The 140,076-nt window shown below is 38.8% G+C and overlaps 12 protein-coding genes and 1 long non-coding RNA gene across 24 annotated transcripts; 8 read left to right on the forward strand and 5 right to left on the reverse strand.

Annotated features, from left to right (window-relative positions):
• Window positions 1-15,066: 15,066 nt before the first annotated feature.
• On the reverse strand, window positions 15,067-21,361 carry LOC147155790 (uncharacterized). The gene is made up of 3 exons (XR_015092196.1): window positions 20,805-21,361; window positions 19,491-19,588; window positions 15,067-18,160 (listed from the first exon to the last, which is right to left on the reverse strand). It is a non-coding gene; the product is annotated as an uncharacterized LOC147155790 (long non-coding RNA).
• A 5,138-nt stretch (window positions 21,362-26,499) lies between these two features.
• snx7 (sorting nexin 7) lies at window positions 26,500-30,797 on the forward strand. The gene is made up of 9 exons (XM_086065504.1): window positions 26,500-26,679; window positions 27,208-27,390; window positions 27,465-27,575; window positions 27,650-27,808; window positions 28,388-28,586; window positions 28,700-28,899; window positions 29,008-29,094; window positions 29,997-30,155; window positions 30,267-30,797. The coding sequence occupies exons 1-9, from the start codon at window positions 26,596-26,598 to the stop codon at window positions 30,345-30,347; spliced, it is 1,263 nt and encodes a 420-aa protein (XP_085921630.1). The 5' UTR covers window positions 26,500-26,595; the 3' UTR covers window positions 30,348-30,797.
• A 1-nt stretch (window position 30,798) lies between these two features.
• Window positions 30,799-41,623, reverse strand: plppr5b (phospholipid phosphatase related 5b). The gene is made up of 6 exons (XM_086065505.1): window positions 41,127-41,623; window positions 38,916-39,048; window positions 37,297-37,547; window positions 35,212-35,388; window positions 34,283-34,417; window positions 30,799-32,960 (listed from the first exon to the last, which is right to left on the reverse strand). Exons 1-6 carry the CDS (start codon window positions 41,328-41,330, stop codon window positions 32,931-32,933), a joined length of 930 nt encoding a protein of 309 aa, XP_085921631.1. The 5' UTR covers window positions 41,331-41,623; the 3' UTR covers window positions 30,799-32,930.
• Window positions 41,624-44,450: 2,827 nt separating this feature from the next.
• On the forward strand, window positions 44,451-58,330 carry plppr4b (phospholipid phosphatase related 4b). Its single transcript, XM_086065503.1, has 7 exons — window positions 44,451-44,789; window positions 49,062-49,247; window positions 51,199-51,328; window positions 52,081-52,276; window positions 52,471-52,528; window positions 52,710-52,883; window positions 53,289-58,330. Exons 1-7 carry the CDS (start codon window positions 44,700-44,702, stop codon window positions 54,885-54,887), a joined length of 2,433 nt encoding a protein of 810 aa, XP_085921629.1. The 5' UTR covers window positions 44,451-44,699; the 3' UTR covers window positions 54,888-58,330.
• A 1,770-nt stretch (window positions 58,331-60,100) lies between these two features.
• Window positions 60,101-83,056, forward strand: palmdb (palmdelphin b). 3 transcript variants are annotated; one of them, XM_086066098.1, is made up of 9 exons: window positions 60,101-60,329; window positions 62,589-62,659; window positions 63,597-63,677; window positions 63,941-64,071; window positions 65,526-65,640; window positions 76,956-77,112; window positions 77,182-79,047; window positions 79,137-79,225; window positions 79,713-83,056. In XM_086066098.1, exons 2-9 carry the CDS (start codon window positions 62,615-62,617, stop codon window positions 79,794-79,796), a joined length of 2,568 nt encoding a protein of 855 aa, XP_085922224.1. In that variant the 5' UTR covers window positions 60,101-60,329; window positions 62,589-62,614; the 3' UTR covers window positions 79,797-83,056. The 3 variants fall into 3 exon arrangements, with proteins under 3 accessions (XP_085922224.1, XP_085922223.1, XP_085922225.1); XM_086066097.1 differs by having other exon boundaries at window positions 60,102-60,329; window positions 76,956-79,047; XM_086066099.1 differs by lacking the exons at window positions 60,101-60,329; window positions 62,589-62,659; window positions 63,597-63,677; window positions 63,941-64,071; window positions 65,526-65,640 and adding an exon at window positions 72,650-72,759 and having other exon boundaries at window positions 76,956-79,047.
• LOC147155795 (palmdelphin-like) lies at window positions 67,764-71,075 on the forward strand. Its single transcript, XM_086066100.1, has 2 exons — window positions 67,764-68,573; window positions 69,440-71,075. The coding sequence occupies exon 2, from the start codon at window positions 69,451-69,453 to the stop codon at window positions 70,441-70,443; it is 993 nt and encodes a 330-aa protein (XP_085922226.1). The 5' UTR covers window positions 67,764-68,573; window positions 69,440-69,450; the 3' UTR covers window positions 70,444-71,075.
• Window positions 83,057-83,444: 388 nt separating the features above from the next.
• LOC147155796 (rho guanine nucleotide exchange factor 4-like) lies at window positions 83,445-101,904 on the reverse strand. Of its 3 annotated transcripts, none has more exons than XM_086065842.1 (13): window positions 101,759-101,904; window positions 100,968-101,507; window positions 100,611-100,740; window positions 93,437-93,585; window positions 89,317-89,496; window positions 89,018-89,221; window positions 88,776-88,955; window positions 88,459-88,691; window positions 87,265-87,394; window positions 86,597-86,728; window positions 85,502-85,745; window positions 84,376-84,453; window positions 83,445-84,228 (listed from the first exon to the last, which is right to left on the reverse strand). In XM_086065842.1, exons 1-13 carry the CDS (start codon window positions 101,837-101,839, stop codon window positions 84,071-84,073), a joined length of 2,439 nt encoding a protein of 812 aa, XP_085921968.1. In that variant the 5' UTR covers window positions 101,840-101,904; the 3' UTR covers window positions 83,445-84,070. The 3 variants fall into 3 exon arrangements, with proteins under 3 accessions (XP_085921968.1, XP_085921967.1, XP_085921969.1); XM_086065841.1 differs by having other exon boundaries at window positions 101,753-101,897; XM_086065843.1 differs by lacking the exons at window positions 100,611-100,740; window positions 100,968-101,507; window positions 101,759-101,904 and adding an exon at window positions 99,001-99,713.
• A 1,130-nt stretch (window positions 101,905-103,034) lies between these two features.
• On the reverse strand, window positions 103,035-106,009 carry chchd7 (coiled-coil-helix-coiled-coil-helix domain containing 7). 2 transcript variants are annotated; one of them, XM_086065844.1, is made up of 5 exons: window positions 105,842-106,009; window positions 105,107-105,166; window positions 104,899-104,997; window positions 104,098-104,241; window positions 103,035-103,180 (listed from the first exon to the last, which is right to left on the reverse strand). In XM_086065844.1, the coding sequence occupies exons 2-4, from the start codon at window positions 105,158-105,160 to the stop codon at window positions 104,137-104,139; spliced, it is 258 nt and encodes an 85-aa protein (XP_085921970.1). In that variant the 5' UTR covers window positions 105,161-105,166; window positions 105,842-106,009; the 3' UTR covers window positions 103,035-103,180; window positions 104,098-104,136. The 2 variants fall into 2 exon arrangements, with proteins under 2 accessions (XP_085921970.1, XP_085921971.1); XM_086065845.1 differs by lacking the exon at window positions 103,035-103,180 and having other exon boundaries at window positions 103,942-104,241.
• Window positions 106,010-106,205: 196 nt separating this feature from the next.
• plag1 (pleiomorphic adenoma gene 1) lies at window positions 106,206-111,681 on the forward strand. Its single transcript, XM_086066256.1, has 3 exons — window positions 106,206-106,474; window positions 108,633-108,989; window positions 110,320-111,681. The coding sequence occupies exons 2-3, from the start codon at window positions 108,742-108,744 to the stop codon at window positions 111,488-111,490; spliced, it is 1,419 nt and encodes a 472-aa protein (XP_085922382.1). The 5' UTR covers window positions 106,206-106,474; window positions 108,633-108,741; the 3' UTR covers window positions 111,491-111,681.
• A 6,649-nt stretch (window positions 111,682-118,330) lies between these two features.
• Window positions 118,331-119,964, forward strand: mos (MOS proto-oncogene, serine/threonine kinase). Its single transcript, XM_086066267.1, has one exon. The coding sequence runs from the start codon at window positions 118,549-118,551 to the stop codon at window positions 119,560-119,562; it is 1,014 nt and encodes a 337-aa protein (XP_085922393.1). The 5' UTR covers window positions 118,331-118,548; the 3' UTR covers window positions 119,563-119,964.
• A 1,023-nt stretch (window positions 119,965-120,987) lies between these two features.
• On the forward strand, window positions 120,988-122,540 carry LOC147155800 (uncharacterized). The gene is made up of 2 exons (XM_086066479.1): window positions 120,988-121,453; window positions 121,909-122,540. Exons 1-2 carry the CDS (start codon window positions 121,430-121,432, stop codon window positions 122,293-122,295), a joined length of 411 nt encoding a protein of 136 aa, XP_085922605.1. The 5' UTR covers window positions 120,988-121,429; the 3' UTR covers window positions 122,296-122,540.
• A 2,021-nt stretch (window positions 122,541-124,561) lies between these two features.
• sec22c (SEC22 homolog C, vesicle trafficking protein) lies at window positions 124,562-128,983 on the reverse strand. 2 transcript variants are annotated; one of them, XM_086065502.1, is made up of 7 exons: window positions 128,288-128,983; window positions 127,305-127,507; window positions 126,921-127,084; window positions 125,896-126,075; window positions 125,708-125,821; window positions 125,572-125,637; window positions 124,562-125,504 (listed from the first exon to the last, which is right to left on the reverse strand). In XM_086065502.1, the coding sequence occupies exons 2-7, from the start codon at window positions 127,484-127,486 to the stop codon at window positions 125,338-125,340; spliced, it is 873 nt and encodes a 290-aa protein (XP_085921628.1). In that variant the 5' UTR covers window positions 127,487-127,507; window positions 128,288-128,983; the 3' UTR covers window positions 124,562-125,337. The 2 variants fall into 2 exon arrangements, with proteins under 2 accessions (XP_085921628.1, XP_085921627.1); XM_086065501.1 differs by having other exon boundaries at window positions 125,708-125,826; window positions 128,288-128,979.
• nktr (natural killer cell triggering receptor) lies at window positions 128,531-139,737 on the forward strand. Of its 6 annotated transcripts, none has more exons than XM_086065495.1 (18): window positions 128,531-128,638; window positions 129,695-129,772; window positions 130,936-131,010; window positions 131,391-131,498; window positions 131,686-131,730; window positions 133,123-133,210; window positions 133,965-133,994; window positions 134,072-134,217; window positions 134,713-134,932; window positions 135,019-135,189; window positions 135,268-135,355; window positions 135,646-135,794; window positions 135,874-138,345; window positions 138,428-138,505; window positions 138,587-138,646; window positions 138,883-138,984; window positions 139,109-139,126; window positions 139,290-139,737. In XM_086065495.1, the coding sequence occupies exons 2-18, from the start codon at window positions 129,715-129,717 to the stop codon at window positions 139,357-139,359; spliced, it is 3,978 nt and encodes a 1,325-aa protein (XP_085921621.1). In that variant the 5' UTR covers window positions 128,531-128,638; window positions 129,695-129,714; the 3' UTR covers window positions 139,360-139,737. The 6 variants fall into 6 exon arrangements, with proteins under 6 accessions (XP_085921621.1, XP_085921620.1, XP_085921623.1 ...); XM_086065494.1 differs by having other exon boundaries at window positions 128,542-128,678; XM_086065497.1 differs by having other exon boundaries at window positions 128,542-128,678; window positions 138,883-139,013; window positions 139,290-139,418.
• Window positions 139,738-140,076: the final 339 nt, after the last annotated feature.

The following is a 140,076-nucleotide window of genomic DNA, read 5'->3' on the forward strand; positions in this document are numbered from 1 at the left end:
CAGTTTTGTGTTGTGAATGCAACTCTGCTCACTGACCCCCCCCCCCCCCCCACCCCCAGCTAATCATTTGGACCCCGCTATGCTCCACTGAAATCTTCAGGCACACCCACCCTCTGTTCACTGCCAGATTGCCCCCCCCCCCCCAATTTTTTTTTAAGTATGATCAGTCACTGTCTGCCTTAGGTTCCGATCCAATCAGCTAAAGAATTCCACCAATGCCGCACGAAAATATTGCTATAACTTTCTCGGGGATACTTACTTGCAGTTCATTATCTTTTCAAAGATGTCATCATCAAGACATTCCGACAAGTAAGAGTCAAACATCAACTTCACCCTCAAAAAAGGCCCAACAGAGGATGTGGCAGCTTGAAGAAGCGCAGACTACAGACTTTGGGATTTTGGACTTGATTGGTCATGCCAGAAGATACCTTCGGATTACCGGTGTTTCCCTGGTAAAAAAAAAAATACAAATTTTATTTTCTACTGAACTAATGTGACGGAATGATCCTGGGGGGTAAGCTAGCTCATTGTTGTTGTCCATCGAGGGTACTGAATCAAAAGCACAAGCCCCCCCCCGCCATTACATGACATTTTGATTTAATTAGTTGTCACCTGGCGACTATGTAAAGATCACAAGCATTTTGGCAGGAAGCAGTACCATGATTATCTCTAAATTGTAAAGGACACACAAACACACAGAGGCGCACTTCATTACCATTCGGCATAGCAATCAAAAACACAAATGGGCAGATGATCAAACACCGCTGCATTGGCGAGGTTCAAAAACAAGCAGCCGGGTGCTAAGAAGCTGTCATCACATAAAATACCTTCTCTTGAAAGTGTGGCTACCTCTCTGATACCAATCTACTGCAGGGCAATGCGGCAAATCGTTTCTTTCAAAGCATGTTTTTAGCCGTTCATCATTTGTCACCCCCACTGCTCCCCTCTCCCGTCACTCTCATTTTTTTCCAAGAACTACAAGGGGGGGGGGGGGGGGGGGGGGGGGGGGGATAGCGCTAGCATTAGCTTTTTTTCTTGGTTCAAAGAATCTCTCACGTTTTTTTCTCCTCAACACTCACATCCACAAGTAAATCATGGCCTGACACGAATCATTATCTGTGACACCTGGAATAACCTCCTTTATCAGAGTTTATTGGCTAATCTGTGGCAGAACACATTGACCCTGTGTGAGGACCAGGAAAGGATGAGTTTAGAGACTGCTCGTTTACCTGTGAAGCACATGTGGCTAAAGCCAAACTGTGGCAAGGCTTTTACTTTCCAGAGCTGGATTTGCCACTTCTGGATAAATGGACTAGACTTAAGTTTTATCTTGCGAAAAGAATCAAAAACTTTACCTTCAGTAACTACTTGTTGTTTTTGGAGTTTCTCTCCCCTATATAACATGCGGATGATCACATCAGTGGTCACCATAAGGGTGGGGGAAAAACAATGACGGATCTAAGAGCCCGTGAAATTAGTATTATCAGTAGGGATGTCCCGATTCGATCACGTGATTGGAAATCAGGCCTGATCACGTGGTAGCTGACTCGATCGGAATCAAACGTTGTCTCCCGATCAGGACTTATAGATAAATATATGAGGTTATTATTATTATTTTTTTTATATATAACTTTTTATTAGATCTGGAGTTGCCCGGTGGCACAGAGTGAGACTTCATTTTTCCACACAGCTTGGCATGCGGCACGGCGTCACTTTGCTACGGTGACACTATTTGCATAATGCCATCGAGACGATAAGTTATTATCATCTTTAATGTGTAAAACGGAGACGGTGCGACTGGCATTGAGTGCAAAGTGAGCAAAGGATGTACAGTAGATGCGTTGCACGCTTCCTCGCTGTGTGCTGAACTTCACTGCCAGGCAGACCCGCCACCGCCGCCACCACCGCCATCAGGCGCTGGCGACTCTGGACGTGCTCCGGGTCCTCCCTGTGGATCCGGCTGCGGACATGTTTCTTTTCCTTCCCCCACTCTGATCCAGGCGCCCGCTGGAACTTTGCAATAGCGTCCAAGGGACCCCGGCGCGTAGCCTAGCCGAGCCTACCCTAGCGCGAATCCGGAGGGTCCGATGTCCTTCGCTGGGTCGCTAAATCACGCCCAGACCGGCAATCTAGCCTGGTGCGAGTCCAGACCAGTCAGGATATGGTATGATTAAATGAATTTTGCTTGCTTTCTCTTCAAATGCAGCCTTTTGTTTGTTGTAAAGTTGGCTTTGTTTCACGCTTTAAAACGGCTACAGTAGGTTCTCAAAAATAAAGCTCTTGTGAAAAAAGTAATATAAAGGTTAATAATAGCCCTTTGAGTAATATGTGCCAAAAAAAAGGGGGTTTCAATGTTTTACTAAGTTTAGCCACTGCTCCAATCGCCATATGAAAGGTGTTGGGGTAGTTTTGTTAAATAAAAAAAAAGAAGAAAAAAACACACTGTTTTCCCCTTCTTAATAAAATGCCAAGGTATCGGATTAGGACTCGGAATCAGCCGATCTCAAAATGAGGTGACTTGGACTCGGGTCCAAAAAAGTGTGATCGGGACATCCCTAAAGTGGTGAGGCCCAAAGTCACATTAAGAGTAAGTAAGTAAACAACTTACCATTAAACATGCTGAAATCCATTTTTAGCGATAAACATGCCCTGTGCAGTTTTTTCACTTTCTCCTTTCTGATCACACACAGGAATCTCACTCAAGGTAACAGAAAATACTCTGGCAGATACATACGCATTCTAGGGTGCACATCTATCTCTCATGGCCAGCAGCTATTGCACTTAGCAGATGTCAACAGAAAATAACGCAGACACACACACAGGCAATCTTATTTGTTTAAAAATCGTTTGAGGTCAAAGCAATTCAGTCGGCCAGATGCAGAGCATCAAGCAGCAAAAACTCATCAATTGCTCTCAATTTTAAGTTCCTTTTCATCTTACTCCCTTTTTGTGTCTCGTCTCCTCTTTGTGTTTATCCATGCTGCTGTATGACCAATAAATACCCACAACAAGAGAACACCTAGAAGTAAAGTAAACCTGTTAAACTTGTGCTGGGTCAAAGGTCATAAAGAGAATTTGAAATTAGAAGCGCCAACTATTGTATTCCTATCGTTGACAAAACTACCTACGAGGAACTTGACTAAGTGCAATTTCTGCAGAAATTGCGTAGGAATGCTGAAAGCTGAATGCTAATAGCTGAAGGCTTATGAAGTAAATTGAAAGATAAATTGTGAAAATTACAAAGTATGAATTGCAGTTGAAAGATAAATGAACAAAAAGAACACTTGAACCCGGGAGGCGTGAATTTTTGAAGCAAGTTGAAATTTATATGGAAAAGTTATCTGAAAGTACCCTCGATTCATTTAGATGGAAAAGTGGAACTAATTATATCCAATGGAAAAATTATAATAATTCACTCAATAGTGCCACCTAGGCATGCAGTTCCCTCGATTCATTTAGATGGAAAAGTGGAAATATGATAGTCAGTTTGGTATACATGTTAGCATAATTGCCATGGATATATTTACAATGTACAGTCGGAGGTGGGATTCAAACCCGCTACTTCCTGATTCCTAGACAAGGCCATTTTTAATTTGATTTTCAATGCGTAACGATGGTCAGTTGTATGCATGGAAGTGGGCGTGGAAAAGTGGGACTTTCAAGTTCAACGTCAGTCCCATTGAAAATGAATGGGGAAAAGTGGATATTTAACGTTAAATTGTGCAAATACTGTAAGTAATGTGGAATCAGACGCGAACGGTGTAAATCGGAAGCATTGTGTGGGAGTTGTTTCACGGCAAAAAAATTGCGGAGAATAAAAATCATATGTGGGAATGCTGGAAGCATTTTATTCTCCACAGCTAAATTTTACACTAGTTTGTAAAAATTTATTAGCATTACTGTGGTTGTTTTACCAAAATATAAGTCATAAATCAACAGGATAAAAAAAATAATAATAATAAAAAATAAAAAAAATAAAAAAATAAAAATTCCCTCACTATTATTTTAAACAAAGTACATATTGATTCAACTTTCTATTTTCTGTCATCATTATCCCTCTGAAGAACGGGGTCACCTCACCCTGATCGAGTCATTTTGCTGAGCGTTAGAACATCATTTAAGCATTCAACGCTTCAGAGTTTGGAGCGCACAGCTGTTATTGCATTGATTTTTGCTGTCACACTGCCCACGTGGGGGGGGGGGGGGGGGGCTTTATAAAGGATTGGATTTGAATGCCCCTCCTATGATTTGTGCCGCGCAAAAGTGGCCTAGGGAGCTCACCTTGTTAACTCAAGCAATTAAAGTGCTGTCATACATACAAATCCAGGCTATTGTATGAGGACGTAAAGGAATGTAGCAGCCATTTTGTTTTCATTTGTCCTCGAACTTACACTGCTGTCATTTGTAATCAAATACCACGATAAAATAATGGCTAGAAAAATGTGAGAATGAAAACTATAACAAAAATGTCCTGTGAAATAATTATACTTGAAAATACTCATGATTGCGTTTACTTTGAGTTAGTAGCTAGCTAATAGCGAGTAGCTAGCTAATATGCCTCCAAATGGAAACGTTCCATTGTTTTCTTCTGACTTTTTACTTCTGACGGTGAGACACAAATAATCCCGCAAAGCAGCGGGCAGTGTCTTGATCTTGTGTATTTCGCATCTTCACCAAGGCGGGTAACCTGACTTACATGATTTAGCGTTACGTTAAAGCTGGACGTTTCGTTAAAGCGTGGCGGCAGTTGCGCTACCCTCAGTGGAGGGCCGTTTATGAAGGCAGACCTTGATCAGCGCGGAGGGGAGATCTGAAGAAACATTTTTTCCACTGTTTCGTTTCTACAAAGACGGAGGAGAAAAAAACATTTTTTATTCAAGATATGACAAAATTAATGGAGCAGAGTAAAAAATAAATAAATAAAAGCTATAGAAGAAAAATGATAACTGTATAGTTGTTTCACCTTAATCCCTAAACATTTTAGCACTGCTTGACTGTACAGTTTATATACTGCGCTGCATTAGATAGAAGCATTAATTGGTTTGCGCTTTGCTGTCAAACCCATAGCTAGTAAAACACTACAAGGTTCATAATGTACAAAATAATTATATCTCAAAGGAATTTAAATATCCAGATGATCTCCATTCCTTCAAAACATATTACGGCTTCACGTCCGAGTACCTTTTATTTATTTATTTATTTTAACACGAGTATCTGTACTACAATGTGATTACTTTTGCCACCTCTGGCTGAATCTGAAGGAATACCGCTTGATTGTCTCACATACACTGAACACAAATATCAATTACACACTTTTTTACTCCTATTTGTCGTGAGCTGAACTCAAAAATCTAAAACTTTCTCTACAATACACCAAAGTCGGTATCCGGTGTGACCAGCATTTGGCTCACACGGGTGCAATACATCTCCTTCGCTTAGAGTTGATCAGGTTGTTGTCGCCTGTGAAGAAAGAGAGAACACCTCTCCATTGTGCCAGACGCCGTCGAATGTGAACATCCGCCCACTCAAGTTGGTTACGGCGGCGAACTGCAGTCGGGTTCGAGGCCCCGATAATATGGAGGACCAAAACTGTCAAAATTCAAAATAAATAAATGATGAAATAAATAGATAAATGACTAAAAAGTGAAAATAAAAACGGATCTAGAAAAAAAAATATCATTTGAATAATTAAATAAATAATTCATTAATAATAATACGAATTCATCTATAATAATCCATTTATTTATTTATTTAGTCGTTTATTTATTTTGAATTTTGGGGCAGTTTTGGTCCACCATACGTTAAGGATGAATATTTTCCTGCTGTTTGTGAGGAAAACATTCAACATAAAAATCAAACCGTGCGGGCTGGGTGAGTGTCATTTTTACTCCAAGGCGACTGCCATAATCCAACATGCTGGTCTAAATGTGCTTATGTGCGCAAATTTGCAAGGATGTTAGCTTCCTCGCTAATGATATTTAACAGGTTTTCCTGGATGTCATCAAATTTTTATGACTCATGCGCACACAGGTCTGCGGATTGCGAAATTATTTTTCTCAATACAACACGCCCTAAATTTAATCATCAAACATTAGCAAATGTTTTCTGGTATACTGCTTCCAAGACTTTTGTATCGTAATGATATGGAAATTGATCATTATTTTGCCATATAGCCGGCTTCTATCGAATATGTATTCATAAGATAGAAGAAAGTGAATATCTTTCACAAACAATTTGCTTAATATTGCTTTTTTTTCCCCTCCGATGATTTGTGTGGGCCAGAGGCAGAATGAGATTGAAACATTGTGGTATTAAGTTTGCAAAACACAAAACGCATTATGAGTCAGTGTTGTGACGCGACGCTGATTGATGTCACTTTGAGTTGCTCTCATATTGCCACGCACGAATAAGATATATGATGTGGTCGTTTTACTGTACAGTACAATGACCTGTTGCTTCCATTGTCCTTATTTGATTCAACTGACCTTAAAATATCCCCCACCTTTCCTGAATATAATCATCCTCCACAGTCTTTCTTTTTTTTTTCTTTTTTTTTTCTCAGCCATCCATTGGATGAATACAAATACAAGACATGCACTGTGATGGGGTTGAAGGCCATAAAGGGGGAAATGAGTGATTTAATTGCACTAAAGATCACTATTATTAGGAGATTTGAAAAGCTATTATCAACAGCGGCAGCAGCCAGGAGTCATTCAAGGTCCACAGTCAACCATCCCCCCCAGTCTTAAGTGCCCAATGTTCGGCTAGGAAAGGTCATGCCACTATTGTCACCGCGCTTTGATCGTCGCTCTGTTTTTTTTTTTTCTTTCATAATCAGAATCATGGAGATAAATAAGTATGTACATTTGTTTTTGTGGTTAATCACTTGTACTTTGGCAGTGTTTTGACTGGATACGAAATGTAAAATGACAAGAAACAAAATGAATGGATATCTAATAGAGGTGAGTCAAAAGCAAAGCCCAAAAACCCGCAATTATACCAAAACAATATTCATCATTATAGTGTCTCTAGTCACTACCTCAAACTGGCACTTCTGCTTTTCACTACTTTTCACTTTGTATCGGAGATGAGGGCCAACACATTTTCATGGTCACTGATGGTCTTCCGGAGGATTTTTTATTTTTTATTTTTTTATTTTTTTATTTTTTTGTGTGTCTGGCACAGGATCAAGGCATCAGTGAGATTTCGGTCTGTGGTTGCTATGCGGCATTGTTGGATGTGCCAGTAATTGATGTCCCAGAGGTTGCTGGAGTAGATTCAGGACTGAATGAATGGGCAAGTCAATAGCATCAATTTTGTTGTCATCCACCTGAGGCGCGGGGCATAACTTTCCACTACATTAGCATGTGGTCTGGATGCGGGTCTCAGGGTTTCAGTCAGGGTACCACAGACTTGCTCAGTAACATGGTTCTCATTGCCCTCAGAAATGCGCAAAAATGCAAATTGCGTAACAAACTGTTTTTTTGTCACACCTCTAGTAATTAGATGTATATTTCCAACAGCCTCTAATAAAGAAATACAATAGTATCTTTCGACGCTGATGACTAAATCCGTCATTTTTATTGCCGTATCCTTTTTCCATTAAATTAGACATCAAGAAGACAGTTTTACAAGATTAGCTCGCCAACCAATTGAACAAACGCATACTAAATTGTTTAATGAAGATATCGAATATGGTGACCATATTGTGTTCCATAGGCTATGACTTAATAAATGTCGGAGGTAAAAATGAAAGTCATCCATTCAGACACTTACCGCTATTCCGTTAGGGAAAAAAAGCCCGGCCACGCAGACAATGGCAATGTTAAAAACGAATTAGAAATAAATAAATAAAGTGCAAAAGCAGCAACTGGAGCCATTCTTACGGGAAATGCGCACAGGCTGCCTACATACTTAAAAGTTTCTGGCCTCATATGCAACCAAGAGGTTGGAGCCTTTGTTAATACGTGTGGAAAGTGAACAGAATTATTTTTTTTTTAATCAGAAACTGGGCAATATTGTAAAGATGTTTCCTATTCCTAACAGCCAATGACGTGCAGTGAGCTCAACACGTGCCACTCAGCTAAAGTTCAGGGCCACCGTCAGCCAGCGCGCGTTTCTGCCAGCCACAGTAAACGCTGCAGTGCACTCTGCCTCCCATTTGCTGCACAACCAAAAGCGGACAATTTCAAACCCGCCCGGACGCCCGGAAAAAATGTAATAAAGTGTAAAAGAGCACAATTCCTCACAAAAGCAAGCTAGCAATAGCAATGCCAAAACACCATGTCAAGTGAAACAGCCAGTTAATCGAAGCACATCCACAAAGCCAATCTTTCCTTTTGCACCATTCTTTGTTGAAAAGTACCAATAATTCTTTGTCCCTTACTTTGATGAAGATCCTGTAGATAAGGCGTTGGTCTCCTGTCCTTCAAAAGATGGTGTTTCCCCTCAAAAGAAAGACGTGAAAATACGGACAGGGCCTGGGAAAAGTACAGTAACGATGTGCTTTCAGGAGGATCATTTTTGCAGCATTTTTGCCTGCAGGCCAGATTGAAGTAATGAGTCCTTTTTAATTGAGGTGTTTGTTGTCACTTTTAAACCAATAGGGTAGTGTAGGCTTTGTAAAATGAACGAAATAATTAAAAATAAATAGAAAAAGCCAAACGGTTTCAACTTTCATTTCAGCCTGGGGTAGGCAGTGCTAACAGCTAATAATTGTGTGACTTAGTGAATGAGATATGCCTAATATACCTGAAGATGAAGATTAAAAAAATAATAATAATTTTAAAACGCTATACAAATGAAACCCATTTACCATTACCAGTCACGGTATTTCTAAAAATGCCAGTACTATTTTTCTGGGAGAGGCACTGCTGCGCCAAGAGCCGGAAGGGAAAAAAACAAGTCGTTGTAAACACAAGCCAAGGCTTGAAATGCTGTAAAAGTCGATATTGAGCTCATAAATTGGAATTTGGAATGCCACTGAAAATTTCAACAACGACTTGTTTGGGAACACCTTCACAGTACTAACGGTCAACAATCCACTTCGATAGTCCCACTTACTGCATTACACCTAACCCTGTTGAACAGCAGAAACTCACATTCAGATTTTTGCGCCGAACTGTAACGTCAACTGGCTGGCCATTCCTCAAATCCTCCTCATCTGTCACAGGCAGTTGGACAGGAGGAGGCGGTGTTGATGGCGATGTAGCTTCTCACCTAGCTTAAATGGCACCACCATCAGCCAATCATTAGATGTGCACTGAGGGACAAAAGGAGTGATCCTTTTCCATGCCCCATTTTCTCTCTGCCGCCTTACTTTGACATCACTTCCAGACCAGAAGCTCACTAAAAAAGAAAGCAGCCGACTTGGATGCGACCTGATCATTTTTTTGGTGATCTCTTATTCCAGCTGCCGATAGCATGAGTTTTGACGACGGTGGCTAATAATGTGATTTTGTTGCTTTTGTTCAAGCTACATTTTGGTTAATTTGTCTCCTTCTTTTGTTATCAATCTTGCTGCACTGTTGTTATTAATTCATATTTTATTATATATTTTGTTATATTGACAACTGCCTATTTCATATTGTTTTGAGACTTTTAGTCAAATATGATTGAATGTGTAACTCAGGGATTATTAACTACGGGAATATGAAACATACCCATTGTGCCCTTAAAAACAAGTTAATAGCGAAAATAATGTGAGTAAAAGTTGCATTTCTCCTTTGTTCTATTAGAGATTATATTCACATTAGTAAACTTAGCATGTAGCTTTACTTAGCTCTACTAACATGTTCGCATATTGTTATAATGGTCCTAAACCAGTCTTCATATGATATATTTATCTTTTCAATTAACCATACAACCAACATGAAACTAGCAGCTAGCTAAACTGTTGCGTTAGCTTACCTGTCCTTGTGGATTTTGTAGCGATGAATGAAGGCAGATGTCGTCGTTAGTCATGGCTTTGACTTGCAAAACGGGCTCTTTTTGCTGATTTTATTGAAAACATCATTCTTGAATCCAAATCTTATACTCTTCGGAGTTTCTTCCATACCTGTTTGTATTCGTGCCACATGGACTGCCAAGTTTGTGCAAATTTGTATAAATATAAATGAGATGACTTGTCAAGTCAAGCTCAAGTTTTTCTCACATTTTTGCCAAGCTAGCTGCAAGTCCTGCCGAAATGTGGAAAAGCTGCTTTTCACCATGACGGCACATGTACAGTACTCCCGGTTGGCCCAAAGGCACCATTAGGATTAATAAAATGAGAAAAGATGTTATGTAATTGCTTCGAAACTAATTCACATTCCACAGGTGAGTCGATTCAAAACGTGGTGGAAATTTTTGTGATCGTGAAGAGATGGAAATAGGTTTGGAGTTCAACATGAAAAAGAGGCTGGAGTCTCATCAGTTCTGGTCACAAGGAATTTATTTTTCAAAAACAGAGGAACACATTCATGAGAGGATGACACGCACAATGGGCAAAACACGGATATATACAAACACAAATTATCCTCTTTTTTTTTTTTTGGATCAGTCATTAATCATATTTGGGCAGTCTGTCAAAACTTGCTTCTTTAACGGTGTCATGAATATGACCAATTCTCTGAACTGAGGTTCAATTGATTATAAAAGAGAACATTAAAAAATATATATACAAATATGGTACATTTATGGGGTTGGACATTTATACAAAAGCCAAATGATTCCCTAAAACGATAGAAAAAAAGACATCACAGTATTTGTGAGTAAAATACCTTCCAAAAACCAATGATAGAAGATTTACAACATGGACTCCGTTTATGTTGCTCACCCCACCGGGTTCTGACGGACTACCGGTGAATTTTCTTCAGACATATCTGGCGGCCAACTCAACACAAAATTTGTGCAAAAATATATTTCTGTTGACAAAAAATGATTTAAAAGATGTGACTCAAATGAATCAAATCGAATCGTTGCACTTCAAAATACAGAATATCAAGATATGTTTTGAATCGTTCTTTAATGGCGAAACATTTACAGCACTGACAAATAATTCATATTGTAAAATGACCATTTCTATCATTATTGCTCGAATTTAGCCATACCATATCGAATCGAAATTAGATTGAATCAAATTGTTCCACTTAAAAAAAATATATAAAACACACTTCAATTTTTATTTACCGTATATAACGGTATAGATAATGTTCTTCGACAAGAATCCTTTGCCATCCTCTTGACACCAAGTGTTGGCGCCTTGGCGGAGGTCTGCTGAGTGCCTTTCTAGTTGAGTGGACTACAGTTTGAAACACACATTACCGCCACTTAAAGCACTTAAGTGAATTAGCATCGGCCCATGGTCAGACGGTCTTCAGAGTATGAGCACTTGGAAGCGCGCTTTTATTGTGAAAAATGTTTCACTTTTCATGAATTGCTCTATGAAATTATACAAATGTAAATTGTTTTTTTTTTTGCTAAATTGAGATTTGTTGGCTCTTGGTATTAATGGTATTAAAAAATAAAATAAAGAATTGGTACTTTTATTTTAAGTGCAATGTTGTTTCATGTTATTTGAAATGTGTTTGTATAAATAAAAGCCTCCACAGACATAACTAAATATGTTTTTGAATTAATGAATATCCCGTGGCGTCTTTTTCCGAATGGATTTTCCGTTCAGTTCTTAATTTCCATAATTGTCTGCGTTCGAAGAAATTGTTAGCCATAAAAATCAGCTCTGACCCAATACCCGCTGAGGCTGCATCTGATTTTCCCCCACTGTGATACTCTGTAATTAGAGAAGCAGGGATGTAACTGTTTATTGAAATCCATGCTAATATTCAGAAAGAAAAACATCAAAAAAAAAAAAAATCTAATTTAGTGATTTGAAGCAGCGTTTTGAAAACGACTTTTCAAAGATTGGTCTCATGAAATTAAGCAATTCTTAAATGTGAAATATTCTTAGCAATCAGATCATGGCCTGATGATACAAATATATATTTTTTAAATCAAATTCTTTGAAATTGTCTGAATAATGATGTTGCCAATTTGTCATCTTATTGAACAAATAATCGTTATTAATCATTTATGCTTAAATACAGTTGCATGCATTCATACTGATTTAGCCATTATGGAGTCCTTTTTTCTTGTGCGTTACATGAAAAGCAGTTCTGACATTATCTGCAAAACTGTCATCAAAATTCCCTACATTATTAATATGCTGTACTCAAAATAAATCAGCACATTCTATCAAAAATGTTAGTTAAATTCATGTTGTTAATTTTCAGAATGAAAAGGATATTTTAAAAGTATTTCCAGCATACTAACATCACACCACAAGAATAATCAGATTTAATGAATGTATTGTCCATACAGCAGCATTATGAGAACTACTTTTGATTTATTTGCGTATTTGTCATGTCGATTTTTTTGAAAAAATATTTACTAGAGATAAAATGTTTAATCAACAAATAGTCGATTATCAAATTAATTGATATTCTTTTTTATAATGTATGAACCGTTTTATACCTCTTTTTCATTGTATTTAAAATTGTCCAAATGCTGGGAATTTAAGCTTCTCAACAGTAAATGTTATCTGACTTCAGTAGTCCTCCATGAAAGCGGACTGATTAGCTATGTGTTGAATCAAAATAAAATAAAACATTTGCTTTTACTTTGAAAAACAATGATCATCATTTTTGCCCATTTCCCGACATGATACAGACCAAATCAGAAACGGAATTAGAATTTTTGTCAATTTGAAATAATCTCGTTTTATTTTGTATTTTTTTTATTAATATAAAGGCATGGTAATTAAAACATTTATTTCTAATCTGATTAATCGACAAAATAATCGACAGATTAATCTGATTTTTTAAATAATAATTAGTTGCAGCCCAATTTGGAACCACATTTTATATCAATTGGTTGTCTAATTGAACTATAATTATTGTCACACATTAACAGAAAGACATTATTTGGTAAATGCAGACAAAATTTACATAATTTCAGTTGTTTTTGTGTTACATGTTTAGCAGCGTATCAGGATAATCATACAAATGTAATTATTATTGTCGTAAATGAAAACCTACATTTTTTAAAGTTTTTATTTGTTAGTATAAAAATGTACAATTAATACAAAGACCTTAATTCAAATAAAATGCCAAATTTAAGAAAACGATATTTTGACATGTCGTTCCTTCTTGTGTGCACTGCATTGTCTATTAAATGTGCTGCAAATTGCAGCGCGATTCCATTTTTGGCGGATGTAATCTCAAACAACAAACCCATTAATTAACTATTTTAACGGTAAAACGTTTTCCAAAATTTTTTTTTTTTAATAATCCAAATGATTTCATTTATTTTGAAAAAGTGCTCCTTAAATGTGAATTAAATGTATTTGATCTGTCCGAGTCATCAAAAATTATTATTAGTGTCTTTTCAACCAAACAGCTAAAGGTTATAAGTTTAACATTGTCATTTAAGCTGCAAAGAGGCCCCTAAACAGTGACAAGTAAAGACTAAAGGCTGATATAATTGTCTTATTTAATCTAAGAGGACATGAGACAATTACTATAGAATTGGTGACAATTAATAAATGTGAATATTTTTCAAAATGTACCTGCCTTTCAGTGACCTTTTTAGAAATGCATCAAATATTTTCCCCTCAAGATGGTCGTCAATATTGATACCAATGCCCCTCCCTCCAATATTGGCAAGACTGAATTAAAATGGCACCATTTGACCTCAACCAATCTCACATTGTTGCTTCATTCACATAATCATGACGCAGGAGCAACCCGGGGGCCACTCCAGCACCTGAGCCGAGCTGCCCTCCACAGTACAATGAAATTAACTCCAAGATGTTTCACATGATGAACGGCCGTCAACTAAAGACAACTGCAGAATAAATTGCACTTGCTTTCTTTCTTGTTTTTTCTTCAAATCTGATCCAGGTTCCCAACTTTATTTGTGTACACAGAAAGCATAATAAATTGCACAGTATCTCCATTGTGAGTGAAATATAGGAGACATTTCAATTCCTTTTTTTGTTTTGTTCTTTCTCTTAAAGGCATTTATTGTTTTTCAAAGTCAGGATTTGATGACAAAAACAAGGTACAATCTGTGAAAATAAGATGAAATGAGTGGGAATGCATTCAGCGCTCATTCCTATTTAGCTTTAATAGGAATGATCAGCAGCAGTTAACATCCATTAGTACAGAGCGGTAAAAATTGCAGGCGCAACCACATGAGTCACATCTTAATTGCCGGCATCAACCGGAAACCAGTATTGATATAATCAATACGAGCAAACAATGCTGAATTGATCATCTTGGACAATTCATTCTGGCATTATGTGCAGCAAACAAACACAGACAGACATTTAATTGAGACTGGGCACAGGACTAGAAAGGCAAACGAGGACTGATGAGCCGTTCAACAAGGTCATGATTTTATTAGCACCAACTCTCATTCATAAAGAATTTAACGAGGAAGACATAAGTGTGTGAGATAGTCTATATTTATATTGAATTTGGGACTACCAAATATGTGGACAAATGGACCCAATTCATGAACGATATGCGTCAGTCCAGAATTGGAGAATATTTTAAATACCACAAATATTATTTCAATGCTCTGAATTTTTTTCCTCATAAACCTTGTTACTAAGAACAATTTTGAGCCATCTGGAAGAGAGAAAAAAGCAACAAACTAAAATGTGAGTAACATGATTCAGCAAAAATGACATCAAGCTAATTGTGCTACAAGCTAATTTTTAGTTTTTTAATCCCATAACTCACGTAATCAGAGAAAAAGATGATTATTATTCTTTACATTTTGGCTAGCTAAGTTTGTTAGCATAACAGCTAGCTAGCATTTACACTTCAACAAAACTCAATACTCATATAATCAGAAAAAAATATGATATTTTTTTATTTGTATGTAATGGCCTAGCTAGGTCTGTTTTTGACCAGTTAGCATAACAGCTAGCTAGCATTTACTCTTCAACAAAATTCAATACTCATATAATCAGAAAAAAGAAGATTTAAAAAAATAAATCATGTAATGGCCTAGCTAAGTCTGTTTTTGACCAGTTAGTATAACAGCTAGATAGCATTTACTCAAAAAAAAAATATATATATAGTCATATAATATTAAAAATATCCTTCTTTTTTTTTAATTGGCTAGCTAAGTTTATTTTTTTTATCCTTTTTTTTTTTTTTTACCAATTAGCATCACATCTAGCTAGCATTTACGCTTCAGCAAAACAAATTTATTTTTAACCTAGTTACTCTAATTAGACTACACAAAAATGTTTATTTGTATTTAAAAAATGGAGTTGTCAAGGATTTATTCAGCAATTTTTAAGAAATATGTTTTTGCTGGAGCTGGATGAATAGAATTCTATGATGGTTCATTAGCTGTTAGAAAAACATGCAAATGATGCGGTGGATATTATATTATTAACACAAACACAAGGACATGATCACACATATCTAATCTAATTTCATCTAATTTCAAATGTAATCTTTAAACAAATCCAAAATGTTTTGATTTATTATATTATTTATTTTGTGTGTGTGATTTCTACATTTTTGGCATTCTAAACCATATTTTATGCTATTTCAATTATAATCATACATGATAATCCGTGTAGCATTTGTTTAAAAAAAAACAATCAGGTTAAAAATGTATTGTTTTTATTAATCTTGGGTAGGTTCTGCATAACATCACCGCGACAATAAAATGGCTTCAGGAACGCAAATCAGATTTGAATTTTCTACAAAAGAGGCGTGCAAAAATAATTTCTTCTTTCCCAGCATGATGAGGAAATCTCCAGCGTATCATCACGAGACGTGACATGTATGAGGACATGACTGTCTGACTCAAGTTGATCCTATTATGTGTTTAAATGGATTTCACATGGGTGTTAAGATTCAGAATGTGCTATCAGACATAGAGAGAGGGTGGCGGGAGGGGTGTTGGTGGAGGGGGGGTAGGGGGTATCCATATTCATGGTGCATTGGCGGGTCGCAAACTGTCCCGCTGCCGGTTCTAGACCATTTGAGCAAGAAGTAATTGTATAATGCCTCGCTCCGCAATGCATAAATTGAGCTGTCCAACAGTCATGGTAGATTTTGTTTTGCCGGCGAGCGAGTGTGTTCTTTTGCGTGGCTCAGCAGAAACAACCATAATGCAAGTGTCATAAACCTCACGGAGATAAATAGCGTTTGAGCGAGCGTTTGCATAAAAAGGGGAATAAAAAGGGCGGGGAATGGGGAAGCTAAACTGCAGCTTAGCTTGCCTCGCTACATCAATAAACGTGCGCTGAATTGAGCAGGATGAGGCTCTGCTGTTACGGTGCACGCTTACGGTTAATTTGATAATCTTATAGTGATGCAAACCCATTGAAATGAATTAGTATCTGTCGATATGTGTGTAATGAAAATGCTGCAAAATGTTTTGGGTGCGGCAATTTATACATTTGCGGATTTATTGCCTTACAAGGAAAAATACATTCTTGGAATATTTTTTTTTTTTCTTTGCGGAGAACTTTTACTTCATTTCAGGAGTAGCATTCTAATTTTGTGGAGCTTTTCTTTTCTTTTCTTTTTTTGCAAGTTAATCCCTAGGACCTGAAGAAAGGGTTTTATTAAACAATACAAGTATGACAATGTAATGAACATTATTATTATTATTATTATTATTATTATTATTATTATTATTATTATTATTATTATTATTATTATTATTATTATTATTATTATTATTATTATCATCATCATTATCATTAAAAAATATTTTTCTTCAATTCACATTGCTTTATGCAGTAAACTGCATTTTCTTGTCTAGGATCAAAGCTAAATAGATTTTATTTTATTTTTTAAAACATGCATCTACTGTAATGTAATTTCCAAAACAATTATTGTGCGGACCTCAAAAGTCAAAATTCAAACTCAACTATATTGTGGAAAAACAAATAATATTACTGATATCATAAATATTGTATGCGACATTAATATACTTTGAACTTTAAAGGCCTGGCTGTCATACGGCATAGCATAACCGTAATCCATTTCCGGTTCTGTTTAGCGTATATAATTTTCTCTCTAGAGTCCAGACACTTATTAATTTGCCCACTATTTACACATTTAAACCCAAAACCTCTGTGACTATCACCCAAGCACTTAATTCTGATGTTTATTTAAACACACTAGCTGTGTCAATCTTAGGCTAGCTTAGCAGTTAGCATGGCTTCTCCGTCTTTTCTTGTCATCCCTTCGTGGGAATGATATTTCATGTTTTAAGAAAACAGGAGTCCTTAAGCGGAAAATAAATAAATAAGGATTCCGCACTTAAAAATTAGTTTAAAACAGCTCTCAGACCGTTGTTGTGAGCTACTACTAGGCCTAAGCCCGTTAGCTTGCAAGCTAGCACTTTTCACTGTGGCGGGATATATTCCATCCACCGGAAGTATGTCCAATTTATAAGGCATTTATTTTCACTTAGAGGAATGGATCAATTGAACTGGTTGGCAAGCCGGGTGTTCTACTAGGTTGGCCATCTCAGACAAACAAAAGCGGACTCGGGATGTCATATTGATGTCAAATTAAAATAAAATCACCGCTTCTCCTTTTTACTCTTTCGACAAACAACCTCAAAGCAGCACAGCAGACAAACACAGAAACGAAAACAGACGCAATTCTGCCCATCAGCACAAAGACAGATGCATGAAGGCAGGGAAAGCAAAAAAAAAAACTGCAATGATTTCAAGTTCAAAGAAGAGCCACCCAAACTAATAGTCCTCCCCTGGATGGGTAGGATGTTGGGGTGAGGTGCGGTGAGGTGAAGTGGGTGGGTGGGGTGTCAGGTGTTGGGCGAAGAGAGGACTCTCCTCGACTACGCGTATTCTTAAGCAATAACAACGTGATCCGTATTATCCACCCAAGAATACCCGTCACCGAAGAGAGTCTTTCAATATACACGGGAGGCTAACCAGAAACCATGTGAGCAGTTCCACTGCCATTGCATCATCATCCCCACCACCATGGCCATCAGCAGCCCTTCTTCATGCTCCAGTGGCAAACAGACACATAAACAGATTGAGAGAGGTGGCGGTTGCATTGATTGAAGACGCCTCACTGCAGTGTGAGGCAAAGTTCCATCAATGGCTCCTCTGCAAAAGGAGAAAATTGACAATGGTGGGCAGTTTCAATACGAGGGTCATTCCAGAATTGGAAGACATTTTGATATGAAAATTTCAAAGAAGCCATTCCACAAAATATAATCCTGAGACAAAATGTGACTGCAGTTGCAGTAAAGGTGATTCCTAAATACTATTTGAAATCCTCGCGAATCCAGCTATAGCTAAAACATTTTAAATCAGCTTCTTTTTTTTTTTTTATGAAACTTTTTGGTTTATCACAGACATATTTTAAATAGTAGTAATTATGCTCTGAAAGTATTTGTGTTATGAAATCCATCTAGAGAAAGCAAAAAAAAAAAGTGAGTGTCATAAATGAGCAAAAATGACAATCAAGCTAAATCTTCTGAAGCTCAGGCCTTCCTTGTATTTGCCATCTATTTTTTTTATAAATGTTTAAAATCATAATGTCGTGTTCTTGTTAAACAAAAACAAAAAGTGACAAATTATTACCAATGTTTTTCTTTTTTTCCTTTTTTCTGTTATTGACTAGTTAGCACACCCGCTAAAGGAGCTACATTTAGGCTACACTTAGCAAAAAAAAAACCCACAAAATTAGCATTGATTTGCGACCTTGTTACTTGAAACCCTGTTACCATTATTAGTTTTCTTTTTTAATCATAATTATAAAGCTTTTTAGTTTTTGATCAGTTAGCCTAGCAGCTAACACAGCTAGCATGTACAAAAACAAAAACTGTAACATTAGCATTGATTTGCAACCTGTTACGCAAAATACTGTTACCATAATTATTTTTTCTAGTCATGAAGCTTTTTGTTTTTGATGACTTGGCCTAGCAGCTAGCATGTACATGAGCTAAAATTATAACATTAGTATTGATTTGCAAAACGAATCTTTTGTATCCTTGTTGCTGTAATTGTACTGTTTTGTAATTGTTACTGTAATTCAATTAATATAAGTTTCGTGAAGGATTTGCGCAGCATTTTTTTTTCAGGTGCCTGACTTTCTGTAACAGGGCTGGGAACGGAAAAAGTATACTATTGATGGTTGAATTGGACAAATCAAATTCTTTAATAGTTTACTACCTTGTTTTCTTGAAAACAGAACCACAACAAAAAAATTAGCAAGAAATGATCAGAAAAATATCAGGGCCTAAATTGTCCTCCAATTTTGGAATGACCCATGAACCAGCAGTGTGCGTGTAGGGAAGGAACAGAAAAAAAAATGGAGCATAAAAGCTTAGGTTAGATTCTCTCACTTCTGGAAGCAAAACTAGAGGTGACAGCGTAATGGACAAAAAATATGAAGATAAAAAAAAAAAAAATCCCACAGCAAGGCTCTTACCTGAACCACAGCCAGATCAGCTTCCGCTGGTGACTTTTGGCTTTCTCTGCTTCTGTCATTGCCGCTGTTGCTTGGCCCTGTCATAATGAGAACTGGGGCTGTGGGTCGGGGGTAAGGGAAGGTTTTGGTAACGGGGGAGGGGGGGGGGGGTTCACATGTAGGGGGGAGACGTGAGGTTAGGGAGGTCATTCCAGAAGCTGCTTTGGTGTGATGCTGGGCCCATGCGATCCATTACCACCAGCAACCCCCCCCCCCCCCCTTCCAACCCTCAAAGGCCCCACAACGCGAGAAATTAACACATGGATTGTAGTACAGAGGGGAGGGTGCAACACATGCTGTGAACAAATTAGTTTGGCGATCTTGCGGTGTACCAATTTAAGCACAATACATATTCCAGCACTTATTTCTTAGATTTTTTTTTCAAATTGTTTTTAATTCTGAAATGTTAACGTCGTTTTCACTCCTCTTTTTTTTAATTGTCAAATTAAAGATAAAACCCAAATAAGCTATTATGATTTTCTCTCTTTGTCTCCCTCCACTTTTTAATTTTCATCTCTTCTCACCGAAAAACCGTGCACCCATACACAACTAAATATTACAAATTACACATGCATATCCAGAGCCAAAAAAAACAGTCAGAACCTCCCCACCCACCCACCGACTGCAGAGATCACATTTACCACCCGCAGCCATACAAACACATACTCAGCTCGTGTGGCCCAACCCAGACCATCTGCAGAAAAAGAAAGAAAGAAAAAAAACCTACGGCCGCCAAGCGGAGAGAAGCGAGAAATCATTTCGCTCTCTTTTTCTCTCCCGAACACACACATACAAAAATCGGAGCTCGTCAATACCAAGTAGCATTGATTATGAAAGCACCCAAAGACTCATCAGATTATGCTTGACAGCTAACGGATAAAAATCAAACACTAAGGAATAAATCTTGCCTTTCATGCAGAATAACTCGACAAGGGAAGTACTACAGGTTGGCAAAAAAAAAAAGGTGTAACAATAAAACAGAAGTTCAATGGGAGTGGCATGTCTCTTATTCAGATGTGTGTGTGTGTGTGGGTATGTGAGTAATTTATTGGCGTCCCTCACATTTTAATGTATGGGGCACCCACCTCTTCCTTTTGGCATTTTTTTAAAAATCGATTATTGGGTTGAGATAATCTCTTATATATATATATATTCATTCAATTTCATCCAATATATATATATATATATATATATATATATATATATATATATATATATATTGAATGAAATTTCAAGATTCTCCAACGCAGGTGCAGTCAGTTGTTGGCCTCTTACCCGCTTTTCTTCCTTTTTCTGTAACCCGGGGTGTTGCCTCTCCTGGCGCACCTCTAAAATTCCCTCCCCTTCCTGCGCTCTTTCAGCCTGATGCCTTCCTGAGGGTCCGTGGCAAACTGGGAGGCGGTGATCTCCCTCCCCCTCCCAGTTGTAGGAAGAGCTCCCTGAAAAGAAGGAGGAGGTTGATCCCAGTCGGAAACAAGGGATGCGGCGCCGGACGAATTGGTACTGATGCTGGCGAAACAAAAAAAAGCCGTCCTCTCCCGCCGGCTTCCCTTCTCGGGGTCCATTCAAGGAAAGGGAAGCGTGTTGTTTCTGGCCGCGGCGAAAGAAAGTGAGGAGCCGGCGGGGCCAATGAGAGAGAGACGTGTTGAGAGGGAGGAAGAGAGAGAGAGAAATGGAGAGCATGCGGTCTGATGAGGCATAAAAGAGTGATGGAGCGGAGAGAAAGGGATACGGAGGTAGAGATGGACAAGGGGCGGGAGGATGGATGCAAAAGAGGAGGAGGAAGACTGATAAGACACGTCGCGGGGAACGTATGGGAGAAAGCGAAAGCAGACAGGAGATCTATAAAGAGAGAGAGAGAGGGTGAATGAGGAGAGGTTGCAGCACCAACAGTTGTTCAATAGACTCTCTCTCTCTCTTTCTCCCTCTCTCTCTCTCTCTCTCTCTCTCTCTCTCTCTCTCTCTCTCCCTCTCTCGCTCTCTCTCACTCACACAATAAAGGTACATTTATATTCTATTCTTCCTCACTCCAACATAGTCACACCCTCTTACACGCCCTTGCACCCACTAATGGTGGATTAATTAGTGTATGGTTTGTCTCTTCAGCCAATATGTCCATTATTGCCACAAAAAAAAGAAGAAGAAGAAGAAAATAATGATGGCCATGATGATGATGACGACGATGAAGAGGATAAATAGGAAAATGGAGTTATCCCCAAGTGAATTGCTGAAAACACACAATGGGCCACTGGTGGGGGTTGAAGGTAGGAAAAAAAAAAAAAAAAGAGGGATGTCACATTTTCTTCTTCTTTATTGTCACAAAAGTCAAAAAAGATTTGCATCAACCATATCTCCTGTTCACAGGTGCTTATATTTGTACATTGATTCAAGATATCGATGGGTATTAAAATGACCTGTTGGCCGAGCAGGAACACGCTGAATTAAACACACACATGTTGTGGCCAATCAATGAATAGATCAGATATTTCTGACAGTGTGTGAAGGCGTCTCAGGGTGAGAAAGAACTCATTAAGAATCCAAATAAAAGATAAATAAGTAACAAATGGGGCTTCTGAAAAGGATTGTCAAGCCCAACTATGATTCCCCGTGGGCACCAACATCACTCACAAGCACGCGTACAGGAGATGATGTTACTTCATTTTTTTTTTTCAAAGTGGCCAAGAAATGTGAATGTGCACACATCAAACAAGCTTTCATGCTCTTTTTGTTTCTTTCACATCCGTTTTTTTTTAAAAACATGGCTACGCACTGATCACATGAATGTGAAAAATTATCATGACACTATAAAATAGGCCTACAAATCGTTAGCCTGTTACCATGACTGCCCAAATCCTTTTTACTTTTCACCACAATATTATTATTTTTTAAAGAAATGCATTTCTATATAGATTGTCAGTCATCCAGGTTATTGTAATTGGCAAAGGTGGAATCAGGGCAGCTGAATTTGTCGTTGTATTTTCGGAAAATATTCAAAAATGACTTCAGCTAACTTTGCTAAAAGGCTAATGAAATTCTGATAGCTTAATTTTAACAGAGAATTCCAAAGCTTTGGTGTAAATATATACAATTTTGAGGATTTTCTTCTTTTCTTCCTTTCATTTTTTTTCTTGAATAAAAAATGTCCTCCTGATATTTGTGAAACAAAGGAATGGGCTGAAGACAAGCACTGTTACATGGTTGTGCACTGCCCCCTCTTGGCAAGTTGTTTGTTGGATGCTGTTGGCTCACAGGTAAGTGTATGAACACGCAACACAGAAGAACAAGTCCTAAATCATCAAAAGATTTGATTAATCTAGAACAGATATCAACAGTACGTTTTTTGTTTTGTTTTTGTGTGTGTCAAAAACGGTATTTTAGTGTGACTGCTACAACCCTATTACAGATACTCAGCAACTAACAAAAACTTGTTTATTTTTTAAATTGCATAAAATTTTTCATTTCCAATTAAAGTTACATTTTATTTTAATATTGGTTAGGTTTTAGTACACTATAACCCAGATTACAGTCATGTACAGTGAGTTTTTGCTCAAGAGTACATGCTAGCTGCTATGCTAAGAACAAATTTAGCTACTGTATATAAAAGGTAAAAAAGAAAAAGAAAAGGAAAACTGTCATAATACATATTTTTCTGATAGTCAGAGTTACAAGGTTGCCTTTCTTCTGCGTTACACTCAGTTATAGTTGGAAAAACATTGGGGAAGTATGAAAAAATATATTTAAAAAAATAAAAGTATACCAAAGGTAAGCGCAATTAGCTCGATGCAGTCATTTCTGCTGAGTCACGGAGCGGTCTTCATTTAGATAGCTAAAACGTTTTTGATAACTGTGTTGTGAGAATGTTGAGACAATTTAGAAGCATAATGAAAGAGAGTCTAAGGGGATGAAAAATTTAGAAATTTAAATTTAGAGACTAAAGACTTATTATTAAAATGCAGATCAAAATACTTTTAAAAGTATTGCTAAGCACCTGTTTCTCTCTATATGTATGGCACCACATTGAAAATAACATAATGTGTTTATTTAGTTGAAGTTTACTGTAAAAGGCAATTTAAAATGTATATTTAAAGTTGCAATATGGAACTCCCCCCCCCCTCCAATATCTTTAAAGTAGCCTTTTTATTTAATCATTTATGACTGAAATGTCTTCTAATTAGTAGATTAACACCTTCGCTGTTCACAATGGGTACTTCCGCAAGCCTCTGGCCAATAGTTTTCAGACTGGATTCGGGTTCGCATTTCCCACGTCCTGTCTGCGGATGTGACGTAATGTGCGCAGTGTGTATGCGAAGAAGGGTATGTGCAGTTTAATTTTTCCTCACCAGGTGGCAGTAGTGGTTCAAAATGGAATATTCTACATTCAGTAGCTTTCAAGAGCAAAATGTTCAATCAAAGCAGAAACATGTCATCTGACTAAATTCTGCAAACCTAATGTGAAACGCCGTATACAAGCTAACAAAAATTAGCATAGATGTTACGGTAATTGTAAACCTTCAAACAACTGCTACTGCTACAACAATACATCCAAACCAAACATACAACGATACTCACATGCTTACACTGTCTCTTCTCACGCAGAATCACATTTCCTGGAATTTAGTTGAGGGCCTTCTCTACCTCTTCTTCTAGTAATTTCACTGACCACACTGCTCTGAGGTGTGTTGTGGCACAATATGGTACTACACTGAATGCATACAACTTTGCCATCTCACGACTTGGATACGGCCTATTCTGCTCTATGAGGATTATACAGTAGTATGGATATAGCAGCCTGAATGGGGGTGCTCTGATTACCTCAACAAATAGCATCCTCCATTTAAGTCAACAGGAAAGGTTTTCATTGACAGCTTGCATAACAAAAGGTCAGCGATAGGCTCAGCACTACTAATTAAGTCCAATTGGTGAATGTCAGCTCCACAAAGGGCAATGCTAATCCACGGCGCTACCTAAATAAGAATCTGTGTGTGTGCGTGTATGATGTGACAATAGGATTTATTGCTACCACAGTTCTGCGTGAAAGTTTACACTTTTTTTTCCTTCCTTTTTCTACTAATTACTAACAACTTGCAACGCTTTCAGTCAAGACTGTAGAAATATTTGGTTGCACGCCTAGGTGTATAAAGTGTCGATTTGTTTTGTTTCGCTCACAAATATCACCCCCCCCCCCCCCCCCCAAAAAATGCGTGTAACCACTTCAGCCTCTCCGCTGTCCTTGCACCACCTCTTTGCTTTCACGGCTAAAGAAAACGCAGTCACACTGAGCCTCGTAGGAGCCGAACCTTTGAAAAACACAGACAAACTGTTATGAAATGACAGGAAGATAATGTGATGGTGTGGTGTGCTGACCTTTAAACACAGGCTGCTGCTACATCCCAACCAGTGAAAACCCTGACCTTTGTAAAACCATTACAGAAGACTCTAATCTGAAAGGTCTGGGAGGGAGACACGCGCGCACATTGAACCGACTCAATCGTGCACATACAACCTCATCGTCAGATGCATAGATGCATACATTTGCATACGTTTTCGGCTAGGGGCGGGGAAATAACAAAAATTCCATATTGACATAAATTAAAATCTATTATCACCTTCTCTTACAAATAACACAGCAACAATAACAATAACGGCAACAAAGTCTATTGCTATGTAGCAATCGTAAATTTAGCATCACTAAGTAGTGTGAATAGGTTTCAAAGAGCGCTAACCGGAAGTGCCGTGCTAGCTGCTTACTTGTGACTGCCATTAAAAAGTAACACTTGTGACTGCCTGTTTGTGTTATTAGTACATTTGGAAGAGAAATTTAGCATCAGTCGCTAAGTAAGAGAAATTTAGCATCGGTCGCTAAGTAGTTTGAATTGGTTTCAAATAAGAGCGCTAACTAGAAGTGACATGCTAAGTGGCTAAATGTTGCCGGATTAACGGTTTGATCAAATCTGCCCTGTTAAGGACAAAATTATTTATCCCATGTTATATACACTTGTCTAATGGTCCTTTTTGTCCATTATAAATAATTATGGTCACATGTTCAAATACTGTTGCCGGGCATGTTCTCCTCAAAATTCAGGCAAAAACCACCTTGCGCTGAAATCCAAGCTGCCACATTGTTTATAACGCCATTTATGGCATGCGTGTGGAGAAAAAAAAAGAAGTACATCAGAAGATGGAAATAATTACGTGCAATAATGTGTATACTATTCAAATGTAACAATCTGACTGGTAGCTGTCATTGTTACTGTAGCGCAAAGAGAGGATCAATAAAAATTGATTATCTTCTGTCCATTTGGAATAATTGGTGATGATGCAGCAAGCGACAAGATAACACAGTGACAAACGTGAGTTGGTAGGAAAACATTATTGATTACAAAAAAGAAGTTTACAGACCCAGGCTTTGTCTCAATCAATTTGTGTATTTTCAATATTCAAATATTGGAATTAATCTTTTATTTGTTTCAGTCGAAGGGCAAATAATTATTTGGACTGTGTTTACTTTCCTGACGGTTTATTCAATATTTAAACATGATAATTGCCATAACTTATTGATTACATTGTTAAAATAAATACACTAGAAAAGCAAATTCTAATTGCTGCTACAATTGTATGTCTTAAGCACACGTAAACGTTAAAGTTACTTATTTTATATTGAGTTTTTCTGCAATGTGAATAATAATCAGCATAATGCGGAGAGAAGAAACGTTAAGGACAGTTGATGCCCTAAGCTTGTGCAACAGCGACATCTTTTGGTAAGACCTGGGTGGTGCAATTTGATGTTTGGCTTGGGTGGACCTCGACACTAGAGAGGTAAACCAAGAATTTTAGGGGGAATTGAACCCCTTTGAAAAAGAAATAAATAAAATAAAAAACATTCACCAAATCAGTCTGAATCGCATGGAGGAAGCAGAGAACCAATACCGTGCGTTGCTTTTATTTTGAAAAATCCTGGTTTTATTTCGAAAGAAAAGTATGGAAAATGGGACTGGCTGCTTTTCCGTGTTTTGTGTTTGCGTAGACGTTGAGGAAGTTTGTCTCATTCATAAGTGAAGCTTGTGAGATGAATTGTCAAACGGATTCGGCGGTTTTGACAAAAGACATGTTGGATTTAGAAGAAGACGAAGACCTGGAAGTTTTCAGTAAGGTACAGTTAAACTTGCTAACTCGAACTTTTGAACATTTCCACTCCTTGTGACGACGTGGATATGGCTCAAGTGAAAACACTATCTTGTGACTAGTTTGTAGTTTTGCCTCTTTTTTTTTCGTTATTGTTAAACGCAACGTAAACGTTTTGAATCAGCAGACGAGCTGACCTTTGTACTTAAATTAACTTTTCCTGTGATATTACTCCGCCCAATGATTTGTAAAACAGTTCGTTTTCAGTTATTTGCTTATGTTTGAAGGGGCAGACTCTTTTTAGTATACTATGAGATATGTCAACAAAGTTACAAAGTAGCTCTGCTGCGAGTGTAAAAGAAAGTTTCCAAATATGTCTGTTTTAACAGAGAGAATCTGGTCACTTTTCAAAAATAAAACCACTATTATAGACACATTAGTGCCATTTTTTTACTATACTGAATTTTCCAAACAACTGCGATACAACCCCTCCATGAATTAAAAAGGACTTTCCTCATTTGTTCATCATCTCAAAACACATGTTGTGTGTGTTCAGAAATTATTACGGACAGATGAGGATCAAATGCCCAACTCTCCCAGCTCCATGGTCAACCAGTACCAACTCGATGAAGATGAACAGCAGACTGGCTGCACCAAAGACTTGTTTGTTACCGTCGACAGTCCCGAGAGTCACGTGACAGCTATCGAGACTTTCATCATGTACAGAGTTGCGACTAAGGTATGCCACGGCTCACATGAAAATACTGACTTTTTTAAATGGAACGTGTTTTAAAAGCTGACTTCTCTTCACAGACCACAAGGAGTGAATTTGACTCCTGTGAATACGAGGTGCTCCGCCGCTACCAGGACTTCCTTTGGCTACGTAGCAGACTGGAAGAAATCCATCCGACCCTCATCGTTCATGTATGTATAAAAAAACGGGCACTACTTTGACTTTTGGCTCAGGCATGTGAAAAATGTGGTCCTCCTTCAATCAGCCTCTTCCCGAGAAGTTTGTGATGAAAGGCATGGTGGAGCGCTTCAATGATGACTTCATCGAGACCAGGAAGAAAGCGCTGCATCGCTTTCTCAATAAGATCGCCGGGCATCCCATTCTGTCTTTTAACCAGCACTTTAAGCTCTTCCTAACTGCTCAGGTAGGACGTTTATAACTCATTCACTGCCATTGACGGCTATCAACGTCAAAAATTCATTTAAACTACTTCTACTAGTTTTTAAAAAAAAATCAGCTTTTGTTAACAGTTGTATGAAACCTATAATTTTTTTTATTGTATATTTAGAACAGATTTTAAATTTGTGATTAATGGCGAGTTAACTAGTGAAGTCATGCGATTAATTATGATTAAAAACTTTAATCGCCTGACACCCCGAATTTTGTATAATCTTTTATTTTTATTTTTTAACTCATTCACTGCCATTGACGGCTATAAACGTCAAAAATTCATTTTAACTATTTCTATTAGTTTAAGATTTTTTTCCCACTTTTGTTAAGAGTATGAAAACCTAGAATTTGTTTTATTGTACATTTAGAACAGATGTCAAATTTGTGATTAATCGTGAGTTAACTAGTGAAGTCATGCGATTAATTACAATTAAAAATGTAATCGCCTCTTGCCTTTTAATTTTTAATTTAAAAAAAATATATATACATTTATGGCAGTAAATGAGTTTTAATTTATTTAATTAATTTAATTTCAACTGTGGTCCATCTGCAGGATTTCTCATCTCACAAGAAACAGGGTCCCGGTTTCTTGAGTCGAATGGGCGACACGGTACGAGCGGTGGCCCACTCGGTGTGGGGCGTCAAGAGCCGTCCTGAGGAGTTCACGCTCATGCAGGAATACGTGGAAAACTTTGGCTGCAGGATCTCATCTGTTGACAAGGTTTCTCAGAGGATCATCAGGGAGCAGCGCGGTATCTCAGCATTCAAATAATAATAATATTATAAAATAATATTATTAACACAACCAGTCAAATCTGAAAATATTTCCGATACCGTAGATTGATTGTGTTCAAAAATTCAACAGAGTATTTGGATGAGCTCCAGCAATACGGGCCACTTTATAGCCAATGGGCCGACGTGGAAGAGGAGCTGCATGACCCACTGAAACTTGTGGCCAACTGTGTGGAAGAATGCAGCAAAGAAACCGAAAAGCAGATCCAGCAACTCTCTGAGGTGTTGGTCCCCGCTCTTCATGAGTACGTGCTCTGCACCGAGGTACTGAAGGTGAGTCGGAACCATCAACTTCTGCAGCTCAAATCGCAATTTTATAAGATTCCAGCGGCGTTTAATTGTAGTTGAAATTGCTGCTCAATGTTTTCTTGTTGGATTTAGACGGTGATGAAACGGCGAGACAATATCCAGGCGTACTATGAGACCAAACATGAAGCCCTTGCAACCAAAAAGGTGGACCAAGAAGTTGTAAGTGACATTTGATATGCTTTTATTTGATTGGTGGGAATGAGGATTGGCAAAATGAGATGAAACTATCAAACCAGATGTTAGATATCCACTCGATAGTGACTGGCACAAAATGTAACAAGACAAGGAATGACCAGATAAAAAATGCAGCTTCCAACAACCAGTTAAAAAATTTTTTTTATCATTTTTAGTAGGAAGCATTATTTATATTGCACATTTTATACATAAGGAAAATCAACATGCTCAACATATTTACAAAAAAACATTTAATGCAAAATACACCATTTATAGGCCAAAAAAGGACATTAAAAAACAGAAAAATGTAAGACTTTTAAAAGCAAAATAGAGAAATAGAAAGTAGTTTACTAAAATTACTAAAAGACCATACATGATTTTGTAAAAAAAAAAAAAAATAATTAAAAAATATTTTAGAAATGCTCTAAAAAATGTTATTGAAAAAACAAAATTACACTTGGGACTAACTTCAATTCTATTGGCAGTTTATTCCATTTGTATGCAGCATAACCGCTAAATGCTGATACAGCATGTTTGCTTTGAACTTGGTTATATTCTAAAATTCAGTTTTAATACATTCAAATGTTTTTAAATTGTGTTGGAGTGGCGAAACAATGTAAATTTGTTTTTTACTGCGGATTCATGTCTGTTTTACCCGCTGTAGCCAGGAGAGGGCGATCTCACTCAATCATTTAGAATTACACAACAAACACCCTGGCCTGAGGAAGATGCGCTCTTTCAGACATAAATTACCTTGTTTGAATTAATACAGTATTATAATATGGGATTATGTTCCTCAATAAGTACAAAAATTCAGATGATACCAGTACAAATAGTTAGAGGCACTTGTCAAATCTTAGCCGTGTCTTTCCTGGGTGCGTTTTTAGGGCCAGCTGGAGAAAGAAGTCGATTCTCTGGCAGATCGAATGGAGATGGCGAACAGTGCCTTGAAGGGCGATTGGGTCAACTGGCAGAACGGTATGAGAGGTGACCTCAAGTCAGCTTTCATGTCAACCGCTGAGAAGAATGTGGAATGCTATGAGAAGGTGAGTGTCACATGGAATTAGCTATTTAAAAAAAAAAAAAACCAGTAAAAAAAAAAATTGGGCGGGGGGCTTAATAGATCAGTAGATAATAATTCATGTTTTGTCTTGCAGTGCCTTGCGGTGTGGGAATCCTTCCTCTTGTCTCAAAGAAGCGATCCCATTGAGCATCAAGATGAAGATACTCTTACTTAATATGTGAATGTTCCCTTAAAAAAAAAAAAGTTAGAAATGGATGTTCTTTCGCATGACCAAAACAACAATGTGCTATATTTGGTCCAATGTTGTAATATGTTGTACTGTTCTCGAATGTTGATATTTGCATATTTGCCATAGAAATCTTACTGTACATTTACAAAAATGAATTTGTTCATGTCAATCCTCAGTCTGGAATTTGCTAAGTTAACACAATAACACTATATGTCATGTTAAGTTTCCAGGACTTTTTTTGTTTTGGATTTGTAAACCGTAATGACAAACTTGTCACGTGTGTTTCCAGATCATTTGACTAGCAATGATACTAAGCAGCACTTTTTCAATGTTCATATAGTTTTTGGTTTGACCTTCTGTAATGCTTGACTTGACTTACATATTAAATGATTAATAAAACCTTGCATATGAACATTAAATAACAATGGATTTGAAGTTGTTTGAAACATTTGGTTTTATTCACATTTTTTATCATCCCCATATTTCAAAAAACACGGGGCCCAAGAGCGTCGGTTACAAGTCGAAACAACAATGCCAAAAGGGTCCATTTCAAACAACTCTCACTGGGTTGTGAAAAATACTGAGAAAATATGCAAACCACACAATGAGAAGACATTTTCTAATGTATATTAATGAACAATGAATATCACTATCCATAAAACATGATATTTTACTGTAGTAAAGCAACGTGACAAAACTGACATCTAGAGATGAAATGGAAATATTGAACGGATCACTCAAACAGTGCATGGTCATAGAAAAAGTAAAAGTACACAGTAACTGAGTAAAAACGTGACTTAAGATTTAGATATGCCGGCAATCGGATACAATTCAGTATTCGTTTAAATATACTGCAACATACATTTTACAGCAAATGTTACAGAATTGTACTATGTTGTAAGTGCGTCAGTGATTAAATAATAAGCTCGACCTGGTAATGCTACAAAGGAAAATATCACTTGTGTATTTCAAGTACTCAAAATTCAAATATTGAATGTCATTCGCAACATGGCCACACAAAAGGCAACAAAATCCGTTGAAAGAAATTCTGGAAAGAAAATGTCCACTGAAACATGCATTCGGGAAATAATTTTACGTTTTCAACTAGCATTTCAACTGTATACTTACTATACACTTATGACGCCATATTGAAATAAATATTACAGTGTACGTATTGAATTATTATTATCATTAAGATGTCAATCTAATCTACCGTAAGAAGTGTATGTTCTGCCTAGATAGATGAAACAAAAACTACTGGTTTTCCACATGATAAGAAAAATCTTTGGAAATACGTTTTAGTTTATTTATCATTTATTCTCATAAAGCAATATTTTTGGTATTAATTTCCTGAGATTTCATCCAGCCATTTGAGTCATTTCTTGGCTTAAGTATAATAAACTGCAATTATTTGTGCATACATCCTAAGCTAAATATCATAATTGTATTATTAAAAAAACTTTTCTAATATGATTGTAAGTGCCACCTCATAGTGCAAAGTTTTCGACATGGATTATCTTTTGCAAATTTTCTTAATAATGTTTTTGTAAATACTGCTATGCTCCTCCCAGGATTTGAGTTTTTGCAACGCTAACTATGATACTTGTGCCTTGTATGACTAAAATTAACTCTATACATTGTTATATTGTGTTTCTACTTTAACCTGAGCCCATTTTGTTTTATGAAAAATAACGTAATAGAAGCTGAATATCTCAAGTTTAATAAGAGGTTTGACCTTGGCTATAACTGTAAAGCTGGTTAGCTTAGCTTAGCTTAACAACTTCCACCCCAAAGATCATTTGAATGCTGTCCATTTTTACCAGCATTCGGCATCTTATTCTCATAATATTCTTAAATGTATTCTCTCCAAAAAGTTTTATCTGATATACAATTTGAATACCACTCGAGAGTCACTCTATCATGCTAGCATGATGTTTAACAGGTTAGCGCATTAGCTAACAACAAAGAACGTCTATAGGCTACGACATAATGCGGACAAATTATTTTGGGGATACACCTCATGAAACAAAATGAAAATCGGAATGAAATATGAAATGAGTAGGAATAAGAATGTATTCTGTGTGCAATGTTTCCCCACATATTTTGTATCCTCTCTTATTAGCTAAAAAAAACTCCTTTATTTGCTAATTATTGCTTTAGTGCTTAGGAACTATGTTAAAGTGGAGATTGGATCTTCTTTTGGAAAGACCATCACCCGTCTATGCAATATCAGAATTAAAAAGTAGTGTTTTCCCTTCTTTGAGGGGCCTTTGATTTTTTATTTTTTTTTGCTAAACGCAGCAGAGATGAACTCAAAAAGGTGAATAAATACAACTAAAAATACAGTGATTCTCTGAAGCATGCAACATTAGAAAACCTTAGAAATTATGTTTCTTATTTTAGTATTTAATGCATAGATTAAGACCTTGCCGCTTCATTTCATGTTAATTTTTTTGTTTTGTTTTCTTGAGATAAAAGCTCCATATAATTTCATTGAAAGCAAAACAGAACAACATAATAGAATACAGACACAGAGAGGAGATTGGGTTTACAGCCGCTGACTCCATGTCATGTGACCTCAGCAAAGGTGATGTGGTTCTATGAAACAACAACATTACTTCATGTGAAATACAGTATGTATGGGCTATCTCGTGACTTCTGGTTTTAATCTTCACCCATAATTATAAAAAAAAGATATTGCTATTACGTAACAATATTATCCAGCTTCTTTTATATAAAACGGAATAAGAAGTAGAGAATGTTTCTTCCATCCCTGTCATTTTGTTTAGTGTGGCCAGTTTAGCTGCAAGGCTTCCTTGCTGCGCTATTTTTAGGCTGGTTCTTTTCCACCAAGCTTACCATAGCCGAGTTTAATACGAGGGGATTTTTTTATTTATTTTTTTGCTCATCTTCAGGCAACTGAATTTTTTTCACAGATGGACTGAAATGTTTTTTGTTTTTTTGTTTTTCTCAGTCCACCATACGTCCGCCAAATGTGGATCTTGGCTGGATTAATTACTGCTAAGTCTGCTTTACTTGAGCAAAGAAAGATATTGTGGATTCTAAAAGCAGAATACATGCACTTTTTTTTTTTTTTTTTTACTGTAGACATTTGAATTTAATGGATTACTGGACGATCTCCCAATCTGTTTGTTTGTATCTTTGGCAGACAAAATGATCCTGTGGACTCCATTTTGCTGCTGCCCTCATTTGTTACATCAGAGTTTGTCTCAGGAGAAGGCATTCAAGTCCATCTTTATCGCATCAGTTTTTTACCCTGTGTGGATTTTGTGATGAAACGTTTGTGTATGGTCTTAATGTGATTGAATCATGGCTTTTGGGATTTACTATATTTTAGGGGTGTCAAAATTAGTGCATTCATTTTGACTTAATTTCAAGTTCCCTTAACACCACTAATATTTTTAACGCGCGATTACTAGGAAAGCCTGTACTGGGAGAATTCGCGGCAGACACGCCCACGTCAAAATTTAGCAGTAATAAATTGAATAATAATGCATTTTTTTTGTGGAGACTGGGCTCAAGTTGTATTTTACAATTTAAAAAATGTGCATAATTGTACAAGTTACTTCATGTTAAAGATGAGATAGTTCTTAATATGAAAAAGAAAAATGCACTGAGCTGTCACCGTCTTAAAAATGCAATTATGCCATCTAGTGGCAAAAAAATGACCTCAACACAAATCAATATCACACAATCAATATTACAGTACATATTTTTAATTGTAACTCAATTTTTTGAAATATTATGAAATTACTCTTTTATTGTACAACTTATTGTACATTCAGAACAGATATAAAATCACGAGTTAACTATTGAAGTCATGCGATTAGTTACGATGAAACAATTATATGAATTCAGAATAAAGTCAACAAACACTAGTGGGTAAGTCTCATACCGACCTGTGAGGCGATGTACTTCTCCAGCGGACTCTCCACTTGGCCCATGCCCAGAATGGTTGTGTTCACTTGCAGTTCTATTGGCGTGTCATCATTCAGCAGCAACTTCCCTTTGAAATAATGGACCACGCACACCACCTAAGCAGAGAAACGGTGATTCCTGAGTCCACGTGTAGTTTTGAGGTTAAAAATCATATCATCTCTAATGAAGAAGCAGACACTATCTGAACCAGATACATTTATTTTGGTCTCATCAGACCGCAGGACATAAACTAAATGAACTTCTCTGCCACGCCTTCAAGTGCTCATTAAAAAAAAAAACTTCAGACCTCTAGATGGTTGCAGTGGACATGACAAACCAACAGAACGCATCATTTGGATGAAGTCAACACTTCTGGTTCATAATTGGATCTTAACTGACCGATCACAATCGCATTCACTCCCAGCCATTTTCAGTGAAGCCACCCCCTTTGCTCCCGGCTGTTTTACTGGATTTTGACTGATTTTGCAAGGCCCACAGAATATTGTGTTCTATTGCTATACAAACATAGAAACTACCAAAAGAAAGATTAAAGTCTCTTCTTTCATCAGGACAAAAAAAAAGTATATTTCTATCTGTTTCCGTTTTGCAGCTATTAGCATTAGAATATAGCTAAGTTTCATCATAATTCACAAATCTATTTAGAAATGTGAGTAATGAGCTTTGTTTCAAGATGGCCCCTGGTTGATCTCTTTTGGTCGTTTGTGTAATAACCACCATTTCTTCAACCGTTCTTTGCAGTTGAGAGGCTGCATCAAAGCCTTCTGTATGCTCTAGCATAAAAAAAATGTATAAATACGTCTTTGGGGCACTTAAAACATTTAAAATCTGTCAAAATCTGCAAAAAAAAATACACAAATTGATGTTTCATGTTGTGTGAAAAAATACTCACCAAGAACGTGGCAATGGCAGTGCCAATTGTGAATCCGGCAATGACATCCGACCAGTGGTTGCGGTATTCCGCGATGCGATTTAGTCCCGTGAGGAAGGCCAAACACACAAGGGCCAGGGACAAGACCGGCTTAGCAAGACGAGTCCCTTTGACCTGAATTGTGCACGTCACATACATCTGAAAAGAAGAGAGAAAACGGTCAAGATCTATTTTTTTTTTATTTAGTATTTAATTTTTTCAATATGCACGCGCACGCTCAAAAAGGCAGCAAAACAACTAAAGGCGCTAAATTGAAGCGACACTTTTCCTGTAAAATTGTTCACTGGCTCTTTTCCTCCTTTTTCAGGCTTTTGTGTCGCACGCTGCTGTCGCCCTTCATCCCGCTCTCACTCTCACTGCTTCTCTGTGAGGCTTTCTTGTCACAAACTGCCGTCACACCTTGTCACGGAATGGGACGTGACCCAAATGTGGAGCAAAGAAGCATATTGGAATGAAGTTACGTCGGGGAAATGCCCAATTGATTGCGTCAAAGAGTGTTGCCAACTTAGTGACTTTTGCTACATTTGATCCAAACCAGTTGCGTGACAGAATAGTGTGCAACAATTTTGACATATTTGCCTGGGACTATGCAGTTTTGTGTACGGTATGTGGGTGTGCTAGGAATGAAATTATTGGAACAACACCATGAAAATAGGTTCCCATTGAGGGAATAAAAAAAAAAAAAGGTTAAGTATGTTGAACAATGCTGAGGCTATTTGCAGGTGATAGGAACCCTGAACAAATTTATCCATCAGTGCTTCTGCGGGGCCACATGGGACCTAAACAGATGCATGACAAAAATACCACTTTTAATATGGACCAATTTAGAGATGGGCGAGAGTACTGATACTCGTAAAGGAGCGCCCACTTGTGGCCATTTAAATGACAAATTCGAAAAATAGAAAATTGCCATTAATTTCATGCTATTTTATGGAAAAACGCTATATTGGGATATATGTATTATATTTTTTTTATGAAATGTTTTATTTATTTAAAATAATAATAAAAACTCACTTGACTGCTTAAATGCCTTCGAGCACATGTTTATTAAACAGCTTTGTGATTTGTAACATGTTAAAGGTTTTTTATTTGCTATCAGCTTTTGCACCAACTATAATGCCAACTCCCAAATAGCCACTAATTCGAGGGCTATTTGTTAGCTCGCGGGCTAACCATTCACCCACACGCTAACCCCGGGATAACTCCCAAATAGCCACTAAAAACGGCTATTAGCCCGCGAGCTAACGTTAGCTCACGGGCTAACCTAATAGCCGTTAATTCGCGCGCTAGCCGGTTAGCTCGCGGGATAATAGCCGCTAATTCGCGAGCTAACGTTAGCTCACGGGCTAACCTAATAGCCGTTAATTCGCGCGCTAGCCGGTTAGCTCGCGGGATAATAGCCGCTAATTCGCGAGCTAACGTTAGCTCACGGGCTAATAGCTGTTTTTAGCGGCTATTAGCCCGCGAGCTAACGTTAGCTCACGGGCTAACCTAATAGCCGTTAATTCGCGCGCTAGCCGGTTAGCTCGCGGGATAATAGCCGCTAATTCGCGAGCTAACGTTAGCTCACGGGCTAACCTAATAGCCGTTAATCCGCGAGCTAGCCATTAGATAGTGGGCTAATAGCCGCTAAATGCTGCTTATTGGCTGTTAGCACTGCACGAGCAACCAATCAGATGGTCCTGTAGACGGGCCAATGCTGCAGGGAGTCGCTGACTCAGAGAAGATGGAGGAAAATAGCGCCCATCGGAGCAAAAATAACCGTTTTTAATATATCGGCCATTAAAACAAAAACAAAAAGGCTGATGCCGATTTTCATAAAATGCTGAATATCTGAATATATATTATCTGCCGGGCCGATTATCGGTCTATCCCTAATTTTCAGTATGTTAAAATATATTTGGTGTATTTTCCATTTTTTCCACCATTCCCCCAGAGGAAAACATTTTATTAATATTTAGCATCATTTTTTTGGAAGAAGCACATCAAATCTGCCGGAAAGCTTCTATAATGACCACGTGTATACAAAAAAAATCATTAACTCACAGCCAGGTAGAGTGCAGCGTAAATGCTGAGCGCGGCCTCCTTGGACGGGAAGGTTTTGCGGGCATGCAGGATGTCATTCTGGTTTCCTGTGCAGGCCTCCTGGTGGCTGATGTAGCGGAGGGCCTGATGGCAGCCCAGCGCTGTGTAGTTTGGTTTACAGATGGTCATAAAATAAGGTGCCAGGTTTCCCGTCACTACCTGGCCTGCGTTGACGAAGATGTCAACAGTGAAGAGGCCAAAGGTGTAAACTCCTGGGTAGAAAAAAAAAGACACATTTAGAAAAAAAAGATTTTAAAAAAATGATGAGAGTGAAATGATGACCTTTCTATTGACCCACGCAATTTATTATTATTATTTTGTCCACATTTTATCATCACCCATTCCATCATTTATTTTATTTATTTTTTCGGGCCATACGTGCACATTTTCTTCATTATATACTTCGCCATGGCAGCAATGTGCGGTTCCAGATGTTGACAGGTCCGTTTTTAACAAGCATGAAATGGATTTTGTCAAGCCTTGTGTGACTCACTTGCTGCCGAGGCTCATCGTTCTAATTCTGTCCTACTCAACCCCCCCCCCCCCCCCCCCCCCCCCCGCGTTGTGTTTTACGGATGACTGCTGCTTTCTAGCGAGCCATCCTTCACCTCTGAAATTGCTTATTAGGGCATGAACATAATTCAGCTCGTCTGATTGGATAAAGCTGCAGGAGCACTGTGTTTGCTTCCCGTATCATGTGGGGCAAATATTTATACACGTAAATGTAGTTTTGCGGAAATCTACCATTTGAATCCATATGACAAAATATTACAATATCATTTTTGTATGTATAAACAATAAATTATTATATCAGTATTTTTTTTAAATTCTCAATAACAATTAGAAGAGAACATTATGTCTCAGACATCTAAAAATGAATAACTAACAGCGGCACAGGATAAAAGCAAAAAAAAGGCATCGAACAGCAGGTTTTAGTTTTATTACAAAACACTGTGCTCTGTGTCACCATCAAATATAATTAATTAATGTCCAAACCTTTTGTTCTGCTGTATAAAAAGAGTAACAGTAGGAACCCACCATAATGTGACTATATATGTACACTGAAGTGTGTCAGATTAATTATTTATTTGAAGCTTATTTTTCCATGGTGCAAATTATTATACATCTTCAATTGTTTTTAAGAACAGAATTGGGCCAGCAATAGTGAATTTATTTGGATTTTCCACACATTTTTATCCATTCAGGAGGCGGCCATTTTGTCATTTGTTGTTGACTTTTCTCAACAACTAATCACGGCTCACTTATTTTCTAGAGCTGGGCCGTGATTGGTCGCTGAGCAACTGTGATATCATTTTCAGTCGACAGTAAGTGGCAAAATGGCCGCCTCCTGTGATGGATAACAACAGATGGATTTTGCGGCTTAATTCAAATTCCACAAACGTAATATTAATCATAATATCGGGATTATGCTAGTGGGGCAGAATAGAGCATACAATTGTAAAGAACATTTTGGGGTTAGCTTCCACTCGTGAAATTTCACCCAAAACCAAATATGACTAACTTTTTTTGTGAGTGCACCAGATTTGGCCATGTATAGAAATCTAAAATGTGTCGCGTACCAAGGAACCGAAAAGTCCTGCGCACTAGCGGGTTGAGATAACAGCAATCTCCTGTGGCAACAGTCTTCTCTAAATGGTCAAACTCTTTTGATGTGTACTGGACCAGGAATAGCACCGTCTCTGTTATTGTGATCTGTTAGAAATGAAAATCAGACACAAGACAAAATTACACATAGGCATATTCTTTATTGCCGGCTAATGATAGCGTGCAAAACCGTGGGTAGGATACATGTGAGAAGAAACAGCAGCTAGCAGCTAGCAGCTAGCGCTATCACCACTGACTTGAGACTGACTTGCCAGAAAGAGCTGAACAGTGAATATTTGGACTGCTTATGAACTGTGAGAATAAACTGCTGTCAAGATGCTATGCTCGGGGTGTTTTTGCTGAGCTCCACGTTTAGCGCCAGATGCGACAACTCCCGTGTCGTCAGCAATCACATCCACTGTGTGTCTGACAATCTCTCTCTCTCTCTCTCTCTCTCTCTCTCTCTCTCTCTCTCTCTCTCTCTCTCTCTCTCTCTCTCTCTCTCTCTCTCTCTCTCTCTCTCTCTCTCTCACACACAAGGTACAATGCTTCTTCCACATTATTGTAAGCGGTGGAACTAATGAGAGAGCATTCCAAAAATTACTGTAGCATTATTAATATGTGATGTTCAGGCAATGTTGGCTCGTCAAATAGCTTCAACCAGAAAGATCTGAAATAATGAAAAACACGCACCTGTACCACTCTATCCTCATCATACAACAATTTTTAGAAGCCAAATTCTTTCATTTCAGACTTGGGTAGGCAGTGCCTACCTTGCCCACCCTGACGGCACATCACTGCATCCCTTCCCATATATCGCCTTTACATCTTTAAGATCTAGATGGGTCACAGGGACATCAACCTAGCAGAGGAGCCCACACTTCCCTGTCCAAGACCAGTTCTTGCAGCTCTTTTGGCGGAATCCAGAGGGACTCTCAGTCCATAGTTCACGTCCATAAAACATCACCAGAGAGACGTTCATTAGACATCCTAACCAGATGACCACGCTTATCACCATACCTCTAAAAGAGAGCCGGAGGAAATCTATTTCAGGCAGTATCTGTGGTATTGATTTGTTTGTCACTACCCACAGCTCATGACTATAGGTGAGGGTGGGAACATACATCCAACAATCAAGAACTTTGCCTATTGGCAGTTTGGGCAGGATTTTATCCACAACCCCATTTCTAGCTAAGGACCTCCAATTCGGAGGTGCTCATTCTCTTCCTGACTGCTACACATTCAGAAGTTGTGTCCATCAAGGTTATGAACAAATAAGGCTTACTGACGAACCAGACTCTGACCCAGAGAAACAATCGGTGACTTACGTCCACACGAGGGATGGCCAAAACCAACTTTTGTCATCATCATTCGAGATCTTTTGGTGTATACGTTGTCTGGTCCGTCCAATCATGGGCATGAAGCACCTAACAACAGCTACTCCTAGGATCATTGCAGTACCAAGTACTTAGTGACATCAAAGTGTGAGAATGTGAGTCAACAAGAGAACAGTTGACATCGTTTATTTGCTAACTAAAGATTTTTGCTTCACTCCCATATTTCCAAGTGAACAAGCAATGACAACGCTTGAACACTCACAGACCGCGGTCCAATGTATGTCTCAAAATATCGTGGCAAATTGGTTGTAAGGCTTTATTCACACCTACCAGTTTTAGTTCTATTATCAGGGACCCTTCTGGCATGCTCCAAGCGCACCTTGTTTAGTGTGAACGCTATTATCAGAAATGAGATGTGCCCCAAAAAAGTGGCCCAAGGCTATTTGAAGAGTTGGTCCAATTACTGAGGACTTCTTGTGTGAGGTTTTGGTGTAATGTTACGATCGTCGTGGCAGTGGGTTGATGTCTTTCGGAACACAACGCATCTTTGACCTTGTAGGTGTAGTGACATCATAGCATCCCTGGAAAATCATCTCATTTACTATAATCTAATAATATTTTGTCACTCTAATGGCTGTTTCAACCAACTCAAGCTCAAAAGCCAAACGCAGTAACGTAGCTACGATGCCAATTAAAATGACATCATCATAAACATACGAGGCACTCAATTCATTCTCTCACTATCCAAACTCAATTCCTACTCGTCTTAACAGAAATTTACGATTGCACATTTCAGGTGCCATGATCCATTTTATCCACTTAATTGGATGAAGCAGATCTGAGACTCACCAGCAGTGTTGGCAGAACCGCTACTACGGCATACAGCAGAATGGGCGGGATGGCGCTGTGGTCCTCCGGTCCAAGGTAGGGTTTGGTGTAGGTACTATCATAGCAAAAGAATCCCTGCACATGCACACTGAAGGTATCGGTGTACTCAAAATAATAAGCCAGCATGACGGTCCCGGCCATGATCACCAACTGAAAGTACAACATGATGCAAACGTACGATTACAGACATTTAATTCCAAAAGAATTCTATTTCCCTCTCTCTTCTACCCAGCGTCCCCATCCTCCATTCTGGCAGCAGTTCATGGCTGCTCAGCTTTTCGTGACGAGCCCCTCTCGTGATGGCTCCCCAACCCTAATTTGCTCTGTCTCTCCTGCAGCTACGACCAGTGAATGTGTGTGGGGGTGGGAGAGGAAGAGAGGGGGATACTGGGTTGGAGACGAAAGGGAGGGAGCGCGGATGGGTGTGTATGAGCGTGTGAAGCATTTTGAAAGTGAGTAATGCATGTCCAAAGGAGGATGCTTCCCCACATTGGCCACCGCCCACCTTCTTTACATGAGAGAGAGAGAGAGAGAGACGGAAAAATGTAGAAGGTTCTATACTTTGCCAATGATATTCTTATTTAGCTTGGGAAAGCCTTATATAATAATAATAATCCTAATAATAATAATAATAATAATAATGTCACAGACATTACTGTAACAACAACAACAACAACAATAATAATAATAATAACAATAATAATAATAATAATAATAATAATATAATAATAATAATAATAAGGTCACAGACATTACTCTAACAAAAACAAGAACAATAATAATAATAATAATAATAATAATATAATAATAATAAGGTCACAGACATTACTCTAACAGAAACAAGAACAATAATAATAATAATAATAATAATAATAAGGTCACAGACATTTCTCTAACAACAAAAACAACAACAATAATAATAATAATAATAATAATAAAATCTGACCCTATCTAAGAAAGTACAACAACTAACTGCGTTCCAAGGCCGAAAAAAATCTTGATGGGATCATCATAAGGCTTTTGGAGAACTATTCTGCGGTCTGACGAGGCAAATGTTTTGGATGACCGGATATTGTTGGCTATGTGGCGATGCGTGCTGTTACTGGATTTATTTTAGTACCTAGAATTTATTTTAATCTCCATTCCTGTCTTTGTGGTATCATTCTCAGCATTTTTGTAAATTCTCTAACTATTGGTATGCAATTGCGTAACTTGCGTAACTTTAAAAAATTGCCATTTTAATCATTATCGCAGAATCACAATCAAGGATAAGTGAACAAAATACTACCTGTGCAATAATTCAAATAGGTAACAAAATAAATGATCTATTTATTCCTACGACAATGCCAATGTTGTAAATCATGGCTTACCCAAATGATAATAATAATAATAATTAACTGCTGTAATTCACTCCAAAAAAAAAAAGAGGTGAGAGACGAGAAATGCCTACACTGTGTTTTGGACCATTACTATGCCAAAGGCAGCAGTATGACCCAGATACACGGAATACATCACACAACAAGGCATGCAAATTCACCCAAGCTAACAGCCACACACATCACATTGAAAAGCATATCAATAATTTCTCAATCCACACAAATCCCATCAAGATTTTCTTCCACAGAACTACAAGAGGAACATGAGCAGGATTCCTCCCCACCCAGAAGTATAATCTGGTCAGCCAAGTATATAAACAAACAAATTGGTTTCACCATCCGATATAAATAAAAAATTAAAAACACAGCAGATGAGGGGGGTCATGTTCTACTTACATGTTTTAAATCCCATCTTATCTAAATTATGCTAAGTAAAATATTTATCCTCATGACCCACGGATGGTCGAGAACTTCCCGCGGTGTTCTTGAATAAAAATAGCGGTGACATGCATGGTGGAGATCTGTTACATCCCCCAGAAGCTCAGTTCAATTTACTGTGCATCATGCTTGTGCACAACAAAAGTTCAATCGTGGCCCTTTCCAAATGGAAATGGAAACATAAAGTAGAGCAATTAAAAGGTAGTGTAGGCCTTTGGCAAAGGCAGGACCAAGGACAAGGCTAAAAAGCTTCTTTTTTTTAAAGCCCTTTTCACACTGCACTCAGTGCACTTAGCTGGGTAAATTGGACATATTAAAAGGTGGTCAAAAATGAGCAAAGATGACAGATTTCTCACCCTCACCTGACAACAAATGTGACCTCTTGTTTTTTTGTTTGTTTTTACCCTTTTCTTGTCAACACGCACAAACACCCCACTATGGCAAGCACTTCTCTTCAGTTCACTGTCACCATGGTAACAACCTGAACACCGAAGACAGTCTGACGCTGCCGTGTGGCTGCATCATTTGTGTTCAAATATCCATTGCTTAGAAGGTCACAACACATATGACAGACATAGATGCTCCTCGTTAGCCCGTCCATGGTTTTTCTCCATTATGTGTTAGCAATAATTTTGTGAACTTTCCCACAAAAGTAATGCGGTTGATTTAAAATAAGCAACATGTTTTTATGTTGAGTTTGATAGTAAACATCAACAGGAAATAGCAATAGCTTCAAACCTTTTTTTTTCCTTTTTTTAATTACTCATCATCTGTCAAAATCTGTTGATAAACAAGTTTGTGCGCGTCATTTGCTTTCCTTTATGCAATATTCTTTATTAAGACGTGTTTATCATATTTATATTGATGACTTGCTTTTTGGAGGAAGGAATGCAAATCTACTCGTCATGCAGTCCGAACCATAGGGCAGAACCCTTTATTTAGGGTTTGCTCACATCAGGCTATGTTCCTCCATACACTTGACATTACTGCCACCTAGGGGAAACTTACAGCTCAGCTCCCTCTTTCAAAGTCCCTAACCCTCGTTTGAAACCCTAACCTTAGCTTTAAAGCATCATTTGAAACCCAACTTTGAAAACTGAGGTCACAAATTTTGACAGTTGATTTTTTTTTTTTAAACCAATTCTTCTATAGCCATAAATCGTGACCCTTCATTGAAACCCTACTCTGCCATCTACAGGCGAGAAAGCGTAATTGCAAATGCAAAACTGGAGCGCGACGGTGTCCAACTTCGGCGTCGCGCATGAGATGCAATCCAATATTATATGACTAATGCGCTCCAGGTGACTCTTGCATGGTCATGACGTCATCAAAAAAAGAGTGCCGACTCGACTCTGTTTTTTTCCTAGTGGTGGTTATTAAGTAAATTAGTGACCCGTCTGTATTGAATTGTCCAATCTTGCCATCACGTCGTGAAACATGCTGTAAAATCATATCCAGTGCGCATGCGCACGTGCAGTGTTCCTCCTGTCACTGCGTCCGTGCTCTGCCTGCCTCCCAGCGTGTAACATGCTTGGAACCCAGCCTCTAGCGAGATAATAATTATAATTAAAAAAAGAAAGAAAGGAAAGAAGGGTAGTGCTGGTAGCATTATTTGCCATTTGGCAGGGTATGGAACGCGTGTTGTGAGATTCCATGTAGGGCATGGAGCGCTCCTGATCGGCAAGCAGATCCATCCGTGCCTCATCTCGGATCCGTTTCGATGTCTGGAGGTCTGGCCATGTCTGCAAGAGAAAAGGGAATTCTAACCAAGGACAGTGTCAGCCTGCTCCCATGTTTCTATTTCGTTGAGGTGGGTCATTCGTCATTTGTTATTTTTTTATTATTATTTTTTTTACAAAAGCCTGTTGGGTGATGTTTTCATTCAAAAGCCATTTGCTCATCAAGTCATTTGGATTATGTAGGTCAAATAGAAACGTCAACATTTTTGCACACCATAACGTCGAAATGAAGGGACCCTAAAATTAAAATAATACAGTCCTTTTTGTGCTAAAAATATGAGACAGTTAATATTGCAGCAAAGTACACAAATGCTATACTGTAACAGACCATCAAGTGTCGAGTGGCTTTAACATAAGTCGAGGGCACAGGTGTCAAAGTCAAGGCCGGTGGGGGGGATGGGGGTGCAGGGGGGCATCATTTCATATACCAGGAAATGATGTGAGCCAAAAGGACATATGTATTTTTCATCATTCTTACTAAATGCATCTTAAGAGAGTAGCATCAAGACTAAAGTGAAAAATAGATTCACTTTTTGTTTTCAATTTTACTTACCTCTGATATCAAAACAAGTTATCAATAAATGCTAAAGATTTGAGACAAATGCAAGGGGATTGATTGGTACGTAATAATATATTCTACACACACATGTGGTTTCAGCCATAAGTGGCCCTCGGAGTCCAAATTAGCCCCCCCGATAAAAACAGGTTCCATGAATACTTCTGATGACGAAAACAATTCAAATACTTATTTGAAATGCTCCCATCCAGATTTCAAGTAGCTTGTGGCGACTGCCTCTCTCTTTTTCCCAGCTTGACAATTTATGCATGCTCTAATTCACCAGTGGCCTGTGGCTCTACAATCAAACTGCCGTCATATATTATAGATTTGCTTCTAATGCTGTATGATGGATGGTGCAAGACTGCATGCGGCGTCCCGCTTTCGGTTGACGCTTTGCAAAAAGGGGGTTTCCCTTATCTTCCTTTTTGGAATTGTATTTTCTATTTACAAATCTATGCAGAATACCGACTTCTTGGATTTGAGGTTTTAATAGCTAATTCTGCTAATCGCTGAAGTATCCTTGCCTTGTATTGTTTTGCAAGAAGCAGGAGGCTTATTAAAAATGAGGTCATGTGCTGAAAGTTCTGCTCAGTGAATTACAGCACTTGCACATAAAATGATACCTACTCCAGCTCATTCTTAATCCGGTCGCTGGTGGACAGAAAGCTGAAGTTGTCCTGGACTGTTTAGCTCAATCTCCTTTAATGACCAAAATTAAGGACATTTTCCCCCCAGTTAAAATCGATTCATTTCACATTTGGTACCATTTTTATTTATTTTTTAATGAATAGGTTCTGAGGTAAACCCTCACTCTGTCATTTTATCGTAAATGCTCGCAATAGATTTTCAATCCGATTTTCCAATTTAAAAACTGGGACACGGGGGGAAGCAATCTTGTCAGTTGTATTACTTTAGCTAATGCTAAATGCTAGCTTGGTTGACAGTTCAACAATCAATGCACTCACAATTACCCAACTTCTTTAGTGAATACCAAAAAGATTGAGTACACAGCTATGGAGCCTTTTTTTTTCCTTTATGCGGAAGAAGGTCTCATCTGTCCAAAATGGCTTCTCCTGTCTTCTACTACTTAGCCCATGTGACAATGTGGGACCCGATGGCCTTAACTGTTTTCAACTGTGTTCAAGCGTGCCGATAGATAGAAAGCAGCAGTAGCAAGAATAAAGGTCACAGCGGCACAACCACCTAGCTTGTCACCTATCTACGTCTGTGCCAAAGATGCCTAATCAAACCTCATAACGTTTTTTTGTTAGAGACTGTGACTGTGTCGAATGTTAGTGTCAGGTCACCGAGACTTGAAAATGAAAAGGATCTTGTATTCAGTTTGCTGTTAGACCGCAAGTTAGTGGTTCTTGAGTATGATGGTGTTGTGTTCTCCGAAAAACTTTTCGCCAAGCAATGTAGAGAAGCTTACTTTTATTACCTTATGTTTGGAGGACATAGAGGCTAGCTGTCACCTGCGTAACACAATTTCTCCAACACATTTTCAAAGGATTTGACTGAGTGGGAAGATGTGGACGATAAAAAAGGAGAACAGAGCCTCGAGGAATATCCATTTTGACTGGGGGGAGTCCTGGGATCGCAGAAGTATTGTTCGACAAAATGAGACCGACTAGAGAGGTCGGACTCCAACCAGGAGTGAGGTGGCTGAAAAAAAAAACGGAGGGGAAAATTATGGGAGCTAGACAGTCAGTACAGTACAAGCTAAAGTTAGGGAATAAAGTTGGAACCAATGTAGAAGTGTGTCAAAAATGATTTGATATCTAAGTAAGGAAGCAAGTGGATTCAAATCCTTGCTCAGGGGCACATCAGCAGTAGTCAGAATGAAGACTAAGCATGTCTTCATCAAAGCTTTCTCTGTCTCCAAAGCCTCACAAATGGGCAACTGTCGCCTCATTCTTATTCGCCGAACGTCACTCTGTCGTGTGATGTCATGAATTTGAATTCATTCGATCCCTCTATTAAATGTTGTTGTTGTATCCAAAACATTTGGTCTCTCCTCTTACAACCGTAATCGCATATGATCTTAAAACAAAACGACACGCATTGATTTTCCTTCATTCCAACCGCCTGTGGTGAGAGGAATGTAAATCGATCAATATGCTACAGTAGTAATTGTTCCGTATGAATTTTCGATTGAGAGCAAAGTGCTCTGTCGTTAGCGGGCGGAAAATCGGACCAACGTGAATAATAACAAGCAAGATATCTCCGTTTTTTAAGAGAGGTGCTATCCATGCCTCTGGTCCAGCACCCTGCCAAAATGACTTCGAGTCAAAGCCCAATGGAGCCCGATTTCCATTTTTACACATCTATTATTCAAATGCCAGTGTCTTTTCTCTGATCTCCCTTTGCAATCACTGACGGGCCTGACACAAACACGTTGGACTGCTCGTTTGGTATTCTCATGCAAAACGTCAATTGCTATCCACATAATTCCAGTGCATTGGATGAGATGCTAAGGATTTTATGGGGTAAGGTTTAAACATAACAAGCGTTTCCCGTTGACGGTGTGATCACATAGTTGACGGAGATACCTGTTACCATTCTTGTGGGAAAATGTCCAACATTTGACATTTCAGCTTTTATTTCCATCTGGATCTTGATCAACAACTGTTGCCTAAGAGTGTTCTAGGACGGTGATCATTCAAACAATTGGTAGGGCTGAATGTTGGCGTTTCCGTTTTAGATCATATCAGAGCCGTCTCTCTGTGAAAAACCACGCAAATGTGAAACTCAATTCTGGCTATCGCAACAAATATCTGCCATAGCTCATAAAAAAACGATCCTGATGAAGACCGAAACCACTTTGTATTAGACGCTCATCATTCTTCATCTATCCTTCCTTCCTTTCCTCAGTCTTTCCTTTGGTCTCTTGAGGTCTCCCTAATTTGTTGGAATTGAGATGTTTCTGGTGGTTGGTGAAAAATTCTGGTTGGAAACCCAGCGGGTAGTAGGTGATGTCTGGTCGGTGCTGGATTTCAGTTTTCCTTTCTTTTCTTTGATCCTTCCTCGGGTCTCCTGGCAACCTCACGACTCTCGCTGGATTCCGAAGCATTCGGTTTAGGCGAACGGTATGGGATTTTTAAATAGGTTTTAGGTGAATTAATGAGTACACACTCACATGCACGCACACATGCACATACTCATGCACATAAAAAAAATAAAAATAAAAAAAGAGAGAGAGCAATGATGATGGCATGTCAAATCGGTAAGATTACCGGAAGAACAATACTGAGTTCTCTCTAAGAAAAAATAAATAAATAAATAAATAAAATAAAATAAAAAAATCTAGCGAGAGTTTTGTGGACTGTTAGGAAAGTAAGACTGAAAGAAAGTAAGCCATCCAGAGTGTAGAAAACAATTAAGTGCACACAAACACACCCACGCACCGGCAGATGAGGCACCTGGAGAATTGAGCACTTCAGCCTGATTACATCACACAGTGAATGAACGTTTTGAGCAGCTAAAAGGCCATCTACGAAAAAAGGTAGCCGTAATTCAGCCTCTACCTACATCGGAATTCAATCCCCACAACGGTGACTTCAATCAATCTAATCTCAATTTAATTTCCATGACTACACCCTGATTATAAAATCTAATTATTGTTGTCATTGAAGCATAGCATTATGGGGGGACATTTGCAGAATTTACCGCCTTGGTAACCTTATATTTATTCTCTTGGCATTTTGGTCTAGACACTTTACGACTTCAATGTGTCTCATGTGAGTACGTTTCGGCCTCTGTCGTCTGTTGTGTTCTTCTCTAGCTGCCCATCTTGGTGTCATCTATGGTCAGCTTGTACTTCCTGGAGTGGACAGATTTGTTCAAGCCAGTGAAGTCTGGCTTCAACTGTCATGACCGCAGCCTGAGCCTACCTTACATCGACCCGAACCATGAGGTCATCCCACTTCTGATGCTGCTTAGCCTGGCTTTTGCAGGGCCTGCCATCACGGTAAGAGATGAGTCAAATCATTACTTGCAAATATATGGAATGTATTCGACCATTGTCCAATTTGCTGTTTGAGCAATTTGAGAGGTTTATTCAGATCATTGGTAGCAACCACATTTACGTACTTCCTGGAGTTGGTTACAATAACTCTTCAAGTCAATAAGGCAAAGCGACTCAGTGCTGTCAAAATATGAGCAACAGTAAAAAAAAAATAATGCCCCAGGGCAAGGACAGGAAGAACAAAAAAGGAAGCATGATGACAATGGAGCTGGTTGAACTACCAGAAACTGTTTTTAGCCGTAGCATTCATTTGGTACATCTTAGGAACGTCATCATGGAGCCAAGTGCGCCTCAGAGGAGAGGAATGAGATCCACTACTAAAAAGTAACGTGAAGCAAGAAAGATGACCAAATCAGAGTGGAGTGTTACTCGCCAAAGAACAAACTTTTTGCTGTTAACTCATTTGATCCCAAAAACGTATATAAATGTTGTTGTTTTTCCCGCTAGTGCATACAGAAAGCTTTGATGCAGCCTCAGAACTGAAGAGAATGCTTGAAGCAATGGTAGTTATTACAAAAACGACCAGCAGGTGGCAGCAGAGTATAAGAGATCAACCAGGGCCAAAACTCTTTCCCCCACAGTTTCAAACAGGTTTGTGAATAATGATGAAACTTAGCTATATTCTAATGCAAATTTCTGCAAAACGGAATCTTTCTTTTGGTTTTTATAGCAATAGAGCACAATATCCTGTGGGCCTTGCGAAATCAGTCAAAATCCAGTAAACAGCCAGGAGCGAATGGGGTTGCTTCAGTGAAAATGGCTGGGAGTGAATGAGTTAAGAAAACCACAGTTGCTTGTCTACTTTTTAAGTCAGCTTGTAGCACACTTGAGTGACGTCATGAACGCCGTAATCGCGACATCTAAGACCCCGACGCCCTCTTACTGGTCAATGGCGATTTTAATCTTGCTTGCAACAGAAGCCGGAAGAAGCTCTTCACAATGCAATCCAGTCTCCCAAGACTGTGTAGACTTACAAGGAGAGAAAAACCAAGGCTTGTGGAGCATAAAAGCCATGATACCAGGATGAAACGACTTTGATCACTGAATACATCAACAAGATGGCCCCCAGTGTTAAACTGCTAAGTGATTCCCTCAGAAATCAGAAGGAAAAGCAACCAGCATGGCAGTGCGAGGCTGTGCACTGCAATTACCACTGACAGAAGTGGCTGATGTTTAAGAATCGCATCAGTGGCTGGAAAAGGCTGGTCTGGCATTGTAGCACAGGAACAGACTCTAAGACTAAGTACAAGATTGATGGAGGCCATCCATGGTCGACCACACTGCAAAGCTGTGCCAAGATTCCCCTGAGACAGTCCAGGACATCATGGCAAGGTGTAATATCAGAATCAGAAGCTCATTTCCAAACAAAGATGACCGTGTCTTCTGAATTTTGGGATAAATCAGAAAACTGCCGCCAGCTCCAAAACAGCAGGATGCCTGTTTTTTTTTTTCCAATAATGGATGCGTCTTCTACATCCTCGACGACAAGCATCGGCAAGCGTACTATCTTTCGCTTTTTCCAGGAATCCAAAGTATTCCCAGCCGCGAACGTTCGTAGATCCACGGGAAACAAAAAAACACAACTAGAGAGAAAAATTGAGAATACACCCTTAGATCCGACTTCAGACCTCCAGTAGCAGGCAGAGCTCTCTTCGATCTGGAGCCGTAAGCAGCAACGACTCATACGGATAGAAACGCTCAAGTTGACATAAAGTCATTTAAAAACTTTAAAGATTTTTTCTTAAAGAATTTGTGCACTTTATGAAATACAATTCTTAGTTCTCTTGTTTAAACTTTCCCGACTTTGGCAACAATTCACCGGTGTCTTACCCTTACCCTAACCCTACCGTAGAGTATATTAGCTGTAAATACATGTGTGGCGTTGTGTTAACAGATCATGATTGGAGAGGCCATCATGTTTTGTTGTCTATCTCGAAGAAAAAGCAGCGCTGGGGCAGAGGCAAACATCAACGCAGCCGGCTGCAACTTCAACTCTTTCATTCGTAGAGCAATCCGGTTTGTTGGTATGGTTCTTTTTCTTCGCCCCGGGTTTACGTGAGCCATTAAGAAGCATTAAAAGTCATGAACTGGATTTTGCTCAAATTTAGGCCTAATGGCATTAAGAAGCATTAAATACAATGTCGAGAGGTATTTGAATTGTTTTAAATAAAATTCTTCTTCATGCTTTAACAACGTATATAAGAGTGACTATAACACAATTTAGAAATAATGAATGTTGCCGTTTACTATGAACAAAATGGCCTGGAGACCATGAGTTGCTTCATGTTCCAAATTGCTGTGAAAAAAAGAAAAATATAGTGTTCCTGTCACCAACATCCAACATGAAACATCAATGCCACGCAGTGGCAGAAAATTACCTCAACACAAATCTATGACTCAAAGTTTCACACTCCTTTTAACGTTAACTGTAACTTTATGAATTACTTAGGAAAAGTGCTGTATCAATAAAATAAAAGGTACACCCACATTTGTATTTTGTAACTATATTTGTCCACTTTTATGTTAATTAACAAGAGTATGAAAAACTTGAAAAATGTATTTCATTGTACATTAATAACATATATAGTGTGCTATTAATTTACGATTATCACAAGTTAACTATGGAACTCATGTGATTAATTCCGATTACAAATTGTAATCTACCAACCTAATATATGGGTGCACGTGTACGCAGTATGCAGTACGATGTTGGCGAGTTGTTTTGACATTTTTGTCACCAACAAAATGAGTAGTAAAATTTGTTTCTTTCCCTCAGGTGTTCACGCGTTCGGTCTTTGTGCCACTGCGCTCATCACAGACATCCTTCAGCTGATGACAGGCTACCCAGCCCCTTACTTCCTCACAGTGTGTAAACCAAACTACACCACCCTCAACATCAGCTGTGATCAGAACCCTTACATCATGGATGATATCTGCTCCGGGGTCGACGCTGCAGCTATTAACCAGGGCAGGTCAGCGTGAAGCGGGGATCTTTTCACTGCCTCGTCTTCTTGTTTCTTAATTGCGCTATATCACTTCCTGTAGAATTAAGTTGTGCCTGGTATGATATGGTACAATGTGGTACGACACTGAAGGTGTGCAACTCTAAATTTGGACTTGCATGTACACTGTAAAAAGCATTTAATTATCTTTTTATCCATTGCAGAAAATCATTCCCGTCCCAGCACGCTACTCTGGCATCATTTGCAGCTGTCTACGTTTCGGTGAGTTTGGGGCCCATAAAATATTAGCATGTAAAATATTGAAGAAAAAGCAGCTTGTGTCATGGTTAAAGGTAAGATTACTTGGTATAATAATATATTGTCACAACAGGGGAGAAATATCATTATCACACATTTTGATGTGAAATGCGCAGGAAATTTATGAACATTGATGTGTCAACAGATGTACTTCAACAGCACGCTGACTGACTCGTCCAAATTGCTCAAGCCCCTGCTGGTCTTCTCCTTCGTCATCTGTGCTATAATTTGTGGTCTGACTCGGATTATTCAGTACAAGAACCATGCCATTGATGTCTATCTTGGATTTCTGCTTGGCGGAGCCATTGCTATCTACCTGGTATGTCTGCCCCGACTTAAGTATTTTTGTAAGGTTGTTTGGATAATGATCATTAAGACGAGGAAGTTTCTCATCCTAATGAGAAACATATTTCGATTTTTCCAAATTTTTTGTATTGACAACCAGTTCAGGGTGTACCCTGCCCACTGCCCGAAGCCAGCTGGGATAGGCTCCAGCGCACCCGCGACCCTTGTGAGGACAAGCGGTTAAGAAAATGGATGGATGGATGATTGAAGTGCACTGGGGAATAAAAAACAACAATTACACCCTAAAAATTCTCCCCAAAACACTGATAAACATTTAATGCATGGAAAATTGGGGTAAACCTGACTACTGTACACTGTATGGTGCCTGGTGTAATGCAGTGTGGTATTCATATATGGAAAATTTTTGTCACGTTACCAGGGTCTTTATGCCGTTGGAAATTTCCTTCCTAATGAAGAGTCAAGCAGCAGCCGCCCTTCCCAGCCTCACTGCCCCACCTGCTCCCTACCACACATCAGTCAAGAGGCAGTACTTCATCACCTGCAAATGAAAGCCAGCATATCGGGGGATCCCGGCATTCCCGCCTCCCAGTCAGAAGGCCTTCTCCATCGGGGTCTTCCACAGCAGAAGGCTGACGAAAGCCTGAAGTGCTCCGGCAGAGATGCGGATGGGATCTTGTCCCACAGTCCACGGAGCAAAGAGACCATCGTGACCTTTAGCCATACCCTCCCTCGCGTTCACACCCCGCAGGCCATTGCAGCATACGAGGAGGCAGCCAGACGTCACGCTGCCACCCTTCACCATGCCTCCATGGATTCGAGCCGTTCAAAGCAGCTTTTGTCCCAGTGGAAAAGCAAAAACAACCACAAATGCACTCTCCAGGTACCCGACTGTTTCCCACCTTCCGGAGACTTATCTACTCAGCCCGCTCAACATCCTCATTACCACGGCAGCATGGAGGTGCGATCCAGCTCCGAACCGTCGGCTATGGGTCTGGATGCTAGCTTCGAAGCTCACGCGTATCTGTCCAAACTGGCCACAGGAGCAAGTACCACTTTGCCAAGTAACTGCAGTGGCATCACCGGAGGAGCGAGAATGTTGATGCAACCTCGACCTGGGTCTTCACAACTGGTCCACATACCGGAAGAATCACATGAGAACTATCACAATAGCTCCCCAAAAGCCGGAGGAGGCGGGAGTGACAGTCTTTCTTCAGGAGACGGCACAGTTCAGGCCAACTGGCAAAGGGTTGCTGAGAAGACTGCGTGTTGCAGGACTAACGACGAAGGGAAGAAATCCCAGCCACGGATCATGCAAGTGATCGCGATGTCTAAGCAGCAGGGTCTACTTCAGACCCATTCCAAAAGCTTGGATGACAGCAGCACTGTCGCAAGTTCGCAGGGGTTGGCTCACTACAGGGCTCTTACTGCTGACAAGGATCCAGGTACCACTACAGTACCAAGCTCACTGGGAAGCACCACAGGCAGTATTTCAGGCAGCACCGGAGCAATCGTTCGAATAGAAGCACACCCTGAAATCAGACCGGTTATCCAAGCTCCTTCCACTGATGGAAGCGGATCTTGGCGGTGGCGGTCTCTCGATCACGGCAACGGAGCCGTCGTCGGGCACGGGAGTAATGGGAGCGGGAGTTTGAGGCAATCCTTCGATCTCAACGATCTGAACAGAGACTCGGAAAGCCCAGACTCGATACGAGAAGGGTCGATTGACAGGAAGCGTGTCAACCCGCCCGCAGTTACTGTTCATACAAGTCAACCAGAGCAGAAGCTCCATAATCAGAGCCTCTCTACGATAAGGGTCACTCCGGGGGATGTCAGTGGCGCCGGATCTGGTGGAGGCAACGGAGACACCGCTTCAGAAATACCCTCAGTCGCCTCCAGTCGGGAATCCACACTACGGCGAAAAGGCCATAACGTCATCCTGATTCCAGAGAGAGGAAACAGCCCGGATATCACGCGAAATGTTTTCTACAAGGGAGCTTCGATACCTAATAAGGAATAACGCAGAGAATGACTGATGGCTTCCACAAGCTTGATTTTCTGGGTGCTTTGATTTCACACTTGCACCCTTTGTCCTTCTTTAACCAAACTTAGTTAATTTCCTCCCTTGGTGCAGTTGCTTTGTTGTAAACACAGTAATCAAGTTCCGGTAGAATCAACCAGATGTGGTCCCAACAAACTTGGTGCGGTACTGTTGTGACAACCTACCTTGAGCCGCTTCACCTAACAAATGAAAAAAAAAAGGTTTTAATGGTGATGTGACGAGAGCTAGCTAACAGTTAAACGGGTGACTGTTTGAACCTGCCTTTGGTTTAGCATGCATGCGTTTAGCATGCCGTCATTCAAGCAACACATGCTAAGGACGTCCATATGAAGTGTAGCTAGCTATTTGCTGCTATAGCGTAGCCCGGTAGATTGTGAAGTTACGAGCAAAGGACAATTTTGCTCGATGATGTGTGAAAAAGTCCAGCCAGCAAACCGTCTTCCTGTCTCTTCTTTCTTTCTCCCTTCACAAAAAAACGAAAGCAAGGTCACGTTTGTTGAGACACATTGTGGTTCCGTTGAAATGTTGACAGTGCGACCGGATGCCACCACACGCATTATAAAAGATTACCGTTCATTATATATACCATCAGAAACTGATTTATGTAGCATGAGATTTTTGTAAACTAAAGCACAACCTTTTAAGTGTTGACAGAAATAATCACTGTGTACTTTGTAGCCACTAAGCACACTTATTTATCTGTGATTTACCAGTGGTGTCAATGGATTTTTTTTTTTTAAACAACATTGTACATTTTGAATTAGAATCAGAAAAGACGGTATGGGAAAATACACGCTTTTCAGAATTTGAATACTTCAAAGAAATGTTGAAGTTTGTGAGTCCAGTTTACGTTTTTGAGAAGGGTGCTATACCAGAAGATACAACGTTAATGAAATGATATGCGAAAACAATGATGACATAACATATAACAAAAATCTGTTTTATATTTTGGCTCTTTTTGTGGATAAACACTCAACAGAAAACTGATTTTGAACCATAAGTGTGCTTAGTATTCCTTCTGTAGCTTTGAAGTCAAATAAGCTGCCACTTGCACTGAAAGTGTTTACTGTACCTTGTACTATATGCTGTATGACCATATCATTATATGCATTAGAATAGTAGATACAAAATTTTTAGGGAAAAATATATCTTTAACTATCACACAATATTTGAATATTTTCTGGTATTCACCGCACAGTTTCATCTGAGAGTTATTTGGTTTTTACGGGCATTGTATGTGGACAATATTAAGGTCAGTAAACTAATAATATGAATTGCTTCTAAACAGAAATCCAATTTTTATGACCAATTTATTTTATGTTTGAAAATGTTTCAGGGTGCCTTTTGCCAAAAAAGAGAAATAATTTATGTAAAGTGTATATTATTTTCAAATATACGATAATTGAGTTTCTGTAGCCTACATTTAAAGATGCAATACTAAATATCATGAACCATTATGTATGATTATCCAATACTGCTGTAGATTTTGTTATAAACGATCTCTTTGTGTTGTATGATTTTTGGATTAACCGTTCTTTTTTTTGCATACCCGTCCTAAAACGTACAATAAAATAAAAAAAGTACAATTGCAGCCTTCCAAACAATTTGTTACAATAAATAATATTTCCGAGTTGTAACGTTCAAATAATATTTCTTTTGTGGATGTCTTGATGTACCTGTATTATTTTTTTTTTTTTATGCCAGTATTTGATTTTGGGCGCATTATGGAGGACTGGTTTTCCTGTTTAGGGTAGTGACCAAAGTACAGGACAAAGTGGCTTACAGTTTGTCATATTTGTTCTGAAAGTGTTGCTGTGCTGGACACTTTAAATAATGGAAGAAAACAAAACTTCTCACATTCCAGTAAATGAGTGGAACCATTCTCCAGAGTGTGTTCAAAAGGATTTTTCACGTTTTCTGAATATACAGAAGGTTTAGATATATTGACCATATTATAGATTATTTCTTCTCTAATCTTTGCATGGTTTATTCAGCCTATCATTCACTTTATGTGTTCTCTATATGTGGTCTCTTATTTGATATGACAAGGACTTTCTCATAGCAGGTTGAATTGACACTATTATTTTCATCAACAATTTGTTAAAGACTTTGTATTGAAATGTGTGCACAACTTCACGACGTGAACGGCGATTTGACTGCTTCCAAAATGGCAAAATACGAGACTTGCAAACTTTTGTACAATCTTTTTTTTTTTTTTTTTTTTTTTTTTCAATAATGGGGCTTGTCTGGCAGTCCTCTTTGTATTGATGGAAATAATGAGTCAGAAGTATGTATAAATATAATTGTGTTTAATTTGTGTCTTAATCATAACGACATGTCTTAATTTCCAACATTGGTTCTCCATCCACTGAAACATGTTGAGTCATTAATTTTGTATATCTTAAGAAAAGATTGCTGTAGATTTATTCTTTTTCATCCATAATTGATGGATTATGTTATAAAGGAGCCTTAAAAAAAAAAAAAAAAGACCTGTACGATACTAATTTAATTCAGTGATTCTTTCTCCTACTACGGAGAGGCTTCTTACCATACATTGAAAATCATTGATCTAAACTGCAGAATCAAACTCGCCATACATCCAAACCCGCCAAAGGGTGTTTCATTTTAGTGCCCCCTGCCCTAAAACTTAAAAACCCTTTCCATTGGTGCTTAAGAGTCAGGCACTGAAAGCATCTTCGGCGATCTGTCATTTTTTATTGACTAGAAGGAAAGTGCACTTTGCTGTCCAAGTCCCATTACTCCTCCTCTCTCGATTTGGATTTTGAGATCAAACCCAGAAATCAGAGACAAGACTGATCTTGAGTGTCACATCACTTAATCTATAGTGCAAGATAACCACATTAGCCTGGCATTTGTTGATAAACAATCAATGTGTTGCGCTAACCAATGAAACTACAAGTATCCTTTCCACAGTTCACAAAAAAACTACAATTCATTCCGAGCAAAATAGTGAATATGAATGAAATGTCTGTCAGGAAGAAGAGAAGAAAGTCGATATTTGATGAACGTCAAATGGGGGAAAACTGTGAATTAATGCTCTCTGCATGAATCGTCTTGTGTTGCCACTGGTTGTGTAATAAATGTTTGTTTTTGAGACTGTGATCAGCTGTATGAATTCTATGCACCGTGAAAAAAAAAAAATCTTCTCCAGCTGACTTTAAAAAGGAGAAAATATATCATCAATAGTAATTTTATAATATTATGTTTGCTATCCATGGTTATAATAATACATATATTGTCTGTTTTTATGACACCAAATATAGTACATTTAGAAAAGTATGTATTCAAGCAATCCAATTTACTCAACTGAGCACGCTGATCAGGGTAGTTGATGAATTGTGAATTGTCTAAATGATTAAAGTTTGCTAATGAAATGGTCAGGTTGCTGTATGTCCTTATTTGACTCTTTATGTTATTTTTTTCCCACTCACACGTGCGACTAAAGCACTCTCACCCACCAGTGAAATACTCTCACACTACTGAATTGGTTTACGCTGACAAATACGAGTAAAACACCATCTCACACACACGACAGAAACATCCACACACCCTGCTGAAATGCTCACATCCACCAATGAATGTTTTTTTACTCACATGTGCAACTAAAACGTTCTCACTTATGCAATGCCCTTACATTACTGATTAGCATACATTACTACTAAAACAATGTCACACACACTACACAAGCTTTCACACACTGCTGAAATGCTCACGCGCACTAATAAATGGTTTTCACTCACAGGTGCGACTAAAATGCTCTCATTCACCGATTAAATGTTCTCACACTTCTGATTTTTTTTTTTACACTAACAAACTAATAAAACGCTGTCATAATACCAGAACTCACACACACTGTTATGATTTGTGTATGATGCTTAGGTTTGTTGTTTTGTTTTGTTGTTGTGTCCTGTCTTGCTCGTTAGGTTTTGTTTTCACCTGTGCTCGTCAGCAGCCACTTGTGTCTTGTCCAGGTGTCTCTCGTTGTCTCGTCAGTTGGCTTCTATTTAGTTTCCTGGTTTCGTTCAGTCTTGGTTGGATCATTGGCGTTGTCACCACTCTTGCGTTTTGTTGTTACTTTGATTTTTTGGTCTTTTCAGAACTTTATTGTTTTTTATTTTTTTTATTTTGAGTTTTACCCGGTACCCCTGTTAGTGTTTTTTGTTAAATTAATTGTGTTTAGTATTCCATGCATCCCTGCATTTGGGTCCTCCACCCCACCAGCTGATCGTGACACACACACATTACCAAATAGTTTCCCCACTCACAAGCACATGCTCTCACACATGCGACTCAAAAACTCTCATATACATGACTGAAACACTCACACTTCTCATACTATTAAAATTAAAATGTACACAAAAATAAAAATGATAATTCATATCAATAGCAAACTGGTGACTTTTTCTTCATCAATCCTCCCTGAATGGTCAATCTGTTTTCCACCCAAGAGAACATTATGATGGTCCTGCTTCGCTTTTTCCACCAGGGGCCAGAGTTTCTCACAGAAAACGTGCTGCATTTGGCCCCCTCCTAAAGATAAGTCCTGGAGTAACTTTACCGCTGATGCTAAGCGCCCCTGCGCTCACATCTTCATTCACAGTACCCATCTAAAACTGGAGTTCTTAATTTCAGCTCAAATCCTGCTCTCAGCATACGATTTTCTTTTTTATCACTCTGTGTCCAGCCTGCAAATGAATGACGCTCGCACAAAGCGCCACCTCTGTAATTTCAACACATCTTCATAGCGCATTTGCAGAAACACACACACACTTGCAAATGGAATAATCCAAATCAGACTAAGGGGTGAATTAAATCCTACATACACATGAGAGTAAAAGGGATGAGATGCTGTATGTTTTCAAAATGTCAGCCACTGAAGATATATGCAAGTCAATCACATGAAGGAATGCCATTCTGAACAGCTTGAGTCAGTTCCTCCTCCGTGCACTGGCTGGTGATCTTGTACAAATTTGAGTGGGCATTGTTGCTATGGTAACAAAAACCCATCCATGTCAAGCTGTAAAGTGGGACAGTGTTTCTAAAACGGCACACAGCGACACACAGAAAGCATCTTATTTACAGCCACCCCCACCCCCCCTGTGTAATCAAGTCAAAGTCAGATTCAAAAGATTAAAGTCCAGATATAACTTTTTGGTTACGTTCAGGTGGCTAATTTGCGGAATATATTTCAGTAGAGAGAGTGTGAGTGAGAGCTAAAGAGAGAGAGAGAGAGAGAGAGAGAGAGGGAGGTGGGGTTGTCTTCCGAGCTGCCTGCTCCTCTCAGCCTACACAATCTCCTCAACACAATCCCAGGCACCGTAATGATGTTGGATATGCTTTAAGAGTGACTTCTTTAACACAAGCTCTGCGACACAGTGGGTGAGTAGACCTCAGAATTATTGCCACTGTAACATGACATAACATTACAGTTAGTTGAGTATGACAGTCGAAGCAAAAAAAACTGGGGCGCGAATACATATTCGTTGAGCCTTTGAATTGGAGGCCTGAGAGTCTTTTGATTGTCTAATTTTCTCATTTAGTCACGAATGGTGGTATCTCAGCAGGGTTCTGACTCCAATGACCTACTTGGAATCACCGGAGAACGCACACAATCAGCAAAACGATACGTCTCTATAGCAACAATGTTCTACAAAGATGTAAAAGTTTCTTATTGTATGTATGCGCATACAATAGTGTCTGTTGTCAACATGCGGTCAGAACATTTCATTACATGAATGTGAACGTGGCAGCACTAGGAAAAGTGTCTATGTAAATGATATTTGCATATGTCTTCAGTGCATCGAGTCCTCTTACCTTCAAATTTGGTGAAGACAACCCTGTTTTTTAGGATGAAAGCCTCTGATACTGGAATATGTTTGATTGGCCTATTATGATTGGTCATGTGAAGGAAATTAAGATAATACGAATTGGTTGAAAAGATGCAAACTATTAAATCATTCAACAGTCCAGAGTGTCTTTAAATGATCAATCTGTAATCTCAAACGCGAAGGAGAAAGTTGTGTCTGCTTGCTCGTAAGGACCATAGTAGCAAGCTGGAACCTGCCTAAAAAAAACTATCCAATTCCAACATACATGTTTTTGACTGTGGGAAGAAGTATCGTCCTTGAGGAGAACTCAGGGAAAACATGTTGGTCAAGACCTGTGCTGTTCAGCTAATGTGTGAGCAGTTAATCCATCACAGATCAGATTAAGGTGGGGACGGCAGAGATTACAAATAAGGAGGACCTTGTCTGAATGGCAAGGCAGACAGGGATCACGTCACATGTATTGAAGTCTGCCTAAGATCACGGACAGGTCAGACAGAGATAAAAATATCAAGGCTTTACTCAAACTTTCTTCACTGATTACAAAAGAAGGTGCATGTAATTAATCGGTATGCTTAATTGGTTTGCATCACACAGAACAAACAAGTAGTGGTTCCAAAGTTCAGCATGCAATGGACATTTTACCAAATGTGCTGTCTGTATGATGGAAAGGCATTATATGCTTTTACTCATGACCTGCTGTAACCGGCTGACATTCTCTTATAGCTAGCATAGACCCACTGTTAGCCATGCGGTTGTAGTATTTTTAGCTTGTTGGATCAAACTGCCATGGTGCCAACAGGTGGACAAGCAAACAGCGGGATGACCTTTACCAGCAACAACTACAATTCTCTGTCATTCTTCATCAGCTTTTCTTTATCTTATTGATGTACAGTATCTGCCTAGATAGACGGGTTTGTTTTTAGCAAAACAATCATATCAATTACTTTGGAATTGAATTAGCACCCTTGATTGAAACTCTGAGCTGCTTGATCCTGTGCAACAAATTGATGAAAGGTTGGCAGGAACCGCCACACTCTGTCTAAAAGTCTCTGCAACGCTATGATGGGATGTGATGGAAAATCTGAGCCAGAAAAGAAGGGATTTGATGACCAAGCTATATAATTGCCTGCCTGGTTACAATTCCAACCAACACTAGACCACACAACAGGCACCATTATACAAGAGTTTCATCTTGGACAAAAAGTAGAATAGAACAATAGACACGATCAGATGCATTTTCCTGATCCCAAAATATCCAATATGGATTTGAAATGGAAGTTTCAATAGAAACATTCAGTCCTTTAGCTAAAAGTTTAGCAAAGTGAGGTCTTCTTTTACTGGCAGTAGAACACACCGCAACACAAGGCTGGAAATGCCCCCACTGATGTCCAAAAATATTCCTAAAGTTCTGCATGTAGTCCGTCCAGGCCTGGAGCTTTTCCAAAAATCAAAACAAGCGTAAGATATTTGAGATATTTTACGGCCAACAACACCTTCTTTACGCTCAAGTTTAGTGAATGAATGACCTGGATTTCGTGCTTCAGGGAAAAGCATGACTCTGGGAGAGACGTCTATGAAAGTTAAAACACACTGAATAACTTCAAACCAGTCACTAACCAGCTAACAAACAATAGTCATGCACTCAATAAACAATTAGAAGGCGAATAATACCAAAGGTTTGTTAAACTTTATTGGATTAATGGCTGGAAGGATGGGCCTCTCTAGTAAAGATGGTAATATTCCGTTGTTTTATCCTCACTGATGAGTTGGCCAAAAAATAATTCACACATAATCTAAAATTCTCTTCCAGATAAAAACCTTGTTTTGAAGCACATCATGGAGGAAACGGACCTGCTGAAGGAACGTCTCCAGGCTATCACGGTAAAGACTTTGAGCATATGTATTGGATACACACTCGACGATGCTTTGTTTGCTTTATAAATTTCCATCTAGTACACTCCAGTGTTTCAGTTATATGCTTTATAAAACAGAATATTCATTGTGCAGTCAGAAAATGAAGACTAAAAATAACCTACATGTGGGTGTTGAGGAGTATTTTCCTGGTAGAGGGTGGTAGGGAAGAGGATACAGCTTTTTTCTCAAATTGCATTCTCCAGCAATTTAAGTCTTCGTATGTTGCACTGATTTGCTGTTTTAGCAATGATGTGATAGCTATATAAACAGTACTCAATAGAAAGTATGATTTGTATTTTTTTTGTCTGTTAGTTTAGTATTTTCTGGTTCATGGAGGATGGTAAAAAGGTGGGTGGTGCCATTATTTTTCAAAAGGGGTCAAGGACAGATCTCTCTCAAACAGTGAATATAAATTCCTGAATCTGTACTTTTATACAGAAGTTCTACAGAACCTCACTAAAATGTTAGTGGTTCGTTATACCCATTTTCCGCAAATAATCAACAACCTTAACCCTTACACCATGTCAGTATTTTCATGGTTGAGCCATCATTGGTCACAGACAACGGCATCTTTGACACAGTCAATGTCAGACAGGTCTATAAATACCAGGAGACAAAATTAAAGTGATCTCCTTTCACTGGCGCGTAGTGCCAAACTGATCCTAGACCCGGGAGCTTATTTCAGGCCACAATATCCCACCAACATGCCTTATTTTAATAGCATTAACGGTTTAGGAGCTAAAATCCACGAGTTGGGAGCTGACACTAAAGGTAGAGCAAAAAGTCTGTGTTACTTTTTGGGTTATTTATGGCAGTCAGTTTCCAGCTGTCAACACAAGGATGAAGTCCTTGACTTGACAAGAACACAACGGGTGTAAACATTTTGTTTCACTTTCCCCGGCAGGACAAAAGGAGAATCCAGGAATTTATTGCCAAGAAAAGAAGTCAAATAGAGGAAGAAAAACTGAAGCTCCAATACATAAAGGTAAAACCAAAACCTTGAATATCGAGTATGAGATACATTGACTTGCCAATCACAGGACACAGGACCATTTTACCAGTAATTGATGAGTCATAGGTTGGGATCGACACAAATTTAAAATGTGTGAGTACAAACATTGTTGAGTAGGCGACTTGACAAATGCCCAACTGCGAATATGCGGAGATTCATCATAGGTCCCTATTTTTCTTTCATTTACATTTTAGCTCAGTGTAATAAGGTTTCTTCCTGTTTCATGTAATTAACAGAAAAAGGCTCTGAGGGAGCAATGGCTAATGGATGGTTTGAGTCAGCAATCAGAGGAGGAGCAGGAGGCGATGAGACTTCAGGCTCAGGATGAACAACAACAGAGTGATCAACTGCAGAGCAATATTGACAGGTAACGCCGGTGCTCCTCAAACTTGTGCTTGACAACATTGGCGTTATTGTTTTGCGTGTAGAATGCTGGGTTGGTCAACTTGAGGACAACACACACTTAACATACGGCTAATTGTGTAATGCATTCACACAAATCTTATTTGACTCGTATTTTTTCCGCCATGTTTTGTCCTTCAACTACCGATTCAAACCCTTACAACTTCAACATGTTTCAAAAATTCGCACTTAGCGGGCTATCTTTTTTTTTTTCCATTCCTTCCATTCACAGTTTTCCCGCAATTCAACATTTTTCACACCCCTCCCCCAAAAAAATCCTCATTCATTTGAAATGAGACGTTCAAAAATTCACTCCCATTTGAAATTCAAAATGTTCAGCTCATTCAAATCACCTTGTAATCAATGGTTAACACTCCCCCAATTCCCTCCTAGAAAAAGAAATGCTAATTTTTCTCCTAAATATTGCATTATTTTTCACCCCCCCAAAAAATCTTAAATCAGGTGCTTGGGTTAGGATTTAGGGTGCTACGGTAAGGTGGGGATTGCGGACACAAATGCAAGGAAGCAGGGCAAGGAGGCAGAGGTGATGTAAAAAAAAAAAAAAAAAGGAATTTCATTAAACAAAACAAAAGCAAACTCCAAATGGCAAGCAATGACGGGAGGAACACACACTAATGACAAAACAAGACACACCTGGGGCAAGACACAAGTGGCTGAGGGCACTGATTGGTTGACACGAGGAAGGGCAGGATTACACTTAACAAGACCAATGGAGACACACAATAAAAAAACAGAACCCAGGCATGACATAGGGTTCATATCGTTCCTTTTAGAAATTCTGTATCGTTCCTATTTTAAAAAAATAAATAAAAAGATAATGTAATGTAAATGTCCATATATTTCAACATTTCAACAACATTCCACCTCATTCAATATGATTGCAGCTTTCTTAATGTTTTAATTTAGCATTTTAGCCTTAACGTGCAATTTCTCCAGAAATTGCTTAACGGTAATCTAGTTTACAATCATATTCCCTCGGCCGGTGGCATAAAACAACAAGTCACTGAAAAATAGACATATAAGGGTTGCCAGCATTGCTACAGAAGTTGCAAACGAATGACACGTCAAATGCTCAGACCATACATTGCACTCTACGTAATGGCTGCCGTTCCACAAGGAAGCCTCTTGTAAAGATGATGCGCAAAAAAGACAAGCAGCCTAAGGCCGAAGAGAACTATTACATGTCCCGTGGTCTGATGAGACCAAGATCCATTTATTTGGCTTCGTGACAGAAACATCGGCACTCTGGACACTCCCTGTTCTATCTCCGCCCACTCGCCGCAGCTTCTTCTCCCCGACTGTCCAAGCCTTTGAAGAGACAATAAAAAAATTAATGAGTCTACAGGAAATATTTTTCTCGTGGGATGTTACTAAAACCATTGCTGTTTTATTCATTAGGATCGAAAAAGAGATTGAGGCCTTAGAAACAGAAGAGCTGAAAATCTCCGCCAATGAGGAATTTGTTCTGAAGCGATTAAAAGAAGTTGAGAGGACACCCGAGGACATTATCAAGGTAGGCTGAAAGAGCAAAAATAATGAGTTCATATCATTGATTGCTTGTTTGCTGTGTTGGTGCTGATGCTGCAGTGGAATGTTAACAGAAAGTTATGAACAACATTTTTTTCTTTTTAACGTAGGCAATCATGTGAATTCTATCAAACCACCGTCTGTCCATGTCTGGCTGTTGACTAAAAAAGTGTAAATGACAGATTGCAAAAGCTATAAAAGTGCATACCTTTTTCTTTTTTTTTTATCACAAATATGAGCTGCTATTGCTAGCTACTGATTCAGAGGTGTGGGATTTTGTTAGTGCATGTTAACTCATGCAAAAACACAAGTGACATAAATGTACATGTGAGAGAAAATAGCATGTACTTTTTGTTTTTAGTGGATTCTTTTTGAGTCATTGTTTTGATGAATAGTTGTGAAGGAATGACCGCTTAACTCATTCACTGCCATTGAGGGCTATAGATGTCAAAAATTAATTTGAACTATTTCTATTATTAACCATTTTTTCCCACTTTTGTTAACAAAAGTATGAAAACATATCAAAAAAATTGCAGTAGAACAGATATAAAATTTGTGATTTATCGTGAGTTAACTAGTGAAGTCATGCGATTAATTACGTTTAAAAATTGTAATTGCCCGATGCCCATAATTTTTAATAATCTTTTCTTATAATTTTTTTTATTTTTAAACATTATTAAAAATAAAAAAATACATAAATGTTTTTGATTTGTTTTTAAAGAAAAGATTATTCAAAATTAGGGGCATCAGGGGCAAATTTGTAATCGTAATTAATCGCATGACTTCACTAGTTAACTCACGATTAATCACAAATTTTACATCTGTTCTAAATGTACAAAAAAACAATATTCAAAAAATTCTAGGTTTTCATACCCTTGCAAACAAAAATGGAAAAAAATGTTAAGCTAATAAAAATTGTTCAAATGAATTTTTGACGTCTATAGCCGTCAATGGCAGTGAATGAGTTAATAGTAACAAACTGGCTCAGTATTTCATGCATGTGATTGGAGCGGAAGTGTTCTTGACCTAATCACGGATTAGAAGATTCACACTCTCAAATGTCTTATCATGTTTGATTGTAGGTTTTTACACAATGGGTGTGTTGCATTATTTTGGATTGTTGAAACCAGATGCTAATTGCTTCACTTCTTGGTGAAGGCGGTGTGATGATGTACGGTCGCATCTCGGATAAATGAGGCTTGTCATTCGTGAAGGAAATCTGAAGAGAGATATTGTATCTACATGTGGGGGGGAAAATATGTTGGCATCATTTACAAAAGTAACGATGTATAAAATGCAGTGAAAAGGAAGGAATGGAAAGAGTTTTTGTATTTGTTGCTTTATTAGGAAGTTCAGCCTCCAGGTCACAAAAGTATTTTTTTTTTCTGCATCCACTAGCAGCAGGAAATCTGAATTATTTATGTTGCACAAGTGAACAAATGCTTTCCTTGACACTTCTTATATGTGGGAGTGGAATCCTAAATACCTTGCCTCTAACGTCTACGAGCCAAGGAATATAAGCGGTATTTTATCTGAATTAAGAAGCAAGAACTTGATTTTTTTTCCTTTATGGCATGTCCGAAGTTTGGATAAAGGATTGTTTTCATTATGATTATTTGAATCTCTAAAATGTTGCGTTATCGGCATGACAGTGGAACTCAACGTGTGGTCCGAGCATGGACCCCTGTGGGACGCCATGGCCAATATTAGCAACAGTTAGAAATGACAAGCAATCCGGTAAATAGGACTATATTACATTCACCAATATGGTTATTTATCATTTTGTTCAAGTGTGTAATTTACTGGAAAGGTGTATTTAGTTAAGCAGATTCATCATTTACTTACAGTGAACAAAAAACGAATGTATGCAAGACTTACTTTCTGGTTGTTGCCTGGATAAATAACTGACATCCACTGTTACACAACCTCAGTTTTGCTTTGCACACACACACACACACACACACTCGGGAATTTTTTTTTTTTTGAATGGACTCTCGGTACTCCTGTGATGTTTGATTGCTCACTTCCCTTCATTATTTTGATATTCAAGTACTCTGTCTTCAAATGTAGGGGTTGAGTGCGGACTTCCACGCAGGTAAATAAGGCACTTTTGTTGATTGCGTGCTGTGATTGGTTTGTTTGTAGATAACATAGCACGTGTGAGGTTTTAGCAAAAAAAAATGTACCAGATCTACGTATTGTATAAATATTAATGCGGTGTTTAAAATAACATCAATGAGCTACTCAGTAATATGTAAACAATTGTTCCTGGCTCATTTGTAAAATGACTAACAGCATGATTTGGATTTAGTGCGCATTGTGTTTAATATTGACGGATTATTAATTTGATCAGGGTTCATTACTGGGAATTTTGCATATGCACGTGTTCCCAAAAAAAGTAAATGTGTTAACTTTTACTACCGACATGGTAGAGCTTCCGTCAAATAATTAAAAAGTGGTCAAATCATGAAATGTTTCGAAGTGATCGGAATTAAACGCAAAAAGTCCCTAACAATAAATCTGACACACCTTGTATAATTATCACGCTTATTTGTCAGCCCGTCTATGTTTTTTTGCACAATATGTTAGTAGATATGGCTTGATTGAATATTTGAGTGCCTCTAATTTGGATTAATGTGTGAGTGTAAAACGGAAACGACAACAACAAAAAACTCTGTCCTTCATGATTTTGCCATGGTGATGCATTTTTTTAAGTTTTTTTTTTTTTTTTTTAATAATGCGGCCTTGCAGTGAAATAGATCCAATGAATGACTTCTTTCAAGTCATCTGTCCTTTTCAGATGCTAATTTCATTTTTTTTTCTCAGATACGAGCCACCATTCTTCATCAAGGCCCCCAAAAATTTCATTACCGGTACTTTCCCCGAGGACGTCAGCAAAAAGTCTGAGTCCAAAAAGTGGTAAAGGATCAAATACAGTCGCAGTCATTAGACGTGCGCCAGAGAAATATATACTTGACGATAATGATTTTATGACCTTGGCAAGCTGTCATTTTGAGCTTTTAGCTGAGAGTATTCATATTTTTCTTCCCTCCTCATAAACACTAAAATTTGAATCTAAATGTATTAAATATATATAGTGGTGCCTTGAAATACAATTTTATTTCATTCTTGTATCTAAAAATGTACTTTCCCATTGAAATATATAGAAATGACATTAATTCGTTACGACCACGCAAAAGAAGAACAAAAATGTATGTAATGTTTTTAGTATGAAAATTTGCACTCTAAATTGTATTTTATTAAAAGTCATACAATGAAGACAAACTTAAATACAGTGTAAAGAAATAAAAACAATTTTAGACACATTTTTTGTTGACATTGTGCTGCTCCTGTTATGTACGCCTTAACCACTTGGGGCAGTATAATACAAACATACGAATAGATGTCTCAGAATGGCGAATAAAAAAAAATAAGGAACATATGTCTGTAACTATTGTTATATCTTTTTTCATTTGTTGCTCCACAGGTCGTGGGTTATAACATTGCGACTCTTGATGCTATTTGTTTGCCTGATAATGGCGTTTAGTACTGCGCGTTAGCATTAAGCTAGCAGGTTGTTTTGAATACGCATTGCGTAATCGTGTCCACATAGCAAAAACCTTTGACAAATTATCTTTGTTATGTTTCGTTTGACAGCCACTAGCAATAACTCATATCTTGAAAAACTCATAAATCGCGTCGCTTGTATCTCAAGGCGCCGCTATATTGGCCGTTTCAACAAGATATCTAAGTTCATCATATTTTTTTTTTTTTTTGCGTTTCAGCAACATTTGCAATGGAGATCAGTGTGGAGCATGATAAAAGAACAGGAACAAGTCAAGTGGTCTCTACGGCAACCGTTAGCGCCGAAAACCTCCAGGGGAGAGGTTTAAAGGTGTACGATGACGGGCGCAAATCTATATACGCTTTAAACCCTGATGGGGGCGCACTGTCTCCCGGTGTCGACGGCGACATGACACCAACGCAGGTCGATGAGCTTCTACGACAGGCCACGGATGAGAACGTACCTCGTGATCTGCTGTACCATCAACCGGTCTACTCAACTGCTTACATTGGAACGAGCAGGCTCTCGAGGCCGCAGGGTTCAAATAAAGCACAGGAGCAGCAGCAAGCGCTGCCAGAAAGTCAAAGCCCTTGGCCAGAACAGGAACAACTAAATAGCCATGAAAAAACCCTAAACGAAGAAGAAATGACAGAATCCAGCGAGCGCGTTCAAGCCCCGTCCAAAACATTTGACAAAACTGAACAAGGTCTTAACAAAAATCACATTAACAGTCCTAAACAGAATCCCGTTGTCACAGTCAAGGTCAGGTCGGAAGAGAAACCAACACCTTCGCAGCTTCTTTGCACAGACTTAGATAGCAGTCGCTTTTCAGCGACGAACCCCAAACACAATCTTGATTCTTTGATAGACAGTTTTGCCTCGACAAACATTTCCAACAACCAATCGGAACATCTGGACTCGACGCCCGTCACCATGATTTTCATGGGCTACGAAAACGCCTCGGATGAGGACCAGGTCGACTTCCAAGCAGAACTGGTGACCGTGGGATGCAGTGACGACGACGGCGAGGAAACGAAAGATATAAACAACGGGGAGCTTGTGTCATACCACCCTGAAGGATACACGAGCAAAGTGTTCCAACCTCACGTGGCAAAAAGCTGCAGATGTATTAGCGACGACGACGACGACGACACAAGCTGGAATCATTCGGGTCTGCACAGGCCAACGTTCAGACACAAGTCAGGGAATAAAGGGCAAGTTTAAAGACGGATAAACTCAAACTGAAGCAAATACTTTATGAAACGAACACAGCTAAGCATCATATTTTCAAAATCCTCGATATTATATTTTTGATGCGTAAAATGTCAGGTTCAAGGTACCAGTGATGCCATTGGACTAACAACGCGCGGTTTTTCTACTTCTCATGAAAAACCTTGTCCTTGCTTACTTTCCCTTTCTTTCTGCGTTTTTGTTGCATAATGAGAAACATGGAGGAGGAGGGGGGGAGCTTGAGGTGACATTTCAATTGTAACACTAGTATCGAGGGTACAGTTATATAAGTGCAATTTTTTACAACATGAAAACCTGATGAGAGGACCTTGGGTTCAATGTCTGCAGACTTACGTTTTGATAGTGCATAGCATCTTATAGTTTGAAAGCGCTATGTCCTCTACTCCAAAAAGACATTTAACTCATTCACTGCCATTGACGGCTATAGACGTCAAAAATTCATTTGAACTATTTCCATTAGTTTAACATTGTTTCCACTTTTCTTAACAAGAGTATGAAAACCTAGAGAAAAAATATTGTACATTTAGAATAGATATAAAATGTGTGATTAATTGTGAGTTAACTAGTGAAGTCATGTGATTAATTATGAAAATTTATAATCACCTGATGCCCCTAATTTTTAATAATCTTTTCTTCTTCTTCTTTAAAAAAAAGGTAATTTTAATTATTATTTTTTTAATAATCTTTTCTTTCTTTTTTAAAATAAAGACAATTTTATAAAAAATGAGGGGCATCAGGCGATTAAATTTTTTAATCATAGCTAATCGCATGACTTCACTAGTTAACTCAAGATTAATCACAAATTTGATATCTGTTCTAAATGTTCAATCATTTTTTTCCTTTTAGGTTTTCATACTCTTGTAAACAAAAATGGGAAAAAAATGTTAACCTAATAGAAATAGTTCAAATACATTTTTGACGTATATAGCCTAATGACGTATGTGCTAAATGGTTATATAAATAAATATACAACTTTATTGTTTGCTAAAGCTGTGAATTCTGAATGATTACTGAGCCCATAGACATTTTCTTGTACATTGAATCTTTTATTCACTTTCACTTGATACAAGGATATATTTTTATTAATTACTAGGCAGGCTTGTGCTCATGTCAATGATGGTGGTTATTTGTTGTTTATTTTATAATACATGTCAACTATTTAATAAAATATATGGATACCCATCCTGCTGTAATTTTTGGTTCACAAATATCTCAGTATCCTTAAAGGAGAAGTCAACCCAAAGATTTCCTTGACAATAATATGTTCTATGCATCCTCACTATAGTCTAAACATGGTAGTCTGATTAATATGGCTGAGCGGGTAAATGGAAAAATGTAGAATGATATTCAATACAATGGAATGATATATAATAACCTGAAATTGGTAGAATATGTCTAAGTTGAAATGGTTTGAATTGGTTAAAAAAAAAGAAGTAGAAATTAGAGGAGAATAACAAAACAATCCAAATTTGGGCTTTTTCTTAATTTCGTGGGAGGAAATCGTGGCAGGGAGTTTGACTTGGTCAAAAAATATATAGAAATTATGGGAGAAAAACCCAAATATTTGTTGCTCTTTTTTGGGGGGGGGGGCGGATTGCGGTATACCCGTATATATATATAAATATATATGAGGGTATATATATATATATATATATATATATGTATATATATACGGGTATATATAAATATATATGCGGGTATATATATATGCGGGTGTATATATAAATACATGCGGGTATATATATATATATATATATATATATATATATATATATATATGTATACACACGGGTATATATATATATATATATATAATTATGTGAAGGCTGAGTGTAAATAATTTGTGGGGGGTTGACTTCCCCATTAAATGGCAATTTACTCAACCTTTCTCAATTTTAAGTAAAGGTTGCCTCAGTTCCAACTTTTTAGAACATCATGTCAGTACCAAGTTCCCAATTACTGTATATATTTACAAATGTAAAACACCCTGCACTCTCATTTCCTCCCTGATTTAGATTCTGTAGCAGTGATGTCATTAAATGCTGTTTTTAAGCTGCGAAAATGAGGCAAGTGGTTGGGATGGATGCGTCCATGTGTGTATGTGAGAACAAAATGGAATCTTCTTTTCCTTGCGTTCATCAATAGAAGCCCGAGTATTGGTCGCCTTTCTTACACCCATTTCAGCAGCCGTCCAATCGGTGAGTGCGGAAGCCAGGCAGAACTGTTAGTATGAGGCTGCTCTTAGAAACAGAGCAGAGTCTTGTGCATGAGCCTGCCGCTCTGTCTCAGGTAGGTACATTAACGCACAAATGAAAAGAGAGAAGTTTTTGAGGGTTTATTCTGCGTGAGAGTATCCGGTGTCAAATTTGTAGCCGGTAGACGGACGGCCTGCCGGCATCGAGGTTTGCAGATGATGGTGTGCTTGTCGCAGGCTGCATGTGTGAGCGGAATCTTGGAGTGTTTTCTGCAATGACTGCATTTAGTGGGAGGTGGAAAATACAGGAAATCAATAAGATTTGTTTTCAACTAAGATCATGTTTGTACATGCGATTGTTGTTTTTCTGGATGCCGGTGACTACATTATGTGGCTCGACTAATATTGCATCGTAAGAATATTTTATATGGGGAAAAGCACTGTTTTTAGATTTATTTATTTTTTCCAGCTCTCTTGTCATATTTTGTAACACAATGTCATTTTAACTTTGGGTTCTAAATTGTTCTTCGGTCGATTCCTTCCTGCATCCTAACAACAGCTCCAACCGAGACGATGGAAACTCCAGACTTCTTCTAATTGAGTTTTTGCAGCGGTGATGATACTTTTCTCTTTTCCGCTGTGCGGGTTGCTTACTTCACACGCGTTATGCGAGCACAATTTCTGTCAAGCTGTGCTAGAAGACGCTTCTGAGAGAAGTGGCTCTGCGGGGTTTGCGCTTCACATCGGGTCTTCCTAAATTTGGAGAAGGAGAACTAGAACGTTGAACCCTTGCCGACAAAATCCACCCAAATTTGCAGTAATTTAATCTTTTTTTTTTCCTTTTTTTTAAATATATACCTTTTTTTGTTCCTGCTTCTTGTCATACAGGCAGTATTGGGGGGGGGGAAGTTATTAGTAAGACAGTCATGCTACTAGTGCCAATTTACTAGTACGGACAAATGGATAACTTTGGAGCAGACTGGGTGCTCTATTTTCGGAAATATTAAAGGGATACTTGACTCATTGAGCCATTTTCAGCAGTAAAAAAGTTCATATTTTGTCCATAATGAATGTAATAACTTCAATTCATACATTTTCATGAACAATTAATACCTTTAAAAACTATTTTTTCCACTTGCTGTCGATTGAAGATCACATCACCTGTGCTGAGGAAGTAGGTAACGACCAATCGTGGCTCAGTTTGCCGACCAAACCCAGAAAACAGGTGAGCCGTGATTGGTCGTTACCTACTTCCTCAGCACAGGTGATGTCATCTTCAGTCGACAGCAAGTGGAAAAAGAATACTTTTTAAAGGTATTCATTTTACAAGAAAAATAATGACATTATCAAATTACTTCTGGACAAAATATTAACTTATAATTGCTGAAAATGGCTCAATGAAGTATCCCTTTAATCAGAAATGTCAACACTAATGCTTCCTGTATTTGTTTATCCCTGGTTGGTTTTAATGTACATTTTAGGGAATGCATTGCTTTTGTTGTGTATTTTATTTTTAATTTACTGGGGTGACATTTCCGATCTGTCTCGGGCCTGCAGATTAAAAATAAATTTTGGCATATTTACCGAAATGTTTTTTTGTCCCTGATACAAATAAATTCCCGCGCGTCATTCTCATGCTGGATGGCCAAAATGTCTTGTTGTGAACAGTAAAATTTAAAATATTTAGTTAAATTGCCCAATTGAAAATTGTAAGCTTTGTGTTCACTCAATATTTATTTTACAGTTAATAGTATTCCATGTGACACAAAATTCTACATACGACACAGTAGTTCTAATTCATTCAATTGTTTTAGTAATGCGGACAAATAATGTACTAGTATTGGACTAGTACTGGAAATAAAAACATGTCTTTCCATCAGGACTCGACAGAAAGTCCAGAATTCAGTATGACTTGCAAAGTCCCAGGTGTGCCAGATTGGCCGCCAGCCCCCGAAGGCAGATTGTGATAAATGTCTTGTTCCTTCAATCGCCTGAGCAAAGTCACGTCTGTGATTATTCGCAGAACGTGTCCGTCCCTGATGATTTTGTTTGTTGCCATCTGCAGCTTCGGCTGGTCCAACTTGTTGTTTGAGGGACTTTGCATAGCTAAGAAAAATACTTGGGAGTGTTTTGTTTGGCGGTCTCGACACTTGTTCGCAAGGAAATCATAACACATCTCTCTTCTGGTGATCGTTTCAAAGCGCTGAATTGTGATGGCAGACTGACCACGACATTCGTCCCCAGCCACAGACCACTGATGAGTTGGTGAGTGGGTGGTGGAGGAGGTGGCGGATGAGAAATGCAGTGAGTGTCACTGCTAACGGTTGCCATGGCTACTCAAGTCTGTTACACGCATGTGTCCTTGTTGGTTGTTTTGTTGTGTGGCTGTGTGCGCTAATAGCCAAATGTGTCACTGGAAGACATTCAAAGATGTCTTCATCTGTGAGAGGGGTTGAGCAGTTGGATGAAAACGGCACGGGGAAAATAACTAACTTTAACTTTATTCTTTAAAACTCATTCACTGCCATTGACGGCTATAGACGTCAAAACTTCATTTGAACTATTTCTATTAGTTTAACATTTTTTCCCACTTTTCTTAACAAGAGTGTGAAAACCTAGAAAAAAAATTGTTATTGTACATTTAGAACAGATATAAAATGCGTGATTAATTGTGAGTTAACTAGTGAAGTCATGCGATTAATTACTATTACAAATTTTTAATTTTTTTAATTGTAATTAATCGCATGACTTCACTAGTTAACTCACAATGAATCACAAATTTTATATCTGTTCTAAATGTACAATAAAAAAATACTCTTGTTAACAAAAGTAGAAAAAAATAATAGAAATAGTTCCAATGAATTTTTTACGTCTATAGCCGTCAATGGCAGTGAATGAGTTAATGCTGTTTTACAAATGATGCCAGGCTAACTAAAATTGGTTGGTCGGTTGGTAGTCAGACTTGTTCTGTTGTCTTGTTGAGCTACCAGTCTTATTAGAACAACTCTGTCCATTGTATAGGTTGAAGCTGAACAGTAAATTTGACTCTGCTTAGAGTAAATTTGATTCTATTTAGAGTGGGACCAAATAGACTCAGTTTTAGAGTTGGCTAAGATTTACACTTGGAAGAGAGTAAAATAAAGACTTGAAGGGAAAATAATAATAAAAGTCACTCAAGGGTTTAGGAACGAACTCACGACCTTCAGTTTGGGAGACTGCCACACTATCATCTGAACTATACCCCTTTTACTGTTTGCTTATCTCCAGGAGAGATTTTTTTTAACTCTCTTCCAAGTGTAAATATTACCCTAAAACTGAGTCTCTTTGATCCCACTCTAAATAGAGTCAAATTTACTCTACATAATTTACTGTGTAGACAAAGTGACGTTTGTCAGGTTTTTCAAGGCAAAGCTGGACCCGATCCCAGCGGACTTTAAGTGAGGACAAATCACAAGGCACAAATAGACATCCATTCACACTTACAATCACACCAATTTAGAATCTTCAGTTAGCCTTAGCATTTTCATTATCACAGTGCGTGTTATCACAGCACTCGATTTAGAAGTGTCTCTAAAAGGTCAGTCTTCTGTTCCTTTTCAGTTTTTATCCCCAGAAAGGAAATTCAAGTTCTGGTGGATTTGCGCATTCGTCGTTCTAAGCACCAAACGGTGTAACTAATTAAAATGGTGATGACGCTATGTTGGGCTAGCTGTGGTTAGCATCAAACAACGTGCACCTTAAGAGTGCATCTTCCGAAAGACCGGCGGTAATGAATAACGAGTGCTTCGGAATACATCCGCCGTGACCCTCTGGTAATATGTGGGAGGCAGACGCGGTCCTTCTGTGTTACATAAGAGGACTTGTAATGCATCATATTCTGCTGCCTTTAAGCTTGTGAGCCATTTCGTCGTTCGGTGAATAACCCACTTAAATGAAATAAAAACACTGCAGCAACAACCCTCCTCTTTCCTCATCGCAACCATACACAACAAACGCCCCCATGGCCACCCCCCCCCCCCTCCCTCCTTCTACAGATACATCAGAAGTGCTTCTCTGCTTGGCACAAAGCCTCCCTAGACAAATTTGAGGTTGCGCAGAAAGATTTCCCCGTACACTGTTCTTGCGTTCCAAATCTGAATAGGACTTTGCGTTCTAACAAAAACATTGTGAAAGTGAAATGTCACGCAATAATGAACTACACTTTCTGTCATTTGAAACACAGGATGGCATAAAATGTGCATAACGGTCTGACTCACAGTTTTGCGTTTCTCTTCTTTCTCAATGTATTCAGAAAGCTACGTCCGAGACAGAAAAGTCCGATGGGCGAGAACTAAACAAAGGTTACAGCAGCTCAGAGAATCACGACTTTGTCGCTATGGAAACCGCAGAGCTACCAGAACTGGAGATGGACAGCAGCGGGGAGGTCGCCGCGGCCGATGAGCAAACTGGTATTAATCCAGACACATCAGACGAGTTCAAGATTGAATCAAGTACTAGCAACTTCTCAACCAACCTAGTGACCAGCACAACCAGCGAGTTGCTCGGCTGCCCTGGGACCGGTTTTTGCGACGACATACCCATCCACGACGAAAAGGACGCCGTAGCATTTGAGGAAGGACACGACGAGCTCAAAAGAAATGAGTCGATCACTTCTTCTGTGTCTGACACTCTGTCCAGTGCTGAAAGTGTTTATGAAAACGAGGCTCAGTGTAAGACGCAGGGAACGCCAGAACAAGAGCAGGATTTAGAAGAGAACCGTGCGCTACAGAAAGACGTCGAGCCATTGAGGCCCCTTGAAACAGAAGAAACATCAGAGGTCGAGCAAGACGAATACCTCCAGCAATCTCCAGATCTGCAACAATCCCTCGATGAGGAAGACGAAGCCAATTATTGCAACGATGACTATCACAATTTGGAGGTGGATGATGAAGAGGGCGACCCCGAAGTCCCCGGAAACCTTTATGAACCACCCGTGGCTCCTGAGGAAGTGATGCTAGAGCAGAACATTCGAGAAGACGCTATGTCTGATATATCCAGCGAATCCTGTCGTTATCTCGACCCCGATGAAGTCGACGAGTGCCTCCGGGTTGAAATCGCGGCCGCGTCCTCTGATAGTGACACGGATGAAAAATGGAGGACAATATTCTCCTCTTCTATAAACAAAGAAGACGACGACTCCTATTTGGACAGCCTCCATTTAAGCGCACAGGAGCTCTTTGTGCAGAAAGTTGATGTGATCGAATCGGATGACCAAGACAACGATCACTATGACGAAGTCCAACTTAACCTTCCAGAAGTTGAAGAACTGCTAGAACAGCCAGATGTTGCAAGTTCTACACCCCCGCAAGATGTGAAATGTATCTCTCTGAGTCTTCAAGGTCTGTCCAAAATCTCTGAAGATGAAAATGAAAATGGGAAAGATGACAGGAATAATCCCGGCACTCAGGAACAATCCTCCCAGAACATTTCAGATCCTAACCGGAAGCTGCCCAAAGACTTCTGCGTGATACAAGAGACGACCAGTGAGAACGTTAGCACGGAGCATGTGGACTTCCAGTTGGCTCGTAAACAGTGGCGGGCAATGGAAGAACAAACCAAAAACCAGGTCGTGATACCCGCAGCCCGGCAGCGCAATTTCCATTGCAGCCACAGTTGCATGTACACGCCGGTCCGAAACATCGACAGATCAAACAGGAAATCCCAGGATCTGGAAAGCTTGACTCTGGCCGGGGATTACACGCACACTCAATTCAGCCCGTGTTCAGAAGATTCCGGCTTGGACGATTCCAGTTACAGATCTCCTAACGACGACTTTGAAACGCCCGTTGAAAGGGAGATTCGCATATCGATGGAACGAGAGGAGAAATTCAGAAAGGAGAGAGGTCTGTCCTGTATGGGCAAATCTGCAGACGCTCAGTTTAGCAGCCCATCCCAAGGAATCCCAAGATCCATCAGCACTCCGCTGACGCCATCATTCATCATCACCTCCTCGCCAACAAAGGAACCATTCAAAAATGAAACAAACGTGATCATTCTCGACCCAAGCAGCGACTTCACTTCCAATCCCATGCACGGCGACTGGCGCTGCGAGGACAGCAGCTCTAATCTTATCATTCTGGAGACCTCGAATCTGATTATCCGCAGCGCTTCCGAGTTCTCCCTCAACAAAGCCTGTGAGCCCCAAGAGAAAATGTTCTTGAGCAACCCCTTCTTCAAGCTCCGTTCAAGAAGCACAATGTCGCTGGTGGACGAGGAGATACAAATGGTGAAGCAAAGGGAGGAAGAGCTGAGGGAAGAGAGGGCCAATCTTTACGGCAAAGGCAGGTTCAGTGAAAAAAGGATGTTGTCGAACAACTTGGGTACTTTGTCGCTGGATAATCCAGGTAACGCGGTTTGTCTATATGTTATGGAGAATGGTACTACTGCTTTACATTCAATGATGAACGCTTCATTATTATTCTTTTTTTTTTAGCTTGTTTGCCATTGAAGTGCAAGTCCTCGCCATCATCGCCAATGAAAACACCCAAGATGGATCGATCGACTTTATCCTGCGATCACAGAGTAAGACGGAGCAAAACGCTTATTGATTAACTCGATACGGGTTTCGATACACGGGGCGTGAAAAACGATTCAAGGACGGTTCAATTTGGAAGCGGAACAATTGGGTTCGACTCGATATGATATGTATGGTAAGGCTCAGTTCAAGAGGGTATGACACCATGACTTTTGTGCATACGTTTGAATGAACTTGTCAATACAATAAATGTCATTTCCTTCTAAAATATCTCTCCATTAAAAAAAACGATTTGATGCGTATCTCGATATATTTAAAAGGGAACGATTGGATTCGGTTCAATTTGATACAGTTGCATCTTTCAAAAAAAAAAAAAATGACTTGCCGTTGCGAACCGTTTTTTGTTACACCCTTACAATTTACATATTTTTTCTTTTAAACCAGCTTGACAACTAACTGAAAAAGATTTCCCAGTAACGATTAACAGTGCTTTGAATATAGAAAACCAATGATTTGCTTTTTTGTTGTTGTCAGTTTTCAGATGGCTACGCCGCAGGGAGACGCAAGAGTGCCATGGCTCTGCGCTGGGAGGCAGGCGAGTTTACAAAAAACGACTAACGAGGAAATAAGAAGACATAAATCTTTAATTCTAAGTGTTAAACATGCCTTGTTGCCAATATTCATCTAATTTTGTGATATCAAATCAATGTTTCTGTATTGCTTTGGGCAAAAAAAAGCAAAATAGTTCAAATGTTTGTTGCTGCCTTTTGCTGGCAATTGTCTACAGAGCGCTTTAACAATCATGCAATATGAGTAAGAATGAGCAATTTCCTTGGACTACTACTAGTCGAGAAAAATTAAAAGCTAAAGCAATTCAATTTCAGCTATTTCTGTTCATATTTGACCAAAATAGGTCTTAAAATATATGGACAAAAGTATTGGGGCAATTCAGGATCCAAGTGTTCCTTGTGTTTGAATACTAAAGGAGACATACTGTCATATAAAAGAGTTCCCAGGTGCCATTTATGTGGTGGGTGCTATAAGCTAATGCTAGTCTGTGAATACAGCAGTACATGACGTGGGTGGGGCTTGGCTTCCAGAGGTGGCGAATCAAGGTGCAGAAAGTAAAAACCCTGCCACCAGTTGCCTTTAGCCCCAGGTGCTAGCTAGTGTTAGAGTAGAGAATATTTGTATTCTACTCTTTGCGTGTTCAATTAACTGAATGGTGAGATTCTGGTGAAGAAGTCCCTTTGCAAAGGTATCATTATAACAGAAGCTTCTGATGACACAATACAAGTCACTCAAACAGTGATCTGTTCAGATTGTGTGTTCCTCCTTCTGCTGCACATCATTATTTATTGAAAAGTGGGTGAATACGAAAAGTCTCCTCCCATCAGCAAGTTCAGCAAGTTCCCAGGAATACAAATCAGATTAGAGAAAAACAATAATACATCAGCCTGTCTCTTCCGACCGGCTGAGACCGGTACCAGGCTATACTCCCTTTTCTTCTCAGGCCTGAGACAGATAAGAATACAATAGACAATTCTATTCATTGAGCTACACAGCTATAACTAAATCCAAAACGGCTAAAATATAATTTGAAACTGAAAAACAATGTTAATAACTCATCACTAGCTAGCTAGAGCTAGCTCCCATGGTGCTCGTTTACCTGCTAGGGAGCTAGCTAGCTAGCTTGCTAGCATCAATGGCTAAAGCCCAACTGTGGCAGGGTTTTTGCATTTATCAGATATTCTGGATATTCATCGTAATACACTAACTAGCACAAACTTTGTCCTCACTAGTAAGACAATCAAACACACTAGCAACTGTGTCTTACTCGTTGTTGTTGTTTTTTTTCACTACTGCCTTCCACGACTGTATGCAATTTGTGCACAATTGCAGGACAACTTCAGAATACTCTTTCTATTACTATTATTGTACTACATAATTTACATCTGCGCACTAATAGTACCGCTAAAGAAGCACTAGATGTTAATTAAGAGAATTTTACGTTTTTGCCTCTATCATGTCTCGTCATTTGTGTTAAGTGTTCTTTAATGTTCTTGAGACTGAAGTTTTTTTTCCTCCAGCTATTGCTGTGAATTTTTGTTGATACTTTCAGATCTTTATTGCTTACTCAATAAATGTGTCTTTTTTTCTTTTCTTTTTTACCTGGGAATTGTGCATTTATCCTATTAGTATGCCAAAATTGCCCTATTAGTGAGGACGCAGAGCATGTGAAGTACATAGACCTTAAGATGGATATCAAGAATATTCAATCAATGCTCAAACAGCATATAAACCAGCTGAAAATAACACGCTAACAATGATACTGATTAATAATGCTTCACCTGGAAATCGAGTTAAAATTGAAAGAGAATATAAAATATCACTTCCAGGTCTGTTTTTTTTTTTTGGTGAGTACACAGTCGCAAATGAGGCCCCAGGTGTTCTAATACTTTTGTCCATATTGCGTAGAAGTAGCGAAGCAAGCACATATTATTTATAACCTTTTCGTGTTTGTGTAGTTAAAAAAAAAAAGAAGTGTTTCTTTTCCACCATCTGCTCTAATCTGAGAAATAAATGATTGTGTGGGAGGAACAAAATCCAGAGCCATGTTGGTAGTAAAAGCAAAGAGAATACAAAAGGGGAATTTTTCCCTCTATTTGTTGGGTGTATCATTGACATGTCCTCCGCACGTCCTTATGCTCTTAACAGATTTATGCTAATATCAGATTGTAGTTTTTTTTTTTTTTTTTACATAAATAGACTTTAATGCAAAAGTAAAAATGTAAACAAAACTAGGCTCTGAATTGTGTCCCTCACTGTGCAACGTAACCCTTTTCCTCGGAGTAATTCTTCTAACAGCATTCGTCGTGTGGCTTTTTGTACTACGACCAAACAAACGGTTCACAAAGCAATTTTGCTGAAATGTGTGTGAATGTAAGACAAAACGTATTGTTGAACCATCGTTGATACCTTAAATGTGAAACTTATTTATTGACTTATTTTTGATGTTGCTATCATATACGCTAATTGGGCAAATGCCGCATTCCGTGTGTATCTTATTCTGCCACTTTTGCTATGTATGACCACCCAGTGATCTGGGTGACATCAATTCTAAGATAAGCAAAAAAAACGTCATTACAAAGGATTTGTTTAAATGTGCCATGATGTTGTTTTTTTATTTATTTTTGTAATGTCAAAGAATGAATATATAATATGATGTGTGTATATATATTTATATAAATTAATCAAGAGGAGAAAATCTCAACTAAAAGCACTTAAAGGAGACATATTACGTATTTTTATTTCATAGTTAAATAGCCCCGCTGCATCAACACTGCAGCTCTGCTTACCTACTTCTTGGGTACTGATCAATGTGAAGGGCTACCAGTTTGATACACACTTCTGGGGGGGGAAAAAACAATTTGCTCAAATTACCTCTAATAATTTTATTCTTATAAAATTGAGTTGAGTTTTGAAGTTATTCAGTAGATCCAACTATTTGCATACATGCAATTAAAATGTCAATTTTTCATATGTCCCCTTTAATGTCTGGTTTTCAATATAAATAATCAGATTTTTGTTGTTGTTGTTGTTGTTGTTGTTGTTGTTGCTCTTATTTTTTTCCCAACAGCATAAACAAAAACGGCAATCTTGGTGTTTCTTGGCCTTAGTGTCAACTTCCAGTGTTGTTTTACATGTCATTGTTGGTTCATTGTTTAAGCACCGAACATCTCACAAGTTGCTTGCTTACGTTTGAACATTCTGTTCATGTTTAACTGCTAAAGTTTTTACTGGGCAAAGCTTGGAAATTCACATTATTGCCCATGCAAGTGAGACATTTGTGCAACAATAAAAATATTGTAAAATCATGTGCTTTTTTTTTTTTGTTTGATTAAGAAATTCAGCCCAATTATGAAGTGAGATATTAAGTTACGTTCACATAACTACAATAATATTTATGCAAAACATGGACAACCAATTTTTCAAAAGTTGAGCATTTGCTTCACTAAAAATAATAATCGATCCATCCTGCTACTTTTCTGCCACCGTCTGGCCATAAATATAACTGACCTGATGTTGCCATGACAACAGTTCTCCCATATATATATATATATATATATATATTAAATTTTATAATAATAAATAAAAAATATAATAAAATAATAATTTTAATTTATATAATTATATCATTTATATATAATTTCTCTCACATTGTACAGTAAACATAAGAGGGACTCAATAATCAAATTTGAGGAATTGTGTACCATAATTTGAGTTCATTTAATCTTGAGCCTTTTCACAACATGTACAGTACGAGGTACAAAGATGTACTACATACGTGGAGAGCCGTAGAGTAAATAGTTGGTAGGTTACTGGTGGATAGAGGTCACAAAATAACAGAAATAGACTAAACTGTGTTGCCTTAGCAGCAGTCATGAAAACTGTTTGGAAGTTACCGAACATTGAAGAAAAAAAACATTCACATTTCAAACTGCAAGTGCATTAACAGGGAACACTTACTGATCTTTCAACGTTACCGTAACTGTTTTGAAGGTCAAACTCGGGAGGTCTGAAAATCCTCCAGTTCCACTTTGGTATATAACTTGACAAGAGAAGAAAACAAAATCATCTGGCACTGTGAACAGTTGGCATCAAGCGAAAAACATGTCATAGTGGAAATATATAGCGGAAATAACACATTTGTTGACAAGCAGCAGGGAGCAGCACAGTTAGGAGTCCCAAGTCCAAGTCGTTCAGTATTAGTACCAGACATAAGTTTCTCCATCAGGTTCCTTCAGCATAAATAACTATAAACATTTCCTCTACACCTAACAACCAACATCCTTTCCCCCTTTTTTTTTTTTGCTTATTCTTGTTTGTATTTATTTCTTAAAGGGTGTCAGTCTGCTGATATTGTGCCAGAAGGTGGAGGCTTTGCGCTTGGGTTCTTCCAGCATGAAGACGTGCTGTTGCGGTAAGGCCGTGGGGAGGGAGGGGTGCTTCTGTCTCAGGAGTAAGTCGTAGTAGGGTCTGCTCACCACTGAGGAAATTCACAGACAATAATATAAAGGGGGGTCATTGAACAGTTGGAGGACATTTTCAAATCTGCCGAATGAATTATTACAAATTCAAATGTCACGGTGACGAGCCGGTTCGTATCTTGTCAATAATAATCATTGGTTGATACCTTTGGGTTTCCCAGATAAGCATCTTTTGCAGGCATTCAGAATGGCCTGTTTTTTCTGCTCTTCTGTGAGAGTAAAACCTTTGGAAAGAAAAAGACTTTCATTCAGTTAGCTTCCAAATTAAGTGTATATGTGAATAGTTTCAAAGCAGTAAAAAAAAAAGAAAAAAAGTAGTTAATAGCGTAGCTTCAATAGTTAACTCACAATTAATCGCAAATTTTATATCTGTTCTTAATGTACAATAAAATGTACAAGTCTTGTTCACATAAAATTGTGGGGGGGTATGGCTGCATATTTTAGTCATTGATACAGTAATTTCAGAATAAATCATAAAATTGAGTTGAAAATTAAAAGATGGACTGCACTGTAAAAAAAAAAAAGTGTGATATTGATTTGTGTTTAGGTCATTTTCTGCCACTAGATGGCATAATTTCTTTTGTAAGACATTGGTAACAGCTCAGTGCATTTTTCTTTTTATGTTAAGAGCTATCTAATCGTTAACATGATGTAACTCGTGAAATTCTGCACATTTTTTTAAATTGTAAAATATAACCCCAGTCTCCACAAAGATATGCATTATTATTATTAAATTTGTTACTCTTAAATTTTGACGTGGACGTGTCTGCTGCGTTGCGACTGGAATTCCCCCAGTACGGGTTTGCCAAGAAAGGGCGGTCAATAATCGCGCGTTAAAAAAATTTGTGGCGTTAAATGACACCCCTAAAAAACACACACACACATCTTTGCTTATATACAGTTGGTGTACAATTCAAATTATGATGCCACAAAATACATACTTTAAGAACAACTGAAAAAAATTTGTCAAATCCATTCAACTGTTTTCTATAAAACATATAAAGAAAATGTAAAGAAACAAACATTTTTTTTGCAAAGCGTAATTAACGGACATGCGAGAAGTCATAACTGAGGTGTGTGCCGTTAAGGGGGCGTGGCTTACCGAATGACCACTGTAACATGGCCTACTGTAGCTGTTTGCAGGTGTTCTCATGTTTTCGACCATTCCTCAACTTCGTGAAGTGAAAACCACATACCGACGCTTCTTCTCCCATAAAATGACCATATTAAATCTTAAAAGACAACAAAATCTGTACACAAAACACATCACACCTGTCTCCCGGTCAGACTGGACCCGCCTCCTCTCTTCAGCGAAGGCTCGAAGCCACCGTTGTTTCTGTTCGGGCTTCTTGGCACACAGGAGGTGGACCTCATCACCGGAAAGTGCTCGCAGCTTCAGCGTGTTTTTGACGCTAATGTTAAAGTGGTTCTCCTTGCCATCCTCAACATCAATGATCTCCATGTGGTCCATGTCCAGGCGACCTTTATAATATAGCATGTCCCGGCGCAAAAGGTCCTATAATGATTCATAAGAATATCGTATTTCATTACATCTATCTGGCATTTAATAAATAAAGCTTTTTTAGGGCAGAAAGATTAAATCTGTCTGTACTTTCTATTAACTCTTTCACTGCCATTGACGGCTATAGACGTCAAAAATTCATTTTAATTATTTCTATTAGTTTTACATTTTTTTCCCACTTTTGTTGACAAAAGAAAACTAGATTTTTTTGTATTAGAACAAATATACAATTTGTGATTAATTTTATTTATTTATTATGTAATTAATTTTGATAAATTTTAAAGTTAACTAGTGAAGTAATGCGATTAATTACGTTTAATTTACGGCCCTAATTTTTAATATTTTTTTCTTAAAAATAAAAATTACATTTTTACTTTTTTTTTTTAAAGAAAAAAGAAAATATTATGTGAAAGAGTTAATAGAAAGTAATGGTAGTTAACTCACGATTTAAATAAAACAACTTTTTTTTAATGTTTTTTTAAAGAAAAGAAATATTAAAATTAAACAAAAATGTATTACATAATAAATAAATAAAATTAATCAAACAAAAAAATCTAGGTTTTCATACTCTTGTTAACAAAAATGGGGAAAAAATGTTAAACTAATTAAAATAGTTCAAATGATGTTTTGACGTCTATAGCTGTCAATGGCAGGGAATGAGTTAAGGAGAAAATCTGAAAAGATTGGGAAGCCAGACTAACAGCACCGCATCTTCATGCCCTTTTAGGAACTTTGACCAATATTAAATATCAAATATTTCTTGATTCTATACAAGGCAGAGAAACGGTATCTGAAATTGCACCAAATAATATTGGGAATACTTTTTCTTTTGAAGTTGCTCTGACCTTTTTGGTATACACGAGCTGATGGTCAAACAGGAAAAACATTCTCTGTTGACTCCTGGCATGTGGTAGAGACAGTTTGGTCAACTCTCCTGAGAAGATGAGATCAGAACTCCTGCTTAGTACGTCTGCACCCTGCACAGAAATAAATACGTACAAAATGTGCCATGCTACTCAACCCAACAATTGTTCTATCAACTCATTCACTGCCATTGACGGCTATAGACGTCAACATTTCATTTGAACTATTTTTATTAGTTTCACGTTTTTTTCCACTTTTGTTAACAAGAGTATGAAAACCTAGAATTTTTTTTATTGTACATTTAGAACAGATATAAAATTTGTGATTAATCGTGAGTTAACTATTGAAGTTATGCGATTAATTACAATTAAAAAAAATTATCGTGTGACACCCCTAATTTTTTAATAATATATATATATATTTTAAATTAGGGGCATCAGGCGATTACATTTTTTTATTGTAATTGATCACATGACTTCACTAGTTAATCAAAAATGTTATATCTGTTCTAAATGTCTTGTTAACAAAAGTGGAAAAAAATGTGAAACTACTAAAAAACAAATTTACATCTATAGTCGTCAATGGTAGTGAATGAGTTAATGGTTCTAAAATGATAAAAAAAATTATGCAAATATCCTATGCCGCATACCTCCCAGCCCTCTATAGAGCTCTGCCATCGGGCGATCTTTTCGATATTCTCAAGGCGTCGTTTCCTCTCATTGATGAGCCTGGCCACATTCTTCATTGCATTTAGGGCAGCTTCCACATCTTTATACTCCCTAAGGATCAAACAGTTTATTGATTGGGACCAACTCATTTATAAATACTGCAGTCACACTGTTTCTGCAGGTGTCAGCAAATCTAATATAATGCTTTTTAATGCAATTTTTTAAAATGCCATTTAATGCCCACGTCGTGCTGCATATACACATTATTTTATACATTTTTCATACTCTTGTTAATTGACATAAGTGGATTTTTTTTTAACCTAATAAAAATATTGTTGTATTTTTTTTAGTTCATTGATAAAGTCATTACATAGTCATTTGTAAAGTTAAATAAAAAAGATATACAGTTAGAAACGTGAAACATTGAGTCCGATTTGTGTAGAGGTAATTTTAGGTGGCATTAGCGTTTCATGTTGGACGTCGGTGACTGGAACGGTAATTTTTCTTTTCTTTTTTCAAATTAAGAGCAAATTAATTGGAACTTGAAGTATTTTGTGGACTTCTGCCAATTTGTTTATCATGAATTACAACGAGAGTGCCAATACAAAACCCGTTGAAAGATACAGTAACTTAGCTTGGTGCTAAATGCTAACCAGCAGCCTACCAATGGTGTTTCAGTTTAATTAATGCTTCTGGGCATCATGTTTAATATTTTTTTAAAGTAGCACTAAGAAACTTTTGAACCTTAATAAAATATTTTCGTAACTCTTCAGATGAACCATCGACTTAAAACTAATTAAATGGTACCTTTGCCATGGTCTGTGTAATTTTTACTGGCAGGATGGTAGGAACACTGTCACACAAAAAAACTACAAATATGCTGACTGCTTTATGGCATACGTCACTTCCCCCTTTACCCATTCGCTACAAAGACGGGAGTCAATTTGAATGTCGTGAGCTTAAAAATGACGCAAAGCGCTTGTCTTCATGAAAAACGTGGTCTTCCTTTAGGCATGACGTTACCGACTTTGTCCATATGGCGGCGCCAGCATCAAAGTAAACTGAAATTTCCTTAGTGTTGCTTTAAATGAGCCGCGGAAACCCCGAGTCATGTCTTTTTGGTCCCGTCCATCCGTTCCTTCGATTAAAACCCTGTTTGTAATGTTTGTAGTCACCTGTGCTGTGGGTTGGTATATTTGAGCAGCTCGGCCAGCTGCAACGGATACTTGCAGATCTTCTGGACTGGCGTGAGCAAGAATCCGTCCAGAGAAATATCTATCATCTTCTGGAGGAGTCGACAGGCCTCGAAGAAGAACACATACTTGCTCACCTTCATGAGCAACGAGAGCTGGATGCAGGCGTTGGGATGATTGTTGCAGTACTCGGAATAGATCTGGAAATGCATTTGCTGCGTGCAAGGTGGAAGTATGACGAGTTAGAGGCGGCTGGATAGTTGAGGTCAGCGTTTTTTTCTTGTTGCGCGCGCGCTTACGTGTTCGAGGAAGCAGCAGCCAATTTCACTAAGGTGTGGTTGCTCCTTGTTGTACTTCTTCTCCAGGTTCTTGAGGAACTTCCTCTGGAACTTGTAGATCTCTTCCACATTGCCGTAGATGGTATGAAGATGCTCCTCGGTGAACATGTCCGTCCGTTTGCGGCACTGTTTGATATAACCCTGCGGATATAAACAGGATCAGAATTTCTGACGTCAGGCGGGAATCGCGAGCCGGAGCCGACCTCACAGATGTCTTTGAGGTGCTTGATGTAATCCCGCTCCGTGCTCATGATCTCTTTGATGACGTTTGCCCTCATCTGCTCCTTGCTGGGCAATCCAGGCCCCAAGAGCGATCCAAGAGCGAGCCATCCTTTGCCTCCGGTGGACTCGTCCACCTGCAAGTGGGCTTGAAAGTCCTCAGTGGGCTCATCCTGGTTCACACGCAACTAACGGACGGAAGAAGAATATTATAGAATTTGTTTTTAACACTGACTGCTGATCACATCCAATCATGTCTTTCTTTCCTCATTTTTTGACTCACCCGAACAAAGCAGGCTGGAAACCAGCCCTCGTTGTCTATTATCCGACCCCACCACCACTCCTTGTTGGTGGCATCCACCACTTCGATGACATCGCCGGCCTTAAAGCCGAGCTCCTGGTCATCCATGGTGACGTGGTCCCAGAGCGCTTCGGCGTACACCACGTTGCCATCGCTGATAAGCTGCGGGGAAGCAACGCAGGATTGTTGGACATTCACTATATCAACTTTTAACACATTCACTGCCAAAGACGGCTATAGACGTCAAAGACGAATTTTTACCTGACTGGCAGTGAATCAGTTAAAAATAAAATCAAATTGACGTATATTGTGTAGATTAAGATTAAGGCATTAATGTCATACAGATCCACTTTTGCTAACACGCCAACAAAACAATCACAAGGCAAATAGCTTCAAACTGTTTTTATTGTTTCAATACATTAAAACAAGTTTGAAATCATTTTTAAGATTCCTTTTCTCAGTCAGTCACACGAGCACGATGATGTGTCACACATCTTGAATGAAAAAGTGAAGATTCAGTAAGCACATATAGAGTTGCTGAGCCAAGACCAGTTAGTAAACAACAGCATATCTCCGAGCAGCAGTTCTTCCAAGTTATAAAAGAGTGCCTGTTTGCAGTGTCTTAAAAAATGTCGTTTAGGATTTTGCTTGAAAAATAATAAGACATTGAGGCTGGTTTCAGTGGATTTTTTTTGGGGGGAGGTGTGTCAGACAAATTCCAGGATTGGTGTCACTAAAGATTAATTTAAACTCTCTGCCACACCTTTAGGAACTCCCGGAAGAATTCTTCAGGGGCAACTCTGTCCCATTGATGCCCCCCTTGAGCTTGAGGAGGCGCAAAACAGTTGTGGTTTACGAAGGTTGCTCCAGCTCATCCCAGCCAGGAACTGCCAGATGCTCGAGGCATTGTGAGCAGGCGCGAGTTTGTTGGGTCGAAGTTGACGTGCGTCTTGGTTGATCGTCAGGGAAAACCCGTAGTTTGGGTTTGAAATCTTTTTTCGACACCAATCCTGGAACATTTCTGACACGCCTTGTATATCAGCGTTATGTTTTGTCACATAAGCAAAAGCAGAAGGACAGAAATAGGCAGAGAAATTGGTTGGATGTGTGTAAACATGATTCTACTATGTTCGGCAAAAATAAGCCAAGCAATAAAATGTTTGTAATAGACAGCACAAGATGGCAGCAAAGCACTAGTTTTGTCAAAAAGAAACTCAAATCACTTCGAAATTCAGTGATGCCTTGAGATACGAGTGCCGTGATTTTCCCGAGAGATAAGCGATTTTTTTGCTGTTGTCTTGAGATACGAGCAAAAATGTGAAATACAAGTGAATTTTAGACTCCCAGCACTAGATGGCCCCATAAAACTCTGGTCACCATCATTTAACATTGTTTTTTGGCATTGGAAGGACAATTTCAGAGAACATTTTATTGTGTGTTTGTATATAGTATAACACTGTTGAGTGCATTTTTTTCTTATGAAAAAGCACATTAGAAATTTATTATTATTAGTGGTAGTTACCATTCATTTTTTTGGGAACCGATCATTTGAGATACAAGTGTGATCTCGGAACAAATTAAGCTCATTGCTCAAGGCATCACTGTAGCTCCTTGGCAAAAATATGACACAAGATGCCGGCAAAGCACTACTTTTGTCTAAACGAAGCTCCTCAAGTCATTACAATATAGTTCCTTGTTGCACCAAGATGGCGCCAAAGTAACACGTTGCTTTGTAATTGCTTTGGCCTGGGTACAAAAACAGCAAATCGGTGAGTTTTTTTTAGCAAATAACAGTGGATAGGTTCATAAAAAATAAAAAAAACGTGAAAAGTGCACTATTCTGCTTTGTTTTAAAGACAATTCTTCCTCGGTTCTGCTGAATGTTGACTGATTATGAGACTGATAATCAAAGCAAACTTCTGCTTCATGAAAGACAGCATTCTGTTTTTCAAGCAGCTCTGAACGGGTTAAAAAGAAAAAAAAACATATCTGAGCGATGTTAAGCGACGTTACATATATATAGGCAAAGAGTAGGTCGGGTCGGCCAAACAAGATTCCCTTCTTAGACAACCATCGACACCAGAAGCCGAGCTCCTCCTTTATGGTGGAAACATTCTGGATTTGGTTTGAGGCGTGGTCCTTGCCCTACTGGAAAGCCAGCAGGAACATGAGCACCACGTTGATGATGATGAGCAGCATCATGATGAAGAAAACCACCACTTTTTGCGTCTCTGGCGGGAGGTTGCAGCGCAGCACGGTGTTGACCAACCCCATCCTCTGCCTGCTCCACCTTCCCGAACCGCTGCCCCGAGCCATCAGTTCCGTGGTGTCCGCCTCCTCCGGCTTGGGGGCTCCGCACCTCCTCCGCCTGCTCCCCTTCAGCACCGAGCCCCCGCACCACGCCGCGTCCTCGGACCCCTCTTCCCGTCTGTCTTTGTCGTCGGCCCTCGACGGTTCTCTCCTCCCCGTCTCGGTGGCGGCCGATGCCTCCGCTTCTTCTCCTCCTGCCACTTTGACGACGTTCGCCGGAGCCTCGGCCTGCTCGTGAAGGCTTGGTGAGGATATGTGAGCTATTTGTGGCTCGAGCACGGAGCAGCCCCTCCTTTTTTTCTCTCTCTTCTTGCGCCGCTTGCGTTCCTCTCGACGCTCAAAATATCAAGATTTATGGCAGAAGGTGATGCTGCATTTTGACTGTTTATGCCTCGTGTATCTCCTCTTACTGTCCATCATGTGTCTATCTTCTTGTTTTTGGCTGCTGTTCCTCTTCCCATTCCATTGACAGAAAAAAACATCCAAAATCCAAAAATGACCGCTTGCTGTCTCCACCCAGCTTTTCCTGGTAAAAAAAAGGATGCTCTGTGGTCTGGCGAGAGAAGCTCTGTCTGAGCCCTCCAGGATCGCCCCTTTTTCCTTTTTTTTGCCGTCCTGTCCTTTCTTTTTTCTGCGCACACCCTTGCAGAGCCAGCAGCCAATCAGGACAGAGAAGTACGTGAGCGCATATTGGATACCAGAACGACTGAGGCTGCGCCTTAGCAACCCCTGAAGAGGAGAGGTGGGAGTGGGGGTGGGTTCGTTTGGCAGGGGCATATAAATGGAGGACGGTGGAGACGAGAGCTGAACAATGAACTGAATCTCACTTGTGCATGCGCACGCGTGCAAATTTTACATTTAAAGTCCGCGTAAAAATGTAGCGAAATTCCTTGACATACCACAAAGGGTGTTGTTAACGACACTAAATATGAACTCTGAAGAAATTGCGTGTGAATGCTGAAAGCTGAATGCTAATATTTTATTGCATGTGAAATGCATGCATCTTATTAATTATATATATTAATATATCTAATTGTATTGAATAATGTGGAATAATACTGAAAGCTGTCATGGGAAGTTGATTGGGATTTTTTTTTTTTAAATGTGAAATCATATTGCATTTCACGAAATATGGAATGTTTTGGGGGGAAAAATTAATAATGGTAAATGACATTGAATATAATCTATGCTTTCAGCATTCATGCAATTAATCCGGTCAGTGCCACAAAAATTAGATTAATTATAATGAGAAAAAAAAACTAGCTGGATACTCAATGGATTTCCTTCTGGAAATTATTGAATTTCCACACATGACACAAAGTTTTTCATTGGGGAAACCTATTGAAATCCATCCAGGCATTTAAAAAGTCTACACAGCCCTTTTTTTTGGGGGGGTTTTGTGATACAAAGAAATGAGACCAAGATAAATGATTTCAATTACATTTCTATTTTCCATTAAGTTTCAATATATTCATTGTATTAAGTAGATGTTAGAAATGCATATTGGTCAATCGCCCACGTTAAAAAATAAATATAATAATAATAATAATAACTACAAGCAGGCAATGTACACGCTAGCAGCTAAATATGTGAGCTTGCTGGCAGGGTGGACACTTGGCTCATTTTTAGCATTTTATGAGCAAGGTACACCTTCACTTCGCAACATGATTCAGTTTGCAAGCATTCTCTCAACCGTCAAAAATGCAATTTGGTATGAATTCTTTCACTTCCCATGTGTATGTGCTGACTGGTAATCTAATGGGGTCATTTAAAAATAAAAAAGGGAAAATACCTCATTGACAGCTAGCTGCTCTCCGCCGCCTCCTCCTGGATGTCCAAAACAGTGAACAGAACCGCAGAACTCTTCATACAACAAGTCTTCCTCACTGCCCAGCTCTTCGCCAGACCTCGACTTCTGGGAGGCCCCATCGGGCAGAGGCGCTGCAGAGTGAAAGGGGGTCAATGGGACAAAAGGAAAGAAACATGGCAAATTGCAGTTCGATTAAATGTGTGCTACATATCGAACGCTAGTATGCACTGATTGTTATGTTGGGTTCTTTGAGGACTCAAATTTGCCTGTAGCACATGTGATAAGCCTAGCCCTTTTTTGAGGATTGGGGGACATCCCCCATCCTGAGGGGGAAACAAAAAGTAACAGTAACTGTATTAAGGGATTCCAAAATATGACTTAAAATAGAAAACAGCAAACATACATGTTAAATATAACACGTAAACTACGTTTAAAATCAGCTATCTATTTTTTGGTATGATTTTGAACCTTTTTAGTTGTCTGGAAGAAGAGAGGGAAAAAAAAGGGAGCGCCATGATTCAGAAGTGACATCATCACAGAAATGACATCATCAAGCTAAATGCGCTAACAACGGGCAGACCAAGATAACTGCTCTTTTGTAGTTTTATTTTTGTCGTTCGTGTTCAGCTTCGATGGAATGTGTCATTCTCACCAAAGCAACCCTGTTAGTCACGTAATCGGAAAAAGGCACACTAACGCTACTATCAAAGCTAGGATTGTTTTTGACCTGCTAGCATGGCAGCTAACGCAGCTAGCATTTTTGAATAGCTCTCACATTAACGTTGATTTGCAGCCCTGTTACTGACAACGCTATTACTGTAATTGGAGTAATACAAAAATACAGAGTATCAACTAAGCTTTTAATTGACTTAATAACATAAGATTTATTTGTCCTCCAATTCTGGAATGACCTAACTTATGTCAGCCCTGTGACAGGCTATCAAAAGTGAAGCAACCCCTCCACCTCTGAAAGGCCCCTAAGCCTGCAGAGAATAAGCACAATACGTGAAATGGAAAGCGTGCTCGATATTGTGTTTCAAAGAAGAAAGCCGATCTAATTTTGCAGAGCTATTATTGTGTTTTATCACGGCTTTCTATGAAACGCCTGCTAAAAAGAAAAAGAAGCTAAAAATACTCTTGCTGTCACGCCTCATCATAGCCATCGCCAACAAACAAATGCTTTAGCAGGAAAACCTGTGGACATTGTGGGACTGATGGAAAGGATACAGTAAAGACTCATTTGGATTGCTACAAGACATTTTTGTATATCAACAATTTCTACAGATTATTATTTTTTTTTTGATTAACTCATTCACTGCCAGTGATGGCTATAGACGTCAAAAATACATTTGAACTATTTCTATTAGTTTCCCATTTTTTCCACTTTTGTTAACAGGAGTATGAAAACCTAGAAAAAAAAATGTATTGTACATTTAGAACAGATCTAAAATTCATGATTAATCTTGAGTTAACTAGGGACATCATGTGATTAATTACAAAAAAATAATAATAATAATAATTGCCTGATGCCCATAATTAAAAAGAAAAAAGAAAATCAAAATATTAGGTGCGTCAGACGATGAAATGTTTTAATTGTAATTAATCGCATGACTTCAATAGTCAACTCACGATTAATCACAAATTTAATATCTGTTCTAAATGTACAATAAAAAGAAATCTAGGTTTTCATACTCTTGTTAACAAAAGTGGAAAAAAATGTGAAACTAATAGAAATAGTTCAAAATAATTGTTGACGTCTATAGTCGTCACTGGTAGTGAATGAGTTAATTTGCTTTCTTATTATATAATATACAGCATTTCGGTCATTCCCAGAATTGTATTAGTAGTAATAGTGATTCCTACATATTTGAAATAACAAATTGCTCTTGAGCACTATTCAGCACGAATCAATTCTTACCGCAAATGCATCACGGTGATGATGTCATAAAGTAATCTTAAACGAGTCATACATTTCATAATTGATTATCACATCCACAGATAAGAGTACGGGAAATTCAAACCCGAACCCAGCCTTAAAAAGGATGACGGAATCGTAACCAGTGCATAAACCGCTGCCCCGACAAGTTATAATGCATCCTCGTCTTTAAAGGCACTCTTTTTTTTTTTCCACACTCTGGCCTCTACTTCTGCAAGTAGAGGCAAGCAAGTGGCGCGGAAGAAGAGACGGCCAAACGCCGGCGGGAAGCACTCCAGACTCACTGACCAAAATGATCTGTATGAAATGGAACCATTTTTGCAGTATACATGCAACAATTGCATATAGTCAGTGTGTGTTTTTGGACTTAAGAAGTACTTAGGTGCTCTACAGTCTTCCGTGCATAAGGTACAATACATAAGAGTTGTGGGAAAAAATTATATTATACAGTTTTTGTGTCACATTTCTTTATTTTTGTATTGTTTGTTTGTCTCTTTCCAGCAGCCAACCCCTCGTGATTGTTGATTTTGTTTTGTTTACTACACTCTAAAAATAGTTGGGTCAAAAATAAACCCAACTATGGGTCAAAAATGGACCAATTCTCTACTTGGGTCGATTTGACCCAACTCTGGGTCAAGAAATTGGCCTTTCACCGTAAAACAACTCATAAATGCTGGTCAGATCCTTTACTTGGATTCAAAAATGGGGTCATTTGAGAACGGAATGGGATTTTTAATAGGTTTTAGGTGAACTAATGAGTACACATACTCACGCACATACAAAATAAAAATTGAAAACAAAAAAAAGAGAGCAATGATGATGACATGTCGATTCAGTAAAATTACCGAATGAACAATAATGAGCTCGCTCAAGAAAGAAAAATAAATAAAAATAATAATAATGATAATAATAAATAAAAAATGGGGTCATTTGTATAAAACAACCCAGAAAATTGGGTCAAATTGCCCCATAAAGTGGATCGGTCCATTTTTTATCCATAATTGGGTTACTTTTGACCCGACTGTTTTTAGAGTGAACCTTTGCGATCGATTGGTCAACCCCTGCTGTAGAGTTTGTAAAGTACCGGGTTCTAAAAGTAAAACCAATTTTACAAACCAGTTCCCAGAAACACATTAAAAAGTATGTGCCTCAGGGGGCATAAAAATCTTTTTCTTCTTTTGGCTCGCCATTTTAATGTAGAATGCTTGAAAAAAAAAAAAATCTTTGCAAACTTGAGTCGTCTCATCAGCAGTAAATTCAGTCGAGGGAGAGCATGAAGTCACGCAGGATGAATGGCTCTTCTACACTGACCTATATCCTAGAGAGAATTGTGCATTCTTTTTTTTTCTGATTGATGCTTTGAGACACGCATCCCTTCCATCCCTCAGTTTTTCACACAGAAATTGTTTTCATGAAGTCTTGGGTTTAGGTTTGGAGCCGACTTCTCGTCAATAGTTTTTTATTTTTCAGTGAGGTTCAAATCTCTTCAACTTCATAGTTGTCTATTTTCTGCAGCCTCTGCTGCCCTTCTCTGGAACTCACTGCCATCTGACCTGTGCAGTACAGACTGCATTTCAAAGTAACACAACCTCCCAAAAATGACCTGTGGGAAAATGCGCTACGGTCAGTAGAATCCACGTTTGAACTTTTTTGGCCATCAATCCAAAAGGCGTGCTTGGCACAAACAGAACCAAGAGAACACCATGGTGGTTGCAGCATCAAAAACTTTTGTTTTTTTATTCACCTGGAACTGGGGCCCTCGAACAAGGTGGAAGGAATTGTGAATATCGTAGCAGACAGTGTTGCTATAAAGAAAAAGTCAGGAAAAGCCTACTGGAAAAGCCGAACTTTTGTTGGCACTTTAAATGGTGGCAGGTGTGGCCTGATTTTGAATGTGATTGGTGCATTCTGAACACAGCCGCACCCCCGGTTATATGCAAGAGGGTATACACACTTATACAATCACAGTATCTTGGTTGTTTATTTTTACTTCACCTCTGAAAAAATATATATAAATTGCATTAATTCGATTGTGGATTTTTAAAAATATATATTTATCTTGGTCTTTGTGTTTACACTGTATGTGCTGCTGCTCATTGAGTGCGGTCGTTTAAAGTTTATAGCAACTGTAACATCTATTCTAATTTCTCGTCTATATGTTAGCATTAACTCATTCACTGCCATTGACGGCTATAGACGTCAAAAATTCATTTAAACTATTTCTATTAGTTTAAAAAAAAATCCACTTTTGTTAACAAGAATGTGAAAACCTAAAAAAATGTTATTGTACATTTACAACAGATATAACATTTTTGATTTATCGTGAGTTAACTCGTGAAGTCATGTGATTAATTACAATTAAAATCACAGTGGCCTTGCTAGCGATCAGTTCCCAATTCTTGGAATTCCTTTCTCCTTCTTACTCTTTGGTCATAATTACCGTGAATTGAGCCAAATCACAGCCCAGAGCAAAGAGATTTAAGCGGCCTCACCAGCAGCAGTTCTTTTGTTTCGTAGAGTCGCCGGGCAAGCAAACAAACGATTCCTAGGAATTGTATTACTGGGAACTGTTTCTCAGAGAACCAAGTTTTGATTCCCGTCTCCAGTAAGACCCTTAACGCATTCACTGCCAGCCAAGTAAAAATGGATCTTTGCACGTCTACAGCCGTCAATGGCAGTGAATGAGCAAAGCAAGCAATTAACATATTCACTGCCATTGACGGCTATAGACGTCAAAAATTCATTTGAACTATTTCTATTAGTTAAACATTTTTTCCACTTTTGTTAACAAGAATGTGAAAACCTACAATTTTTTTATTGTACATTTAGAACAGATATAAAATTTGTGATTTATCTCGTGAAGTCATGCGGTTAATTACAATTAAAATTTTAATCGCCTGACGCCCCTAATTTTTTATAATCTTTTCTTCTTTTTTTTAAATCGCGTCAGGTGAATACAATTTTTCATTGTAATTAATCACATGACTTCATGACTCACGATTAATCACAAATTGTATCTGTTCTAAATGTACAATATATATATATTGTTTTGGTTTTCATACTCTTATTAACAAAAGTGGAAAAAGTGGGAAACCAATAGAAATAGTTCAAATGAATTTTTGACGTCTATAGCCGTCAATGGCAGTGAATGAGTTAAGTTAGTGGACTTTTTAGCTAGCTAATCTTTGTGTCTGCCTAAAAATTTACGTTACAGGATAATCTATTTCTAGACAAGCGTGAAAGTGAGAACAGGTGCTTTAAAAAAAGTGTCTTTAAAAAGTCCAAGTGTTCTTTAATACGGTTTCGATACGATATTTCTCGATTGTCGTTGTACCTTTGACATGTTACCAGTCAACTAATCTGTGAGAGTATACGCATGCAATTTGACCTATGACCTCAACTACTCCATGCCATTTCGCATCAGATCCACTTTGAACTCACAAGTTCCTAACTGTAAATGTAAAGTCCAACACACAAGGAGAAACATTGACCGTCTCTGTCCATCTATTCCTAAAGAACTCCCGTGACATGTCAACCTGTTGCCACCCGTCGTTTCGACATGATGATGCTTAAGTGTTCAATTTTTGAATAGATCGAATCAAAAGGTTACCTGTGGTGGAGTGGAGACTCTCCAAGCTCCAGTAGCGAGACAGGACACCCCTCAAAGTGCCGCTCAGGCTACCGTCAAATCCCCTGATACATCCGCCAAGCCCAAGACCAGCGTCCACCATGCTGTCCGTAATTCCGCTTGTCAGGGATGCTCCATGACAGTCGGACCCAGGCAACTCCCCTGAGCCGCCGCCGCTACCACGGCTGTCCTTGGGCAGGGGCGCGCTCTCTTCCGAGGTTTGGTGGGTCCGCATTTTGATGCGGACGCGAACAACAAGGGAGGGAATTGTATTGAGCAATAGAAAACGAAGCGCGGCGGCTGAACGGGTCGTTTATTCTGCCGCCGCGGGAGACGAAAGACGGGGCAGCGCTATTCGCTGAGGTAAGCGTCAGCTGTCGGCTTGATTATTTCTACGCCCGTGCACGTAACGCAAGAGCTACAGCAAGCCATCCTCGCTTCCATTCCGCTCTCTGCTCCTGTTTCTGTGTCTCTCTCCACCCTGTTTGCACACTGCCCTCTCTCGCTACTGCCACTCTCACTCCCCTCTCTCGTTCTCCAATTCAACAGTATAGCATGACATCACCGGGGTATTCACAGGGGGTTTCTGAGGCTCGATTATGTCAATGGCTGGCAATTGCATGTGCAGACATAAAAAAAATAAAAAATAAAAGAGCAGCGCCAGTGGCGGCTGGTGCAGTTTTCTCCAGGGAGATGTGCACACACACACTATATATATATATCCCCCATTGACCAGGGTCCCATTTCGACCCCTGGTCGCCCGCCATTCATTTCAATGGGGGATATATATATATATATATATATATATATATATATATATATATTAGAGGTGTTTAAAAAAATGTATTCGGCAATATATCGCGATATTACAGCGCGCAATTCTCGAATCGATTCGATATGCGGCCGAATCGATTTTTAAACATAAATTTTTCATGGGTATATTCAACAAAACGTCTTACTTTGGGTTAGGATTCACACATTAAGCATGGAAGAATGTTATATTAATGGAAGATTAAACCTCAATATTTTATTTCAGTGCGGTTCAAACATCGTAGACTGCAACCTGTTTTGTTAAATGCAGTGGTTCAGTTATAAGCCTGAATTTAAAGATAAATAAATATGTTTTTATACAAATCTTACAGTGTACAAGTTTACTGATTAGTATTTTCTAAATTTGAGATTTAAAAAAATCGCAATAATCAATTTATAGATTCGTATCAGGATTAATTGGTATCAAATCGAATCGTGACCTATGAATCGTGATATGAATCGAATCGCCAGGAACTAGACAATTCACACCCCTAATATATATATATATATATAAAGCAATTGCTTTATTTTTGTTCAAAACAAAGACAATCAGTCCACTTTTATGAAAAAGTACAGAAATCGGATGATATTTACTCTTGAGGAGCTGAAATTGTAAGAATTTGGACCATTTTAAATTGAAATAGATAAATCGGTTATCAAAAATTATTATCGACTAATTTGATAAATTGATTATTTGTCAATTCATCGCTTAACATTGTAACATTGTACACCTTTCTTGATATTGGAAATTCAACAGGGTGAGCGAACGAACAGATACTTACAAAAGTTTAAAACCCGTCTTCTCCAGCCCAGGCAATCCAGACCAACTGGGGTGCTCTGTGAGAAACCGTGATCCTTGAGGGACAACCGTCCGAACGCCTTATTGGGTCCAACGGTCACTCTGACTTTAGTCTGTCAGAATGAGAATTTTTTGTTTCATATTTTCCTCGTGTCAATATTGTCAATATCTACAATTCTGCATATATAAAAATAACACCGATGCACACGTGCGCGTGATAATGTAAGTGGGTAATTCCGTATTGTTCAGAGCTACGGGGAAAGTACAAACAGGCAGGATGGAGGAAAGTAGCAGCAAGTTGCTTATTTCTATCAATCCCGTCAAGCGTGATAGTACTTACCTTTGAATGAAAGGTTCCAGATTTGTTTATGCTTTGTACACTTGGCTCCGTTCTTTCATTGACTTCAACGTAATGATTGGTACTTGATTGATGTTGGTCTTGTGGCAATTTGGGGTTCTCTGTGCTGTCCAACGAGCAAATGTCCCCGGTGCTGAATTTCAAAGCTATCGTAGAATTGTCCGAGTTTTTCTTCCCAGCCTTGTGGATTTTTCCCACGCACACGGCAAACACCTTTCTGCGGTTATGCTGAAGCGATAGTGATTTCATCCTTCGGGTTTTACTCGGACCAATGCAGAATCTGCCCGATGGCGTTGGCCGAACCTCCGAAAGTCCGACAAGAGCGTTGAGAGAATCCTCCACCTCATGGCGAAGATCTAAATCTGAAATTGTGTGGTGGTCCCGCGAGCGGGTACGGCATTCAGAAGTGTAGCCTCCTTCTATCGTTTTCTGGCTCCGTTTGAAGACGTCATCGCCTAAAACGCAATCATCTGTTCTGCGTCCTTTAAACGGCTGAGAGGGTTCTTCAAGGGATTCTTGAGGCTGGGGGGGTAAAAAATAAAAAATAAATAAAAATGGCATTGCAGTCATGCCATTTCAAGGTGGATCTAAGGATTGGACTCAAAATTGAAAACAAACAAACATGATCTGTAATCAGTTCAGTAAATCTTAATTCTTTGTAACTCATATTGTTTACTCATGCCATGCCGTGAATTTACTCACATTTGTGTAAACGATTTAAACAGTAACCTGCACCAGCCAAAAAACGTTTTTAAAGTCCTACATACGCTTACTTTGCTGTGTGTCAATGTGCAGGCCGTATCCAGCAACAGAATGTAAAAGCGCGTAGAAAACCAACTTAGCACTGCTCCCATGGTGGATCTCACACTTGTTGTAAACCAAACAGGTTCAGACTGTCAGGTCTTAATCCAGACTACATGCACGCAGCGTTCTCTGTTCCTCCCATCATCATCCCGATGTCGGTTCCCATCCTATAAAATCAGCACATTTTAAAATGAATGATCCTCTTGTTCCTTCATCAGTATTGAGGCTCTTGTGCTCACAAGGTAAAAAGAAAACCTTTCACTCCATGGTATTTCTCTGATCCTCCTACAGCGGCTTAATCCACCCTGAAAAGACATGTGCACGGTGATCTCTGTGATAATAAGGACAGACGCTAAGATGCCTGGCTATAAATACTTGCGCCGTCAAGTCAAGGAGGGCATTACGAATCAGCCCATTGAGGAAAACGGCAAATGCAAAATTAATTGGAGAAAAAAAAAGAACGCATCAAGGTTTTTAACTCATTCACTGCCATTGACGGCTATAGACGTCAAAAATTATTTTTGAACTATTTCTATTAGTTTAACATTTTTTCCCCCACTTTTGTTAACAAGTGTATGAAAACCTAGACATTTTTTTATTGTACATTTAGAACAGATATAAGATTTGTGATTAATTGTGAGTTAACTATTGAAGTCATGTGATTAATTACAATTAAAATGCACCAAATTTTTAATACTCTTTTCTTTAAAAAAAAATATATTATTTAAAAAAATGTCTAGGTTTTCATACTCTTGTTAAGAAAAGTGGGGAAAATAATGTTAAACTAATAGAAATAGTTCAAATGAATTTTTGACGTTTATAGGTGTCAATGGCAGTGAATGAGTTAATTTGCATACACACGCATTTCATTGCGGTTATTTTCTGCACACTAGAAAGACTACAAGTTATTAAGTGAGGCAAAACTGCACTAGTATGCCAAAATCCTTCTGGTGCATAGTAACTACAGCATGGACATAAGATGGGGGACAGGCCTATGTGCAGTGAATTATTTAAGGAAAAACTCACTTTTGGCCTATATTCACTGGCAATGGGTGAGAACATTAAAACTGACCAGATACAAACTAGCACCATTATTGCTTTACGTTTCAACTAACTTACATCTACCGAGAACTGTTTTGTTAACCATAGTTTTTGCTTTGATTTGATTTTCAAGACCCGCTCAGTCAGCAATTTTGAAGCAAGAGACCAGGAGCGAAATAAGGAGTCCACCTGAAAGTCCTCGGTGTTTTGGTTCTACAGGAGAGGCGCCTGGCGAAAGAAGGAGGGCGTTCCTGTATCTGCCTTCGACCTGTGACGAGTGTGACTAAAAGAAAAGAGATGCTGCCCACTGATCCGTTATGGGACTTGATGGCCAATCACCTCAATCAGATCTGTCAAAGAATGATGACCAATTGCCTTTACATGTGACGAATGAACCTTTACTATTGATTTCAATTTGTAAAAAAAAAAAGGTAATTTTGTAGTTTAGAATGACATTATACACTTTTCACAAAGATGTTAAGTGTTATTTGTCTTAAGGTAAAATTTGCACAATTAACTCATTCACTGCCATTGACAGCAATAGACGTCAAAAATGTATTTGAACTATTTCTATTAGTTTAACTTTTTATTTTTTTTTTACATTTTTGTTAACAATAGAATGAAAGCCTAGAATTTTTGTACATTTAGAAGAGATATAAAATGTGTGATTAATTGTGAGTTAACTAGTGAAGTCATGCGATTAATTAGGATTACAAATTTTAATCGCCTGATGCCCCTAATTTTTAATAATCTTTTCTTTAAAAAAATTATTTTATTTTAATATTTTTTTAAAGAAAAGATTATCAAAGACAGTCATGCAGTCATGCGATTAATTCAAGATTATTAAAGACAGTCATGCAGTCATGTGATTAATTACGATTAAAAATTGTTAAACTAATAGAAATAGTTCAAATGAATTTTTGACGTCTATAGCCGTTGATGGCAGTGAATGAGTTAAGTAGAAGTTAACATTTTCAACACATCATTTGTCATACTATTATTGTTGAAATTTGTATTTGGTAAAATGCTGAAAAGTCATGTGTTGATTTAGTATTTGATCTCAAGCTTCTTCAAACAATTTGTATTCTATAACACATCAAAATATCAGAGCTTTGATTGAGAGTACAACATATTTATTGGATGTTCATTCACAAAAAAAAATGCTTTGATGCACCTTATTACTGTTGCATCACATTGTTTACAAAACTCAGTAAAACAAATTGCTCTCAGATGCAGCGTGCAGTGTTTCAGCAACAACGGAACATACATCGAACCCGTGTGTGTGTCTGTATAACTTCATGGCTCCTCAGTATGGCTTCCCTCCAATACCAGAGAGAATCTCCTGCCTTTCTGCAGCAGTGGGCATGTCAGGTTTTATACCCTCGCCCCTCCTCTGCACCATTAAGTTGTGCTGAGGAGGAAGAAAGACAAGAATGACCACAAATACTACAAATAAGTGTGTGTTTGGGGCATCACGGCTGTATTATGTGTCATGCCAGTAGATGGCAGTGAAATTACATATTTAAACATCACGGCCCAGGTACCGTAAACAGCACATATATTTTCCACACATTTTATGTACAGTACAGTAATTCCTTGCATATTATACACTACACACAAATTCACCTAATTGTGTTTTTTTTTCTCCCCAGCTATTCGCATTTTTGTGTTCTTTCTGCACTGCCCAGATGGCGCCAAACACCTGTCTCATTATGAAAGTAGTACGGTGCCAGGGTTGACATACACACACTCTGTCCTCGAGGGTCTGAGTCCTGAGCAGGTTTTGGATGTTTCCTTTGTCCAACACAGCTGATATATATGATAAGATCATCAGCAAGCTCTGCATAAGCCTGTAACGATCCTGTTGATTGGAATCAGCTGCGTTGGAGCAGGGAAACATTCTAGAACCCGCAGGACTCCGACCGATAAGACACACTGGGTTGTTAGTGGAAGTTACAGAGTCTTCACTGCACGTGCATATACATGTGTACTACAGGTATATATTTAATGACTGAGCTACTGCTTCTCCCAGGTTTGACCCAGTAAACTCTAGTAAATGCATAGATACCCAATATTTCCGACAGCTCTTGTATCTCTGGAAGTAGGCTGTGCACATATTCTTATTATAGTTGTAAGAATCCAAACACTTATGCGAGGCATCACTTTCCTACAAAAAAAAAAAGAAGAAGAAAAGAATAGATATTGAGCAAACATGGTTAAAACGATACATCCATACCAGAAAAATATTGCGTACAAAAAGAAGGATAAGGTCTCACTTCGATGCAAGGGTTTCTGTCTTGATTCCGTAATTTTCTGGAATTTGTGTCCATTTCTATCTATTAGATGCACACACAAAAACTTACACATCCAGCAAGGTTACAATTGTCTATGTATTTTTTTTGTTGTGCAGCGGTAATCAGAGTCTCTTTTAATCATTTGCTAAATTAGCATCTTGTAGTCTATTCACAACCTGAGCAAAGCTATAATGGGGAAAATGTTGTTTTGGTAGCATAAAAGTAGAGCCAACGCCAGTGAGCTCTTAAACAACATCCGTATGAGCACTTTAAATCAATAAAAGTGGCAAACTTCTGTGTGCAAAAAAGGGCATTGCAGGATTGACAGTACTTACGTATTACATTTGTCTTACACTCTTGAACTTTAGTAAAGGACTTGAATTCGTATTTCTATTTTTATAAGTTCTTGTTGTTGTTTAGGGTTGGTGCGGAGTGTAATAATAGCAGTTTCATTCCTTTCAATGGGAAAGGTTTAAAAATGTCAAGTAAAAAGTCGTGTCATTTACACACATTAAATAAGTCTTTATAAAGTACAGGACGCGTGACGTGAGAAATATCCATGTCTGGCGTCAATTAAGTAGCAGAACTGTATTCATTAATACACATTAAATGCATTTTATTTGATTCTTACTCAGCTTTGACCTCTAGCTTCCACGTGAAATATTAGTTCATACATAACGCAAAACGACAAGAAGAAATAATATTCCTTCAACTTACTCGTGAATAATCGGGGGAAGTGTCTTGAAGTGGGGGGATTTAATAAAGCATATATTTAACAAATTACATCCCACAATCCATAGTTTAGTGTCATCTTTATGCTAACGGAACGACTCTGTTTAGCAGGAAGAACAACAACGCAGTAACACATGATTGACATCAGAGACAGCCAATAGGATCCCCTGATTGTTGTTCTCAAAAACTGACAGCAGAGTCAACCAATAGGATCTCCTGAATGTTGTCCTTACAGACTGGCAACCTAACAACCCTATGAGTTTCTTGGCAGGCGTGTACATTCTCCGAACTTATTACTTCAATGGAAATCCGTTTGAAACGCCTAACGTCTTATATTAAAAGTCTTACGAATATGCTTGGCCAAAAGTCGTCTGTAAGTGAGACCAAAGTGAAAGCGGCAGCGACTTATTCAACATAGTGTAACCTTAAATGGGCGTGACTTCGGTCCAAGTGCGGTTGCATTGCAGCGCACATACAATGGCTGCTCGAAAGATAGGAAAGCAAACAAATTTCAGGCCCGCCGCGTCTAGCAAAAATATGAGAAAAAAATTATTAAAAATTCGGAAAATAGTTGAAAGTCAAGAAAAACACAGCAAAAGGGATGTTGAAGCGCCCAGGGTAAGTTTCATGTAAATTAAGCATACCGTTACTCATTTCTTGAATTAAAATATCGGGGTTATTCAAATTATGAGAGACGGGTGAGCTCGGGAAAAAAGTTTGTGTTAATCTCTGCCCAGTTTGTGACCACAGAGACGAACCCGGCTTGGCTTCGGCATAAACACCTTTTAACAAGTTATGTCCAAGACAGTGTTACCGCGCACCTCTATGAACTCTAATGACTGTATTTAAAAAAAAAAAATAGTACAGTGGTTAAGTTGATGAAGTTGATCGCAGCCTGCTGACGGTATTCACTGATAATGGATAATAATGATGAACCATTAGTTTATGAAAAAAACTATAAAATCTTATTTTCTGGTGTTTCCTGGTGGCTGCGGTGAATTGTGTTCACGCGACGACTTCAGTTGAGCTTGTCAATCGATCATCATCGATGCAAACCATCTGTTGTCCGGTCTTTACAAACATTCTTCGTCGGCTTGATGTCATTTTCTACCGCAATCATAATATTTATAGGCAGTTCGGGTAACTGACGTTGCTTTCGAGCCGGGAATGATAAGACGCCGCTTGATAAAATAGTAAAGAGAGGTAAAAAGATATGTGAAGGCTTTCCTGACTTGTCTGTGCAACATGTGTCACAGTTTGTCGCTGACAGCGGCCAACAAAATTCAACTTGTGGTGATTTTATTTTATTTATATATATATATATGTATAGTGCTGCAAGTGATAGCGAAAGCAACTTGGCATTTCTGAGCTGGCTAAACATTTCCAAGCAACTCCGTGCACGTGGGAAGCCTTATATAGCCTACGTGTATACTGATGATTTATTTATTTGTGATATTGTTTGCTGCTTGCCCTGAGAATGCGTATTTGTTGTTGTTTTTGACTTTGCTGCAGTTGTTGAAAATTATTTGAGCAGAAGTGATAAATGTTGTCAGGTTTCCCGTCATTACATTAAAATATTTAAATAAGAACTGTACCTTATTATTTTTTGTCAAAACAAAAATGTTCTTTATGACTAAATGCAGATGTATAGCAGTTAAAAGTGAAATACAACTGAACTATACATAGGCAGTAATTATTTTGCCTACCACTAGAGGGAGCCCGCATATCACTAGTTGTACCACACTTTGGCAATCACTGGTCTATTCCGTACAGTTTGTTTGTATCATCTCCATATAAAAAATATTTTCTACATAGTTTTACAGGTCCCACAGGCTTCAAGCACAGTTAAATTGGTCAAAAGATAGTCTTAAAGTATCCCTGAGCACCTGTTTTCACTCTGTCGCTGTCAAGAAATGAGAGACTGTTGTATAGCGTCACTTTAGGAGGCGATTCTGTTGTACATATTGTGTAGATAATATGTATGTAATATTGTGTAGATATGTATGTAGTCTGGATTTACATTGCAGTTCTTCTCATAACGGCAAGTTATTCAAGTATACTTTAGCGGCCATTGTTTAATTGCTTATTTGAGCACCTCTCTCGCTTTCAATATTGTTACATATCTATTTTCAACAAAACCTTTTTTTTGTAACATTAAGAAACAAATATTTGTCGCAAAGATGATAAGAAGTTCAGAAAAATTGTCAAAAAGCAAAAGTTTTGTCCTAAGACATCCTTTCTCCAACACCTCCAAAACAATTCACACGTCCTTATACCATCACAAAAATCCATGTGAAACAATAATAAATACATGTTGGAAAAGGTTAAGCAGACAGTAATTTAAGCGGACTTGTGTCAATGTTGATTTTATTGAAACACAGCATTTTATAACCAAATATCTTTTTTTAAACAAATGCTTCATTATCCTATTCAACACAAAAAACCCTGAAGCCATTATTTTTTTTGGGCCAACACCAAGTACACAGTGGCAAAAACCACTACAACAGTTATAGATATGATACAGTCTCACTGTATCATAAGCCTAAAAACAAGACTTGTACAGTTAACCCCCATTTATCGCATTTACAGTAAAAATGTGGTTCTTTACGGTCATTTAAGTATCTTAAAAGTAACAAGTGAGTTTCTGGTTCGAATCCCTGTTGGAAATGTTGTCATCCAACTTCCCTTGCTCGAGTTGTGCAAAAACGTACTGAATAGTTCACAACCTGATAAGTAACCATTTGACCTCGTGACATTTACTCTCCGTCTCTCTCAGGCCCACGAGCCCGGACGATGCTGAGGACAAAAAACTGGATAAGGTACTTACATCAGCACAATTTGGAAAGTGCGCCTCTATCCATGTAACTGGTCTGCCTTAAGGTGCCATGGCCACAGGAACCCAGGGCCACCTTGACCAAGGTGTGGAGAAAGCCAAGCCCGCGCCACCCATGGGGAGGCGCAAAAGAGCGGAGGGGAAGCCAAAAAGGAATTTCCCTTGCCAAGACTGCCAGAAAGCTTTCAACAGTCTGGAGAAGTTGAAGGTGCACTCGTACTCGCACACGGGCGAGAGACCGTACTGCTGCTCCCACCCTGGCTGCACCAAGGCTTTTGTCTCCAAATACAAGTTGCTAAGGTACGGATAAGCGGCCGTGGATCTTTGCTATGTTGCGGTTGTAAACCTGTTCTCGGTATAGATCTTTTTAATGACGTCATAATCGGTGCTTCCAGGTGGCAGAAGGTGATTGATTACAACTGACTTGAACCAAAAACAAAAAGCTAAAACTTTTTTGGTGCTTGGGGTTGTTGTAGGGGTACACACATGTTGGTTTACCAATAGTTCCACCAGAGAAAGCCAAGTTTTTGCCACCTAGAAGTATTACAAATTAGGGATGCACGATAATATCGGTGGTCGATCATTATCGGCAATTATCAACCAATTTGACGGCATACAGATAAACCAGATTAATGGGAGCCATTATCAGCAATAAAAGTGAATATTTTGCCCACAATTTGATAACTACATTATTTTTCATGTACAATTATTGCCTTTGAAAACTCATTTTGCTACGTGCTGTCGACTGAAGATGACATCAACCTGTGCTGAGGAAGTAGGTAACGACCAATCATGGCTCAGTTTGCTAACCAAGCCCAGAAAACAGGTGAGCCATGATTGGTCGTTACCTACTTCCTCAGCACAGGTGACGTCCACTTCATTCGACAGCAAGTGGGAAAAAAAATCGTTTTTGAAAGGTACTGATTGAACATGAAAAATAATGTAGTTATCAAATTAATTCTGGGCAAAATACTAACTTTTTACTGCTGAAAATGGCTTAATGAGTCAAGTATCCCTTTAATAAAGAAATCGGGCCGATAATTATCGGCAATTATCAACCAATTTGACGTCATACAATTAAACCACATAATAAAGAAATCAGCCGATAATATTAGACTTGCCGCGTTGGTCCATCTGTTGTGTTTGTGGCTCAAGTCGTGCCTAACTCCTCAACCCCTCCCTTCTCCTATGGTAGTGTCGCATGTTTGTGACGTCATAATGCGCGCGACCACGTGTTCACAGAAGATGCGACATGGCAGCCGGCAGTGTGGGCTTTCTTTGCTCTCTCACCAAAATGTTACCCTCTATAGTTTATTGTTGCATTTTTAAAACATGACTCAAAATGAGTTAGTTACTAGTTGTCTTGGAACTAGAGATATCAATAAAATTCAGCTTCTTGGTGCTTTACACAATATTTCAATGTATTTGTACCGGCACATGTTCGACTTATGGTAGGACTCGAAAGTCCCATCCTATAAAATTATCGGCTTACTTATCGGTTATCAACATCGGCGTGGTTTATCGGTATCGGTTGAAAATAGCATTATCGTGCATCCCGACTAAAAATGTCTTCACTTGACAATTGCCAATATCAGAATACTGAGTGCTCATCTGGTGTCTCTTTCCCAAGGCACATGGCAACTCACTCGCCGGAAAAATCCCACAAGTGTTCATACTGTGAAAAAATGTTTCACCGCAAGGATCACTTAAAGAATCACCTCCACATCCATGACCCGTATAAGGAGGCATTTACATGTCAGGAGTGCGGTAAGAGCTACAACACCAAGTTGGGCTTCAAACGCCACCTTGCCCTTCACGCTGCCAATAGCGGAGATCTCACCTGCCGAGTGTGCCTGCAGCCATTCCCGAGTACCGGAGTACTTTTGGAACACCTCAAGAGTCACGCCGGCAAGTCCTCTGGTGGGACCAAAGAGAAAAAGCATCCCTGCGAGCATTGCGAGCGGCAGTTCTATACCCGTAAAGATGTCCGGCGCCACATGGTGGTTCACACGGGACGTAAGGACTTCCTTTGTCAATACTGTGCTCAGAGGTTTGGTCGGAAGGACCACCTCACGCGTCACGTTAAGAAGAGTCACCCTCAGGAGCTGCTGAGGGTGAAAACTGAGCCGGCCGATTTGCTGGAGCCTGTCGCCTATGACTTGCCGTCTGGGGGCGTTAAGGGAGAACTCCCAGACACGCTGACGACAATGCCGCACCAGCACAACTTCTACACCGGCCCCATCCTGGACTCGGAGCCTTTCCCCAACGCCGCACACCTGCTCTCTTTGAAATACCCGTTGGGCTCCAACATTACCTCATACGCCGTCTCCTCGCAGGAGAGTCTAAAGGGAGAACTGGAGAGCTATCTATTGGAGCTACAGAGCGGCTTGCCCTCCTCATCCTCTGCGGCGCAAGATCCGCAACTCCCCATCTGCAAACTTGAGACGGGGGATCATGTGGACATGCTGGAAGAATCAAGTGAGGAAAGGTCCTTGTCCAAAATTGCCACGTCGGTGGCAACGGCTGCTTTGGCAAGCGACTCGCTCGCGTCGTCGTCCTCCTCCCTGATGGACTTCTCACAGCTTTTCAATTTCTTACCGCTGCACGGGCCCTTGTACAACCACGCGGGGGGCTGCGAGGGGCAGCACACGCTGAGCGAAGAGAACGTGCATCTCCACCTGCCCCAAGAGCCTTCCGAAGGCCCCGAGGCTGCACAGAGTCCACTTCAAGGTCAAGCTTCCTTTATTTGCAACTTGAGCGCGCCCACCACATTGCCCCGCTTCCATCAGGCTTTTCAGTGATCCAGTAAGGTTTGAGCATGACACACACGTGACATACTATCACGTATTGAGCGGGACAGTGAAGCTCTGTTTATCGCGAGGGATACGTTAGATCGTTTTAACCTTTCCACATACTTTAAACGCACTTAAAAGGGGGGAACAAAATCTTGACAATATATTCTATGCAGCCTCACTAGTCTAAATGCGGTATTCTGGTTAATATTGTGTTAGTGGAATGTGAGTTAAGCAGCAAAATCCAGCAGTTTTGAATCTAAATCAGAAGGCGGCCATTTTGTCACTTTCTGTCGACTGAAGATGACATCAATGTTGCTCAGGTCTCGGGCAAGAGCCAATCACGGCTCAGCTTCAGAAAACAGGTGAGCTGTGATTGGCCGTTGCCTGAGCCCTAAGCAACTGTGATGTGATCATCAGTAGACAGAAAGTGGCAAAATGGCCGCCCCCTGAGATGGATTAAAACGACTGGATTTTGTTTCATAACTCATATTCCACAAATGTAATATTAATCAGAATGTCATATTTAGACCAGTGAGGTCACATATAATACATTATTGTCGAGAAATGTTTAAGGTTGAATTCCACTTTTAACATTTTAAAACACACTATGTAAAGTATTCTTTAGCTCCTGTTTCTTGCTGTCAAAAAATGGGAGACTATCGTATGACATCACTCTAATGACATCACAGTTCGTCAAATAGGCAGAGTGTTCTTGCTTTAAGCTGTTCATTCATCGCTCCCAGTTGAAGTTAACTGTAAAACTGACACATAAAACAAACTATAATTAAACATTGTATATTTAAAGACCCCGTAAAGTGAATTGAGAGATTTGTTGAAGATATTTGCTAAAAAAAATGTGCAAAGACTAGCACTACCAGCAGTTGGCCCTAAGTTGTGCTGAATTGTGGCGATGTAGCTTTTAACTGTTGTGCGCCATTTCTTTTTTACTGTTTTTGATTTGTTTGCTTGTTTGAGCGTGGCTAAAATAGCACGAGTACACTACATAGGAATTTGTTCACATTAGCGGTTGTGAGCTGCTGAGATATTATTGCTAGCTACCACTACAGCATGCAGTTAGCTAGCTAGCTAGCCTCTTTTTATATACGTAGCAATAAAAAAAAATTGCCATTGAATTTGGCAGGGTTATTAACAACAGTCTTCTCTGTGACGTGTCATATTTAGAAGACATTTATTTTTACTTTACAGAGACTTTAAACACTAAAATGTTCAACCGAACATACAATAACGAGTTTGCTAGCTTAATGCTAACATCATATGAATCGCCATAGACAGGTTAACGTAATTAGCATCAATTTTGTTTTTTTAAGTATACAATATTTAGCTCTCTTTAATTTCATGAGTCAATTCTACCGTAAACTTTACTAGTTGTAAATAAACAGCTCGAAGCAAGCATTAAAAACACCATCAAAACAATCGCAAAGAAATGTGTGAGGAAATTCAACACATACAATACATGAATGCAAATGACAGTTGAGAAATCATTCCCACAATCAGGTTTTGTTAATAAATCCAATATGGACTCGGTCGTTAAGATGTGGCAATTTACAAAGATTTTTTTGACTGAAAAACATTTACAATTTAGTTACAAAAATGTGTCTTATGAGAGGGGGAAAAATCTGCTGGTTTTGTATACATTCAGTTGGAGAAAATGTTTTCACCATCATTAGCAAAACTGTGTCTCGAGTGCAACAAACCTTCACTAAAATAAATATAAATGTCATTGCAGATGATAAACGCAACCAACAACAGTACTACACTTACACACTGGGTTTATGAATTTGCCCTTTGGGATGTGGACATTTTTCAGAAATATATACATGAGTAATTGCTATGTTTTTATTACTCCGCCTGACTTTCTTTGGTTGACACTTATATAAAGATCGAGCATTCTTTGAACATTTTTTTGGTGTTTAAAGATCAGGCATTCTTTGTACATTTTTTTTTTTTTTTGCTTGCTTGCTTGCTTGCTTGCTAGCGTTTGTATTTGACTTTAAAATGGCAGCTGGTTCCAAAATGACTAGGCCGTTGTATTGACACCATCCCATTTGCTAGTACTTAACACATCATAGGCTAAAAACAGCTGCTGACTATTTACTTGATCAAGATAATCCATTCCTGTGATTCTACTTTCATCTGAATCAGTACACGTGTGCCTAATTCTGATAAATGATTAATATCATCCAAGTATAAGCAAAGGCAAGTTTCTTGTGGAGGCACGTAGTTGCCAAAAAAGTAGAAAAGTAAAATAGAGAATACTCTGTGAATAAGGATGGCAAGGGGAAAAAATGGGAGTAGTATTTAGAAAAAGTTTAGAAGTAATAATCATAAACATAATAAATATCATATTATTAACTAATTCACCGCCTTTGACGGCTATAAACGTCAAAAATTCATTTGAACTATTTCTATTAGTTTAACTTTTTTTTCCACTTTTGTTAACAAAAGTATGAAAACCCAGATTTTTTTAATATTATACATTTAGAACAGATATAACATTTGTGATTAATCGTGAGTTATCTATTGAAGTCAAGCGATTAATTATGGATACAAATTGTAATCGCCTGATGCGATTTAAAAAACAAAACAAAAAAATGTTAAAAATTAGGGGCATCAGGTGATTAAAATTTGTACACATAATTAATCGCATGACTTCAGTAGTTAACTCACGATTAATCACAAATGTTATAGCTGTTCTAAATGTACAAAAACAATTCTAGGTTTTCATACACTAGTTGACAAAAGTGGGGGGAAAAAATGTAAACTAATAGAAATAGTTCAAATGAATTTTTGACGTCTATAGCCGTCATTGGCAGTGAGTGAGTTAAGGATGAGGTACTAGGAACTACTGAGTATTATAGTCGTGCGTTTGAATTTCTATTTTTAATAGATTTTTGTATTATTTCATACTTGGGCAGTTCAAAAAATGCATTTGAGAGCTTTTGTTAAGCTTTGTAAGTTGTCCCCTAAACCAAAGAAAATCAAACATGACCGCTGTAGACTTGGCTGCTAGCTAGCTGCTGAAACATTACTGTAGCCTTTATCTGTATTTATATCTCATATCTCACCTCATTCAGCTAATTTTTTTAATGTATACATACAGTATATACAGTACATCAATTAACCAATAAATTGCCGTATTCGATTGGAATTGGCTTCTTTTTTTTTAAATCCTCTTCGTCATGCTGTTTACATTTTGACATCAAGAGAGAAAAACAAGGTGTTGATCAATATTATCTTATCATTGTGAAAATTCTAGACTGACGAAGTAGCCACTGTGCGGAGAGTGTCATCAGCAGGTCGCAACAGAGATACAGAGAGACTGAAAGTGTCACAGAAAGGAATAGTGGTGGAATCATGGGCTGAACACGTTCATCATTTTGTCATGTTTAACACTTATGAAATCAGAGCAATAGTAAATGGGATATCGTGATTTACGACAGATTAGCTTTATCGCGCCTGCGTCAGAATTGTAAATCAGTTTGCTTTCATTTTAAGGAACTGTTTCCACATTACAGTCAAGAAAAAGAAAAAAAAATGTTGATGTGTGCCACATTTCATCAACCAAATGAAGCAAAGTTCAGTAGCTAAGATCCGCCTTTGCTGTCATTTGAAAAACAAAATGAGCAAAATGAAATTTGCGTATCGGTTATACAGCTAAGATGATAGATGCCTTTGAATTGTATAAAACGTAACTTGTCTCCCTTAAGCATGTCCAGTATATCACCCGCACTTTGCAAATACAGATGTTTAATTGAAAAAATATATATGTGGAAAAATTTTATTTCATAGCTGAATGAATGATGCCACCAAATAGTATACAAAATTTAAGTTCAAAAGTTTTGCACTCAGACGACATGGAATAGTTAAAATAAAAATAAAAAAATAAAGTAGGAAACGTATTAAAATAAGCACCCACAGAATGTGTATATTATAAAATATTTTTATATTTGAATTGTAGGTTTTTATTTTCAAATTATTGTGTATACTATATTTAGCTCTGTGTAGTATATTTTTGTAACCACATGACCTCTCATTCATTGCATTCACTCATGTTACCGTATGAAGTAACTTAAGCCAACTTTAAAGATAGAGGGACTAAAAATCATTTAAAAAAGATATCCATATTTAAAATGCCTTTGCAATCAATCGCTATAACATATCGTCAATCGGTAATTGAATCTCTACTCCACCAATCATACCCTGTTCACCAATTGGTGATCGCTCAAGATACAATCAATAATAGTAATAAATTCACAAAGGCAAACTTTCGTAAAGGCAACAAAAAAAAAGTGATGTATGTAATAATTCCATTGCATACCATACTTTGGACTGCAAAAAAAAATAAAATTGCTTGACTCACAATTAACAGTGTTATCATTTGCTGTACCTCACAAGCATCTTGTTTTAATGCATAGACGCTCCCACGATTCACTTTTACGTTGCCTTGTTTTTGTCCATTTCCTTCCTCAGTAATGGGATTTGGTGAGATGAGCTTTTTCAAACACCGATTTGAATTTGCTTCGTTTTAAAGCATTTGCAAACGTTTGGCATGACGATAAGCTTTGCGGTTTTAAAAGAAAAGTTAGCAAGCTGCTTTCTCCCCCAAAAGTTCCTTTTTCTCCAGTTAGAAACTTTTATCACGAATGTATATATTATATTTAGAACAATAACATGTAAATAGAACATAAGATGTTTTACTTTTACAGGTACATTTTGACAGTGTTGTGTTTTTTTTTTTCAAAGTATCATTTTTGCTTTACTTGCACATGTTATGTGTGTGTGAATGTGTGTGTGTGCGCGCGTGCGTGTGTGTATTGAGGGGTAGAAAATTAAGCCTTTAATAGATTTATTTTTCTGCCATGTTTGGATCTCAGTGTGACAAAAGTTGTGTATAGTATTTTTTTCTGCTAAAAGCTGCTATAGGAGAAGATTACCAAACAGCATTTGGAGGTGGCAGGGATGAAAGATGATTGCTGATGGTGGAAAAAAAAAAAAGCACACTTTAAAAAAAAAAAAGTGGAAAATAGAATTATCATAAAACAATAAAAGCAGATGCTCCCACAGTCATTTGTGAAAAATACACTCAGCCTTTCAAGCCAAACCTCTTTGAAAATCCTCAGTGGTACCAGCAAAAGTTTTTGAATGTTTATGGAAGAAACACTGCAATATTGCAATATATTTTTCTATTGGATCAAGCTGCTAACATACTTCTAAAGCTCCTTAAGGTGCTACAGAACTCTTTTATAGTTTTAGAATGTATTGTTTGTTTTCAAAGTATTCATTTTAGCAGAGCAGCTGGCACGTGCACGACTGGTTGTACGATATATCTTCATATAGTTTTACTGTACTGTGACGAGTAGTCGTTGTTTTTACAAACTGTATCACACGAACAGCCCATTTTTGCCCCACCTGTGTTACTTTTCTTTATGTATATACATTTGGGAAGCCTTGTCATTGGGAGAGTTAACGAAAAAGTGAAGTTTTTTTGTTTTTTTGGTGATATATATGTGACAACATTCAAAATGAGATGAAATCTATTCAATGAATGCATTCCAGCCATGTTAGTATTTTTATGTGTTGCATTATAACAATGCCATCCCATTACAGTGATGGAATTGATTGACTGAATGATGGTAATTCTCAATATTTAACTAAAAATCTATTTTACAAACTACTGTTATATTTTTATACATATAGGCAATGTATTTATATACATATGTATACACGATGTACAGTATATTGATTCAGTACTGTATATGTATGCACATATATGTATGTGTATATATAAACCTGTGTATGTATATACACATTTATATGTATGTAGGTATGTGCATATATCTACAGTATGTATACATGTGTATATATTTGCATATGTGTAAATATGTACATATGTGTAAATATACACATATATTCAGTATGCATATACACACATATATGCATATATATTAATACACCTATATTTGCATATTTGTGTAGATGTGTATATACTACTGTATGTGTGTATATATCAAAAATATATTTAGAAATGTTTGTAGTTTTTGTAAAATAGAAGTTTTGTTTTTTAAAACACTGACATAATCCAAAGAGGCAGATTATTTATTGTTTTGCATAATAACCTGATTTTTATTTACATGCCTTGCTGCTATTAAAATGGGGATGACATTGTCAACTCCAGTGTTTTCATGCGATGTATTGAAAGTTCAATAAACGTAAGAACATTTTATGTTGTGTGTGTTTTCTTTTGTCAGTACATCCCCCTCGAAAAGTATTGAAACGAGATTTTTTTCTTTATTCTTTTTAAAATGTTTTTATATAGTTTTAGACCATTACTTAATCAAAAAAGACTGTTTTGAGAGTATTATGCAGATACGCTACGGCACTTAATAGCCACAAAGTCAGCTAATTATATTTTCAAAATAATGTTGTAATGGCCAAACACAGTTAAATCTGAACAGTATTGTCTTAATGCTATAAAATCCGATTTTGAGTGTAAAACTCTTCCTACATTTCCTAGTAACAAATGATTGGAATGAAGCATTTTCAAATCGCGTTACTTTGCCACACGCAATATGGCGGTGACGTTGATGTACAATTCCACACCAAGGTGTACTCTATGTGCATGAACAGACAGCTCTATCCATGTATGCCCATAGACCCGATTTTTTTTCTTTTATAAACTGTATTTATATCAATAGATATTTTACAACAGAAATGTGTAAAGAGTAAAACTTCACAATGCATAAATACAAAGAGAAAAAAAATACCAAAAGAAGGAAATCTTCGCCTCTGCGGACCCGTCACCTATAAATGACGTCACAAACACGCGCCATTATCTAGTAAAGACAACACGATATCCATTAGTGGGTTGCATTTCGTAAAATGGCATGCATACAAGTTCTGATAAATGCGTTGAAGGCAAGTTTTTAAAGGACATCTTCGTGTAAAAAAAAGGTGTCAGAATGCGACACCAAGGCGGTTGATAGAAGCCATTTTCGGAAAAGAGGCATCCGGTCCGAGCTGTGGTACGTCTTCATTTAGACACCATGCCTTCTCCAGTCCCTCCAACCCGTGTGCTTTCCAAAGACATTTTCCCCTCCGTGGACATCGGGACTTGCAGCAGCCCTTTATCCAAACCCTCGTTCGGCTCCACCTTACAGGTCCCAGCCCAGCGACTCCAGGGTAAAGTTACCAGCCGTCTGTGGTCCTCTGTCATCTACTGGAAGGAGCTACACTGCGTGCAGCCGATCGGTTCCGGTGGCTTCGGCTCTGTCTACAAGGCGAAATACCTCGGGAAGATCGTCGCATTGAAAAAGGTCAAGAAGTGCACGAAAAACAAACTGGCCTCTCGCCAGAGTTTTTGGGCCGAGCTGAACGCGGCGCACCTTAGTCATCGGAACGTCGTGCGCGTAATCGCGGCCACGACTTGCGTGCCGGCGGACTTCGGAGACGAAAGCAGCATCGGAACCATTATGATGGAATACGTCGGAAGCAGGAACCTCCAGCAGGTTATTTACAGCTGTGTGGAGGATGCACTGGAGCCGGACAAATGGCTTGGACACTCTTTGGACATCTCGCGTGGTTTGCAGTTCCTTCACTCCCATATGATTGTTCACCTGGACATCAAACCAGCCAACGTGTTGGTGTCCAGTGAGGGCGTGTGCAAGATCGCAGACTTTGGCTGTTCTGTTCAACTGGATAAACGTCAAGCTTCGGAGGTGTTTCCGTTGAGTAACACAGGTGGCACGTACACGCACACGGCACCGGAATTGCTCAAGGGTGAAGGTATCACTGCTAAATCGGATATATTCTCCTTTGGGATCACCACGTGGCAGCTGATGACCAGAGAGCAACCTTACATGGGGGACAGGCAGCATGTCCTTTACGCGGTGGTCGCTCAAAATCTTCGCCCAAAAGTTGAGGATCAAGCCGCGTTCCAGTCGGAGCTTGGGAAGCTCTGCAAGACTTTGCTGAGCAGATGTTGGGCTGCAGATGCCCCGAGTCGATTCAGCGCCCAAGAGCTGATTACACAACTGGAGAATCTCCATGCACAATTGTGACTTCTCAGGGACGTGTGCGTTTTAATTCCACCCTGAAGCTTCACCCAAAAAAGTGAACATCTGTCTTCATGTAGACTTGTTTAGATAAAATGTCCCACCTGTTGTTGCTCCTCCTATTTTTCTTTCACGCACGCTTTTAAAAATGAAGCTACTGTTGCAAACATGAAGCATGGCGATTTATGGAGGAAGCATTATTTTAAATGACTGCCTGTCATTTTTGTTCAGTACTGTGAAATCATTTTTTTTTTCTTCATTCCTACCTCATAGCACCATCATGTGTTATCACCATATGGATATTTTAACCCAATGTCTTAACCTTTAAATGTTTTGTGAGTGTAATTTGTTTGTGATGTGACATTTTACTTGTATACTTGAATTAAAATGGTTTCACGATTTTTACTATTTTGCATCAAGCTTTTACTGAGTGACTGCAGTATTTCCTCAGCAAAATATTATTTAAATTAAGTATCTGTTAGCATTAAGCTAGCATACATGTTTTGGAAGAGGAGAGGAGAGGAGAAGTGGCAGTAAAACGGGCCAACATTCAGCTGGGTGTAAGAGATAGACTTGAAGACTCTCCGAAAGGCATAGAAGATTCATTGGTCAGACAACTATTATGACTTTTGCCCTTCAGCTTGGCAAAGTTGGCAGAAAAAGAAAACAGAGCATTTAAAATGAATGGATAGTTCATCATTGCATTTGATCGTGTCAAAACCCGACAGACTAATAAAATGAAAGGAAAACAGACCTTGTAGCAGCTCACTTTCAATAAATCAGCCACAGATGAATTTCTTCAGCATCCACCTTGAATTCTTCAACTTCGATGAAACTACTCCGGATGTCAATATGCAAAATTATCAGCGTAAAAATGAGAAAGAAGCACGTTTGGTTTCATTTGTTGTAAAACAGCAGCATCTAGTGGACGACTGAAAAAATACAACAACAATCGATTCCCATCCGGGATTTTTATCCGTTATTGATTAAACGTCAGTTAACCCACAGGAACCTACATTAACTAAAATATCGGTCAGTAACTATGGCTATTTTCGTTATTGATTAAACGTCAGTTAACCCACAGGAACTTACATTAACTAAAATATCAGTCAGTAACTATGGCTATTTTTTTATTATTATTCCCAATTATTTAAGAATACATTTTACAGTACATTTAATTACAATAAACATTTAATTTATTTTAACACCAATCAATTTGAGTTAGTAAAAACAGCAAATAAAAAAATGAAGTACCGTAATATATTTCTCAGTTACTGCTATTAATGTTAAATGATATGACCATATATGGAGAAAAAAAAACCTGCTGTTTTTGTTTTAAACTGGTTAGTAGGCATAAGCAATGCACGTTCCACACCAGTAGCTGGCGATAAGACACTTAAACGTATTTTACTAGACGTCATTAAACAACGAGATAACTCATGATTGCAGACGTAAACAGTGGGAAAATAAGTTGATTCTTCCAGTGGAGAAAGGTCATTTGGTTGTTGCCAAATTTCGGTTTAACGCAGAAAACAATGTCAGAAAAGCAGATGTATTTTTCTCTTGACGAATGTTGAGCAGACTGAAGTAAATAGCGGGTTTTGGTCAACAGTTTAGCCGACCTAGCTAAAATGGCTAACACGGGGATTTTGGAAGTCCAACTGACGCACATTCGACGTCATCACATTGGCCACGCCCGTTCAAAGAGCTTTTCAGGCTCTTTGATGTTTGATACTATATATTGGACAGTTAACAGGCCTCGTAAACATTTCTGACTCTGCACCTGTTGACAGCAAGCACAGACGAGAGAAGTGAGCAGTTGAGCACTGATAATTCATCAACGATTCAACATCCATCCATCCTCCATCCATCCATGGCTGACGATACTATCAGCGTGGTAAGTTAAAAATATTTTCTAACATGCATAGCCTACTAAAAATTTATTTTTATTTTTTTGCATAATGTTTTTGTGCAGCATTACATCAGTGTGGAGAATGCACTATGCGTCTTATAACTTTTTAATTTTTTTAATAAAAAGCATCTTGTAATGGATAATTTACTAGCTGTTTGTTAAAAATAAACTACTTAGTTTTCACAGTACTGCATACTCTAAATACGTTTTCAATCATAATAATGATGTTCCCACTTTTGCAATACAATGCTTGTTACCTTAAATTACACTGGTCAACAGATTAAACCTTAGTTGGATTTTTTTTCTTTCTGAAATGTCATAGCAAGCAAGCAAACAAAAAGGTGCAAAAACCTGATGTTTAAAAAAAAAAAAATAGAAAATGGATGACTGATGAATTGTTAGATTAACTGACATCTTGTGTCTCTCTTTTACCTTAACAGACGTCACTCAAGAGCTGCGGAATAAGCGATGGAGACGAGATCCTGCAAGGGGCCGACGAAGAGAAGACATGGCGACATATAAGGCTGTGTGTGGCCCAACAAAAGAAAGAACTAAAGCAGGAGATAAAGAAGCAAAAGGAGCACATGGAGAAAGAGAGTAAAAAAATAAAGGTGCGCGAGACGAGAGAAAAGAAGGAGAGAGAAAAGCAGGAAAAGAAAGAACGAAAGGAGCAAAAGCGGGAGGAAAAAGACCGGAAGAAGCTTCTAAAGAAGAAATTACAAAAGGTCAAACCAATCAAGTTTAAGCCGAAAAAGAACTTGTCCTTCTGTGACGTCACCATCTACCTGTTCACAGGTGACCAACAAGTTACATTGCCATTCAGTTGATGAACCTTTTATCCTCTTTTCTCCCATTGAATAATTGTCCAATTTTTCACTTGTAAATATATTTTTTTCCCAAACAATTTTACAGACTACATGAATTTCATTTAATTTCTTGAAAATAATGACATTAAATAGCAAAAAAAAAAAAAAGTATTGTCTACTTTATGATATATCCTGTTGTTGTTAGTTTGACGTGTGGGATATCGTTTTAGCTCTGTAGCTACTTAATTCATCTTTTGTCCTTTTTTCCTCCCATTTACCTTTGTAAATAATAAAATATTTTTTATCAAGCAATTTTATAGACTGTGTGGATTTCATTTCATTAAAAAAAATCACATTAGATAGAAAAATTAAAATGATGCATAGGAAGAGATGCCATGTGTTGTCTACTTTATGATATATCCTTTTATTTATTTAGTGTCTAGATAGGTAAGTGTGCTGTCCACATGTTTACATATTTTTGTTCCATGACACATGAAAAGTTGAGCTAATAAAGCAACACATTTGTGGTTGTGAGATAGGACTTACTGATTTAAGTTTGTGCCACATTAGTTTGGTTGAATTTTGTCAGATTGCAGCGAACGCTTAAGACTGGAAGTTTTTCGTAACAACTATATATTTATATAGATACATAGATACATAGATAGATGAGTAGTGCAAAAGTTACAATATTTTTGGTTAAAAAATAAAAAAAGGAGGGAAAAAAATTTACAACAATATTTACACATAATTACATAATCATGACAGCAACCACCCAAACTGATATGGGTGTTAATACTTCACTTAACGAACTTAAAAATGGAAAAAGTACCGTTTCACACAGTGTGTTTAGTGCTCTCATTTTGGCCATTTTGGAATATTCCATTTCTGTAACTAGGAGGACCCTCCATAAATATGATCTTCCATTACTTCATAAAACAACTGAGGTCTTACTGTACAAAACAAACAAACATGCTTTATAGAGCATACTGTTTTGGTTCATTCATATATATTTTTTAAACATTTATTGACTTTTGGTTAATTCATAAACAACTTGGCCGTTACCTGTTGACGTCACATCAACAATACCAATCAGCACTTTGGCCACGCCCCACCAAAGGAGCTTGACCTGTCGTGTCCATTGCTCCTTTGATCTTGTGTACATTATATATTGTAGTTTTTAGCGCGATTCTGCACTTGTGCACAGCACGAGAAAATCGAGCACACGTCAACATGGTAAGTCACAGATATTTATAAATTCATACATCGTTTAGGGTTTTTGAAAAGAAAAAGGAGGAGAAAAAGGTGACGTTTTGCGAGAAGTTGACAGTCTACGTTTAGTCAGGTGACCAAATCCATTTATTTCATTACTTGACTCATTGAGCCATTTTCAACACTAAGAAAATAATATTCTGCCTATAATTAATGTAATAGCGTCATTATTTTTACTTTAAAAACTAATTTAGCCACTTGCTGTCGACTGAAGATGACATCACCTTTACTGAAGAAATAGGCAAGAAAACAGGGGAGCCGTGATTGGTCGTTACCTATTCCTTTAGTACAGGTGATGTCATCTTCAGTCGACAACAAGTGGAACTTTTTTTTAACAATTAATTGTACATGTAACATTAAAAATAATGAAATTATCAAATGAATTCTGGACAAAATTTTAACTTTTTTAAAACTTTTGTTGGAAATGGCTCAATGAGTCCCTCTATAGTTGTCTTTTATATTTTTGTAAATAAAATAGTTACAATAAACAATTTTGCAGCCTGTATTCAATGATGCTTATCTATTGAAAATCAAATATTACTAACATAAAAAACGCCTAAGCACATTTCAACCTTGTTTTATTAAATTGGTTATCTCATGTATTGCAATAACTAAAATAATGAAAAGTTACTGTCTGAACTATTTAATTCAATGAAATATTGACAAGTAGGAAGACAAAAATAAAATATAATTTATTGATGAAATGTCAGTTAAGCCACAGCAACAAATAAATAAAATGAAACCCTGAAATAATTAACATATGTGGCAGTTATTAATGGTAAATTATTCCCAATTTTTAATAGAACAATACAGCTGGGAGAAAACTGCAACAAATTTAAAAGTATAGAAATCTTTCTATTATCGGTATCTGTCAACAATGTGGATGGACGGATGGACGGATGGACGGATGGACGGACGGACATGATGCAATTGAACTCTGATGTATCTAAAAATATTATAATTTCATCAAAAATAGCTGCCACTGCTTTGTGTAAAGGACAGATTAGGTAAAACATCATCAATTCAAGATTTATTTAAATTACATGTGCCTCAGTTTAACATTTTTCATCAAAGATCCTAATGGTATGATCTATTGTATATTTTTAGTGCAGCCAGGTTATAAACTTCAATACGGAATTAAAAAAAAAAAAACGAATTGATAGCTGGGTACTGATATGCAGCAATTATCATACATGTACAAAAAGCAACATTAAGAAAAATGAAATAAGATTCAACCCTTCAAATCAGTGCTTACAAACCCCAAAACTCACTTAACAACGCCCCAGTCATAAAAAAATTAGCCCCTGGCACAAGATTCCCTGATTGACAAAAAATTGTGTGGACATGTTTATTATAACAGGATGCACAAAAAACTCCCAACAAATCGACTATTTTGGTTAGAAGCAGCCATTATGTATGAATTCATCAAATCTGACTTACCCACTAAAATGGCCAACTTTTAGTTCAATTTCCGGCATGCTTCCTTCAGACGTTTTGACGCATCGTGTTATGACAGACATGTCTACCAAACACCAAATTTTACACACACTAAATTCCAAGCACAGGCTTTTCCAATAAAAACAGTGTTCTCTATGCTGTTTATGTACAGCATATGTTAATGTTCTGGCGTTATATTTTGTATATTTGCACGGTTGGGTCCAAATGACTCATTTGAGTCCCGCGCTTTAAAAGTCAAGCGCGAGACAAGAAACTCCCTGTATAAAAAGTAAACAAAGTGCAATACAAAATGGATTGACTGGTCAAACCCCGCAGTCGTTGCTCCTGTCTTGGACTTTACGTCGGAGGATGAGCGCGGTGGACAGCGAGGCCACGCCCACGTGGAAGGCGACCTGCCAGGCGTTCCTCCGTCCGCGCAGGAAGATGTTGCATAGGACGATGGCGCACAGCAGGCCGAGGGATTTGGCTGCTTTTAGGCGAGAGTGGAAGACGTACAGGTGGCACTGCGGGGGGACCGGGGAAAAAGGTGCTTCAGGGACAGTTTGGAGATGTGACATGAAGTGCGTTTACCTGAAGCAGGCAGCAGAGGAATGCCACGAGGAATGCCACGACGTTCCACGCGCTGTCGTAGTCGTCCTGTGTCAAGAAAAACGCATTTTGGTCATTCGGCCCAGTATAAGAACTGCAGTCGGGAACTGGCTAATACCTGGAATGTGTATTCTATGAGGTGCACGCCTCGGATGACGTTCAACGATGCACACATGATGTTGAGGACCAGCAAAAGGATGCCAGGAGCGGTCACTGGTTCCAGTTTGATATTCTGTCCTGGGAAAAGAATCATAAATCATAAAATACTCCAGCAACCGGATGTATAGCAGTGGTGAGGGTGCAAACCAGAAGCAGCCGATTGCTCCACGTCGCCATTTGCGGAGCCATTACTGAGCTCGACCTCCTCCAGGGTAAGAAACTGTGGCGGGCGGAGCCTCAGGTCATCCTGGACCTCCGCCAAGGTAACCTGTAGGGCCGGCCCGCCCTTGTGGTTGTACTGCTGTTTCAGCTTCTGAATTGTGCAGTCTGTGTGGGACACAGGGAAAATGTGAAGAATGATTATTAACTCATTTGCTTCCAAAAACGTATAGAAACGTAAAATTTTAAATATTGCCATGGTCCCAAAAAAATTTGGTAAGTTTTTTTTTTTATGTTTGTTTTATGCTCGAGCATACAGAATGCTTTGATGCAGCCTCTGACCTGAAGAGGTCGCTTAAAGCAATGGTAGTTATTACAAAAAGCAGCCAGCAGGTGGCAGCAGAGATCAACTGGGGCCATGTTGCAAAAAAGCTATTTCCCCCAGTGTTTTGAACAGATTTGTGAATAATAATGAAACTTAGCTATATTATAATACTATTTGCTCTAAAACGGAAACAGATAAAACTATACTTTTTTTTCCTGATTAAAAGAAGAGACTCTAATCTTTCTTTTGGTAGGTTCCATGTTTTATAGCAATACAACACAATATTCTGTGGGCCTTGCAAAATCAGTCAAAATCCAGTAAAATAGCCAGGAGCGAAGGGAGCATTAGTAAAAAATAAAAAATAAATAAAAAATACTTGCCTTTGACTGGAGAAAAAAAAGAAGAAATTAGATTGAATGTATGTGAACTATAAGGTGTAAAAACAAATGTATAAACAATATTTAGATTAAATGAAATTTCTACATGTATTAAAAACTAAATTGCTAAATACCCCAAATGTATATTATTTAATTAATTAATTAATTAATTAATTAAAGTCAGGTTTAACAACCTCCAATAAAGAAGTAAATATTTGTATTTGTTTGATCAGCTTTGAAGAAGGTCTTTCGACACACAAGAATTGCCAAATACAGCAAACACAAAGCCTCAATTTCTCTTCCAAACTTACCAAATTCCAAAAATGGATATGGTCTGTCTGCCAGCGACACAACGCTGTGATTGTAGCAGGCTGTGAATTCCCAGCGCAGGTCTTCCAGGAAACAGAAGGCCATCGCGATGGGAATGCTGCAGTGGCACACGCTCATGTAGGATACGCCTTCTGAAGACACCAAGCTGAACATGTAACAGGAGCACAACAACAAGGTGTTTAGTCAACAAAAGTTCCGCTTTTTGACAGGTTGTTTGTTTTCTCTGTTTGTATTATTAGAATTATAGTAGCCAGAGCATTCTGGGTCTTCATAAAAACACCAGGGGTCGCAGTTTTTCCGTTGCAGTGGGACAGTATTTTTAGAGCAATTTTCCAGTTATGTTGCTTTTGACTGAGTCGCCTTACTATATATTGAGCTCTTGGCCCTTGACTGCAACTCTTTCTGGGAAGCGGGCCAGTGCCTTGCTGATGGTCTTGAGCTGCTGCTTCCTCTCCTGCAGCTCTCGGTTGTGCTCAAAGTCGGTGGAGGCGGACAGCGGGAGTCCATCCCTCACTCGCACCACGAAGGCAAACAGGATCAGAGACATGATCCATGAGTACTTTTCTGTCTGCATAGGTATAAAAATTAAAGACAACACCGAAAAGAGTAAAGGTCATCTAAAATAATAATTTTAAAATACATTAACAATAAATAAATAAATAAAACAATAATAAGTTTCAGCATTAAAACAATATATAACTATAACTGCAAGTAAAAATGGGTAAACAGGTTACTGCCATAGTTACCTTTTGAAAACTTCTAAAACGACACAATTTTGTAATGCATATAAAATAACATGCACAATTTTTTCAAAGAGAAAAAAAGAAATACGTCTAAAATAATAGCTACCTAATATACTGTGTAATGTTATGATAATAGAAAATATGTGGACTTGATTTCAATCAGAAAACATGAGAGCTTCCCAAGTCTTAAAAATAACAAATGAAATGCATTTAACAAAAAAAAATAATACAGAGTAAACAAGTAAAAAGTAAATAAACAACAGATAGAAAACATGTAGATTTCAATCATCATATCGATATGCAATTTGTATTTTAATATAAATTGGCAAAGGAAAGTTGGACTTGTATTTTGTTGTAAAAATTACCAATGTATGTCCTTTAACTGCCAGAATATTCAAGAGGCCCTGCCTATCCTTAAACACCGCAGATTGCAGCCTCTTCAGATAATAATAGACCAATAATAACTAAAACTCCATCAGAATTCAAAACAATCCAACACATTTAATCAGTTTTGCGTCTTTACTAATGTGGTGGTATTCATAATGTTATTTAAGCACACGTTTTGTGCAAGTTACTGAAATAAGTGGAGCAAAGTTGCACCTTACCTCATGATAATAAAGGCTTTCATTGTGCACTTTGCCAGTTAGCTTACATAGCTGACTACGCCACAGTTTTAATGTAGCACAGCGCCAGGATAACCCGAGTTACGTAGATAAATGTGAACTATTTTTTTTCTTTTTTACAATAACCACAATTCGAACTAGAATCCCCGATAAGCCTGTTATTACATGTAGAAGCTAACAGGCTAGGCAGCCAAGCAGAAGCTAGCACAACAAATAACTACGCACTACGGCGACTCGCGATGGACAAACGTTAATTTCGTCCAGCTTGTTCGGCCGGAAGCTCCTCAGACGTAACATCACTTGCTAACGAGTTAGCGCAAGCTCCTTCCAACGGTGACTATAGCTGATAATTGAGCTAGCAAGTGCTACACAGGTTTGCGCGCTACTATTTAAAACATTATAAATCTGTATTTTGAACTACCGCGTTGTCTTGGGAGATACAAAAATAGACGCTGGGCTAGTTAGCATTCCCTCGCTTAGCAGTCGTTTCGAACGGTCGATTAGCTTTCGCTCGTGTTAACATTTATCAGTCGTAAGCGACTGGAATTTATACAGTGTCGACAGATTTGTAAAACATTCTTGTGTCGTGATTGTGGAATTTGAGGTGACGTTAAAATGGTAAATAAAAGCGCAGCACTTGTTGGTTTGGCCTGATAATCTCGTATTTGTAGCGTTCATGGCTGTGTGTGTGTTCATTCTAAAATGGAGGCTTATTGTTTACTATTAATAGAAGGATTGTGTGATGAGGAACACGCAATGTATTTTAGCTATTAATACATTGCATTCAGTTATTGGCCGCTCGAGTGCGTCTTTTGTCTGTCGTATGCATCAGTGTTTCCTTACATTTTCATGAGCCAAAACACATATTTACATTAGAAGGCAAAAGAACAATTAAAAATGTCACTATATTTACTGAAATTATAATTTTTCTTACAATTTACTTACTCAGTGTGAAATCTAGCCTGTTAAGTTCAATACAAAGCTATTATCCCGTTGTATGAATTACAACAGGTTCAACTTTACAGTTCAACTTTACTTTCTGCCATCATGGAAGAGTATACATTAAAATTGTTCTGTTTGTCACTTTATGTCGCTGGTATAAAATAGAATAACAAAAATACATAAGTTGTAGTAAATGTTTTTGGGACCAATTAGGTGACATTGGATAATTTCCTGTGGCAAACCTTATGCTCTCTCAAGGCACATGCAGTATAAATCCGGCCCTCTCTCTAGGCATCATCATCTTTCCTCCTCCCATCTGCCACCACCACCACCTCCGCTTTCACTCTCGGTCACATTTTTCAAGCTGTTCTCTATCCACTAAGACGGACAAACTTGAATGCACACGAGCATTTTTATATTTTCATTTTTGTTTTTGCAACATTTTAGGTCACCAGGATTTGACTACGATGGGGCTGAAAGATCGGCCTCAGTGTTACTTTGATGTGGAGCTCAATCGGGAGCCAGGTAAGATCTTTTTTTCGGTGTCAAATGAGTTTAGTTTCATGAAGGTTATTTTTGTCATCACCCATTTTCTCACTATTGCATTCGTCTGGTTAGGAGTTGTTGAGTTTATTGTTCCTCTCAGTCTCAGAAAACGGATACATTGTATGTGGCCTAATGAGTATATATCTTAGGCCCAGGGTCCAAAACTTCATGCAAGTCCCCCCCAAAAACACATATCTGAAATTGAACAGGAAGTATTTTATTTTGATTTGAAGCAGCCCTTTTAGAAAAATGCCAGTGCTTGTACTTGGATAAACTCTCACGAGGGAATTTTACCAAATGAGCCCCAGTCTGAAACAGGTGGTTGATGTTTAATTGTCATCTATTTCGGGTGTATCGTGATATCAAAGTTTGATTATTATTTGGACGATCAATAAAGAAAAAGGGTGAGCGAGGACACTTAGAAGTTGGGGGTGGGATCAGCCCCTGACACCAATCTCATCGGTCAACCCGAAATTCAGTGGATCAGGACAGGATGCCAAAAAAGTCTCAAGAACCCATGTCCAAAATTGAACAGGAAGTAGGCCATTTGCTTGATTCAACATTAAAATTTTGCGTGATAGCTCCAGCATCACTGCTCCCGGCTGTAATTTCTGCTATTATCCGTATGAATGTACTAACAAGACCAGTTTATTCACCCCGGGCTAAAATGTTTTTCTTGCTCGGGAGGGACTAAAATACTTATTTTTTTATTTACTTATTTAAAAATAATAATAATTTTTCTAAGACTAAAATACTTCTAACAGTGTCTTTCATTTGTCAGCGTCACTACAGGTGTTGTGTGTAATCATGTTTTGTGTTTTTCAAGGCCAACTAAAACATTTCTTACAAACATGTTCTAAAAAACTAAATCAAGCTTACTGAATTAAAAAAACTAAAATCAAAACGAAATAAAAACTAATAATAATAATGAAAGATCCAAAACTATTAGAGCGTGCTTACAATACACACTGCATCCCCCGCACAGAGGGAATATCAGATGTTCTTCATACCTAAATTCCCTTTTACAGAGCCACCATTAAAAGCTGGCCTTGACGTGAAAGGGACTTCTGTCTGGAAGAATCTTAACATTACAGCTTTTCCGAAACTGTGTAGTCTCTTCTTATTTTCTTTTTGTTTTACAGTTGGGCGAATTGTCTTTCAACTTTTTTCTGACATTTGCCCCAAGACCAGCAAAAACTTTCTCTGTTTGTGCACTGGTGAGTACAATTTTTTTTTTTCATATACCAGTAATGATTTAGAAACATCTTAACCTATGACCCTCATCAGACAACGCTAAAAAAAAGAAGAAGAGAGAACTGGCTATATATTTTCTGATTGAAGAGCTAAAATGATAAACCAGAAAACACTGGGGGAAACCCTGAATATCAAGCTCAAAAGGTCAACTCGCAAGATTAGCAACCTACGACTCCCATCTTGAACAAACAGCCCTCTGTCCTCTTCAAATGCAATACCTTTGGGGTGGGGAGTCTTGTCGTCTCAAATTCATTCTTCCCCCTCATGAAGACTACTACTAGTAGGTCTGTTGTACAAGCCTTTGATTGTGTACTCAATGACAGTGCCCCTTTTGTCCTTGCAGGTGAAAGGGGAGCCGGCAAAATAACAGGGAAAAAGCTGTGCTTCAAAGGCTCCACATTTCACCGAGTTGTAAAGAACTTTATGATTCAGGGCGGCGACTTCACCGAAGGTGATGATACTCTCTCGCTTCGTCGGCTCACTTGTAGTTGGACGCTGCTCCGTGTTTTTTTTTTAATTTTGTTTAAACGTGACTGAGTTGACGTGGGGGATAAGCTTTCAGCAGCACGCTGCGATAAAGTGTAAATGTGTTGGGATCCTTGTCGCAAATAATCCTGAAACATGTCACCACTTCACAGGAACCGGAAGAGGAGGAGAGTCCATCTATGGTGGCTACTTTGAAGGTAATTGGCTCTCAAATGATCTAAACACCCTATATGTTTTAATCTCGTAAATCTTTCATTTAAACCAAAGCTATATAAGCATGAAAGAAATATTGCATGCAAATATTAGGGCATTTAAACTATGTGTGTAAGAATTCCCTTGTTGGATAGCTTGCACTTTATTTGTGGAATATCCTGTGTACACTACTGGTCAAAAGCAAGAGGGAAGACACAAATCACAGTTCTGTATGAGACTTTCTTTAGTGTAAATTGAAGCAGATTTTTAATATCAATTTCAAAAGAACCTATGAGCACTCCAATACAAGATATATACATGTTTTTTCGGTAGTATGCAACAGTTTATATCTTTTCTTTTTTAGGAAAGTGCAGCATCAATAGTTTTCGTTTTAGGTCATGAACAACGCAGACCAATGTAACAGTACCAGTTTGATCAGTCTGTATTATTATGCTATAGAAACACCAATGGCATTTGTTATTGCTTGCTTAGTTGCATGGGACTAGAGTTCATTCCCTGTCCCTATACGACATACAAAGCGCTTTGTTCTCTGCTGACAAATTCGAACGTGTATGAAAATCTAGAAGCTATCCTATGGGATACAGTGTCACAATTGTCTACTTTTGACCGGTAGTGTACTCTAATTTCCCTGCTGTCCTTAATGTCACCGCCTCCCATGTACAGTTTTATGTATAGTCAACCGTTAAGGGCTTTTCTTGACCAACAATCAGCATGGAGCGTAGGCGTTCTCTTTCTTGAATCCTCTTGCCTAAAATTCTCCAACGTTATTCTTTTATTTGTAGAGGGGTCTTTTGCAAAAATGAGAAGGTAAGCCCATGTACACATGCCCACACTGTCCCCTCCACCACCACCACCACCACCACCTGCCTTCAAACCATATTTGTACTGTGAGTGGGTCTGACGGGGAGCTTGTCCGTTCACGCACAGCTGCCCTTTCTCAGCGCCTCAGCCCGCTCACGTTTCTTTTTATGTTACATTGTTAAAAGCTTCAGTGCCCTTTATAAGGTTGGCACCATACACTTACTTGAAAACCCTAATGGCACATAAAGCCTTCACAAACACTTGTTTCTTCCCCATTGATAAATCAGTTGTATTTTCCCCCCCATACTGATTTTGAAGCTATTTGATTCCATTTGTAAATAAACAGCAATCTCCAAAATGTGAAGCCGCAGATGTTTTTGAATCACTTTCTTGAAGGGCTCATGGGTGAGGCGATCACTAGGTTTGACGGATGACACGGATGCTTTAGCTTTTTATATTCTGTTGCATTTCCTGTCTTTGCCCCAGTATTTATTTCAGCACACTCTACTGGATTGCACGCCTCACACAAAATTACCCGCCCCCCCACCCCCTTGTTGTTTTTCTCTGTCTGACAGATGAGAATCTCACTCTCAAACATGACCGCGCCTTTCTGCTGTCCATGGCCAATCGCGGGAAAGACACCAACGGTTCACAGTTCTTCATGTGAGCGTCATTCTTTGACCATAAACCAAAAATCACCATTCTAACTACAAATTTAATATCACATTGTTATCATTGCTTCTGAATAAGTTCCACTTTTGCTGTCTTGTCCCTTAACCTGCTTGGGCATCGACAACCCCCTCGTTCCTCTATGTGTAATTTAGAAATGATAATACAGAGAAATATCGATTCAAACCTTTTTTTACCCACAAATGTGTTACATTTCTTCTCTTGCCGTTTTTTTGTGTAAAATTTACAGAAACTCTAGCATCCTGCCCTTCCAAGGTAATGTGTCTCCAAGGCTGTGCTTTTCTCTCTTCTCTTCTCTCTCCTGACTATTACCATGTCGTAGTTTGTATTTACAAACATTTTGCAGTGGTTACTTTGGATGTGAACAGTAGTCACAAATGGCTTTAGGTGACCTATTACAGGGGAACCTCCACACGCAATAAAAAAAAAATAATCTGGAATTGAACCAAAATTCTCTTGAAAAAATGTTGAAAATCTTATTCGCTTTTAAATTTAATTAAACTTCTTGTGAAGGTTTAAATTTGAATTCAACAGCCTAAATTCACAATAGATTTGTAATCAAATCTCCTTCAGCAAAAGGTCTTTGTATCTTTTCCCATCGTAAAATAACATCAGACTCTGTCGAGTTTCTCTTTTTGTTCTCATTCTTGTTCTCCCTTTTCTCTTTTTTTTACGGTCCTCATCTCGCCATTGATTGACGCGCCTTGCTTGGCTTTCACACCAGCAGCACAACCAAAATGGCACCTCATCTTGATGGGTATGTTTAAAAAAATAAAAATAAACCTTTGTTTGGGACTCCCATGTTAATTGTCTTCTCTTTACTGCATACTTTAGTGTACATGTTGTCTTCGGCCTCGTCATCTCCGGTTTTGAGGTGATCAAGAAGATCGAGGGGCTTAAGACCGATTCAGCAAGCCGGCCGTATGCTGATGTCAGGGTGGTGGACTGCGGACAGCTGATCATCAAGTCAGCTAATGACGGCAAGTCAGACATTGTGAAATAATGATTTGATCCCTTGCTGAATTGGTATGTTAACTCACAAAAAAAAAGAACATTGTAAAAAGCTTTCCACTGGTACTTTGGCTACTCATATTTTGTCAGGAGTAATAAAAACAACGGTTTCACAGCAGCCTATTTCATCAAAACCTTTTTTTTGCGACATACCTTCATTTATGAGTCCTTTTTTGTAACTAAGAATGGCGAATTCTGGCTCCTGTTTTTTTACCTGTGTTTTTTTCGCTTTCTTTGTAAAACACTACATTTGAAAGGACATGGATGACAACAGGACTATTTTAGCAAGAATATGTCATTTGAGTTAAAGAGCTTCTACATACTGATGTATCAACCATGACTGATTTTGGTACTGACAAACGCTGTTCATTTAGGGCTCCTGGAGCGCAAAACATACACAACCAGTGTATTTGATAGTATACCTGTTTATATAGCGATTAAAGATGTCTGCATTCTTTTTTCAGTTATGGAAGGCAAAAAGATTAGGGCGTCCCATTCTGCTGACTCCTCCCTCAACTCGTCTGACTCATCATCTCCAAGCTCTTCTTACGGGGATTCTGAGAGCGACTCCGAAAAGTCCAAACATCGCAAGCACAAGAGACACGCCAAATATAAACGGCCCAAAAAGCGGAGGAGGCTGTCCAACGGAGAGAAGACGGTTGACCTTGAATCTTCCAAGCAAAGGTGATACCATCTAAGTTTTTCAGGCACATGAAACACATCACTACTTGGCTGGAGTTTGTAATAAAAAAAAAAAAATTGCATTCAAGCTCTCGCAAGCCGGCTAAAGAAGACATAGGAGATGCTGATATGGAAGGAGAGAAGGACCACGGCGGGAAGAGGGAAAAGCCCGTCGTCCGTCCAGAGGAGATCCCGCCTGTTCCCGAGAACCGTTTCCTGCTGCGGCAGGACATGCCAGCCCAAGAGAACAAAGTGGAGACGTCAGTTAACACTGGATTCTCATTTCCAAAATTGCTTACTGTATAGATAAGTGGGATTTTTGTTTTCCGTTTTTCTAGAGTTGAAATGCAAGACTCCACACTTGAAGCTGAACAGAAACCAGCCGTGTCAAAGTCTGGACGGAAGATCAGAGGCAGAGGAACAGTTGTATGTTGATTCATGTGATCATTATAAAAAGCTTCAGTTGCTATTAAACGCATTGGGCTAATTTGCTTCGACCAGTCCAGGGTGAAACCAACCGCTCACCCTGTGTCAGCTGGGATAGGCTCAAACTCAACCATGATACTATAGAAAAAAGTATAATTACTGTACCAGATTGCTTATTGCATTTTTAATCTGGCGCCATCAGAAGGATCATATAGATTTTAAGCACCATACACATTTGCTCCGTGGAGCCATATTATTCACACATCAAGATCTTGTCGGTTTGTCCGCAGAGGTACCACACACCCACCAGGTCTAAATCTCGATCTACATCGGTGGGCGAGCGCGGCAGCAGTGAAACTCCGCCCCACTGGAAAGAGGAGATGATGCGGACTCAAGCGTATCAGCCTCAGAGTGTTGAGAGATGGAGCAAAGGAGACCAGTATGATTCCATAATAAAAACATAAAATACCATTTATCATGTTTCTGACTGTGGGCTGAAATGACTGCTCTTTATGCAGATGGGACAACAGAAGCGAGTCTGCGTGGTCAAGGTCTTCAGAGCGTTCGTCAGGCCGGAGCTCGGAGCGGACCAGCCCGCCACGGATACTTAAAAAAGAGAAGAAAAGAGCCAAACATAAGAAAAAGGCCAAAAAACGGAAACATGGGAAGAAGAGGAGCTCCAAAAGCAAACGTCAAGAGTCTTTTGCATCAGAGGGGGAAAAGTCGCCCTCTTCAAAAAGGTCCAAAGTCAGAACGTCTCACTCAAAGTCTCGTTCCTCTTCAAGCCGGCGTTACACGAGAGGGCGGTCCTCTATGTCCCGATCTTACACCCGATCCAGATCTCGTGCGAGGTCTTACTCAAGGGCCAGTTCTTATTCACGATCCAGAAGCCCCTCCCGCTCTAGAAGTCGCTCCCGGTCTCGATCAAGGTCCAGGTCCTATTCTCGATCGAGGTCCAGACACAGGTCCAGGTCGTTCACGCCAAACAGAAGGAAGAGTTCATCCAGATCTCCAAGAAAGCAGAAAACCAAGTCGAAAGCAGACGCCACCAACCAAGTACCCGGGAAACTTTCCGAGAACAAAGTCACACCGGCGTCCAAAATTGCGACGGTCGCAGCCCCAGAGAGTGTCCCTGTGATCCCACTCAGCGATAGCCCACCTCCTTCCCGCTGGAAGCCCGGTCAGAAGCCCTGGAAGCCATCCTACATCCATACTCACAACAGCAAGGCCCAAGTGTCTTCAGTGAACATTTCTTCCATGGGACAAGCAGCCTCAGAGAATGCTCTGAGTTCAGTCCAGGAGAAAAGTGTGCCCGGCGACTCTGAAAGGGACAAGCATGTCGCTGAGCGCTCGCCCAGCCGATCCTTAAGAAGCAAGTCTTACAGTCGCTCAAGAAGCCGCAGTGTTAGCAAATCCAACTCCAGATCCCGTCACAGCAGCAATTCAGAATCTGCAGACTCTGGGCACAAAAAGAAGAAATCCCTCAACAAAGATTGGAAAAAGTATTACCGATCTCTGAAGAGGATCAAGAATATGGAGAAATACATTTCAGCTGCTACTGCTAAAGAAGCCCTATCTGAGAAAAAAGCAGCTGTCGAGCCGAGTCCTGATAAAGCTGCCTCAACGGGAAGTAAAGAGCAAATGGGAATTCAGGATGAGGAGACAAAGAATTACAGTTCAGTGCAGGTGGATAGCTTGAATAACAGATCTGGATGGGACAGTGACAGCGATAAGGTGAGCCAAAGCAACGGTGATTTCCTGTCAAAGCATCAAGAGCCATCCGGCCCAATACCCGACAAGAAGAGTTCTGGTCTTACTGGTTGGAATTCTGACAGTGATCCTGAAAACATAACCACCAGGGCACTGGCACTATCAGAAAAAGAGGAAGGTGAGGCCAGTTCTGAATCGGATCGTGAAACCTACAAATTGGCCTCGAACGCAACGGAAGCCACCGTTGCCGCCGCTTCCAGCCCGGCGCAGGCGAGCCCGGAAAAAGCTGCGCAGCCAGAGAAGCGCAAGAGCAAGCGGAAATCCAAACGTAAGCGCAAACACAAGGGCAAAAGCGGATCCCATCACGTGAAGGACAAGAGCAAGAGACCTAAAAAGAAGCGTCAGAAGCTGAAGGAGACTTTTCATTGGCAGCCGCCTTTGGAATTCGATGAGGACGACGACGAAGACGACCCAAAGAGGGAGAAACGTAGTCCAATCGCTGCAGTTGCGAAGAGGGACAAAGACCCAAATGCAACCTCTTCGAACAAGAACCCTAATAGAGAGGAAAACCGGGTTCCGCTGAGGGTAAAAGAATATAATTATAAAAACACCAAACTAGCTGAGCCTCACCATCAGCCATCTAACAGGAACAGTGCTCACACATCCAGCATCAAAGAGGACAACTCTATGGATGATATGGACATCTGTACTCCTGAACATGACACTGAAACCACAGTCGAAGCTGCAGCGGCGTACAGTAACATCCCTGAAAAAACCTCCAAAGCGACCTCCCATTTGCCCGCCAAGGCAAGTAAAGGTGCCCAACCGCAGCAGCAAAGCCTAGAACAAACCTCAGATACGGAAAAGCCAACCGGCACTGTAATTAATTTCAAATGGAGGCCCTTGAAAGGAATGGCTTTGATACAGAACGTGAACACCATACAGCTCGTGACCAAAAACATGCACGTTCTGCAAAACCAGATGTCCAGTGCTCAGGGAGTGCGAATGGAGATCAAGAGCAAGAACAGGGTCCGACCAGGATCGCTCTTCGACGAGGTCCGAAAGACCGTGCGGCTCAACCAGAGGCCCAGGAACCAGGAGAGCTCTGGCGAGGAAAGCTCCCCCTCGGAAGGAGAAACCAGAGACAAGTCCCCGAGGAAGTCCCGATCAGCCACTCGGCGGTCTCGCTCGGCTTCCAGTCAGCGGTCCCGCACCAGAGACTCGTCACATTCCTACAGCAGGTCCAGGAGTCGATCACGCAGCTCCAGCTACTCCTCCAGGTTAGAATCAACACACTTGTAATTTCATCCATGAACATAATTGCACTAGAAGCGCCAATGATGAACTGCTGTTTACATTCAGAGGGCACAGCAGGAGTCGACGGAGACACGGGCGCGGGCGGTCCCGCAGCAGCACATACAGAAGCTACAGGAGCCACAGGTATGCCCTAATTTCATCAATTAGGATTTGTTATTTCATTTTTTTGTGTTTCAAATGTGCCTTTTTGTGCCCTATTGTCAGCCGGACATACAGTAGAAGCCACACCAGAAGTCGCTCCTATAATTACCGTAGGAGATCCCGGTACGTTACATGTTTATTCCATTCATTTATATGAATGGACTACAAATGTTTTTCATGCAAATATTTAACTATGCCATGAGTATTGCGTTCGTGTTAGTTCGTGGTGGACACTGGCATATTCAGATCGTATCGCTGCCATAGGAATGGTACTGTTTTAAACAGAGGTGACTTTGTACTTTGTGGATATCAAAATGGGCTTTAAAAAAAAAAACAATTCATTGCTTCTTTCCCCAAAGGTCCGTCTCCTCTGAAAGCTATTCCAGTCGGAGTTGTAGTGGGAGCCGGAGGCGAGGGCGCCGCAGAAGCGACAGTTACCGAAGTTCAGACCGCAGATCTCGGTAAGAAGATGAAAACTCCTTAAACAAAGGTGACACTCGCTAATTACAACTTGGAAATAGAAACCAAATGGATATCAATTTGTGTTTAAAAAATGTATCTCTCTTTTTTTTTTTTATATACCAGAAGCAGGGATGGAATAAGGTATTGTTAGAATGCAATTTTATAATAATGCTAAAAATAATGTTTTAAAGGAGACATCCTAGATTTTTTTTTTCACTCTTTACAAGGGTCAAAAAATACCCCCAACGAAGTCGGCCCATTTTTATTAACAATGACACAAAAATGTGCCGTTAACACTGCGCAGGTCCTCACGCTCGTCCAGTCGCAGTTCGTCCAGACGCCGGAGTCGCAGTCGGAGCAGCCGCTACAGCTGAGACGAACCATCATCAACAACCCATCATTCTCTGTTACAGGCCAGTTATTAAAGCTCTAAGAGGAACAGAGGATTTTATGCCATTTTGCATAGTGTTCCACGTCACGACTGTGAAACATGCTCGGAGATGAATGTAGTAATACATCAAGAAGAATGTACTGTACATAAGACCAGCTAAGAATTGCTCAATTATAGACTATTTGTATGGTTATCATACTTATGGAAAGATGTTTATCATAAATGTTATTGTTTTCTTTGTTAGTGACATTTTTACTTTAAAGTTCCAGTTGTCATGTGTTCGGATTGGTTTGCAATTTTAATTGACGTTGTTCGGATGACTGTATCACGACTACTCAATAAATACCACCATTGCTCGTGAGTTCCTAAACTGTCCAATGCTGGTCCCTAGTGGTTGGAGGCAGGCAATACAAAACAATTTTATGCATTTAGTCATTTTCCACCATGGAGGTTTCATTGGTAAGTGTATTTTTTTTGTGGTTATTATTAACAAATATGTTTTGTGATGAAATGTTTAGGATAGCAACTATTGCAGGTTGGTTTCTCAAATCATTGTAGTTGCTGTTAGGCCTGCCCTAAATAATGTGTTAGTGTAAGCTGTACAATTTATAATTATGCAAAAAAAAAAAAACTTGTTGCTACTATCGTATATCGTACTTTAGAGTGTTTGGCATTTGCACTGACTGGTCCAGAGCTGACG

The sequence above is a fragment of the Leptonotus elevatus genome, chromosome 21 (assembly GCF_054856555.1).
Source record: "Leptonotus elevatus isolate MCC_2025b chromosome 21, RoL_Lele_1.0, whole genome shotgun sequence".
Lineage (NCBI taxonomy): Eukaryota > Metazoa > Chordata > Actinopteri > Syngnathiformes > Syngnathidae > Leptonotus > Leptonotus elevatus.

Coding starts and splice junctions, on each gene's coding strand:
- snx7 (XM_086065504.1), top strand. CDS start 26,596: ATGAATTGTCAAACGGATTCGGCGGTTTTGACAAAAGACATGTTGGAT. Junction 26,680..27,207: donor ACCTGGAAGTTTTCAGTAAG/GTACAGTTAAAC, acceptor GTGTGTGTTCAG/AAATTATTACGGACAGATGA. Junction 28,900..29,007: donor TCTGCACCGAGGTACTGAAG/GTGAGTCGGAAC, acceptor TGTTGGATTTAG/ACGGTGATGAAACGGCGAGA.
- plppr5b (XM_086065505.1), bottom strand. CDS start 41,330: ATGTTGTACTTTCAGTTGGTGATCATGGCCGGGACCGTCATGCTGGCT. Junction 37,548..38,915: donor CAGGACTTTTCGGTTCCTTG/GTACGCGACACA, acceptor TTTTCTACCCAG/GAGTTTACACCTTTGGCCTC. Junction 34,418..35,211: donor CTGCCATTGCCACGTTCTTG/GTGAGTATTTTT, acceptor TTCTCTGCTTAG/GTGGTGTGCGTGGTCCATTA.
- plppr4b (XM_086065503.1), top strand. CDS start 44,700: ATGTCTGGAGGTCTGGCCATGTCTGCAAGAGAAAAGGGAATTCTAACC. Junction 51,329..52,080: donor TAGAGCAATCCGGTTTGTTG/GTATGGTTCTTT, acceptor TCTTTCCCTCAG/GTGTTCACGCGTTCGGTCTT. Junction 52,277..52,470: donor GCAGCTATTAACCAGGGCAG/GTCAGCGTGAAG, acceptor TATCCATTGCAG/AAAATCATTCCCGTCCCAGC.
- palmdb (XM_086066097.1), top strand. CDS start 62,615: ATGGAGGAAACGGACCTGCTGAAGGAACGTCTCCAGGCTATCACG. Junction 62,660..63,596: donor AACGTCTCCAGGCTATCACG/GTAAAGACTTTG, acceptor TTTCCCCGGCAG/GACAAAAGGAGAATCCAGGA. Junction 79,226..79,712: donor CTTTATCCTGCGATCACAGA/GTAAGACGGAGC, acceptor TGTTGTTGTCAG/TTTTCAGATGGCTACGCCGC.
- LOC147155795 (XM_086066100.1), top strand. CDS start 69,451: ATGGAGATCAGTGTGGAGCATGATAAAAGAACAGGAACAAGTCAAGTG.
- LOC147155796 (XM_086065841.1), bottom strand. CDS start 101,839: ATGGGAGCAGTGCTAAGTTGGTTTTCTACGCGCTTTTACATTCTGTTG. Junction 93,586..100,610: donor AAGACGGGTTTTAAACTTTT/GTAAGTATCTGT, acceptor TTCACTCTGCAG/CGCCTCTGCCCGATGGGGCC. Junction 88,956..89,017: donor ACCTCAAAGACATCTGTGAG/GTCGGCTCCGGC, acceptor TTATATCCGCAG/GGTTATATCAAACAGTGCCG.
- chchd7 (XM_086065844.1), bottom strand. CDS start 105,160: ATGGACACAAATTCCAGAAAATTACGGAATCAAGACAGAAACCCTTGC. Junction 104,998..105,106: donor ACAGAAACCCTTGCATCGAA/GTGAGACCTTAT, acceptor TTTTTTTTGTAG/GAAAGTGATGCCTCGCATAA. Junction 104,242..104,898: donor AGAGCTGTCGGAAATATTGG/GTATCTATGCAT, acceptor CTTCCTCCTCAG/CACAACTTAATGGTGCAGAG.
- plag1 (XM_086066256.1), top strand. CDS start 108,742: ATGGCCACAGGAACCCAGGGCCACCTTGACCAAGGTGTGGAGAAAGCC. Junction 108,990..110,319: donor TCCAAATACAAGTTGCTAAG/GTACGGATAAGC, acceptor CTCTTTCCCAAG/GCACATGGCAACTCACTCGC.
- mos (XM_086066267.1), top strand. CDS start 118,549: ATGCCTTCTCCAGTCCCTCCAACCCGTGTGCTTTCCAAAGACATTTTC.
- LOC147155800 (XM_086066479.1), top strand. CDS start 121,430: ATGGCTGACGATACTATCAGCGTG. Junction 121,454..121,908: donor CTGACGATACTATCAGCGTG/GTAAGTTAAAAA, acceptor TTACCTTAACAG/ACGTCACTCAAGAGCTGCGG.
- sec22c (XM_086065501.1), bottom strand. CDS start 127,486: ATGTCTCTGATCCTGTTTGCCTTCGTGGTGCGAGTGAGGGATGGACTC. Junction 126,076..126,920: donor ATATCCATTTTTGGAATTTG/GTAAGTTTGGAA, acceptor TGTCCCACACAG/ACTGCACAATTCAGAAGCTG. Junction 125,827..125,895: donor GGAGCAATCGGCTGCTTCTG/GTTTGCACCCTC, acceptor TTCTTTTCCCAG/GACAGAATATCAAACTGGAA.
- nktr (XM_086065495.1), top strand. CDS start 129,715: ATGGGGCTGAAAGATCGGCCTCAGTGTTACTTTGATGTGGAGCTCAAT. Junction 134,933..135,018: donor CTTGAATCTTCCAAGCAAAG/GTGATACCATCT, acceptor ATTGCATTCAAG/CTCTCGCAAGCCGGCTAAAG. Junction 138,346..138,427: donor AGCTCCAGCTACTCCTCCAG/GTTAGAATCAAC, acceptor GTTTACATTCAG/AGGGCACAGCAGGAGTCGAC.